General features: G+C 34.2%; 3 protein-coding genes across 9 annotated transcripts in view; 1 reads left to right on the top strand and 2 right to left on the bottom strand.

Moving 5' to 3' along the window:
- Positions 1-29654: 29654 nt before the first annotated feature.
- On the top strand, positions 29655-31306 carry LOC127062215 (meiotic recombination protein W68). The gene is made up of 4 exons (XM_050989990.1): positions 29655-29767; positions 29906-30327; positions 30466-30823; positions 30910-31306. Exons 1-4 carry the CDS (start codon positions 29655-29657, stop codon positions 31208-31210), a joined length of 1194 nt encoding a protein of 397 aa, XP_050845947.1. The 3' UTR covers positions 31211-31306.
- An 898-nt stretch (positions 31307-32204) lies between these two features.
- LOC127062264 (inactive dipeptidyl peptidase 10) lies at positions 32205-122786 on the bottom strand. Of its 5 annotated transcripts, XM_050990150.1 has the most exons (15): positions 121809-122786; positions 109773-109823; positions 57382-57653; positions 45559-45665; positions 45100-45298; positions 42150-42224; positions 41794-41846; positions 40826-41123; positions 40455-40717; positions 39961-40279; positions 39593-39771; positions 39263-39485; positions 38730-39174; positions 38440-38645; positions 32205-38299 (listed from the first exon to the last, which is right to left on the bottom strand). In XM_050990150.1, exons 3-15 carry the CDS (start codon positions 57481-57483, stop codon positions 38198-38200), a joined length of 2571 nt encoding a protein of 856 aa, XP_050846107.1. In that variant the 5' UTR covers positions 57484-57653; positions 109773-109823; positions 121809-122786; the 3' UTR covers positions 32205-38197. The 5 variants fall into 5 exon arrangements, with proteins under 5 accessions (XP_050846107.1, XP_050846106.1, XP_050846109.1 ...); XM_050990149.1 differs by lacking the exon at positions 109773-109823; XM_050990152.1 differs by lacking the exon at positions 109773-109823 and having other exon boundaries at positions 57391-57653.
- A 10062-nt stretch (positions 122787-132848) lies between these two features.
- LOC127062265 (venom dipeptidyl peptidase 4) overlaps positions 132849-144179 on the bottom strand; it is a 14207-nt gene continuing 2876 nt past the window's right edge. For 2 of the 3 annotated variants that reach the window (XM_050990154.1, XM_050990155.1), the window contains exons 3-15: positions 142000-142063; positions 140719-140963; positions 140452-140526; positions 140306-140358; positions 139739-139938; positions 139110-139279; positions 138067-138167; positions 137752-137966; positions 137039-137287; positions 135745-136027; positions 134154-134348; positions 133871-134031; positions 132849-133467 (exon numbers count right to left, since the gene is read on the bottom strand). In XM_050990154.1, coding sequence (XP_050846111.1) covers positions 133151-133467; positions 133871-134031; positions 134154-134348; positions 135745-136027; positions 137039-137287; positions 137752-137966; positions 138067-138167; positions 139110-139279; positions 139739-139938; positions 140306-140358; positions 140452-140526; positions 140719-140963; positions 142000-142063 — 2328 coding nt within the window. In that variant the 3' untranslated portion in view covers positions 132849-133150. The remainder of the gene's footprint in view (positions 133468-133870; positions 134032-134153; positions 134349-135744; positions 136028-137038; positions 137288-137751; positions 137967-138066; positions 138168-139109; positions 139280-139738; positions 139939-140305; positions 140359-140451; positions 140527-140718; positions 140964-141999; positions 142064-144179) is intronic. The other variant, XM_050990156.1, reaches the window with a different exon arrangement.

Here is a 144179-nt window from a genome sequence, read left to right as displayed (position 1 = left end):
TTCAAATGAAAGGCAGATGATGAGTAAGCGGTGCACATTGGTAACCCGCTCGCATCTCTCGGCTCGTGCCGGCTGCTTCCGGTTTCTCAAAGCAAAGCTGCCTTCTGCTCTCTGAGATCAGATCTGCACCGAAGTTGGTAATCCACTCGACGCGCACCGTGTCAGCTTTATAGACCAGAGAGGAGATCGAAGTTCTCACAAAGGGACGTTACGAATTTTCGTGCTTCTATCGGGATGATCTTTCATTCAGAGCCGAAGAAACTTGGAGATATCATTTTGTGAGATTATCAAACGCATATTCTGAACTCTATACTCGAATGATAATTTACATTTAAAAAAAATATCACTTATTCATATCGCATTATAATTGAGAGAACATAGTAAGCGTAAAATAAAAGGAAATTGTATTTTCTTTAGAAGATTTAAGAAAATATTATCCGATAAACTTAGGAAGTAATTTTTATGTTTTTCTTTCTCTCCCTTCGGATAAATTAAATAGATTATACCTTACGTTTGACCGCATTTATCCCAGGGAAAATACGCCCCACGAATAAAGGCGCACGTTCGCAGAAAAAAAAGTACCCCTCTGTTCGTCTCTTGGGTGTCGTGACATATGTTTCGGCGCAAAACATAAAGACGAGCTTTCGTGAGCAAGGACCAATCACTTCTCACTTTGATGGGAAATTCTTTGATGGATAGAGTAAAGGGTTTAAAGGATATGCTTCGTTCGTATTAACGAGACATTTTTTTATTCGTCAGAAATTATAAAAAGTTAATAAGAAAATATTTTTCACAAAATGATTCAACGGAGATTAATCGAATGGTTATCACAAACATATTTCTAAGATGTTTTTAATAATTTTTCGATTCAAGTGGATAACAAGAATTTTCTCTTCAATAAATTAATTCAAACGGAACCAAAAAGATACGATAAATTCCCAACTTTTATATTCGTTCGTCACGAAAGATGTTCCCGATCGATCGATTAGAATCCATGACCTAATCGTCTAATTACAATTAACAGGTAAACGAGTCCTAAGTTCAAACGCGTTCACACGGTCTACGGCTACGTACCTGGTTTTCCCTGACTTCACGATTCTCCCACATTCATTAAATCGCGTGGAAGATGTTATCTTTTATCGATAGGAATATGATTCCTATAGCACCGCTTGGAACATCATAAAGAAAGAGAGAGAGAAAGAGAGGAAAAGGGGGAGCACGTTTGATGACTCTCGATTGAGTCAAGAGTTAGCGATATTAAGTTGAATGATTTTCTCTTCTTCTCAATCGTATTATCGATCGATATCACATTTTTGTAAGCATTAACTATATTTCTCGATTTTATGGTAGGTTATTTTTCAAAACATGACATTAATTATTAAAAGTTCAATCGAAATTTTAGAAGAAAAATGTTGGATGATTCGTTACGATTCATCACCCTGATATCTTCTTAACTTCAATTTTCAAACATTAACTATGTATTTCTTAATCTTCCGGTTACTTATTTTTGAAAATATGATATTAATTCTTCGATATCGAGTCGAAGTTTTTTAATTCAATATTTAATTCGATTCGTTACGATTTATCATCCTCACATTTTCTTAACTTCAGTTTTTAAACGTAAACTATATTTCTTAGTATAGGTTATTTTCTAAAATATGATATTAATCCTTTGACACTGAGTCGAAATTTTTTAATTCGATATTTAACTCGAACGTTGTAGAAAATATGTTAGATGATTTATCATTCTGACATCTTCTTAACTTCGTCAATTTACCGCTCCGTTAGATATTCCACTCTACACCTAGAATCTGCCGTATTGTGTCGTGAGTCACGATCTTTTATTTCCGTTTTTAAATGTATAGTACGAAATAACCCGAAACGAACGATCTTTATAGGTAGTTTCAAGATTTAAATGGTACAGGCAAGGCTTCCCTTGGCCAGAGTCTCTTCGAAGGACCCCCGATTTTCATTGTATACCAATTGAAGCTCGTTTAGGACAGGGGGTGGCGGGTAAATTGATTTAAATTGGCTTCGGCCTCTTAACGTCTCCACGATGTGGTTGAAGCAAAATGAGAAGTAGAAAAAAATTCTCTTTCCTTCTCTTTCTTTCTCTGAGTTATCGCAACGTAAAATCTTTCCACGATACGGGAGCATTTATACTCTCCGACTCTCTCGCTTTCTACATCTCTTACCTGAACCTAGTGCCTGTCGCGGTATTATAAATTTTTTGGATGAATTTCATCTGTTATTCGTAGGTCTTCTCTATTTCTCATTAGGGCACCCGTATGTTTTCAGCTGCGAATCTACGAAAACCGAAAGTACGGTACGGTTGTCGTTGCATCTACATATTGCTTTTTGATCCTCCCGCGTGTCCTTTATCGTTAGCTTAATCACGCTTAGGATCTTCGACTTTTAACGTCCACGATCCACGATTCACGATCCACGGTCCTCTTTTTATATACACCATTTGACATCGTTAAAAGAAAAATTCCTCTTTGATCGAAGAGTTCTTGGAAGTTTCATTGACTCCTTTGTCAAGGATTGGGCCCGAGTCGCGTCCGGGTTACATCGTTCCTTGTAAGAACCTTATATTAATTCGTCAAATACATTCAAGCTCGATAACTTTGTAAAATAGAAAATTGCTTGATTTTATATAACCGATCGGCATTGTTTTCAAACGAGAAAGTTTGCAGCTATGCAATAATTATAATATTTACAACCATATTGCAAATCCTCGTTTACGTTCCATATTAAAATTTTTATTTAATCTATCTGTACTCCTCACTTCCGTATGGATAGCAAAAAACGTAGGGTGTCCTTCCGAACAATGGGGGTTGTGTATAAATTAAAAGACGCCCTTTTACTAAGCAGCCTCTTGAAACGGTGGAAACCCCATGGAGAAGATCCTTCACGGTCGGAATCTGGCACGCGCTGGCGATATAAATTTTGCAATTTTTAAAAACTTACCCTAATGCGAAAAGGGGATGGACTCGATCAGGAATGACAACGTGACTCAAGATGAATCTGCTATTAGAAAATAAAATCGTTGGAAGATAGCGGAACTACGAGAGATTCTTTCATAGGTATTTCTATTTGCTTTTTTCTTTTTTTTGTTTTTCAAGCAAAGAAACTCTGAGATCGATATCACGAGAGTGAAGTGGGTCTTTCAGGATAGGAATGTTTCGATGTTCCTAATATTTGTACTTCGTAAATCCCTGTAACTTTATACGGAAGGTATCGCTAAGGGGTTATCAACAAATGTGTTCAAACATATAGGGTGTCACCAGACGCAAAAGGGGCATAACCAAGACCGGTACAACCCCTTGTGTCAATAATCAACCCTGTAATCCTTTCAGTATGAGGGAGGTACTGGATGCGCTTATAACCGTTGAGAATCGATTCCCAAATGACTTCTTAATTTACATCGCGATTAGTTTGCTATCGCTGTTAAACGAAAATATATCTAATTCTTTAAATTTTATCTATTCACGGGTGTTCTTTGGTCGAGATAAAAAGGAAGTAAAATTATCTCGTAAATTTTCTTCGTTAAACCCGATTAAATTTCGATTGAATAAAATCTCCAATATTGATATAGAAATAAACTATTAATGAAGTCGACTTTTGCATTATAAAGCGAACAATAGTATCTAACAAGGATCTCAGTGATGGATCGAATATTTTTCTTCCATCGAAGTCAGGCACGCGTCGGTTTTCGACAAAAGCAGACAGGAAGTACGTCTATACGATTCTAGGAAAGAGGGCCAAAAATCTGGGTAACAGTTTTTGACACGAGTCGAAATCAATTCGGAAAGCAAAACCGCCTACGATAATAGAAAGTTAAAATGAAAGGTTAAAGGGCATAGTGGGTGGGATCGAGTTGTCGTCCGCTGCAAAATCTTTGACAATCGTCTTTCTCAAAAGACAAACTCGTACATCATCGTTGAACGAACGTCGTTTCTCGAATGAGTAAGTTTTTCTGCAAAGTCATTCGGTAAATATTTTCTAGGACTATTTTTCCGTTAGGTTTCGGCACGCGTCTATTGATTCGGATCACGCTCGAGTGACCTCGAACTCTTACCTTTCAAAGCTCCGTCTTCAATGCTTAGTCCATTAAATAAAACGATCCTGTTGTATCGACGATCACTGGATTATATTCTTCTGAATGGGAAGAGCGAGACACGGTCTGCTAGTAATTCTAGATGAGAGCTTGGAACTTTAGTTTAGTATTTGTGAAAGACATATGGGAATTTTATCTAAAGATTTCCTTGCATTCTTATTGGTTCTTCTTATCCTATGAAAATGAGTGTTTCGATATTAAATCGAAACAGATTAATTACTAGTTATGTTGAAATCATTTCTGAAGGTATTGTTCTAGGATTTTCTCGTGGTCCCGAAGCATGAAAGGTGCAACAAGAGAACCCTATCGTTCGGCGATGAATTAAAGATAATATAAAGGGGGCTTGTCAAACGGCAATCATCCCCTATTATGTAAGTCTACCCTCTCGCACTATACCTTCGCGGTTCCTGACTCGTGTGAACTTTGCGGAAAAGATAGGAAGATAGTGGAGGCTTCTGATCCTCAGGAAATGGAAGTAAATTGATCGGTCACGTCATGGCTTATTGGCTCGTCAATCTGCCCACATCGAGCATACAATTAAAGCCTTCATTCTCTTCCACGAACGAATTTTCTCAAACTCCCACGATTTCTCAAAGGATCTGATGAATTTTCGTCTGTTTACGTTCACATTCGTTTTCATTAAAATAAGTATCGTTCGTTTTCTAATTAGAGATATATATTGTAGAATTTCTTTTTATCGGGAAATTGTTTATATATATTTAGTTGAAGCATAGTCAAACATTTTAATTAATATCGATTTGATATTACTTTAATATCCACGAGAGAAATAAAGAGATATCGTTGCATTTCGTTTATTAAAAAAGTTTGAGCAGGTCTCGAAAAGAGCTTTTAGATCGTCGAGATAAGATGGTTGCGGAAAAACGGCTCGTCGCGGGGTGCATCAACCCCCGCGTGTTCCCTTATCACGGTATCGGCGTTTAACGACGCGATGCATGACGGAGAATGGACCACCTGGCGTTAGAGACCACGTGTCGAACCTGGTGGTCACGTGTCCACCATGCCGTGCATTCTCTCGAAAAGTAAGTATCGCCTTTCCACTTTTCTTGTGTTCTACGAACGGACTTGAAAAAAGCCCTTTTTCATTGGCCCTTTAAAGCCTTTTTCGTTCATTCGAAAAGAGAACGTTTAAATTAATGATCGAAATAGAAGTCGAATGAAAATATTTTTGATGCTTTAATCTTTATTGTAATCTTACGTAGGATAATTGAATATATATATATGTATAAAAGAATTATACCGTTGGTTATTACGTATGAATAAATTTTCGAGCATCCAAATAAACCAATATTTTTCCCATGGATATACATAAGCGTTTCGTAGGACGAAGGGGCACTTCACTGACAGCACATGGGGGTACGGGTGCGTCTCGTACATACCCCATGCTGCGTGGACCAATACGCTACCAGTTCTACTCTAGCCCCATAAACATCCCGTGCTCGCCTTCCTTGGACCTTGTCGAGTGCGTTCGTGTGAATAAGTCCCTCGAGTATTTCGCGAATCGAATCGTTACTACCTTAAAAGATCGTTAACAGTCTTAAGCTAAGGGAGATTGTACGCGCGATACGATCGTAATATAAATGCCGAGTTCTATTTATTACTAAGAGAAATGATTTATAAAGTGTAACAAATTCTTTTTTGTTTTTATTTTAATAAAATTGTTATTGTAAGGAATCAAAGTTATTTGTTTAATCAACGGATAGTCTTAACTTATCGCATGTACATACGTATGCAGCCATGTTTGTCTATCGATTAACTATAAAAGGGATGTATGCGAATAATATTGAATATTACGATAGATAGGTGGATCGAATGTGATCGATTGATCAACAAGAATGGACAAAAACATTGACTGGTAGAATCCGACGACAGTAAGAACTCTCTTCATTCGTGACCTTCGATACGGATGCCAGTGGTACAAATGAACGGAATTAAGGGGCTTTTAGAGTCGTACACAGACGCATTGAGCCTAAGCATACACACATAAGCAACGTATACCAGGGGTAGATAACTCCCGAGGGATTTACGAGGGGTTGAGGAGAAGAGAGAAAAAGAGAGATGAACATGACGACGACGAAGAGGAAACGCTTTCGAGGGGTGTACTCTTTGATTGGTGTGGGAAGATTCACCGTCAGTTAAGCCCCTACACTGACTGCTCCTGCTAGGGAATTTCTATGTCTTTCGCCCACGTATCTTTACAAATAATGAAACATTTCTTCAATTTATTCTAATTATTATTTTAATTCATATCTTCTTATTGTCGATATCCCTTCGAAATATTTCATCTAATCGTTCGTTATAAACCTCGTTTCTTTTTTCACAAAATTATTACGCATTGTCAAGTGAAAAAATTTCGTTTGTTCTACCTTCTATCGTAAATTCGTTTGAAATGAAATAATTAAAGATAGTATTCGCGGGATAGTTTTATCTGTAGAAGGTGTCATCAGCACGTTTCCTTCTTGTTGTAGTCGTAGCATCGGCCAGTGACTCCATTGTTTCGATGTCGTTGAATAAAGCCACAAAGCGTTACCTAAGCGTTACCTATGTTAGCATAAGTAGCTGCACATAAGTTGTATACGTGCATATACACATAAATGTACACACATGTGAAAATTGCAGGGAATTTGGACGGTCTGGGTCGAGCGTGGTTTAAGATATTTATCTAACATAAGCATTTGAGTATGTTTCTGAACGCACACAACTGTGTATATCTCTATGTAGAAAACATGATCCACCTAAGATCCCCACCTAGGGATGCGATGGAGACTAATTGAACCAGTTAAAAGGACCATCACCCTATCCGAGCCGAAAGTCAGGGCCGTAAAGTGGCGTGGCGGATACCCCCCACCCTCACTCTTTAATTCATTTATTACTCCTATTATGAACGCCGAGCCGACATCGGGATAAAAAATTCTTCCAATACACGTACCGTTAGTTTTTACTTAATTTTCTCTACTCTCCTTTCATCTAATGATATTATCTTTATACCGTTTTTATTATTCTCGAAACGTGACCGATTTTGGAACAAAAATTGTTTAAACCGATGAGTGGCAAGGACTGGACTTCGCGTAGCCTCACGAACGTGATATCCTGATAGTCAGAACAAAACATCGATTACTACTAGAGAAGATAATTTCATCTTAGAGGATGATTCGTCATTTTTCAAAGGGTATGATTTTTGATCGACTAATTCACTCGATTTGCTTCCACTTTTCGAAGCAACGTATCACAAATTTCAGATCGATCATTCATTTAGAATGCACGGTATAAAATATAAACGATGATGGTAGGAGTGATGGGTACGCGTGGCACAGTAGTCATGGAATTTCGACGACCATATGCTAGTGAATCTACCCCCCGTGAACACCGGCTCGTAGTTTCTTTATAACCCATGAAGAATTTATTCGCTGTCGGTGTTAATTTGTTTAACCGCCGTTACGTAGTTTTACCGTGTAAGCATTTCTGTTCTTTTGTAGTAGCCGTCTTTCTCTCTCTCTCTCTTTCTTTTTTCACTTTCTTTTTCGTCAAGTATTCTAAGATAGGTGGAGATCACATTAAATGTCTACCACTTCCTGCCAAACCTTAAAATTGGTACTTAGGAATTTACTCAAGACAAACAATGTAAGCGAATGCTCCGTTCTCCGCCATTGTCTTACCCTTTCCTAACGATCTTGTCTCGAGTGCCTCGAGCATCCTTCAGAACTTACAAGGATATAATCTTTCTTCCTATTATTTTACCTTTCTTTTCACGCGTCTACAAGCCCACTTCTCTTCTCGTTGCTCTGCGTGCAAGCTCCGAAACCTTGCAAGAGACGTAAGTAGGTAAGCGTTTACATACCTATTTACTTACTTACTTACTTACTTGCTTACTTGCTTACTTATTTATTTTTTTATTTTTTTACTTACTTACTCGTGTGTAAGTAATCTTGACGAACAAATAATATCGGGCATTCGTTTCGTGCATTGATTAGATGGACACGCACAATTTCTATAAAACGATGTCCTCAAGTATTTCCAAGAATTCCTTTGAATAGCTCCTGGGTCCTCTCGGAAATATCTTTTCTAATAGCCCGACGGCACGTAACAAGATCAAATCGAGTTAGCTCAAGTTTCGTGTACATATTCATTTAATCCGACGTTCTAATAATTAATCGAGCAGAAAGAGAAGGCGCATTAAGAGGTGAATCATAGGTTAACGCGGTTGGATCGTCTACCCTCTTCGTCTTCTTCGTTTCTCCTTTCTCTCTTTCTCTCGTTCGGTTGTTGTCTCCATCGTCCTATTCTCTTTCACTTCTTTCGTCTCTCCGGTCCGTGTTAATTACACTAGCGATCAAAAAAGAGAGAACGGGAGAATTAATATAAGGAAGGGTAGATTTCGTCTCGATATGTCCTCATCCTACCTCGTGCTCCGACTCAATTTGTGGAAATAATGATTATATAATTGCTCCTTTTTACCTTCCCGTATTCGACCATCGTGCGTCCTAATAAAACGTTTTCACACTGTCGACGAAAAAATTTTTAACCCCCTTATCGATCATAGGAATTTCGGTCGTCCTTTTCTCTTCGATATAAAAATTCATGATTATTCATTTTAGATACCATTTTGTCCGGTATTTTCGCTAATAAAAACTGCATGTTATTGCACACGCAATTGGATCAAATTCTTTAGGTAGGAACCCATCGTATATAAGGTTTTTTTAGCAGAGTTAGGCGATCCTCGATCAGTAGAAACAGATCTGATAGAAAGGGCAATTTTATGACCATATTGCGCAGGTATGTGAGCCTCCCCCGCATCTGTCGTAAATGCCAAACTAATTTATGCCATATTAAACGCTCAACACCCTCTTTCTTTTCGAAAGTGTACGTATGTATCTATGTGGAACGATTATCAGGCTTTCTCTCTCTTTCTTTCTCTCTCTCTTTTTCTCTCTCACTCGACTAACAAAATTAGCGACAGTGGGGACGAAGTAGACGGCATCAGTTGCACGAGACCGATAATCGTTGCAATTACCTATGGAAATTCCTGATTCATCCGATCTTTTTTTGGATAATGTTCTCGTTTTTCACAATACTCTTCGACGTTTTTGATATCGAAAGCACGGGCGATCTTTACTGTCTTCGCTTTATCGATTATATCTACGATTTACAATTTTTTTTTCTTTTTTTTTGATCCTGACAATGTCGTGAGAAAATTATTCGCGAGTTATTTAAAATTTTTAATAATTTTTTATAGACCGTACAAAGAGCTCTGAATTTTTGAATGAACGTGAAGAAATTTTTTAAAATTATACATACGAAATATATCAATAATTAAGAAAAAAGAAAAGAATAGTTTTCTTGCAGCAACGATAAAAAATATAGAATAAATTTTTTACGAAATTTTTATCAAGTCTTTTAATGAAAACCAAATTTTTGTATTTAGGAGATCTAATTATTAAATCGTCTTCATATCGTCAAATTCGACGATTTTAAAGATTTTTGAATGAACGTGTCTCGTTCTAAGATCAATTATATTTAAAGGATGCATATAAGACAACTAGATTTAAAAAACGCTTATATTCATTCGTCGAAAAAGCTCTCGATGCAAAATAGAAAAGAACTTTATCATATATTTTGTATCGATGAAAAATACGACCAAAGAATAATTTCGTTTTTCTGTATTTTTTATTGATTTTACATAGCACACTAATTTTTCCATAAAACTAAAAAATCTTAAACATTCTATACAATCTATTAAAAGTTACTCAGATCATACAAATAATAGATACATTTTTATATACACTAAGTCTCTACGATTCGTATTTCACAAAATATGACTTTTACAAAATGTGTCGACATTATCAAGCAAATAAATCTTATCAATTTTGATTTCATCTATTAATTATATCTAATATTAAACATCTTGTTCGACAATCAACATCCTATAATTTTTATTACAGTTTTTATAATTTATATCTCATGGAAAGAAACTTTTGGCGAAATGCTCCAATATTATCGAGAAAATCGTTTCACAATGGGTCAATAGAAAGATGATAGTCTCGCTATGGTTTGTAAAGAAGCATTTCTCTCTTCCTTTCTCTTTTTTCTCTCCCCTCTCTCTCTCTCTTTTTCTCTCCTTCCTATTTTTTTCCCCACCCTCGTTTTCCTCTTACACCCCTTCCTTTAATTCCTTTGTGTAAAGACATGTCTGTCGGGATGCTACGCCACGGTTGGGGGTTTTGAGTTACCGTCGCCGTGTGTGGCGCCTCAGGTGTCTTTGATCCCTTTCATAGGCAAATATGCGATTCATAGCTTTCACGGTACGGCTTACTTCGCGCCGTACCGCTACGTGTCCGACTAAAATGATAAAATAAAAATCTTCGCGACGACTATTTATCTCGATTTTGAATTTCTATAGCATGGTAAATGCATTCGGTATATATAGAACATTATTTCTGCATACGAAGATGTTTTTTTTTAATAATATTTATTACGTTAATAACAACGAAGATTTATATGTTAATAATAAATGGACATCCAGGTTTTATTTTATTTTATTAATAGTATGATATAATAAAATATATCGTACAATATCATCTGATTATTATATGATATCATTAATTAGAAATTTCTTTTCTTTTTCGTTTCTTTTTTTTTTATAACGAGAATATAAATGAAATATAGTGATCTAACGGGAATATAGTACATAAATATATATAGACGTGTGTATATTTAATATCGTACGACATCCTCGTGCCATTATCAAAGGCGTGCAGAAATGTTTTTCATTGAAAATTACCGAATGAATTATCAGTAGCGAGGAGGAGAGTAGCCATAGATTGTTCGTGTACAGGCGACTGCCACTTTACTCGAGCAGGTGAAGCACAATGCGAAATAGATAATGCTTGAAACAAATACACGATGATTGTAACATACGGGCTGATTATCTACCATGGACTTTCCATATTGGCTTTTACCGTTCGCGTTTCCTGTCTCTCGTTATAATTTATTGGTACATCGATGAAACTTCGTACATCAACCATTCCTATACTCGTTTATCGTTTTTCGAGAGGATGAGAAAGAATTAAATCCATGCTCGATATCGTTTAAAAAATCTTGACAAGTACCCTTTCATAACTTGTCAGTCATTAATTATCTTTTTAAAATCTCATTCGAGTCTTTTATATTTTTCATTTTTGTTAATGTTTAAAGACTTATCGATTATAACGATCGGTGTTTTGTAGATGGATAAATGACTGACTCTCTCTCTATGGATGAGTAATCGTTTCATGGAACGATTAACTCCGTCTGGTACGCATTTATAGCGTCATCAAAGCACCATTTACAATCCTGAAGAGTGGTGTGGGTCAAGAATAGTCCACGTTTCGATGTCTCGCGACGGTGAGACACCACCCTCGTTGATTAACGCCATCGTCGAAACTCTTCGGTACAATTTATGGATTTAACTTTTACCTATTTACTTACTTGCATTTTGAGAACGAGCAATATGCTAGGAAAAGCATTTGCCATGCCAACGTAGAATCATTCCGTATTAGCCATGGTCCAGTTTGATCGTGACGATACGGGGTCGTACCTTCGATGCATATGGGATGAAAATAACCTGATGTCGTTAAAATGATTTTCCTCGCGCCGACATGCTCCATTTGTAAATCGATCGAGAGAGCTCTTCGACGTTTATTCTTGACTTTCGTTCGATCTTTTTCTTTTCTCTCTCTCTTTTCTTTTTTTTTTTCTTTTCGACGGTAGTTCGACAAACCGGATATTATTTACGGATCTGTGAAAAAGAAGATAGAGAAAAATTATTAGCTGAAAATCATTTTCAGACGTTCGACCAATCTTTTTGTATCGTACAAATTGAAATATCTCGAGTGACAGTAAAAATTGTATGACTATACGAACCACTGTTTATAACTGAGCAATTATAGCAAACGATGCCGGTAGATGCTTATTAAAATAATGAAAATAGGGATAAGAAACTTTTGCAGCTCCATAGATACGGCAGATGCGGTTACGGGTACTTGCACGATCAACACCTGTCCGTACACATTATAGTCAGTTACGGATAGATATGGACGTTGGTAAAATTACAACTATCGTTCGAGTATAAAGCAAGCAGGTCTACGCGAAGCAAAGTAACATAATAATAAATAATTTTTACCCACGGGAGTCAATAACAATAACAATAACAATCTCGTTCTTGTCTAATCGCAATGACATACGAGACCGAGCATCGAAACGACACGATTTGAATAATTGATTTTCAATGGCGACATCAGACGACCTTATTTCGATTTATGCTCGAGTTCGACGTAGACCTTGTATTGAAAAAAAGAAAAAAATAAGAAAAAGGAAGAAAAAGATACAAACTAAATCTATTTTAAAACCTTCCTAGAAAAAATTCTTTTCGCTAGATGCTCTCGAAAAGAAGAATTAATTTCCGACGAACCGTTGGACATTCCAGAGTGATCAGAAAACGAAATCGATCGGACATTGTGTTTTTATTAAAAGATCATCGAGGGATCGGATTGGTGTACTCGAAGGGCTAAAGGGATGCTCGTTCGTAGAAAGAGACGCGCATGGTTACAGACAAGAGCGAAGAGAGAAAACTCGGCTCGGCTAGTCCCTTTTAATGCGCGTATTTGGCGTTGGTATTGAATTTCGCACAATAAAGCGCTTTGTGGGATATCCGCTTACCCGGGGCACGTCGTACGCGTGCCAAAATGAAAAAACCGCAAAACGGCACCACGGATCCTTTTGTACGGCCCTGCGTAGCCCGGTGGTGGTCGTCTCTCTCTGCAGTTAGACCGACGAGGTTGCTTCTCATTGTACTTACTTGGGTACTACTTGAAAAGGAGAGAAACGCAAGAAGTAAAATGACAGGAATGGTGATTAAAATATAAATGATATATTTCACGAATCTTCGCTTTATATATATATATAATTATAATTTATATATTATAATAATTATGCATTAATATATTTATGTATATTATGATAATACATTATATATATAAATATCACTTTTAAACATAAAATTTAAGTTTTTTATTTTAGTTTATCGTGCGATAAAGAATAACGATAAGAATTTCTCTTTTCATTCTTTTTTTTTTTATTAAAATCGTAAACATAATATACGTCTAATCGAAGAACGATAGTCTGTCAGTGAACGCATCTGCCACTGGAAACTGAAATAAGTTAACCTCGAGACGAAAAGGGAAAAAGGGGAAGAAGAAGAAGAAGAAAAAGATAGTCGTTAAGGGTTGGAAACTCGAGCTATAGATCACCGATAACGTCACTTCTTCGAAAAAAACATAGAAGAAGACAGAATCTCGACACGTTTCCAGCTCCCTTGTTATCCTCTTTCCCTCTCTCTCTCTCTCTCGTTATCTTTTTCACTGTCTTCGAGAAAAAAAAGAATCTTCACGTCGTGATAAAAGTTATCGAGAGATCTTACGATATCATACTTCGAACTTATACCGACATAAACCCTTTACTCCTTGAGTCATCGCGTTCAATTTTACGATCGTGGCAAACCACCAGCCATCTCCGACTCGGCTTCTACAGCTGTCTCCTCTGCAGCTTCTCTCTTTCATCGTGTAAAGAAGACAAAAGGGATTGCGATGCATTCGCGAAATATTCCCTTTGTATCGAAACCTCTTTTAAGTTCTCATTCTTATTTTAACATCGTCCTTCTTTCGCGTTGGTATAGGATCTGTTGGTAATATTTTTATCGACTCGCGACACCATACCGGTGACACCATAGGCAGGTGTTAGGCCCAGTGTGGTTGCCTCTTTCGTTTCAGCGCGTCTGCCTATGCTATGGCAGTTTCTACGGCAGTCCTAAGTACTTACTATCCTTGTTCGTTCGTTTCTTCCATTTTCTTTCCTCCTTTCTATTGTGATGTAGTAGAGAGCTAGCAAGCAGCCTAGCAAGCGAGCAAGTAAGCGAACGAACGAGCGAATGAGCGAATGAGCGCGCGCGACACGCTCGTGTCGCTTCGTGTTTCTGTATTTGAAACACGTCGGGATAGGGCTTCGATATGCGGGCTCATTACCGGCACGAGCCAAAGCTCTCGCGCCTACTATCGTACGTACGTACGCAACCGGCTAGGTTGACGTTAGCAATACGAAACGAACTATCGAGGAAATCCTTGTCTTTCTAACGTGGCCCACGATTCCACGGAATCAACGTTTCGCTTGATTATTACTATTTCTGTAAACTAGGTCGATTAGACCTACGTTGCTTAATTTTTTCTCTTTTCGTTCATTGTTCTCTCATATTTTAAGCAATATTTTCGAGAAATTTTGTATTCTGACTGTTAATTAATCTTTTTGATGTTTCGTGTCGCTGGATGAATCTTAATGACACTCGTTAACGTTCTTTTACATAAATAATTGGAAAAGGATCGTTCGGTTATTCTCAATCGTTTATAGATTGGATCATGTTCTTCGACTCCCTATCGCGTTTATATGCATCCTTAAGCAATCCGAAATTTTTCTCAAATTTAAAATTCTCTGGAAGGTCGTCATTACGATAAATCATGGACGATGATCGGCAGGTATTGCTGCAAATGGTAAAGAGGATCGATCGTTCGTGACAACGTACGAGCATCGAATGGCTTCTCGCGATCGTTCGAAGAAACTTATGCGAAACGATTAACGCCTTCTCTCGATTCTTAACCGTCTTATTACAACGTGAAAGTTATTAAAATCTTTGAAGGTGTTGTGTCTCAAGAATTTTCGCTCTCTCTCTCTCTCTCTCTTTCTACTGGCTTTATAAATTTTCTATAGAAGTATCGCGTCGAAACGAAATTCTATTTTCCTCGCTCGTAATCAGAATAAAATATAATTATACCTATCGTATGAAAATATATTTAAACTTTAATAACATCCCGCGACAAGTCGATAGAAAAGATTCCTTCTTTAGTTTATCTACTTATCTATTTATATTACATTTTTTATTTTTTCATTTTTTAATTTATGTAGTAATTAATAAGCATCGGCACAATGTTACAAAAAAATATTACAGTGATATAAGTCAAAAGAAAAGAAACGAAAATAGTTAACAAAGTGTCGGAACAAAGGACGAAAAATGATAATAACTGATTAGAAATTAATTAATCTAACGTATCATTTCCATGTAATTACCTTTTTATTTTATTTATCCTTTTTATCTTTCTGTTATTACATTTTCAACGAATTCTCTCTTAGCTGTTATTACTTCAACCTCGGTTAAGTAGCAATGAAAAGTGGTATGTGAAGTTAGATGTGGGTTAGTGATCTCAAGGACGTTTCCTTCGTACTTGACTTCATCGATCCTTTTATTTCTGTCTTCTCTTTTTTCCTTTCTTTATTGCTCTTCTTTTTCGTACGAAGAAACCTTGCTTTAACGTGCTCGATACGTGTTGCCTTCACTTCTTCTTCTTCTTCTTCTTCTACTTCTACTTCTTCTTATTTTTATTTTTTTACTTCTTTTTCTTATTTTCATCTCTACTTCTTCTTCTTCTTCTTCTTCTTTCGTGGCACGCCGGCATGCGTGAGTTCATAGTGAGTCGCGTGCCAGTATCCCCTTCTTTCTTCGCTCTTCTCTCTTTCTCTCTCTCCTTCCTTCCCTTCCCTTCCCTTTACCCTTTCTTTTTCGTCATCTCTTCTTTCTGTACCATAACCGTTAATAAAACTGACGCTTTAAGGAAAAAAAAGATTCGCATTATGCCGTCGACATGAAATTTTTACTAAATGCATCCATTTATGTCCTATTAACGAGTCATTCAGCTCGAGAATGCATCGCGTGTCGAGGATTGATTTTTCTTCGCTCTTTTCGATCATTCGTACTTCTTTTTCTATTTATCTTTTTCCTCTTCGCTTTTCGTTTAACCTTTTATTTATTTCTTTTTTTTACTATCGCTCTATTGGAAAAGTGAATTTTTAATTAAACGTAACGACGTTTCCTTCCTTGTTTCTTTTGAAATCGATTTGAACGATCATTGTACCGATTGTTCCCTATGAAACGAGAAACGAAAAGTTTAGGATGGATTATCTGATCGACTGTAACCCTGGGTGGTCAACGCAAGGGTGTCCTCGTAAGATCGCAACCCCTTAGGATATAAATAATGCTTAATCACGAGTGTCATCTATTCACCTATTCAACATCTGCTTTTGCGCGATCGAACGAATTTTGAGGAAAAAGGATTGTATTGTTCGAATATTATTTTTCCTTTTCTCCTTTTTTTTTTTTTAAATAAGTGAGTTAATCGTATCTTTAAAATAGTACATTGAGAAGGAAATTATCATCGAGTAAATTCGAAGCGACGTAATTTAGCGAATTTTCGCGTGCGGATAAAAGCGTAATGTCTACGTGAATTGGAATTGAAGAGGCAATAAAAGAACGCAAAAATTAACCATCACTTTCGTTACTTACTCTTTGAAAATACTTTGATGAGGCGGGTTTAAGGAAATTTCTTCGAATTTTAGAGAATGTGAACGAGGTGTTGCTTAAAAATAAAAAAGAAATAATAATAATTTCTTAAACAGAATTCTTTCTCGGACACGGACAAACGTGTCCATCGAACGTCCTTCATTTTTCTTTTTCGAACGACATTTAAATGATTACGCGGTTATCCTCGTGAATTTCAAATAATAATCGAAGTTTATATTTCACTTCCACGAAGATATAAAAATAGATCTCAAATCGGTAGATAGGAAGATTCGAGCTTTTAACATTTTCTTCCTATTGATGAACAATCTCGATCGTCAGTGACAACCTGTCCTATCCATAAGAAAAATATTTTCTTATTCTACTCTTTGAGAAAGGTATATATAGAAATGAAAAGTCTCGGAGACTCCCGCAGATCACGAATAATTGATCCCAGTCCCGACAGTTTTGTGCACACGACCACCGAAGGATTTTCACGTGACACGAAAGTAGGGAGCTCTAGAAGAAGGGAAGAGAAACGAGGAGCGAAAAGGGCGAGAATGAGAAAGAAAGAGAGAAAAAGAAGCAAAAGAGAGAGAGAGAGAGAGAGAGAGAGATAATAGTATACGACCCACGTGGAGACTCAGGAGGATGGATATATCGAAAAGAAGATCGGACACGTTGAGATTACGATAAATCAAACTGTGCAAGGTGAATTCTGAAGTCGTAGGCTTCTTTTAAAAGGAAGAAAAAGAAGAGGAGAGAAGAGAGAGAGAGAGAGCAGTAAATGTCAAGGGATAGAAAAGGCACGCTATGTTATGACTTAGAATGATAATTTGTCCGCCCATTCCAACAGTTCGCAAGCTTTAGACGAGAGGATCTTTTTCTCCCACACAAGATGTCCACCCCGGGATACTTTCTCTTACCTTTCTTACGGTGACATAGAACAGAATGGCATTTAGATCTCTTCTTCTAATTCATTTTTTGAATCTTTCCTTTTGGATAAACGTGGAAACAGGTGCAAGGTATCTTGCCATTTAGAATCTTTGAAAATTATTTTTTCTCGTCGAAAATTATTACTCGTCGATCCTTTTAATGCCTCTCGACGATATAAAAATGTTCAAATGAATTATTTTTCCTCATCTTTTTTCTTCTCTTCCATCTCGGATAATTCGTCATCTCGAATATTATAATCTTCTTTCTTGATCTCGCCTCTCGAGACAGTTAATTTAAATTAAAGTGAGTACTGAAGGAACATGTGCCGTGTAAGATAGTTTTTATGTTGCGAACCGAAACCAGTGGCGCAGTATATACGTGGCTCGTATCCTACTGTTGAAACGAGAACTCTCATATAAATAAGATTTATCATATATCTTTTATAATTATAATCGAATCAACTAGATTAGCTCGGTGAAACATACAAAAATCGTGCCGAAGAAAATATAGATAACCTTCGTTTCGCGGTAGCTTTAGCTTTCGTCAAATAAAAGATAAACGTTGCCTTTGGCCGTCTCTTCAACGTGATTATTGAGCAGGGAACGCCAGGTGAATTCTGGTTGCAATGAAAAAATCCTGGTAGACTGTGTGCGCTTGTACGAAGTACGCAGTAAAGACCCATGCTACGCGTTCTCGCTCTTCCTACCTTCTTTCCTCTCCTTTTGCGGACGTTTATAATGTCGTGACTAGAAAAATGTCGCAGCTGCACGGAACACTCTGGAAGGGTAGCAAAATGAATAGATAGGCGGCAATGTTAAAGACTAAAAATACTAGTTGATTTCATGAATGATTTCATTGCAATCTTTGAATAGTAAATTAGATAATTACTCCATCAATCATTATTATTATTCATTGCAATCTTTGAATAGTAAATTAGATAATTACTCCATCAATTATTATTAATATTATCGTTATCGTTATTAATATTATCATTATTATTATTATTATTATTATTATTATTATCATCATCATTATTATCGGAACAATTTTTGATGCACAGAATTTTTGATTACATCAGAAGTAGTATGCTTATTTATATAACGTAATGAATAAACTAATGCTTATTCAGCATGCTTATTCGTATAACATAATAAATAAATATAATAAATAACTAACGTAAGCATGCTTATGAACGTGATAAATCATATCGAACAGTTAGAATAAAATCTCGGGATGTTGGAAGGATGACAAACGAAAGAAAATAAATGCATCTCGCAAGTAAAAGAGATCTTATACGTGATCTCTTATCTGATCTTACATATCGTGACAGATTAACGTGGGATCGAGCGTTTTCAGAGCTAAGGAATCAGAAGAAGTTAAAGGATCCTTTGTAAATCGCGTGATCGATCGCTAATATGGGCCTCTCTTCTATCCTCGGTACAGAAGCGAAGGTGGCGAGGGTGATTCTTCTCATTGTTATTGTGCGTTCCATTCCTTTCGACGCGTACGTCTTTCACGCGATGAGTAAAGAGACGGAAAATAGAAGGAATCTCGAAGGTTGATGTCCTTGTTTCTGTAGTTCTCAATCGCAGATTCCCAGGCGATTATATCTGTACGAAGAGTAACAGACGCGAACACGAACCATGAACCTATTGTCCTCGATACTTCATGCTATATCTCATATTTGTGTGCGTTTATAAAAAGAAGAGAAAGAGAGACAGACAGACAGAGAGAGAGAGAGAGAGAGAGAGAGAGAAAGAGTAGAAAAGGGGAGTCTAGTTTGAAAGATTTGCGATAAAGAAGAGAGAGAAGTCAATGGGGACCATATACCGAGCTCAAGTTGAATGAAGATCTCAAACTTGGTGTTAGAGAAGTTAAGAACCGAGAAAAAAAGAGAGAGAGAGACAGAGACAGAGAAAAAGAGGGACGGACGGAAGGGCGACGGCCCTTTTCTGATAAGTGGGCCTGTTCGACCGCACTACCGAAACCGGCTACAAAACGTTTTATTTACGTGGTTTTCGAGAGGGCCTCTCTTTCTTTCTCTTTCTTTCTTACTCATTTTGGAATCAGACCTTCTCACCTTCTCTCAAACTTACCTTTGCCTGGTCCCTTTCTTTCTTTCTTTCTTTCTTTCTTTCTTTTTTTCTTTCTATCTTTTCTTTCCTCTTTTTTTTTCTTTTTTTCCTGTTCCTTCTTCGATGTCCTCTTCTTCTCCGTCTTTTTCTTTTTCCTCTTTCTTCTTTTAATACGAAGAGTAATAGCAAGGTGTGTTTAACCCAAGATTTTACCTGAATTTACCTGAAACATGGGATAATGAGTTTTGCGACAAGTGGTATTATTCGAATAGCTACCTAAGGCTCGAATGGATTTTCCGACTAAGGGTTGTCACAATTCGTCAAGAGGTCAATGAACTGATCTTATCGAACGTGTAACGCGATGATCTTGTTTCTTTAATGATTTCGATATATTAGGAATCGATGAACGTAAAATTAATATTTAATATAATTATATTAAATATATATCCATACAGGGAAAAATATATTGATAATTTATTAAAACTTCTCGACAATGTGTTTTGCGAATTAATGTGCTAATTAAATCGAATAAAATCATAGACTTGTTAACCCTTTAAATACCGAAATAAATCTCCAAGAGATTTCTAAAATTTAATATAAAGAATAAGTAGTAAATGATTGATTATGTATTGTCCAGATTGTTCGGTTCTTCTTCTCTTGAACTTATACTCTGGTTTAATCATATAAATATCGGATAAACTATAGTTCGTTTAACGATGATCAGCTTTTGACTTTTACACTCTCGTATGGGACTTCTTTATTTTGTCTCTTTTTTTCTTTCTTTCTTTCCTTTTTTTTGGGAAGTTAAATGCTGGAATCAGACGGCGTCTGTGTGAGTTCTGTCACGCTCGTTCCCGTTCCGTGTACGTTTGTAATTGACGATAATTGGCTAACCGCATGTTTGCGGCCCGATATTACGAGGTGCTCGAATAGTCGACTAAAAGGATGCCGCGTTTAAGCTATATATACTCGACTCGAGATACTTGTGTGTTATTACAAATATTCATTTCGGTGAATCCGACTTACACGTACGTACGCAAATAGCAATAATACGTATATCGATCAATTTCACTTCAAAAGAAAAAGGTTGATCTTTCATCTATTTAAAATTATTCTATATATATATATATATATTATATATATCATAAGTATATATTTTAAAAAAATCCTTGTATATAAAAAATTATGATCTTGTTTTTTCTTGTATATGTCGAATTGTATGTGTTGTATTTTTTTTTGTGTACATCGGATTAGATTTGTATATGTCGAAGGATATGCATTTCAGCAGGCATGTAAAGTCAATTGAGGAATTGTTTAGACTGCTCGGAGAAATATGGTTCTCTCTCTTTCTCTTCATTCTCCTGATAACAATGGTGCATGGTAAAAAAGTAATGTGTTTACAAGGATTCAGAATCAAGTGTAACTCTTTGAGATCGTAATAGGCTTGAGTCATTATTTTTACATATTCTGAGATATAACTATATTTACTTTAGAAACATATTCTCACATTTTTAATATAATATACTAACTTACGATCATAATTACTCCTATATAATAAAATAAAATTTGTGAAAAATGAACCTTCTATTACCAACGTGAAATTAGTAGCGTACCTTCAAACTATACCTACAAACTTATGTTCATAATGGCGGACAAAATCGAAACAAAAATTAAAAAAATAAAAGTATTCGGACAAAAAATAGAACGAAATTAAATGATCGAGCTATGATTTGATTACGATTAATGGCGCTAACGATTTCAGAATATGTGTGCGTGCGCGTAAAGATATAAGGTCGCGTTCATGTTTATAAATGGACATCTTACGCCCGTTTAAAGATCGTGCCGAGTTTTTAAAATACTCGTTCCGCGTTTGTAATCGAGAGTATCGCTCTTACATGATTATTTTCTTTTTCTTTTTTCTTCTTTCACATTCGCCTCGCGAATAAGAGAGAGAGATGAGAGAAAGAGAGAAATACAGAGGTATACGGAATACATACGCACGATAATGATCTTCGTCGTGACCAAGGACGCCGAGGAGACCCCCGATCGATAATTTATTATCCAGTCGTTACAACGGAAACCCGTCATTTTGGAGCGAAGCTGTAGGTGAAATTCATCTCACGCGTTTTTATTTAAGTACATGCTTACGCAAAGGATATCCTTTAATCACCTAACGCAAGAGAATACTTAATGAAGACTAGACGTTTGTTCGTATCGAACGGTCTCTAAATCTAAACACGATTTTCTTTATATAAACTTTATTAACTTAAAAGAATCTTTATTAACTTATTACGACACGTGATCGTTACGTACTAATTAAACAATTTCTTTTCGAATGCAAATTTATTCTTACGAATTTTTTCGTAAAATAAAAAATTCGACCGCGTTCGAAATAAATTATACGTATAAAAATCAACGTATTAAATAAGAAATCGTTTTTAGGAGACATTTATTCATCGTTCGTAGATAGATGATAAAAATATATATAGGAACAAAGATCGATCGTTCGTAAAAAAACATAGACGAATATAAATATCCTAAACATTTTCATCCTATGAGATAAGTTACACCCGGAAATTCCATTAAAATGTTCCCACTCAGTAGAAATCAAGATCGCCTTACAGAATATCTGTTTTTTTTTTTTTTTTGAGATGAAATCTCACAATACTCTCGTCATTCGCTCGAACGCTCGCCCTCATTACCGTTGCAAAGGCATCACGATGGAACTGCACGAAAAATAAACGGCCTCCACCTTTCGACCCTCGACACGAAGCCACGTCATGGGCGTGTGCACGTTTAAAAGGATTTTCATTGCCAGTTGTTAAGGGCAATTTCGATCACGACGAAAAATATCGTGAATCCAATACGATGATATTGTTCGTTGAATTTCGAGCCCTTTAACGTGGTTACGTGTTTCCTCGAAAAGCCGTGAAGGTTATGCGATCTGACGCATTATGCGATTCGAAACGTGGTTGGTCGATGGTTGACAATACCTTGGATTTCATCCGATATTCATAGACGGTTTTCCACGGTCTCCAAAAATTCGTTTCTAGTTGTCTACTATTGCGGAAAAGTAGAGAGAAAGAGCGTGTTCTTCTACTTCGTCCAGGTGATGCCCATCCTTTCTGTTTGCTTCTGCATTCGTCCATACGTTCTTTCTCTCTTTCTCTTTCTTTCTCCCTCTCCTTTTTTCTCTTTGTCTCTCTCCCTGTCTGCTTTACTTACACCCACGTTACCCTTCTCATCCGTAGTCTCTTCTTTATCTCATTCATTTCCCATCTTTCTCTTTCACTTTCTCTTCCTTATTTTTTTGTTCGGCTCTTTAACGATCCAACATATGTTTACGAAAGAAAGAAGACACTCGACGTTACGGAGATTCGATATTATTGCAATGAAAAGGTATAGTACTTTTATTTTTCACTTTTCTCTAGGATAAAATTTCTATGTCAATGGAAATCGAAATCGATCGTTCGTTCTTTCGATTAGTTTTATTTCTTCGTTTCGTTTAATTCGATCTTTAGGATTTTTATTGAGATATATTTTGGAGAGAACGTTCTTTCGTCGGTATAGATTTCAAGGGATCGAGGAAGGATAATGTTAGGTTTCATTATCGTAATGTTACTGGAGATCAATCGGTCAGAAGGTTTGAGCAGTTTATCGGAAAGTGTTCGGCTTCTTATCGAGCAAGCAATGATCCTCAGGGTCGAGCCAATGGCTATTCATCCCTCACCTTTAATACCCTCTTAAGCCTCGATAAAGACCACCCCTTAAAGATCACACGGATTCTTCCTTTCTCCCTTTTGACTCACCTAATTATTGGGACGCCAATTTGCCCGTGCGAATTAATCTTGTTCCGTGCTATGTCGTAGTGATCCGATCTATAATGATTCAGATCACTTTGTTTTTTACGATTGGAAATAAAATTGGGATTAATAAAAAAGCGATCAACTATTATATGTATATATATATATATATATATATATATATATATATATATGTAGGTTAGGTATAATCATAAAACGAACGTGATAGCATTGAAGAACAATGAGAGAAAAATGGTTAAGAGATTTCGAGAAATATCCTTTCTTGAAGGACGCATCTGCTCGTCTCGAATCATGAAAAATTCGCCTTCGCACATTTCAAAAAAAATACAGCAGCTGCAAGGAGCTTCGTCACGCGACATAAGACACGAGAACGTTTTACTATGCGCTTGGCGTTAGTTATTTTTATATCTACTAACATACGTTTGGTAATTATTAAAAATTAATAAGTATAAATACGTGCGTCCACGCATTTACTGATATTCGAATTACGACGTAGCTATTTTTCTAAAGTAATATGATTATGATTATCGAACATATGTGGCGAATATTGCTTGCTCTTTCAATGCATAAGTGGAATCTTTTGCAAGGATAAAATAAAATCGAAATATTTACATGAAACTACAGGAATAATGATCTACAAACTAATCTAGTTATAGATAAAAGATACGATGTAATTCATTCGGATAATCCATGTGACACATTAGCTGGATTGGCATGATTCGAATAAAAAACAAATCCGTAATTGAAATGATGAATTCAATCCATTGACATGAACGGAACAAAGATAAAAATCGCATTGCAAGGGTTAAGTAAGGAAAAAATTATAAAAGACAATTAAAGAGTTATCTTTCTTCAGAGAAAACCGCGGACAAAAAATGGAGACAAGAAATCATATACGACCTTCTAGAACGTTAGGGAGGTGGTATCTGGAAATAACAGGTTGTTCAATTCCATTTAATTGGCGAACATCTTTCCGATCAAACCAGTTCGTCTGGTATAACTGACCTACACTTAAGGTCTGCAGTACTCTCGGCCGAATCGAAAATCGAGCTTCGGAATGTCACGACACAAAAAACCGTGATCGAGACCCCTTTTTTGGCATCGATTCCATCGTTTCTTATCTTTTATTTATTATAGAAGCAATAAAAAGAAGATAAGAAAAATTCATCCGACGCGAATGTTAGATATTGTTGTGTCGTTCAACTTCGAGTGATACCTTGAATACTCGATATATTTTTTCTCTTCTTGATTCTCAAGCCTTTCCTTTTTTTCATTTTCTCTCTGCCTGTTCTCTTTCTCTTCCTTCATATTTTCTCAGCAAAATCCTTTTTGTTTTCACGCGTGATCCTTGAAACATCGAGATACTAAGTTCTTTTCCTTTTTGATCCATCCGAAGATATTTGACGTGTAATAAAACTGCTACCTTTCTCGATCGTTTTCACAAGTTGATGTCTTACTCGGAGCACGATCGATTTCTTCTCGCCAAGTTGATTATGAAAAAGAAAAAGAAAAAGGAAGAGATATAGAAAAACGGAGCTATCGTTATTTTGATCGGTTAATTATCATGTAATGTATCGTATGTAATTTGAAAAGTACAAATGATACAACGATTTTTTTATTGTCGTTTCTCTCCTCTGATAATTATGTTGAAAAAAGAAAGAAGTTTAGGATATAAAGGATGTAACGAATATTCGAGTAACGGTAAAATGTTCGATTGAAAAATAGTAAAAGAGAGCTTGAAAAATTTAATTGAAAACTTATTACGAACTACTTCTATTATTACGAATATACTGCGTGTAATTAAAATATTAAGAAACGGATGGGATCATTAACATATTACTTATTAGGATCTTTTACACTTTTGTCTTAATTTATTTTAAAAAAGCAATCGTTTCTTATTTACTTTTTATCTTTATTTTATTCAATCCTTTTTATCCATTAGCTTAGTTATATATACTTACAAAAGAAAAACTGTTTACGAAGTACGTAAGTAAACGAGCCTTTGTTTTATTTAAGTATTTTAATGTGTGTTTTAATAACGAAAATCGTGTGGTTATCGACTCGATTGACGATGAAGGGTTCGCAGTAACGTTTCCTATTTAGTAAGAGAGACAAACTTTCCCAAGCTTATGATTCGAGTCAAGTACCTTTCGACGAAGCCCTTCACCCTTCGCATCGTCGGCGTGTGTGAAACGTGCGTGAACACGGCGGTCGCTACAATAACGTTCCCGATCCCTTCGCAAAACTGTGGTAGTCTCAAGTACTATCGATAAAAGTGCCATTCGCAAAATTTTGACGTTCGACGGCCACGAGAACGCACGAAAAAATTGTGAAAAGCCAGTTGCTTACGAAAAAGAAAAATCGAAAGGTCTATTGTACGGTTTAAAACAAGAACAACGTGAAATATACGAAGGAAAAGGTGGAAGAATGAAAAAAAAAATTTTCGATCTGTCTATTGTCGAAATCTCTTTTTATATGGAATTCCACGTGGATCGATTTGAAAGGACCAAGAGTTATTCATGCACGACCATTCAGGGTCGATCGATCAAGCGATCTTCGACAAGAATATTTTTTCCCGTCGTCGCCATGGTATTAAGTAAAAGCCCACCCATGGATCCCGAATCGATCTTAAAACACGGACAAGGTCGCGATATTAATCAGTTATGTCTTGAGATCATCGTTAGATTTAATATATGCTTGTAATCTTAATTTTATTATGCAACGTATATGAAATAATAGTAATAATATATATAATTATTTATTCATTATATATATAATAACTAGTAATAAATAGTAATATATTATATATATATATATATATATATATATATATATATATATGAAATTATTTATCCATTTTTATTCCAAAGTAATTACATTCGAGAATTTTTTATATCATTTAATTATTTGGTTTGTAACAAACGCTATGTCAAGCAACATTACTCAAACTTATTCACTATATATTCATTATATATACAATAATTAATAATAAATAGTAATATATATATATATATAAAATTATTCATCCATTTTTATTTCAAAGTACTTACATTCGAGAATTTTCTATATCATTTAATTATTTCATTTGGAACAAATACACTATTATATTTGCTATGTCAAGCAACATTACTCGAAAACAAATAATAATAATAAGAAAGAGGTAAAATGCTTTTTCCACGTCTTTGACTACCCTTCTACCTTTCTTTGATCGAACTTTGTACGTTGGAAGCAACCCCTGTAGTCTCAACCCCCACTGTTTGGACAAATTCGATCTTATCTTCGGAATTTTTCGACGTATGAAGGAACGAAAGCGAGAGAAAAAATGTCGAAGAAAGAGAAAGCGAGATTCGATCGAGTCGAGCTCCTGAGAAGGGGCCATTGATCTTTGAAACGTCGACTGTTACACCGTAACACACCGTCTTTTCATTTCTCTCTTTTTTTCTTTTTCTTTCTTTCAATAGAAAAATCGATTCTTGCTAGGTCGATTTTTGGTAGATTTTGCGGTTTATAAAATATCGAGTATTTCTCGACGATCGAGTTACCAAATCCTCAGCAACTTTTTCCTTTCATTTCTAGTAGCTGAAAGTCAAGCGCTATTGCGGCAGGTAGAAATATATTAGACGGGTATTTCCACGTGTGTCACGTCATGCGTGAAAAATATATATCGGAGTCTTTGCTTTAACACTCATACAGCGAATTTACCGTCGACGTTAAAACCTTCAAAACGAAGTATCGAATTTCGAGATTGTAACGACAATTATGATCTCTCGGTCGACCGGAAATCAAAAATACGCTTTCAATGTTACTCGTTGGTCTTCTCGATCTTTCGAAAGGATGTAGAGTGTCCAGTTTCGTTTGATCCTTATTCTCACAGGTGCGATCGAAATACGAATCGAATTTTATTGTCAATCTTTGGATCAGAGGAACAAAAAAAGTATTCGTTCTTGTTGAAAGAAATACGAAATGTTAGTTTTCGAAACGTTTTTAGTATCCACTCGAGTGATCTATATTCCAATGCAAATTCTTAAAGCTGTTCTTAGGTCTAACCGATATTTTGGAGGACGCATCGCGACGGTGAAGACGAAGAGAACTACGTCGTTCGTATACGGGCTATTTGAGAACTCGAGAGACCATTCTAAGGGGTGTTTTTCGAATATACTCGTTGCACAATGTAACACTATCCCCCGGCCTTTTGTAAGAGCGCGTAGCCTTGGAGTATCTTTAATGCGGAACTGAGCAAGAGCGTGCCCTAGAAGATGTATTATTTTTTCATGAATAATCCCTTTTGTTGAGTGTTAAAGAGAACTGGTATAGTAGGACTATAGCCTTGAGTGGTGTTCTTGGATCGAAAAGATTTTTACTGGTATCATATCATAAAAATTCATATCGAATAGAGAAGGAAGTGTAGTGACATATTGCTAATAAAGAATATTTTTAATTTAGTTTACAATTTATTTTATAAGTAGAATCGATTTTATTATCTAAGGAATTATAATAGGGAAAGTCGTCAATCGCCGTCGATAAATTTAACAAGAGCTTGATTACATTTTAACAAATGTCCGACTATATGTTTAAATAAGATATTTTATCGTACTTTTCTATTCGATACTTGATCGATGGAGTTAAATTTGATAGGAAGCTGGTATAATTTCTAGGTTGGGTCAGTAGGACGTCTGAACTAAACTGATTTTTTACGAATAGCAAAAAAAGGAAATTATCTGAAAAGCTTCTTTCACGACGAAAGGAAAATGGCAAATTCCATAATGTTTTGACGCGTGTCAGAAACTTCCATACCAGCTCGTTAGCATTTATTGTTCAGCGTAGTCCGCATTTCCGGTAATGGTTATCAATGCGGACTCGTCGTTCGGAGAAAATTTATATTGCATCTGCAGACTCAAGTGACTCGCGCCATTTGTATAGCGATAATTTACATGGGGATGAACTCTGACCTCTCACGCTCGGGGACGCTATCTCTCTCTCTTTCTCTCTATTTTGTTTAATTTTTTTCTCCTTTAGTCGAGACTGCTTTCATCTTTTGCACGGACTTACGTTTTTAAATCTCTAAATTCATCGAACAAATTCGTTCTAGTTCTATCGGTTTATTCAAGTGAATATTGATTGATGAACTATTAAAATATACTAACAAAATTTAATAGCGGTCGTGTATTCGAAAATACAGACAGAATTTTATTGCTTTCTATAAATAATATACATGCAGATTTTCTGATATATTGAAATACGCCGAGGAAGATCGAAAAAGAGAACTTTGCTATATACTCGTGTTATTTTTCGAAAGATCGAAGTGGATTTTCGTTGGAATCGGACATTTTACCGTGCGTCTGTGTTTTGTGTTGCACAATGAGGTCCTGGAGTGTCTTTAGTACATACAGTAGCGTTGTATTGAATGGTCGGCGCTCACAAATGCGCAGCAGGGTGTCCTGTTCTCTTGAGATTTGCTACTCGATATGAATGTAGACTTAAGATGAAAAACTAATGTCCCTTTTCTTCTGATATTTCCATCATTTCTACGGTCAATATATCTTCGAACAAACGAAAACTTAATATGTTTATTGCTGTGAGAATGTTACATTCGAATAGGACGATAGGCGGTAGATTTTTATCTTACAATACTTTCCTACCTCGACTATAAATGTGTAAAACGAAAGTTATAAAGTGAATCGAGAATTTCGTCGCGATCTTTTGACTTTCTCGTTCTTATTATTTGTTAAATGTAACTCTCGTACGTTCCATTTTAATTAATTTAATTGATATCAGCATTAGACAATGTGTATTTTTTTTCCTTAATTATTTTATTTATATATACAATATATTGTTTGGTATAAAAAATACATTCTGTGCTATTGTTTTTTTTTTTATTATCAGCAGATTTGAGAGGATGATATTATTGTTTTATGATCTAGATTTTGATCTTTTGATCCTCGAGTCTTAACTATTTTGGAATATATAAATTAAATTTTATGCAAAATAGTTACAGTAATGAAAATGTTAAAAATTTAGAGTCATCATTAGCATTCGTAAAAATTAACTAGATTTTGTCACTTTTCGTATTAAGATGTAGAAGTAGTGTCGGTAAAAATGTTTGTCGTGACGTAAGACTACGATACAGACATCTAGTGAACGTCTTACAAATCATAAATAAAAATTTTTATTGTAATTTATAATTACTGTTTATATTAGAAATTATGAAATGAAAAATCATTTGGAAAAATGATATTCTGATAAAACACGTATTTTTTTTTATAGGAAACATGTCTACGTTCTCTGCAAAACGAATAAGATCTACTTTACTATGTCTCGATAAGGAAGAAAATACAGATGAAAAAAGAATCGATATACCGTTCGTCGATAACGAACCATTCAGGTAATATTAATCATCAGAAGATAATAAACCATCAGAAGATAATAAACCATCAGAAGATATTAAAAATAAATAAGAAGATAAACCAATCATATTTTATTTTTTAAATATATAAACATAATATTGTTATTTTTCGATTAGGAAAATGTTGATACGTCAAATCGAATATACGACTCTGATGATAATGCAGAAAATTTGTTCTGGGGAATTTCCAAATGTATTTGCTCCAAGTAACTATGATAAAATAGAATCCCTAGAATATGAAAATGATGTTTATGAATCTGATGGTAAGACGTTGGAATTCGATGAAATCGAATCTATAATGAATACGACAGATAGTATGGATTTTTGTCGCAAAAGGAGTAAAAATAAACTGGCCTTAATGATGAAAGTGATGGCTATGTCCCATCGATTATTAATTACAAATACTACAATCACTAGGCGGTCTTTTTACTATGATTTAAAAAATGACATAGCAGGTATTTTGGTTCCCACGCAAAAATACATAGATTTAGCTGTGTACGATGTCGCTGAACTTTTAGATTGTGCACCGTGGGATTTGGGTGAGTATATTTTAATAATTTTATATTTATATAATTATAAACATTGTATAGATTATATAGATTATATACATAATACGATAGAAATTATATGTATATAGATTATTAACTTTTAAGAAACGATCAATGTGTATTTCGTAGGTCTCATTGCTACGTCCAAGGGTTTAGTAGCAGGAAATTTAACCCTATACTTCACGGACAACCAGATTATCGATTGCAATGTTCCAGGAGGTGCACTTATTCCTCAGATAATTTCAAACATTATCTCGATTCGTGCAAAAGCAAAATTCGTTTTGATAGTCGAGAAAGATTCGATATTTCAAAAATTATTAGAAGAGAATACTACGGATTTATTGAGTTGTATATTAATCACAGGAAAGGGCTACCCTGATATTGGTACAAGGATGCTAATTAAATTACTTTCTGAAAAACTAGATATTCCAATTTATATTATCGTAGATGCTGATCCCTTTGGTATGGATATCATGTGCGTTTATCGGTAAATTTCATATGGTTACAAAATGTTTATCAGACCTTTTACAGACTTTTGTCGAATCGCTTTTTTCAATTTTCAATTTTTTTTAGCTTCGGATCTTCAACACTATCGAAGAGGAACGATAGTTTAGCTTGTCCCAAAATTCGTTGGCTTGGTATTCACCCCTCGGAATTGAGCGTATTAGGGGTGAAGACTAGTTTGTTGTCCGAAAGGGATTTATCGAAATTGACATCTATCAATAGCCGTCATTACATGACGGAGACGCTGTTAAGACAAACAAGAATAATGCGAAGGGGTAAGGCCGAGATAGAAGCTGTATCATCTTTCTGCCGTAATTTCCTGACAGCTACCTATATCTCACGAAAAATCAAAGGAAACGATTATATCTAATTTGTAACAAGGACAAGACCGTTTAATCTTCAAAGGGATAATTCACTTATTAATTCTTATATTAATTCATACATACACATATGTATTTCATTTATTCTTTAATCGGTATCAATAAAATTATTTAATTATTTTTCTATTATAAATAAATTTGAAATACGTTTCATTGAAAACATTTGGTACGTTTTGATATCTGGTAATTAATTTTGGTACTCCTTCTGAAAAGATGGTCAATAAATTAATTATGATCGATATATTGTTAATAAAAGATATTTACGTCCTGCTTTTTCGTATCTAAATGTTCCGTAACTTTGTCATCTTCACTGTCGTTATCGTCTAAGATAATAAGTTGTGGAATTTTATGAAACGATCCAAGGAAGATGATACTGCTGTCGGAGGACCGATTGGAAAGATTTTCGAATTTATTGTTCGCTGAACTCATTTCTCTTAGAGATTTTGAACGAGTTGCGTACGGGTGCTTGTGAATACTTTCAAAAAGAAATAATAATTATTCGTAAAATAACGAAGAACTGTATTCAACATTTTTTTGCAACTCAACATTTCTTTCTATTTCTCTATTTCTGTTTAGGTTACCGAGAGAGCGTGCAAGTATCACTAAATCTCTGCTTGCTTCTGCTCAACCGTAGATCTTCTTGCGAATGATGATTTTTTATCGAAACTTTCTTTCTTTTAGGTTGACGTATATCCATGATTCAATTCTATCCTTGATCAAATTTTATCGATAAAGGTTAACACTTTTCCAATTTATTCATTGATCGCTGTTAACTTTTTTGACATATTTCCATATCAATATCGTAATTGATAAAACGTAAAGAAAATAATATAATATCTGTGAAATTTCGTTCGTATAAAGCTTTTCAGAGAAGTTCAAAGAGAATTATGAGAAATAATTTTATCAATCACGCACGAAGTCAGTTGACGGTAATCGGAATTGGTGCGAAGTTGATTCGTAAATGATGGGAAATAAATGACAGACTATCAGGTAATGTAACAGTTTATTGAAAACACTTTTGTCCGCCCGATGTCCGGAGCGATCCTCGCTGATATTAAAAAACGCAGAGTCTTAATAACATGATTATCTCATGGATGTTACATGGAAGGTAACTTGGACGATATTCGTGAAACCAGCGTTTCCTTTATTGATTCTCGTATGTACGTGTTAACACGATTCAAAATTGATAGGCACGTTCGAACAGTAAATAATAAACGATCGCCGAAGAAATAATTTCCCGAATCTTTGCGTTAAGAAACGTTTATCGTTAGTAATAAATATCTCGAGTACATACAATACATTTATATACATATATATAAAAAAAGAAGAAGAAAATCGAAAAGAAAAAGAAAAAGAATTACACACGAGAATCACGAAGCGTCCATTGACGTGCACACACAGATTCTGCGTGTTCCGATTGGCCGATTTCACGGATATTCCTCGTCTACAGGTCCGTGCGAATATCGCAAAAAGTCGAGTCGAAACAATCAGCGCGTCTCGTTTCGCGCTCGGAGGCGATATTTGTTACTCCTTTTTTGTTTTTCTTCATTATCGATATTATTATTATTATTATTTTTATTATTATTATTATTATTATTATTATTATTATTATTATTATTATTATTTAATTATTTATTTATTCATTTATTTATTTATTCATTTATTTATTTAATTATTTATTAGATAGGATGATGAAGCAATCGTCCGTGTGTCTCGAGAGAAGCTTATGTTGAACAATAAGGACCCTAGTCCCATTCGACTCAACCTCATCTTCATTTCTTTTCTCTTCGAGCGAATATAATAATTAGTATATAAAAACAACTTTTCTTTCCTACTCTTCTTCATTGATTCGATTTATACAGTCGATAATCTTTTATTTTTTTTTTTTTTGGAGCAGCGTTCTCGTCGCTTTTCGACTCTACATCGCGTTCGAATAGGCGACTTTTAAAACGTTTCTGTTTTTTCTTTGTTTTTTTTTTTTTATACTCGATCGATTTTCGGACGTTCTGATGTAAAAATTTTGCGAATATATTATCTGGATGACGCCTCGATTATCTGAAACGAATAGCGAATGTCGAGTAAGTCGATAAAAAAGAAAAGGAGAGAGGGAGAGAGTAAATATAATGTAAAATAAACAATATCTTTCATTTAGAAACTAGAAGAAATTTAAAGAGAGAAAAAAAGAGTAAGGATAATATAGAACAGACAATTCTGCAAACTTAGAAATTAATTTAGATGTGTCTTATACGAGCAAATAAATAAAAAATATATAGCAGCTATAAATAAAATAATTACTTTTGAACGTCATATTAGAAATCAACTAATTCTTGAAATTCTTCTGTTTATCAAATAAAATTATTCGATTACTTGAGATTTAGATCGCAATTAAGGATTTTGATTAATATAATACGTCTTTGTAAAGGAAATTCAAGAATCGAAAGATCGCGTTTCGGATAATCGAGATCGATTACGTTTTTCAAACATATCGCTCTAATTTATTACTCGTATTGATTTTATTATTCGATTCTTCGCACGGGCCCGATTCTTGCGTCGGGTTCCGCATTAAATTATATTTCTCCTGGTATTACTGCGGGTGTATGTGTGTATTATTTTTTTTCGTGTACATGTAAATGAACATAAGTTCTTCATTATCACTGTATCTTCTCATGTATGTGCGTGTGTATAATTTTTTTTGTCTTTATAGCCTAGCGGCGATATAATACGTTACCAAAAGCTATAGATATCCTTATGCGCAGCTACCAAGGTTTTCATTTTTATTTTTATTTTCTTTTTTTTTGGCGAATAACTTCATATTTCGCATACTTTTTTTGTCTTTTTTTTTGCGTGCCTGCGGCCATCCTCCTTCGCGATCGTGTGTTAATTAATTCGATACCTATATGCTTATGTTTAATTCGCCGTCTCCCCCATCCCCCCCACCCTACTAACCTCTGTCATTTTTCGCATTAAATTTACTATACTTAATAATTGATTGTGATTTTAACATTCTCTCTCTCTCTCTCTCTCTCTCTCTCTCTCTCTCTCTCTCTCTCTCTCTCTCTCTCTCTCCTGGAATCAGAAGATTCACACATCGATCATTCATGACTTTCAAGTTTCTCTAGCGAAAAAGGCGGAAACTTTTTGTTTTCTCTTATTTTTCTTCTTTTCTGTTTTCTTCTATACTTTATCTTCTTCGGGTTATAATGTTGTCGTCTGTGCACGTTAATTAAAGAATTAATGCTCAAGCGACCTCTCTCGTCTCTTTCTCTCTCTCTCTCTCTCTTCCTCGAAAAAACTCTAGCTGAGACGAGGGATTTCGTAAAAACGAATTTGTCGACTTCTCTTTTTTTTTTCAAGATCACCACATAGAATTTCCAATTTTCTCGATAACTTTTGACTTATTCGGCTTATAAAACGACGTCACAGAAGTTTACAAATTTCTTTTCGGAAAATTCACTAAGGGTTTCGCTAAGAGGGATCTCAAATCGATTCAGAGTATGTATTTCGAGTTATTGAGAATTCATCGAATTCGAGCTAAACGCGACGAAGCACGAAGGTATACATCAGTAAGGCCTTGACTGACGATTAATTACATTTTGCAATAAATCACTATTAATAATAATATCCCGAACACAAAATCGTCCAAGCGTACGGTCCTTTGTACTCTTAATGCCGCTATCATCGAGTATTTTTATATGTTTTCTTTTATTGTTGTTTCAATAAACATGCCTTCCTTCGATCAATCGTATCCACCTTCTTCGTTATTTCAAACTTTATTTTCTAAAGATTCAAACACGCGACGCCTGAACTTCAGCACCTCATTTCGAGGCCTATCTCGTATTAATTGACGTACACATACACTTGGTATGTACATGCACATACACATCTCATATTACACATCTAAACATATACGATCGACAATGATCATTCGCTTTTTCTTTTTCTTTTTTTTTGTCTTTTTTCTTTTTTTTCTAATATTCATTAACATTATTAGGTAGTTTTTTTTTTCTTTCCTTTCTATTTATTATCGTTTGATTAGTTGCACTAGCCTTGATTGTCGGCATTTAAGGGCTGCTCTGGCAGACAGCGTGTATGGCGACACGTGCGACTCTCTTCGTTCGAGCGCATTTATCTTCTCCCTCTCTCTATCTCTTTCACGCACACAAGCACACACATTTTCATTCTCACTCTCACTCTCACTCTCTTTCTCTCTCTTTTTCTCTCTATCGCACAATTATTAATTTGTCTTCATTAACACATAGAATTATTTCTCTTTCAGACTTGTAAACGAAGACGATTATTTATTCATTTATTTATTTATTTATTTATTTATTTATTTATTTATTTATTTATTTATTTACCTCTTCGTGAACGCACACTAATGCAAAGACAGACAATTTCCTTTTGTCTTCTTTCTTTCTTAACCTTCCTTTTCGTTCTTCTTCTTTACCATCGTCTATCTATCTTCTCCTTTTTTTTATCATTCATTTTTTTTTTATTTATCTCCTTCCTCCTTACTTTGTCGAAACACGCATGATACAGGGGAGTGTAAGATATATAACTTCGAAAATGTACAAATCGAAAGATATCGAGAACGGCGATGCCACGATCCGTTTTAGGGAGAGAATTATTTATTTTATTTATTTTTTATGAATATCATGTAAAATTAAGCTCACGTTTGAGATTTCTTTTCTTCGATTCGTTTCATCCCCGATGATACATGAATGCGCTGTATCATTCTTTTTTCTTGTCGTTCCTTTTTTCGTTTTATCGAACACATCTTTCAAGTCGATGATGTCGCTTCATTGATGCCGTTGCCATTCGACGAGGAACACGCTCGAAATAGTATGTACGAGTTTCCAATTTCGACTGTTGACCGACGAAATCGATGATTTAATTAAATTACGTAACTCTTCCGTTCGTTTGTTTATTATTAATAATGTTTATTAGACGCGCCGAATCGCGGTTGGAAAACATTTCTCGAGCGCGAGAGATAGAGTCACACGTAACAAGGGAGGAGAAAATTTTCTTCAGCGACGCGTGTGTGTAAATGCGTGTGTTAATGTTTATAAACAGCGTGTAATAATTAATAGTAATAGTGATAGCAGTATGTATAAATATTTAAGGATAAACAACCTTGAAGAGGGAGTAGATTCTTTTTCTAGGGGATTTTTTTCGTAACGCGACTTTGAAACGCACACTGCACTCACGTACACATACACACATTCACTCGCACGTACGCACACACACACACACACACACACACAGTAGACGCGCGAAAGCTGTGCTTGATAGAGAACTCAAGGGAAACCTTTGATCATATTATTTTTTCTCTTTTCGTTCTTTATCTTTTCTTATGAAATTTTCGAATTATTAATGTATTAATGCCTTCAGATGAACGTCACCGAATAACTTTAATAATGACTTTCTCACGCTCAATCTCGATTCTAGAAGGCACCAGTAACGCATAATCAGGAAAAAAGAGGAAAGAAAGGAAGGAAAGACTAAAACGTTTTTTTCTTTATTTTTTTTTTTTTGTAAAAATCTTTGATAAGCTCTCTTTTTCTTTCCGATTCTACGTTTTTTTGTCTTTTTTTTGTTTTGTTTATTTTCTTTTACTTCTTCTTCATATCGAGTAAATCTTTTCTTTTATATCTCTCTATCTATCTCTATCTCTCACTCTCTTATTTTTTGCGCTGATTATTTTCGACCAATAAAACGTTCTTCCGTTTTGAAATTATTTCTTTTCGTCTTGCTCGAGTTTCTCAAACTTTTTCGCTTACGTCGATAAAATTTTGGGCGCATCCTGATATAATGCCCGACGTAATTCAACATTTCTTCCCTTTCAGTATATTCCCGTTCTTTTCAATCAACGATGCTTGCACCCTTCCAGAAGGAATAACTGGGCGACGTAATATTGAAGTATATTCATTTATTTTTTATTTTTTTCTTAAGTTCGTTTCGTAGCAAAGAGGAATTTCGTAGGCTGATGCAGGCAAGTGATTTAATAACATTATTTAACGATATTGCTCGTATAGGTGCAACATATTTTTTGATTGCACCTTTATCTCGTTACTTTCTCGCGTCGACCAAGAAAAATGGATTATCGTCGGTGAAAAGTAATAATGTTTGCGTCGCTAGAAAAGAAGTACGTAAGTATATAGAATAACACGGGGATATGCATGTAGCAAGAGCGTCTTAAAGAGAAAGATCACGAGAAATAATTCGGATATGTTATAAAATGTCAAACAGGTTCCAACGTCGTTTCTTGTACGTAACGTATCTACATACACATACACATATGTATATTATTTCGTTCTTTACCACATGCGTAACGTCGTATCACAGACAACGTCTACGATAACGGAATACTTGCAGCGATTTAATCGACTATAAAAATATATGGAATATCAAATGACTAAGAAAATCATTATCACTAATGTCGTAATAACGTTAACACATCGACTTCCGACCTTTCGTATTTTTTTCTTTTTTTTTTTCTCGATTTCCGTGGATCATACCGCGAGGAGAGAAATCTTTCAGATCCGATAGAAGATCGACATCGACATATACGATCGCGTAATCCATTTTTCTAAGCTCTCAGTCCCATCTTTTATTCGCTATCGCTAGAACTATTTATTTCTATCTCTGTAAACGACTTATTTGTGAATACACTATTAACACGGATACTCTCAACGTTCGCCTATCTTTCTCGCACACGCATCTATAATCTCATACTTTCTCTTTCCCTCTCCCTCTCTCTCTCTCTCTCTCTCTTTTTCATTTTTCGAAAACTCCGAAGAAAAGACTTTCTCTTCCCTATTTCTCTTCTTCTCGTGCGATCGACCGCTGTATATTCGAGAGCTTTCCAAGCTTTCAGCTCGATCTATTCGCGGACTAGATCGCTTTTAAATGTTCATCCTGGGATTTATTAGAAGTAGGCGCACTATCGACAACAAGGGAGTATTCGGCTTGAGGCACTAGGAGGCATCCAAGGCGAGGCACTCGGCGAGAAAGTCCTCCATAGAACGATAAGCGTGTTCGAGCACACCTGCTAAGGCATGATCTTCGTCCGCGTAGCTCTGTTTTATTTCAAGGAAATGAAAAAGAAAGTTAAAGACGATTTTGAAAGTCGAAAGACGAGAGAATGATCGACTTCAAAAAAGAAAAAAAAAAAAAAAGGAAATGAACAAAGAAAGATGAGATTGTTCCGTTGACTCACCTGGTACCTAAAGATGACTCCCGCTTCAGACAAAGCCTTGGCAAAGGCAACGCCATGCGTATAAGGCGCTGTTAGGTCTGCTAGACCATGAAGAAGATAAAGACTATGACTCGGCACTAATCTCGCTCTTTGAGTCAAATCAGCCTCTACGTAACCCTTATAGTTCTCAGCTGGTGCACCGAGGACTCGCTCCGTAAAAGCAGAGTCTAAAGGTAACGATAAAATCTTCGTTTGGATGCTGTCAAAGTTTACAAAAAAAGTCATTCATAAACAGTAAAACAATTTCTTACTATAAAAGAGCCAATCGGCTATCGGATTGACGGCGACACCGCACTTGAAGACGTTCTCTTGACTTCCTAGTACCATGGCAGTAACGTAACCACCGTAACCCCAGCCCCAGACGCCAACTCTGGTGACGTCCAAGTATTTGTGTGTCTTTAAAAGATGCCTAAGGACAGTCAGCTGGTCCTGAACTTCGACGCCTCCGATCTTCCGGAAAAGATCTCTTTTTCCTTGTCCTCTCGCTCCACGAACATCGAGTCTCACGTAAACGACGTCGTTGTGACTCGACATGTAAGTACCCCAGTCTATTCTAAATTTATCTGTTACTGCCTCGCTTCCTGGCCGACCATTGACCTCCACCAAAACTGGAAACGCTGCGTCTCTTAGTTCCTCTCGCCAGGAAGGCGGCAGGAGCAACTGCACCTGCGCCTTCCAACCTTGAGGCAACGGCACCTGCAACATTTTTTCCGATTAACGATAACGACCGATAAATTTAACATCAACGAATTTGAGATTTTGATTGGTACTTATCGAGCATTACCTCGAAGCTCCTTCTCGTCGGTAACGCCAGCTGCGAGAGTTTATCGGCACGTTGAATACGCGTATCGTAGAGGACACGGATCATCTTGTGGGATGACATCATGTGCACACCGGCCAATGGCAAGCCGGGACCTTCGCAATAGAGGACATAGTAGCCCTGTGTGTCGTCGGTCATCGCAGGACTTACGGAGGCACCGAAGTGAGTGCAATTTGTGTAATAAAATCTGCAAGAGGAATTATCTTTTTCATTCATTTCACTATTTGTTAGATCTGTTTGGAAATCGAGATCGTTAGACGTGTAAGATCGTTATCGCGATATAAGCTTGCTTACCTACTACTCCAAAGGACTTCGCCAAGGTCGCAAGTAACGCACAAAGGTTCCAAACGACGAGGATCGTCGGCGATCGGATCACGTACCACGTAGAGATGCTTCTGTCCAGGTCTCCGTTCTCTGGTACCCAGATAGTACACCAGGTGAGCTTTGGTGTCCCACGCTAGGATCTCGCTCACCTGATTGCAAAATCATTTCACGATTCTACACATAGAGGGACTTTCGTTGTGCCAACGTGAATAAGAGATAGAATCATAAGAAATAGAATCTCGGCTATTTGTTGGAAAATCGAAAATCGCGTTACTATCTCAACATACGTTTGATCTTTCGTATTTAACCGATCGATCATCGATCGTTGTGTTGCTAACCTCGTAACGACCGTGCGATAATACGGCTATCCTCTGTTGCGTTAACGTAACGTGCTTTATGTGCGTGAAATGCTCCTTGTCACCCTCCTGGACAGCCGCAAGCAGCAGGAAACTATCACCGTCAGGAGCGAAAATTGGATGCGGTTGCGCGTCCAACCATTGACCCTCGGGTGCCCTCTCTGAATGGGTTTCCTCGCACTCCCAAAGAGGCGCACGACATGCCGAAACTAGTGACAAATTCTGAGACCTGGTCATCCACACGACTGCAATTTGAGAAGCGTCTCCACCAACCCATCCAGCTGATATCAGATAGTATTCTCTGGAAAATTGAAACTCTTAAGGAAGAGTATTTCGAAAATATTTCTCCTTCTTATTTTTTTTCATAAACATACGAGCCATCTTTTATTCATATTTTCTAACTCTCGTTTCTAATTTTATATCGATCGATTCTTAATACGATTTAATGTAACTACATTTTAAGGAGCAAGGCTTACTGTCCGTCCAAGACAGGTGGTGGCTTAAGTTTCGTCTTCGTACTACCCGACGGACTACTCGTTCCATTTCCATTAATCCAGTTATTTGTATTGTTCACTTCTAACAACCACAAATCGACTTCCGGATTGGCTGAACCAGGGGTTGGATATCTGACGGATCTGGAGGGTGGAAAAGAGCCACGTCGAGGTGCTCCGAGTGGGGTTGATGCGGAACCTTCTTGACCTGACTGAGTACCGAACCAAGGGAATTCCAAGGCTGTAACCTTAGGCAAATTTATTTCATATTAAGGTATTATACACGATGATCCAATGATCAGAATAATAATCGGATGGCCTAAACGTTACAGAATAACAATTAATTTGATTATTACTTTGGTGTCGTTGAACGAAGCAAAGAGGATATGCGTGCCATCGGGACTCGGCCACGTGGCTTCCGGTCTAGGCAATACTTCTTCCTGATATAACCAATCAGGTACACCGTTATATATAATACCAGGAACACCGGTATCCGTCAGTTGTGTGTCTTCCATCGCTGACGGAGCTATCCTAAGATAAATATCGTTCTCCGAGATCATCACGAGACCGGTCGTGTTGCCCAACCACGTTGCGTGTTGAAGTCTCGTTTGTTGCACCTTACTCGAGGCGTGGAGACGAAGGGGTGTGTGATGACTGATCGAAAATAATAGCGATTTAATTGAAAATTTTCCTCCATCTTCTTTCCTTTTTTCTTTTTCTTTTTCTTTTTCGTCATTTTTATTCCGAATTTCTACGAATTATCTACGTTGCAGAAATATTTTACTTCAATAAGTGAGACCTTTTAAAGTCGTTTCGTACAAATTTCAAACAAGTAAGCGATGTAGGTAAACTCATGACGAACTTAATAATCTCCACAATACGTTGAACACATTTCAGCGCCAAGGTACTTTCCTTCCTACTGAGTTTATTGACAAACTTTTAGATCGATCGTCACAGTCCACCTGCATCGAACAATGTTGACTGTGGCCTACTTTCTTCGATGCTACCCGATAGATTAAATACTATTAATAGGTTAATGCGGCACATTAAATCAATTTACTGGTAGAGGGTTAAGGCACCATGGCATGGTGTTAGGCCTGCCATTTGCCGGTTGGGACGAAACGAAATTATCGAACGAAAATGGTTCGGCCAATTTTGAGCCCACTTGACGCTTGACATCTTTCTAATTTTATATCTAGCGTTTCGCGAGAACACTGAGAACTCAATTCGTAATTACAAATGACTCGAATCGACGACAGGATAATCTATCGGTCGATCGATAAATTTGAATGAATTTTATTTTAATAATAATGAATTGTCTTACTCGTTCGTGACGTCGTAGACTGTGTAATGTGCGGTGAAAGTGTTTTTGAATACCTGAAAAATGAAAAGGAACAAAAATCAACGTCGCCGATCTATCAAAATTGTGTTTTTCTTTTCGAAGAAACGATAAATAGTGTATTAATTCTCGATAACGTATCTCAACCGGTTACCACCGAACCGTAAATAGCATCAATAGCGATATGTAAATACTCGACGTAGCAACGGATCACATTATTCTCATGCATGCTAACGTCGTACGTAGAATATATACATACATACATAGTTGAAACTACAAAAGAGCTTTTCGCTCGTACAAACTAGCGAATATCAAGAAGTTTTTGGATTTAAGCTGCTTACCGGCTTGACATTGTGCTTGAACAATACGTAACGCAAATCTGCGCTGCATTGGTAACCTTGGACGTTCAACTGCCTCTAAAAAATTAAATTTATAAAAGATTTAAGAAAGCAAATGATGAAATCTTCGAACGAGTTAATTATTCGTTATCAGCGAATATCTTATCGACCTTAATCGACGTTAAAAAAATCCATGCTAATCGTGTCCGACTATAAAGTTTCTTTTGACACGTATGTACAAGCGTACGCACCCACGCACATTGCTCTCCTACTATTGTTTTCATAGAACCTATCGAAAAAAGTCGATTCTTTTTATTTCTACCAGTGAGGTTTACGTAAAATGGCGCATCTAAGCCGCCATTGTTTTTAAAAGGGCGTATGGATGCTCTGCCACGTCATATTCCGTTCGAACGAAGAGATCGGATCAATGCGGTGTTGTATACTCTTGTCTGTACTCTGTCTGCTGGTTGAAAGAGAAGATGGAATGGAGGATTCGGAATCAATCCACTTGAAGCGGCTTTTCTCGCCACACGCAAACATACTCGCGGCAAGTCGACATCAATCATTTTTCTGTCCTATTCCAAATCTTTCATCTATATCTTTCATCTCTCCGACTGTAGTTTTCTCTCGGTATCAAAAATTTGTTTGAAGTATCGTACATACAATATACCATCTACCATCGTTTGATCTTTTACTATTTTTATCGGAAATAAAGCAAAAAGAAAATGAAATAGCTTTCAAATAGTATATATACGTGTGTGTGTACACACTATTTATACATATCAAATTTGATATATTTATATACCACTACATACGTATCAAATAGTATGTCTATATATACATTTCGAAAGAGTTAGAAAATTGTTTCTCTTGAATTTGCAAGAGATTATGACGTTTCGAAATACAATGATTTGTAAAACTGTCAGAAAGATATTGTTTTTATATCGTTTGCAAATTAATCTGTAATAAATAGACGCACACTGTCCCTCTTTTCTGCATTCCGATGTGTCCGTTGTATTATCTATCTTTCTCTCTTTCTCGCTATCCCTTTCTTTTTCCCTCTCCCATTCTTTCTTCCTTTCTTTCACAACATCCATTATTCTCGGGAGCAAGCCCGAGGCGGGGATCGTGCCATCGAGCAGAAAATGCAATAGCCAAGCTCCTCGCAAACTCTACGAGTATCCACGTCACTGGATAAACTACGGAATGCTTCGAATTCCGCCTTATAAACGGCCTAACTTTTTGTTTTATAGCACGCCGCGGGACATTCTTCGGCTTCTTCTTCGTCAATGGACAAAGTATCACCGAGAGAAAGATTCGAAAGATTTCAGAACGCTAAACTCGGTCTATCCTTCTTCTATTTAAAATGAAAGACCCAAAGAAAATGAAAGAGGCAGAGAAAGAAAAGATCTATTTTTATCTTCGTTTTACCAAAAGAAATCTCTCGAGTAAACGATGAATAATAATTTTTTAGAATAGAACTGATAATTGAAATTGTCTCCGTTTTTCGATTGCGATACAAAGAAATCTTACAATTTACGAAAGATAAATAGAATATATTTAAAAAAAAAGAAAAAAGCATTGATATTATGTAACGTTTAATCAATGATCAAACCTGTTAATTCTCACGTCGAGCGTATCGCGAAATCTGCTCTGAAGCTTTTCTTAAAATTCATGGAGTTGTTACGTAACTGGAATAAGAGTTTCTTACGTAATTATAATTCGAAGTTGTTGGTAAAGTTTGATCATATTCCTTGCGGACTTACAAAAGCACTGATCGGTTTATCATTGACGTAGACTCTTTAATGATTACGCAGTGAACCCAGGAGGGTCCTTTATCCCGTCGAATTAATGCGTAGATATCGGAATATTAAAGAGTTTACTCATTTCGAAAATTCTAAAGTTTTCGACAGTTCCCTTCTTGAATATCCCTTCATCATTTTGTAGTCTCTTGTATAATTATCAATTCCATTTGTTTTCGTAATATAACTTGGGCTGATGACACTTCTACTCGTATGCATGTATGTATGTATGCAAAGTATTCCAAATTGAATAATCACTCTCTTTCTCTCTCTTTCTCTCTCTTCCTCGCCATTCTCTATTCCCATTCTTTTGTCTTCTAAATGGAATATTATGCAACTGAAAAAAAATCCATACTCGCAGTATACGTTTTATTTACATGAATTTATCAATTCCAAGTTTGAAATTCCAAATACTAATATTACGCGGAATCAAGGAATAGAAAATAAAAGAATTGTCGAGATCTCGAAGAAATAATATTTTTTAAGAAATTTCTCGAGCGATCGTTCGTCGCGAAAGGAGCTATCGAAGAAACTTACAATTTTCTCTTCCCTTATATTTTTTTAAGCATTAACAAAATGATTCCCGAGCCGATGGAAACTTATTTACGCGAATATTTCAATATCGATCCTGGAAATAGACAACACTTCGTTCCTTGTAAATAACATTGCTTGCAAGCGCCGTCTATAAATAAAAAAGAAAAAACTTTTCCAAGCCTTGTATCATAGAGAAACATACTCATACATAAATGTAAGAAGAGCTAGGACGTATGAATATGTTAAAAAAGTATTCTAGTACTGATAGATGGCGGTTGCCGGCAACATTATCCACAATATGTAGGATGTTTGCTTATAACCAGGTGCATAAAATTATAAGAGAACATCGATAAATAACGTAATTCCAAGAAGCAAGGGTACCATAGCTTTTCGAAAATATTTTGCAAGGAAGAATCGTTCTAATCGTCCTTTGAAATCCGACTTGCTGCTTCAACAATCCTTTGTGTCCAGTGCAGCGAACGGAAACGTGGAAAGGGGCTCGTTAGTTAGCGCTCGAATCTCTCTCCACCCCTCTTCTCTTTCTCTCTCGGTTGTCAAAGTAGTCGAGCAGAATTGTGCGTCGAGTTTGCTAAATCTATGTATATATGCATACGTACGAGTGTGTGATTAGAGACCAAAAGTGACACGGTGTTGTTGCTGGTGTCCAGGAGAGTGAGGGAACCGTCATCCGCTTGGTATACGAATTTGTCATGGGATACCCAAGTTGGTGGTAACCTATGCGGTGTCAGGTCATCTCGAAGGCACTCGTCCAGTGTAAGACGTCTGCCGCTCCAATAGAGTAGCTCGTCAACGTACCTATAATTTTGTTCCTTCTTAATTATGATTTACGATCTACTTCCCTAACTTTTCTCTAACTTAATTCACAAACTTTCACAACACCTCCGACCTGTGGACGATGTTGGAAGCATTATGATCGCTTAGCTAATAGAAGTTTAATAACGAATATAACGTCCTCGGTTTTTACGTTTGATGTACATAAATCTATCTTTTTCCACCTTTTAACACTTATAATGGTAGAATGTTAAGTGAAAAATTAATTAACGAGGAGGACTTACCCAAGGAGGTAAATAGCCGTGACGATCCCGGCGATAACGAAGCCGATGACCAGAAGGGAGAATACTATGCTTCGCCAATTGTGACCGCCCTCGGCGTATGTCAGATCCTAAATGAGGGAAAGAGAAAGGGAAAGAAAAAAAAGAGGGGAAAGAAAAAGAAAAAAATGTCGAAACATTAATCCTTTACTGTCACGTCGAATCTATGATTATGAGTTTCGTATCTTTTCTTTCTTTTCTTTTTTTTTTTCTGATGCAGAAGCAAGTATTGTTTTCTACGAGAGCATGCAAGTCACGACTCCAGTTATGTGTCAGTGGACGGGAGAATTTGGATATGGGATGTTGGATGTCCGAGGACAGACAAATTTACGAGCAGAGAAACAGCTTATTTCTATATGATATATGTTATGTTAGCTCTCAACGACCCCAAACGTTTTGCGGTTCTCTATTACTACATGTTTTACGTATATCAATCTTTTTTCTTTCTCTTCGTAATTTTCGATCGTAATTCAATTTCGAGTAACGATAATTTCTTTTTTGTTAATTTGAACGATTGTCAATTACAACGAATGATCAAGTATATTTTTCAAACATTTTAATAACGTTACTGTCCTATCTATGAGACAACACGCTCGTTTATGCATAATGCGGTAAACAGGCTGTTCTTGGTGATCATTCTCATAGAAAGTTTGACGCGTTGAACTGCAATACGTGGGCGGTGGGTGTGTTGATTGTATATTTATGTAGCATCGATCGAACGACCTAAGCTATACATATGTAGGTATAACTAAATGCCGAGCAGACAGTCGAGGGTTTGCGCTATTTCGTGTGTCGAGAAAGTAACGATGGCTCCCGTGTAAGAAAGGGATTCATTGTTTAACTTGGCTGCATGCCAGTGTCCAAACTAATTTTTTCGCTCTCCATTCGTTTTGTTCTCACCCCAGACTTATCTTCCTATTACGAAAGTTGGATATATATATATAACTTAAATTCGAATTTTTTCCTTTGAATTCTTTTTTCAAATTTCCGTTTTCACCGACGGAAGAAATCTTTCTTTTCCTTTTTTTCTCTTATATATATATAAAGGGTGTAAACATTTCTATACGTCTAAATAACTATAACGATAACAATTCCAAGTGACATTCAAATTATTCTTGTCCAATGAATAATTGAATTTAAAAATCCGATCATGCAGCATGCCACAATTCGAAGATAAAACATCTAAAGTGTTTCGCACGTATCCCTAAACTTGCACTATCCAAACTACACCAAGTTTTTATTTACGTATTTCAAATTTGTTGTGTATACGATCCAATTCGCAATATATTAAACGCTTTAAGAAATTTTACGCAAGAAATATCATAAGTTATAATATGTTAAGTTTGTTTATTTATTATTTCAAGAAGTTATTAGAAAAAATCAATATTTTTGTCAGAATCGAAACTGTTATATAACAGGCGCACAATTAACTAATCAATAAGTACCACGATAACCGAATAGATCTGAGTAGATGGAACAGCGTCTGTCGACTTCAGACGACAAAGGAGCATGATTGTAGTTGGTAGATAGATAAGTTGATTCTTGTTTACGTAGTAACATGTATCTCGTATAAAACAAAATCGAGTAAAAATTTTGACCAATCGATATCGATATATTTATTATTCGTACATTATCGAAACGTTCATTCAATTTATTTATTTATATATTTGGTTTCTATCGTTACTTCATTCATAAAATAGTTACAACGTAATATATTCGAAATTTAGATATTTCTTTTTATGTTTATTCATTAATTTTAGAAGAACCAATCAAATTAAAACTCATAACACTAACAACTTTTTATTATATTATATTTCCATGGTAGAAGCAATCCCGATAAAACTTTACATAACGAATAGACGAGTAGCTCGAAGTTGATGAAAGAAGTTCGAAACGTCGACGTGTAAGTTATTTTCTAATAAGTTTTTCTTATACGTTACAAAAGCATTCTTCTAATAACCAAAAAGCTTCGGCTCATCAACGACAGAGGATTAAGACACATTCGTTTCTTTGTCACTTTTTACAAAAATGACATTTTTCTTGCAGATTTTAACAATACTTTTTTTTTTTTAATTGTGCCATTATTCGATCGCGATATATTATAATTTTTCGAATTTGCAAGGAGATCGTAAGAAATTTTCTATATTTATGTTTTATTATTCGACAATGAATAACGGAGCTAGGCATATAACATTTCGATTTTATTGTACAATCTATAGGATTGTTCTCTCGCGTAGGGGTCAAGCCGGATAACATGTTTCCAGTATGTAATACATAATGCCCGAACTGGATTTTGGAGTACGTGCGATACATAGACCGTACGGTGCGTTACGTGGGTGATACCTGTTCGAGAATATCCGATTCAACGAACGCGTACGCATCGGCATGAAAATCCTACTAGATTAGATACGTGACTTCATCTATTTAATCTCCCTTGGAAATCGGAATTTTACGCATTTGCGTAAAAACTTTTTATCGAAATTTTCGTTTATTAATCCGATTCCGTCATCGTCAATACTAAAATTTTCATTTCTATTCTGTAATAATTTCTTCCCTTAATTCGATCTTCAAATAGTTAAAGATAGTTAAAGATAGTTAATTTTCTGCAAATACTTCGTTTAATTGGTTAAATCTAAATAGTTAAATATTTAATAGTTTAATGGTTATCTTTAAATACTAATTATTTTAAATGAAAGCATGTGAATATTAATTTGCAATTAAAACGAAAAAAGACAACTATATGAAGAATAATAATAAAAGATCATGTAGAATACTTAATTAACTTCTCCACAACAGTTTAACGATTGACCTGATTAATTAAAACTTTTCGCCATAGTAAAATTTTGATAGAAGTAAAGATATTATAGATATAACGTTTACAGATGCGTCAAAGGGAAATTAAATTACTTATAAAATTAATGACCCCGATAATGATCATCGATAATGTTCTCTCAATTCGTTAATTAAAGATTTCCTGTTTTCTCTATCAATTTCCTTTGTTTTTACAAAACGCCATAAGCTAAATTAGATATTTTTTCATCATAAATCAACTGATTGATTCCTGCGAACTCGTTCGCCTTCCAAAAATATTATTACCCGTTGATTGATAATGAAAAAAATGATTAATCGACCCAGTATCTTAAGAACTTGGTGAATTTATTTCGATCGTGATTGAAGATGCTGGATAATGAGCATGTCTCGTAGAAATTAATAAACGATCGACTTCAAGCATCGATTGGCTGGCATCAGGTGCATGATAATCGTTTTCGAACGACTTGTTTATCGTGATAAATAATCGTCTATCTTCTTTCTTCTTTTCTTCCCCTTACCCACATTCTCTCTCTTTCTCTCTCACTCTCTTATATCCTGACCGATCGATCGTAACTATCTTTTTCTTTCATTTTTCTATTCTCTAATTTTGAACTCTAAGCAGGAGAATATACGTATTGGACATCTTTTCTCTGTAAGATGTAAACGCGTGCATGTAAAAGAAAGAAAGAAAAAAGTGAAAGAAAATAGAGAAAGAGAGATGGTGGATATAGAGTTTCCAGTATGGTGGTACTACACCGAGAGAGGAAATATCTGCCTCGGTGGCATCGAGACGCGACATAACAGCTTTTAGGTATTCCATTGTGGCGCCTCGTAAATGCCGGAACGAGAGGCAGTCATAGGGAAAAAGAGTGAAAGGAATGCGACAATGCGTTTCAGACGATCCATTTAGGTTTGTACGGATAAAATCGATGGCTGCTATTTTTAATCCGGCCGTACCGTGGTTGCTACTCGTATCCACCCCAAAGCCCCTCCCCTCTCTTTTCTTTAGTTCTTTTATCATATATATATGTGTGTGTTTTTTTGAAGGATTAAGAAATAACTTGCGACGAATAATAAGAGAATTTACGTGGAAATATCGATTATTTGTGAAAGTAGAATTCAAACTAACACTGTGGATCTATAGCTATATTTTTTCTATTTTTTATTTGTTTTCGTTTTTCTTTCTTTCTTGTTTCTTTGTTTTTTTTTGTTTTTTTTTTAAGACAGTTCCGCTATCCTTCCACATGAATATCAATTGTAAAGATTGTTAGAAAATTTACTCGTAGTTAATTATTCCATAGATGATAAGCGTACTCGATTTATATTTTTCTTCGTTTTAGAGCAACGTTGATATACAGAAAGTTTATTTTAACGATTACTTTTATTTTATATAGATATACAACGATTATTTTTATTTAATATAGATATAAAAAATAACTCTTTCTGTTATTTTCATTCCGACAATAAAGAACTTCGATATTATTCTATGTACGAAGCAAATTAAATCCTGATATAAAAAGAAAAAAAAATATATATATATTTTTTTTTCTTCGACGATTGTAAATACTTAATAATGAAATATAAGTTCGTCAAAAGGTTTATTCGGAAATTATTCGAATTTTTCCAAAATGGGACATACTTCGATGTAAGTATGAAACAACGTGCTTCGTTGAGTATAGAGCATTTCGACGACCGGCATTAAACGACGTCACGAAACTATTTTTGGTGGAAGCGTAACATTAAATCGTACGTGAGATCCCACAAGTAGTCGGTAGGGTGTTACTACCGCAAAATGCAGAGTACATCGAAAACGTTTACTGTACTATTAACGTCTCTATACGGATAATACGCTTATCCGTAAGAGCGATACCTTCTATAATTTAGAATAGAATGGAAAATCGACGATATAGAAGCGTTTGTTTTCACTGTCTCTCTTCAATCGAAACACATCTCTGAATCATCCTTGACCATTACGGATTACCCTTGTGAACCAACTCGCTCTCTCTCTATCTCTCTCTTTATCTCTCCCTGTCTCTCTCTCTCTCTCCATCTCTCTCTCATAGTTGGAATTCGCCATTGTCAGAGTTTCTCCAATATTTGCAATGAGATCGTTGTATGGAGCAGCTGCACGAGATTATCACTGCGTATTAGGGCGCACGAAATTAGAATGCTCAATATATTATGTGAATTCCTTCGATAGAATTTCGTTTATCGTTAATAGAAAGCTTTGATCTTCTTTGTCTCTCTCCAGTATGTGCCTCTTAAATGTAAAGACATGAAATATATCGAACGTGATTTCCTTGCGGAAATGCGTCTGTGCCAAGTGCAACGAAATCAGGTCTCTCTCTCTCTCTCTCTTTTCCTCTTTCTCGTTCGTTTCGCTTAATAGAAGGGTTCTATTTTTAATATACGACGCAATGCTTTAGTTCAGAAAAGCGTTGTACCGATAATTCTACATGGCACAGTTTTTCGTTCACACTTTTTTTTTTCGTCCACGGTGTCGAATTCGAAACTCATTTTTTTTCCTTATTTTCATCTTTTTTTCACTTGTCCTCTTTTCTTTTCCTCTTTTTTCTCTTTTTCTCTTCTTCGCAAGACCCCCAACGAAAAAGTGACGTTAATCTAACGAGCACGAAATCCGAAAGAAGAGGTAGAATAGAGCAAGATGATAAGCTCGAGCCAAAGAACCGAGGGTCCACCTTTATTTTTCCTTTCTTTTGAATTCAACCGTGAGAAAGAAAAGAATAGAAGTCCTGGAAAAGCTTTGTGTGATAACACAACGTTTATTGGCTCAATAAACATCGGCCGAGTCAAGAAATATCGATTTATCGTCTCGTTTGGCAAGTTTACAAAAAATTACTAAGCTTTCGTCACTTGTAAAAATAATTTCAAGTTGATATATTTCTTATTTACTTTTTTGTTTACGATAAAGATGAATTACGATGTTAAATTTACGATTCCACATGAATCATAATCAAAAAATAGCGGAGTTTATGTTCCAGTCTGTTACGTTATGTTTTCGAAAAGCTTCATCATTGTCCGATAAATTATTATTATAATAATCCCTGGACTTTTTCATCGCTCGTATCAAAATTATTTTGATACACACTTCGTTCTATTTTGTTTATATGATAAAAAGGATTTTGTTAAGGATCCAAAAAAAAAACTATCGATTTGTTCGAGAAGACAAATAAACACATGGAAACCGAGTGGGGGTTCCAGGTCGTCATCGATCGATTTAATTACTCGTACACGTGTCACGCTATAATTTTCAACGAACGGTAAAATCGATTGTGTGTGACGTCTTTGCGACATACAACGAGTCGGAGCACCCTTATGTAATTTACATACTTTCTCTCCCTCGCTTTCTGTCTGTCTATCTGTCTCCCTTTCCTTCTCTGTCTCTCTGTTTGTCTCTCTCTCTCTCTCTCTCTCTCTCTCTCTCTCTCTCTCTCTCTCTCTCTCAATATATATATATATATCTCCCTCCCTCCTTTCTTTCCCTCTCTCTCTCTCTCTCTCTATCTCTGTTTCTGAAAGTTCTACCCTTCAATGCGAATTCACACAGCCTATAAAATCGAGTTAAAATTTACGATTAAGGTATTTTTTCTTCTTAAATTAGTTAGGATAGTTAAGCTCTTAATACTATTCCGCTCGATAAACGTTCATCGATCGTTTCTAAAATGCGAAAGCCCACTCTCATTGATACGAAGATTATGCGAATCGTGTGCAATTATGTCTGTCCGTATATCTCTATCCCTCTTTCATCGAAGATCCCTAGTAATCGTAAAAGGTAGGAGATCGGTAAGGAAGATCGAAAGACGATCTCTAGTTCAATTCAAACCCGAGGAATGGGATTTCGAAAAGTTTAAACGTTCTAAAGCGACTTTATTACTTTCCTCTATCGATCTATCTATCGAGAAACTCAGAGAATCGAAAACTTACCTCTGACATCTTTCAGATATATCCCGTTGAGAATAAAATCTTCGGATGTTGGATGCTAATGTCAAAGCCACTGCCTTTTCTCGCCCATCCTTTTTTTCCCTCTCTCTTTCTTTTTCTTTTCTCTTTTTTTCTCTCCTTACTTCCTCTTTCCCTTTTTCTCTTTCTCCTTTTCTTCCTTTCTCCTTTTCTCTCCTTACTTCCTATTTTTATCTCACTCAAAATTCGAATTTATTTAAACGAACAATAGAAAGCCTAGAGCGAAAGTCGAGCCCGTTCACCATCGATTCACCAAACGTATGCACAATCGAAAGCTCGGATTCATAATGCGCGACTTAGCGAAGTTACTGGGTTTGTGGGAGTGAACGAGTGAGCGAGTAAAAGAAAGAAACTTTTCGTTGGCAGGTAGGAGCGTTCTCTAGGCCAGACAATGCCAGACTAACGGGTATCACCTCGGTTCATCGAGGAGGAGATCTACAGAGTGAAAATACCCCTTCCTCTTTTTCTTTCTCATACTATCTTCTTCTCACTAAGCTGCTGTTGCTACTGCTCTTGTTAGATAGAAAGAGAGAGAGAGAAGGAAAATCAAAGGGGTTGAATAGTCTAACTTCTCTCTCTCTTTCTCTCTCTCTCTCTCTCTCGCTTTCGCTCTCTCTCTCTCTCTCTCTCTCTCTCTCTCTCTCTCTCTCTTTCTAGTGCTGTTTCTCTCTTGCTCTCTCTAGTGCGCTCACTCCTTCTCACTGTCTTTCTTTCTTCCTCTCTCTCTTTCTCTCTCTCTCTCTCTCTCTCTCTCTTGCTCATATACGTATCCCTTTTGCGACATATAACCCCTTCGAAATGTCACGGGATCGTTCGTGCAAAAGGGCCGATAATCGAGCTCAGAAAGCTTCATCGATGGCTCGTCAACTGCTTATAGCTACCAGAGTATATACTTAAAGTGGATCAACCAAGTTCCATACCTCTCCATTTGTGGAAGGAATTCTTTTTTCTTCTTTCCTTTCCTTTCCTTTTCTTGTCTTTTCTTTATGTATATAGCTGGATATATTTCTCGAAAAATGAAGAAAATCGATTTTCTTCACGCTGATGGATCGCGTGAGTGATAAATAAAATTTATTGTCTGACATTAAAGTTGGTTTTTTTTATGAACGATATGATGTCCATTTACTAGAATATTTGTCTATAAAAAAAATGTATTACATATATATATATGCATGTATATATGTGTGTATATATATATATATATATATATATATATATATATATATGTATGTATGTATGTATACATACGTATTTCTTTTTTCTCTCTTAGAAGGAAGACGGCTAGTACTTTTTAACGTTCTTCCATCGATTTTATCGACCGAATAGAAAAAAAGTGGAATAATCATATATACGTTATCTAGGGCACATTTATCATTGAAATAGACGAATCCTGTTGATGGTGAGAAACGATGATAATCGGGTAGCGTCAGACTTGTTCAAAGGTAACTCCTGTCAAAACGAACACTCATTAATATTTAAATCGAGTCGACTCATCAATGCGATGAGTCGGGAAATCAGTTCGTTGAGAGTTGTACAGGTAATACGCAAAGACTGGTGGACGGTGATACAATGGTTTGTTGAAGTCCGTTGTCAGTTTGGTCGTGGTGGTTTCCTCGAACGTGTAAGGGTTTTCCATCGCTTGCTCACGAAAGTCAAAGGGGTGATACATATACGATCTCTCTCTCTCTCCGTCTCTGTCTCCCTTTCACTCACTCGATATATCCTGCTGCTTCTCCTACTACAGGAATTCTAACACTCATCGCGTCAGGCAAGGCCGATAATCAAGTTACTTTACGCTAGTGTATGTGATCCAGGAGAACAAGAGTTTCTCGCCATTTCAACGAAGAAGTTTTCATCGTCCCACACTACCATATTTCTCTCTCTCTCTCTCTCTCTCTCTCTCTCTCTCTCTCTCTCTATGTTCCTCTGTAAATTGTTTTACCGTGTCTTATGTTGACGAGTGTAGTAATAGATCTATCTCAATTTCCTCGTTTCACTGATCCTTTGTTAAGGAAAAGCCGAATGTTTCCAACCAGAAACAACGCGTTGCTTTTATGTACATCTTCCACTCATAATTAAATGGATGAAATTAATGGAGGGCTAAACGTAATTATCTTCGTATGCAGGACGCGTTAGAACGAAACGAGATATTCTGCTTGAGTGGACGCAAGGTAATCAAAGACGAGAAAGGTCTTGGTAAATTCCGATCGTGGGAGATTTCTCTCTCTGTCTCTCTCTCTCTCTTTCTCTTCCCTTCCTCTTTCTCTCTTTATCTCTCTCTTTCATTTTCTTTCCCATCAGTCGATTATTCGGGTGAACACTGAATCGGTTTATGCAAAGCAGCGTACTTGGTATAAGCACTGGCTCTGGACGGTTTCGTCCTTCGAAACTCTGCAGGATACAACTCGAGCTGTCAAGCCGCATAGGGACCTTAACAGTGAGATCGTGACAGCGCATTTAGTCTCGGCACTATCGGTTATCTGCACGAAAGCTTTCCTTCAGAGCGAATTCTCAAGAGGGCAAAGAGGAGAATTTCTGTAAGAGGCGAGGACAGAAAGAAAGAAAGAGATGAAGAGAAAGGCTAAAGAGGAAGGGAAAAGCTTCGTGCATAATGAATTGTACTCCCTCGACGATCGTTTGTGTTTGTATATATATATACATATATATTTGTATATAATATATATACATGTATGTATATCTGCATGTATATGCGCATACACACATATAAGTATCTATACAATATCGATATAATTAGCACGATTTATCTATCCCTTCCATACCTCTTCATTTATCAATCTCAGAGCTTTCTATTCAATGCGAAAGGATATCGCATTGATTCCCTTTTGTTGCCTACCTATCAATGTTTTGATAAAACGATATTTTCCTTTGACTATTTAGAATTCTCATTTACGAAAAGGAAAAATCGTAATTTAAGTGACTTTATGTCAATTAATTTATTATAAGTAATTGTATATTTTAGGATCATCTATTCGAGCGATCCGTTTTTCGAAATTGATCGTAATCGTCATATGGAGGAATCCAATTAAACCGCACGTCGTAAATGTATATTTTTTTTTGTTTTTTCGGAAACGGTATACTTTGTTTGTAATATATTATTACAGGAGCGTTAAACTCCTGCTGCGCGAAGATATGTGATGAAGAGCACCTAAGATCGCATGAACATATTAAAGCCATGAGAATCCAGGAGAGACGTAAGTCACGTATATTAATGTTCCAAGAAAAGTTCAGAGTGTTTGTCGGCTCTTGTATAATCAACGTATTAAATCTTTCCCAACGGATGATTTTACGAAAAATATTCATTCTGTTTATCGAGAATAATGAATATAATTTACATATTTATCCGTAGTCCACGAAGATTATTAATTACACATTTGGTCTCTATCGCATGAGATGAGAAATTTTATATAATCGAAACTTTGATCGAGCATAATGAATATTCTTGTCTTATTAATTATACGATTAATAGGGACAATTACAGCAGCTTTTATAGTTCACAGAAACGTAATTTGTCCCTGTTAAACGCTATTATTATACGAACGTTAAGTGTTCCAGTTACGTTCACTCTTCTCGCTTATTTAATCCTTTGAATAGTATGTCGGCTTGATGTTCTACGAACGTCTATGTACCTTTTGAATTTTGCTCCAAGATAACATTACCGTAAATTTACATCTGTTATTATAGTTTTTGTGGTAGTTTTTTTTGGTGGTAACTTTTTGTTCATTTGTTTGTTGCACAAAAGAATATCTTTTTCAGCTCTATAACTTCTGAAAATTAATTAGATAGTAATTTACTACGAAGACCCTCTACTTGAAGAATTTTAAAAAAAGTTGTTTATTATTTTTTCTTTTCATTTTTTTTCTTTCTTTTTTTCAATGACAAAAGTATTGTATTACTGCACAAAACTTGTAACCTTTCATTACAGCTTACTATTATGGATTAACTGTGGTTAATGCGTGGATTTAACAAAAATGATTTAAATTCTTCAAATATCTATTTCTTGCTTAAACAAATTTCATTTAAACATTGTTCTTGTATGGTTAAATACCATTAAATTAAAAGAATAATATAGAATAATATCGTAGGAATATATAAAATACTGGAACGAATAATTTTAGCGGTACTTCGTCGAGACAATGAAAGTATCTCGTAAAGCTAAAAGGCCCATCCCTTAAATAGAATCAAGGTTACGTAATAAAATATCAAGAGCACAAACGCGTGCATAGCCCAAACACACAATATCTATAAACCAACGATCTTTGATTACATTACGTCTCTCGATTGTATTTAACGTTACGAGAAATTCCTGCTTTTACAAGCATAGAAAGGTAATTAACTAGGATGTAAACGTTACAACGTTATACGGCTTTTAACAGTTAACCGGCTTTGTTGATCGTTTGTCGATAAATTAAAAGGTGTTGAATAATTTCGACGGACATCGAGCAACGATTAAAACTATGCTAACACAGTAGAATTTTTTAACCTTTCTGTTTGTGATACGGAATTATGTTTACTCGTGCTTCATGATGCAACATCAAAGAATAAGTATATAGGTAAGTACATCTTTTCAACATGCATATCTGGTAATTTCTGAGAAGACCTAACAACCTTTAACGTCATTACATTCGTAATATTTCAAGACGACAAGTTAAGTGTAGTGTTCGATATATATATATATATATATATATATATATATATATATACACGCACATATATATATATATTGCACTATGAAAGATCGTAACCGATTGTGTAATCACGTAAGTTTTAAAGTAGGGTAAGACATGTATCGAAGTAAAGACGATCACTGGCATGCTTTTCTAAGACCTGATATACACATATATGTATACTATCTATGTACACATATACATATACTCGTATGCAGGCATCACTTTTCTAAATTCCGGCCTCGAGAATTTTCATTTGTAGAGGGACGAACGAAGGGATACCACTCGGCGGACTGCTGGAGCGATTTACCTCTTTTACCTGAGCTGACTTCGATCGGGGATCAGCGACCTGGACGGTCTCGTCGGGAGGCAGCCGCCAGGAGTTCCTCTCGATGTTGACGCTGGCGTTCATAGCGCTCTCCTCCTCCACTCCTCGTTTTCTTCTTCTCCTTCTTCTTTTTTTGCTTCCTCAGCCACTTCCTCCTTCCAGTCCAATCTCTTCCCCGACGAGGTCCCCAGGGTAACCACCCCCGGGCCACTCCTGGGGCCGAGAGTCTACCACGACAATCCACAGCTTCTCACCTATGTAAGAATATAAAAAAAAATTTCCTGTCAATAATCTGTCAATAACCTTTCTTTTTTCTTTTTCTTTTTCCTTTTTTTTTTTTTTCAAGAAATATTCTATACTTTCGCGAGATCGATCATAAGTGGAGAATTTTCTTCATTCGACTCGTTTATCTCGAATTTATTCCCTGTTTTTAATAGCTTTTTTGTTTTTTATTCGTTTATTTATTTATTTATTTATTTATTTATTTATTTATTAGTTTTTTATTTTGAAAGATTTCGTCTGGAGTATTACGTTTAAAATATCCTAGAATATTACTATATAATTATATATGTATATATATTGTAATAAATATTGTGAATAGTATTTATATTCAAGCTAATCTTTTATTCATGTTGTGACAAAAATCATTGTTAATAAGAAGTATAAAATATTTTTATAATCGTATAGAAAGATATAACCGAATCTGAGCATTGAAGAGCGAAAGTATGATTAATTAATTAACGTTTTAATAGTTTGTGTTTAAAGTCCAATTGAGTGATTGAACGTGTTCAGTTTTCCAATTATAATTGGAATAGTATTCTAGAATTTGGTGAAAGAGTACAAGGGCCTAGTTTCGACTATACGGACGGCAGATTTCCAAAAAGGAAGACGATACGAAGTATGGAAGGAAAGTTGAAGGATAACAATGAACGAGCGAAACTTCATTGGAGTCGGCCTCTAAATTAAATACGAGTATTCAAAAGTAATAGCAAATTAAAATCATGAACGAATCTCATTTCTATAGTTTCAGTTCCTTCGTATTTCTTTATTCTCCTTTATCAAACAATTTTGAAGTTATTTCTTTTTCATCAATATTACGAAACAAATATTTATTCAATTTCATTCTGGTATTTTATTTTAACTCTATCGTTCTCGCAATTTATTCGAGTATGATTTCGAGTTAATGCAAATTATTGATGATTTTTTTTGCATAGTGTTTGGTTATATGATAAATTTTGAAGAAATGAGAATGTTAGACTTGCGTGAGAATAAAAATTTATTGCAGAGATTGTTTTTATTCGGTTTTTTTTTCATGCAAATGTATGAAGAAATTATTGCGAATTATAACGAAGGTGGTAAGCGCTCGAACAAGTGTAGCATCGATTTCGGATGGATTTATGAAACGTCCAAGGAGTATGAACGGATCGTACAAAAGACGCAAGATTTTCAATAAAAAGTAAATCCGATGGAAATCTTAGTTTCAATTTTTTAAAGTTTCTTTTTCTTGTTGTCGTCCTCGAGTCGTCCTCGTCATTGAACAAGTAGTTGCTATTTTCGCAAGAGCGAAAATGCTTATTGCTCTGCGTATAAAAGATTCTACCTTGAGCATAAGATCGATAGACTTTTACGAGTCGAACGTCGCACAACTGAACTTCTTTACATAATTATGTAAAAATCACTTCATACTATGTCCTAGTTCTGAGATTATTACTATTCGAAGCTACCAGTGTGACGTACGATATAGCACGTACATATGTGCGTTCCCATCTATTATTGACTTTGCGATATACTAACAATAAAAAAAATGAGATGATTATGCTAAAGTATAGATAATCCTTCGTTTAAGTTCTTTATTTTTTATCTGCAAATAAATAAAAAAAATACTATCAAAAAACGCAAATGAGATTTTTTTTTGAAATATTTTTTATATATAATTTAAAGATCGCCTTTAGTCTTACTTTCGTTTTATTCAATTTAAATCATATTTATTTAATTTAATTTATATTTAATGTGTGTGTGTGTATATGTATGTATGTATATATGTTCACTTTATAAGTAAAGTTTATATTAAAATTTTCTTTTTTCTTCATTTATATAATATTTCATTTCGCATTGAAAAGTTTTAGTGAGTATTTTTTAGTAATCAACTGTATTCTGTATTATTTTTTATTATTCGTATTTTAGTTAGTCAATGATAATGAAGGCTTTTTGCAAACAACAAGAAATTCGTCCAAAGACCCGAATGACTATTTATTTTTATATGAAAAAATAAGAATCAATATTTCACCGCGAAGTTTATTTGTACTAAAACCAAGTTTAAAGAAATTTATTTCTAAATTAAAACAGAAATCCAATCTCGCTATACAGAGATTAAATTCCTTAAACGTAATGAGGAATGGTTAGCCAGAGATTTCATATATCCAAGTACAATATTAGCACAAATCCCGCTTACAAGTCCAACAAATCCTATAGCAGAGCCAAAGTTATTTATTGTATCCTTTCTTAAATTTATTTGAAAAAAAAAATAAATTACAAAACGGTCTGAAAAACTAAATAAACAAACGAACTAAATAAATATGACATATGTTATGTCATATAGGTATTATTAGAAAGAGTTTATTTTTTAAGATCGTTTATTTCAAACTTCGCTCCAATATCTTTTATGATTCAGAAGATATATGGAAATGTTACTAAAATTATCGATCCGGCCCAGTGTCCGTTGTCGTGTACATTATATGAACAAATTTGCCAATATTTTTTGCAATTGTATCACTCTCCAGTATTTTTTTTTCTCTACGAGTATACGTACGTGCACTTGTGTGTATGAAAAAGAAAGAGAGAGAGAGAGAGAAAGAGATCAAATGTGACATTTTTGTACAATTTATATATAGCGATGCAACAATACAATGATAGGTAAAATATTTTGCAAAATTACTTTTCCCGGTATTTTGTAAACACATATATATATATATATATATATATATATATAACGTTCAAAGAGACTCAATAAAATTCTCCGAACGGATTGTATGTGTGTCCTTTACACATATTTCAACATGCCTTCGTACAGAAAAATTTATATTTTTTTATCTCAATGAATACTTTAACGCGTTCGTACAATTGACTGAAAAAAAAAGAATCAACCGTATGATCTTGATACAGTCGTTCGATCGATGATGAACATTTTTGATCTATGACTTTAAACAAACCCATTAGAATTTCTTCTCGATCAATATGAAAAATAAATGAAAGAATTATAAAAAGTAAACGATGTTATCGATGACTTGGAAAATCGAAAAGAAAATTTATTAGTGGATATATCGAAGATAAAGAAATGGATGGATAAGAGGTAGGACGTTATCCTCAACGACAACGACGGTGGTGGTACGTTCGCCTCGCTCGTGACGTCAAAGGGGCGCGTTACGTCAGCAGTGCGGTAGACCGTGTGGGAACAGTCACTGTGAGGGATATGGACTAGTGGAGAAAGAGGAGAACGAAAAGGAGTGGGGAATAATCGAAGGAATAGGGGAGGGAAAGAGGTTGTTGGTGCTAGGGGAGAGAATGGAGCGAGGGAGGATGGCTAGAGAACGATGGGAAGGGGTTGAGAGGCTGACGCAAAATAAGGTCGACTACCTTGGATTTCATTCATCGGCCACAGTCAGCCATGAACAGAACATCTACGTGGATTACTCCTTTGAGTTTGTTGAGTATCTATGAACGAAAACACAAAGAGGGATATATCTCATGGATCATTGTTAACCCGTTAGCTGTTTATGACGACTATACGATTGGATAAACAAACATTTGTTATGGTTGATACAATGCTTTTTTTTATTTTTCTTCCTCTTTTTATATCTTTCATTCCATTCGTATTCCTTTTATTTTGTATATCTACGGTATATTATATCGAAAATTTCGATGAGTTATTTCATTGGGAAAAAAAGAAAAAAAAGGAATTATTTGGGTGAATGATTATTTTGATAACCGATAGAACAATGTCAATTTTTGTGAAAGAGTAGGAAAGTCGAGTTAATGGCTGATGACAAAGTAGAATAATCGATGATTTTATTGACCTCGATTTCTCTCTCTCTCTCTCTCTCTCTCTACTTTGCCACGAAAAAAGATGAACGCTCTTTCGCTGGTAAAATCATTGAATGATGGATCGATGAAATTTATTTTATATTCTTTCTATGTATATTGAAAAATTTGAAAAGTTAAATTAAACAAGAAAAAAAAAGAAATATGTTGTTGATATAGCAGAATAAGCTTGTTTCGATCGGATTGTAAAAAAATCAATATATATACATATACATGTATGTACAATGTATATGATTTATAATAAATTCGTTCTTCCAACGTGTTTTAAATACATTTGATACGCGATTATATGTCCTTTCATTTTGTAATCATTTTAAGATCACGTTTAAATCAGACTTTCGCTGAAAGATAGATAGAACAGATTAGCTACGGGGTTGATTAACCCTTTTCAGCCAACCCTCTTTAATCTCTCGTTATTAATCTTTTGGATTGGTTTAAAGATTGTATCTAAAAATTTTTGTTTATATATCTATCCTTGATGTCACGCAATATTTCTAACAATTATTATTAAAAGTTTGTATAGACAATACCAAGAATGTTCGAGAGAGCATAAATTTTTCTGACACGAATGTATTATAATAATTAATATTATATGTATTATAATAATTAATAATAATAAAAAAGAAAAACACTTAATGAAAAACATCGTTAAATGAATATTAAAATAAAAGCACGCTAAGATAAAATCGTAATAAATCTACATTTATACGCTGTGTAACATAGAAATAAGTCATTGTTATTATCGAAACTCCAAATTATAATACTTATATAACTCCATCAAAGTTAGTTTTTCCATTTACATTAATTATACATTTTCTATAGAGAATATATGGTATCATGGATCTTCGTAGTTCTGAGATCGTTTTTTAATACTCTGTATATTTTCATATAAGCATGCACCTGCTTCAAATGGTGTTCTAAGCTTATTATCGACTTCTAGGTTGAACAAGGTGGTAAAGAAGAATGATACTTCTCAGGGAAACGACAGATAGCGCACCTTCGTTGAACGAGGATAAGAAGAGATGCGAAAGACATACAGAAATATATATATATATATATATATATATATATATATATATATCAAGAGTACCTCAAAAATCGATACAAGACGAGAACGCGTTTCTTGACGAATTCCTTCGTTCGTACTTGTATTCCCTCTTATCGAGCTTCCTCCTTTGTCTAAGCATCGAAATGGTACTCGAGGATGCTGAGCCTCGCTAAAATGTCGTGAAAAGTCTTTGATCCGTCAAATGAGTACCTCGTTAAAAGAGCGCTTACTGCTGTACCGTCCTTAATCTTATAGTTAAGAGATTGCTTCCTTTCGAATGTAAAAGTATCAATACCTTTCTTCTTACTATTTTTTTTTTATTTCACCTTCGTTTTATTATTTCGATTTTCAACAGAACGTTGTTTCGTTTCCAAACGTTCAACAAAATCTATTCAATCCCACTTTATTGACATTTTTTCCGATTTTTCCTTCGTACCTGATAGGTCCATCAATCGCAAGAAATAAAAATATTTGAGATATTACTTTTAATAATAGGTTTTGATTATAGAAAAAAGGGAAAAAAGTTGATGTTATTCTAACTAGTTAAATTTTTGCTTAGTTGTAATGTGTATACAGAAGAAACGTCTGATGTTTACATCAACAGAGATACCATGCTGCTCCAGAATAAATCGAGTGTAAATAAACGATATTGCGTATTCTATCGTTGACTAGAAAATACAAACAGGATAACCAGTCTTCGATCGTACTGATATTTGTATCGCGAGTACATAAAAATTCTTTCGTATATCCGTATTCGTATATTTGTAAGATTTTTGAATTATCAAACATAAAGATGATACATATTTTTTAAAAAAGGAGTCGTCCTAAACATCGAGAATATATATTTGAACGATATTTTCACATAAAACACGAAATAAGCACGCTCGATGTAGGTCGCATCGATGATTTCCATCGTTTTAAATAATCCTACACAATTTTTATTTAATATAATTTATTCCGCGTAAAATTTTCTAAATGCCCGTCGTTTTTAAGTCGAAAGTCAAATTGGAATTAAAATTACTCGTGAAATTTTGTAGCATTTAATTTGACTTTCGTTATAAATTTCAAATTAATCCATCCAACAATTTAGACATTATAATGGATATATTTATTTACAAGCACACGCATTTCGTTATGAAACGTTAAGAAAAATTGTTTGATATCTCAAATAATTTTGAATTGTTTGTAACACCTTTCGTTACACGTTGAGATTATAAGAAACTCTTTATGATCGTACTTAAACATTATTTCCCCTTTTACAGAAATTATTAAACAAAGGAGAAAATTATTAAAACAAAGAGGGGAATGTAAAATAAACTAGCACATTATCTCCTTTGTATTAATATTATACTAACACTATCCACTTTAAATACACACGCATAATTTTATGTTGAATCTACAGAATCTTATATATACAAGGTTGTAATTATGTGTTCTAATTATAATTAACATAGCATTCCGAATAATATATAAATACAGACGACATTTCATACAAGTTTAAAGAAAAGTTGAAGCTTTGTTGCAAAATTTTCTTTTCCTATTTATTTTCTTTTCAAACGCAAAACTAAAATTGAAAGCGAAATGATTATAAATAAAGAATTTATCGTCGAATTGTCCTATTTCGAATCGAATTATTTTTTTACTTTTATGTCTACTCTAGTTCGAGAATGTATGCAAGTATCTATATATCTGCGGTTGGAAGGTCCGCGCGTATTCATAATTGGATTCTCGCAGTATGAAACAACGAATGTCGATGGAGCGAACCTGAACGTTTTGAATGTGAACTCTCGATATTCAATGGGAAAAAAACGCACTAACGGGAGAAAATCTGATTGGTGGTTCGATCGATCATTCTCTTGGTGTTAATATTGTAACCAGTTCGACTATATTCAATGTCCGATTCGGCTGGGGGACTGCATCCTTTGACGCCAATGAAAAATCCAAAACTTTTTCGAGGAAAAATCCACAGTGGAGTATATAAAACAATTTTGAGGGACGCTTTTAAATTCGGCAGCTTCAAACTCTTAATACTTTTGTTATAAATAATTGTTTTTGTGTTAATATATTAATGACATATATTATATTACATCTATACATATAAATTATATTATAAAAAATTATATATATAAAGATACATATATTTTATTTTATATATATATATATATATATATCTATATATATAAGATAAAAGAATATCTCCGTGAGATCCGAAGCCTCCCGTAATCTTAATCCTACTGACTTTAAAATATGAACGCGCGGTCGTAGCTCGTGTATGTAAACAGAAACAATCTTTTCATTGATTTTGATTATTATTGAATGAATCTTCTTTTGTATTTCGACGAGTAAAGATCGAAGCAGTTTCTTTCCAAACGGTAAGCTTAAATAAATCATACTTTCTATTAGTTTAGAATTATTTAAATAATTTCATATGTGCATAGAATGTAACTAAATAATATTTAAACAATAGTAGATTTATTAAAACATTTCGTAGTTCGAAACACGCAAAATATAATTAAAGTAATATTTAAATACAGTTACAATGTGAATGCGGGGTCGTAGCTAGTGTACGTAAACGGAAACAAACTTTTCATTGACTTTGATTATTATTGAATGAGTCTTATTTTGTATTTCAACGAGTAAAAATCGAAGCAGTCTCTTTCCAAACGGTAAGCTTAAATAAATCATACTTTCTATTAATTTAGAATTATTTAAATAATTTCATATGTGCATAGAATATAACTAAATAATATTTAAACAATAGTAGATTTATTAAAACATTTCGTAGTTCGCAACACGCAAAATATAATTAAAGTAATATATAAATACAGTTACAATGTGAATGCGGGGTCGTAGCTAGTGTACGTAAACGAAAACAAACTTTTCATTGACTTTGATTATTATTGAATGAATCTTCTTTTGTATTTCGACGAGTAAAGATCGAAGTAGTCTCTTTCGAAATAGATAAGCTTAAATAAATCATAGTTTTCATTAGTTTAAAATTATTTAAATAATTCGATACATGCATGGAATATAACTAACTAATATTTAAGCAATAGTAGATTTATTAAAACATTTCGTAGCTCGAAACACGCAAAATATAATTAAATTAATATTTAAATACGATTAAAATGTAAATGCGTGGTTCTTGTAGGTACGTATTCAAAAAGAAACTTTTCACTGACTTTGATTATTATCGTATCAGTGTTCTTTTGGACTTTTATGAATAGAGATCGAAGCGGAGCCCTCCAAAGGTTTTAAAAGTCATAGTTTTTATTAGTTTAGAATTATTTAAAAAATTTTATTCGTTTGCATAGTATACTATTTAATAGTATAATATCGATTATCATATTATAACGTTAAACTTTTCTGTTTCAGAACGTCATTGCAATCGTGAGGGAAGCATTGATACAATCGAGTGTTCGTTTCGTTAAAATAAAAATACGACGAAATAGAAGCAGTGTTCGTTCGTTCGTTCGTGTTTCGCGATTTAAACAACAAGTGTTTTTGCATCGACTGCGTGCAATGCAGTCGTTAGAGTCAGTGTTTGTTCGCAAAGGTTTTTGCTTTTTTCACAGGCGTACAGACTGTATTTATAAAAGACAGTAGAGTTTCGCGAATTAACTTCAGTGACCGTATGTTAAAAAATCACTTTCGCGAATTAGAGTCAGTGCATCATTGAAAAGGATTTCAACCTACAGCGATGTCAACCTACCATATTGTCAATCATCTACAAATCATTCATCCTCAATTTCGACCTAAATCGCGGACGAGTGTTTTGGAGCTATCGCAGAACTTCTTAAGTAGTGAATTAATTTTTAAATCCCTTCAATCACTCAATCATGTCGTGGACGAAAGGTCCGAATCGACACAAGTGATGGGTTGTAATTAATTGATAGAAGAGTATAGAACGACCAAGTGTAAATTTTTTTGGAGATTTGGACTGTTTATTTCAAAAGTGGTACAAATCAATTGTTTGTTGTTTCGAAAAAATTAAAGTTTAGCATATTAGTCAATTGAAAAATATAAATTAATTATGTTTAATCTGGTAATGTTTCTACTAATTTATCAATATGTAATTTGACTTTATAAATTTCTTTTCGGCGAATTTAAATAAAATAATATATATTTACGGGCTATAAATAGACTTACCATTTTCATAATTAGTCGATTGTAAAAATCATTTAATTTCAATTATGAACAATTAAATATCACTTAAAATATATTTTGTATACGTCTATGGAAAAACTTACACCATTTTCATAATCAATCGCTACGCAATGTCTTTTATTGACCAATTTTAAATTGAACGAAGCATTGGCATTTTTTAAGATTTTAAATATTAACTAGATATAAATAAAAAGATTACACTACATTATCACATTATCACGAATTATGTGATATTTAATTAAAAAAAAAAAAAATGGACTTATACTACTGTCAAAATAAATGATCTATTTATTTGTAAATATGATGTTTATTTTTGATTTATTCATTAGATCAGGATAAGATGTTTTTGTTTTATATGTGTTTATAATTATTTGCAATTTGAATATTTTAATGCATTTTGTTTAATACTTTTTAATTTCAGGGAAAAAGTTTTAAATTATTTTTATATGTAATTATAATATGATTTTTATCGATTTTCAAGTTGTATAAAAAAAAAACATGAATATTACTAAGTCTAATTATAAAGAATTATCTGTTTCATTTACGCGAATGAATAACTCTTGAAAGTTACTTAAGTTTAAATGAAGAACGCCTCTTCGATCTTTTTACTAAATGTTCTTAGTTTTTCAATTCATGTAATACTTTGTACTAGCTCGCTCCAAAGTCATGAGTAAAACTAATTTTCTGTGGGTCTGTAGTATCATGAATCAACTTTAATCATTATATTATATCTATATCTATCTATTGTGTATTTTTCTGTACTTCTAAGTTTTTAATTTTAAACGTCGTATGGATTTTCATTTTTTACAATTATCAATATTTCCATTTAGACTTAATTATACATTAAAATCTATATACATAAAAAATCGGAACATAGTTGTATTCAGATTAAATAAAGAACACTCAATTACTTTTTAATTCATTATAATATTGCAATGGAATAATTTTTCAAATAGCAGATATAACAATTCGATATTAAATGCCTAATTTGGCATACTTAATTTTATATTTAATTAATTTTTAAATTGCCAATTTAAAAATCAATTGAACAGCTACATATCGCATAAACGTATTACTAAATACTATTTATTAAGTTTTTGTAAATATATATATATATTTTTTATTTTTCATTCTATAATAAAAGTTTTAAATTCAAATTAATTTCTAATTTTGATTGCTATGAGAAAGTGTCTAAATTATTCAGAAAACTTTTAAATTATTCGTAACAATTGTCGGTAAAGTATTCTTTTTGTTTCGTATTTTCATTTGAACGTTATTAAAATTTCTAAAAATTAAAAATTACGTATCGTTCGATATAATACATCAGCGATCGTAAATTTCGGTTATATACTTGCCAGATTCGAGCCATGTTTCTAGAAAACGGGACAACTCATTAATATCAAATTTGCGCCGTAACGATGATCAAAGCTATTAAACGCGTCGCATGTGTTAATAATAATTTCAGGAAGCTATATTGTGCTAAAACAAGATGAGAAAATGAAAGAACAAAAAAAAAATAACGCAACCTAATTTATGACCCAATACCGAGGTAGTAATTCTAATGAAATGATGTATCTAATCATAAAAGATTAGAAAAATGCAATGAAATATCTTATTTTCGAAATGTCTTAAATTCAAAAAATTAGTTTGCAATATTTAGTTTCTTATAGTACTGAAGATAATTATTCCATTGCATAAATTATTGTATTATTAAAAAAAAAAAAATAAGTAGAAATATATAAGTATTTAAAAGTTAGTTAAAATGCAACTTGATCACAAAAATAATTTATTTATTTACTTTTGCATAAATATATATTATTAAAATCATAAATATATAGGGTAAGACGGGGATGATGACCTACATTTTTTTTAGAACTTCAATATGTTATAAATAAATTTAATCGATATACAAAGCAGAAAAATATTTTCTTATATATATTTCGTATTTATTTGAGGAGATAAAAATTATGATATCAAGGTAAAACGAAAAAGTAATCATAAATTTTTCTTAAAAAAAAAAAAAAGAAAGGAAGAAAAGAAATTTAGTTAGTTTGCTATGCAGAAGACTATCTCACTGTTCAAATGAGATAACTCCCCCTTCAGGATAAAAAAAGAAAATAAAAAAGATTTTAGATATAACAGGAAAAAAATGATTTCATTTGCTCGAACAAAACTTCTTTAGAAAGACTAACATAAATCTAAAAATATTGAACATCCTACGTAAATATTGAATCCAGTGGTCTTGTTTCGATCTACATCTGTAATGCATTCAAGCAGGTGCATTCAAACTCTTGTATTAAAAAATCGGAAAAATTTGTATCTATAGATAAATCGTTCAAAATCTATTTACGTTTACGCTTATCTAAATTTTTAGCAACGTTTGTTACTTTTATCGCTTGAAACCTATCCAACATTTTCTAATTCGTTAAACTACACTTGATGATTGTACTGGGGATTGAATTAATTTTATTTAGCGTTGTTTCTGACGTGTCTGTCACGGGAGTCTTTTTATTAATTGCTTGCGAGCAACTAAGTAAGGTAGTTTCTGGTTTTCTATTTTGCTTTGTGTCTTTTTCAGTTGCACGAGACACACGTTGCCCTGGTTGTTATTCTTCATTTAAGAAAGTGCAGAATTAAACTTCCGCTATTAAAAATGATTAATGCAAAGAATAAAAATCCAGCGTCTGCGTAACCAGCCAGATTTACATCGTAAGGACGTAACAATGTATAATTTTATGATGGGCCAATTACTTCCGAAAAAAATCGAGTCATCTAAAATCAGAGAATAATGATTCACTTATATTTTCAATAATGTTTTACGAGGATATAAACATCGCAAGGATACAAACATAATCTATAAATATTATTTTATATTGGTATACTATACTCAAAAAACGTTATTATTTCTTTGATAAATTGTTAATAAATCATGGTATAAAGAAGAAGCAAAAAATGTTTTGATAGCTTTTAATTTCTATATTACAAACAAATTATCTATTTCTTAATAGAGAATAAACAAAGAATACTGTTCATTAGTCTTGCTAATAAATTGTCAGTCCAATTATTAAAAATATCTGAAAAACGGACCGTATCTAGAAAATATGAGACTGAGCCGTCTCACCCGCAGGGAAATCTTACCCGGAATTACATTATATTAAGAAATACCATAGAGAGCATCGTGCTCGACAGTCACCATTTTTTTTTTTTTGTAATATGTAGACGGCTCGAAAGAAGCTCTTCTCTAATGATATGCAACTAAAAAAAAGATATATATAAGATAATATACGTAATACCTGTCTTGTAACGGAGTTCGTAATAGTTAAGATACTTTGACATAAAAATAAATGCAAGAAGGGTAACTGTAAAAGAATGACGAAGAGAAGTATAGAAGAGTCTTCTGTTTATGAGGGACACAGAAATAAAGCAAGAGGCTAGCTGGCTCGTAACCAAGACGGTTAATCTCGGGCACCGTGCTGAACCGATCCGTTCGACGGCTACAAATCCAGCGAACGTTTCGCTATATCTCTGCCGTACCACCCTTTTCCTGAATCGATCGCTCTTTCTACAAATCCCCTTTCTTCTAAATTCCCAACTACCCTCCAACTCCCTTTCCTCATCCCCCACGAGATGGTCTATACCAATGATAGAGAACCTTTTCTGTCGGTTGGCCGGAATCGAATAAAAAAATTTTGTATTCATCAGTCAAATATTTGAACTGAGTAATTTAAAATAATAAAAAGAAATTCTATATTTAATTCTTTAATCAATCTGTAATAACAAAGAAAAAAGAAAGAACACTCATACAAAATCGGAATTAAATAGGGTAATTTTGTTTAAAACTTGGATGAAATTCAGTGGTGCTTTTTAATGATAACATTTTTTTTTTTATATCGGGCTTGTCAAAACAATTTTACTTTTAAGTAAATAATTTTCATTGCATTTTGAGATTCGATTGGCAATGAAAAGTCGATAAATAGTATTCTAACGATCTAGTAGATAATTTCAAGGTCTTCTTTTTTTGGTTTGTAAATTTGAAATATCAATTTTTTTTTTGAATAATTTACAGTTTTAGTTAAACTTTTTAAAAATTCACACATCACAAACTTTCCATGCGAGTTAACAGGATTACACCGATGATCTAAATCAATCCTTCTATCTATATTGTTTTCTCCAGTTTCTTATCATCGAATTCAATTGGAATTATTTCGATATAACGTGTATTTTATCGAATTGCAATGATTTGTAAGAAGATCAATAATTATTTTAAAGATTTTATGACATTTCACAGTACGTACAATAAAGGTATAAAACGTAATTATCTTTAGCTAAATATAAGTATAATAATTAAATAGATATCTATATACATTTCATTTATATATACATATATGTATATACGTAAAAGATCAATAAATATATGTATGCATGTGCGTAGGTGTTTATGTTCGAAGATCGTATGGATAAAATGTGAGACTGGGAAGTGCGTACTGCGCGATCGAATCTTTGTTATCGCACGTGCAAAGTTAAGAGAAGAGGCGGTAGTCATCTAAAAAGAAACAAAGATTAGGTTGATCAATCTTAAGTAGGCGATTACATCAAGAGGAGGTATTTCTGGAAGAAAGTTAATTTTAAAGAGGAGTAAATTTATGAGTTTATTTTTTAAATAAATGAATCATATATATATAAACATTAATCTTTATTAAATATATGTTATATATATATTATATATAATATATATATTTAATAAAAATTTTTAAATAATTTAATATTTGTAATTAATATTTTTCAGTATTATATTAAATAAAGTTTAATAAAATTGGTTAAATATATATATATTTATTTATTTATATACATTAATTTCATAAATGATAACTATTGGTTAATAGCAAGTATGTTTGGAATAAACAATATATATATATATATATATATATCTATAAAATAATAATATATAATGTATATATATAATAAATAAGTAAAAGTACAATACAAAGTTTTCAAATAATATTATTTACCGAAGAGAAAGAATATTCTCAGGAAATCGATTACTTCGAGCATATAATTAAAATATTTTTGAAGATATAGATATTCCATGAAAGGCATTCGTATTTAATATGATGAACTAGATTTAAGAACAGCGTGAATCACTACGACAAAGATTTTCTCGCGACTTATTCTCGCCGGATCAAACTCTAACGACGCTCGGCCGACCGTCTTGGTGCAATTATAGCGCATTAGTCGCCTACAATTTAATCTGAAAATGTAGGGCGCGCGAAGAAGGCTTGGATCCGTTCCCAAAGGGAGTCGAAATTGGAATAAAGAGAGGAAGGCCGAGAAGGAACGAAGGTTTCTCGAAAATTACTTCAAGAATAGTTTTATCGAAGTAAGCTATCTGGAAGATTACACGTTCGACGTTTTAAAAAATATGTTTTTGTCTCGTAAAGAAAAAAAAAAGAAAAGAACAGAAAATAAATAAAAAAGGAAAGAAATGAAAGACAATCGATCCAAAACGAAGGGCTAGTCCCTATCGCAATCGAAAAAGTTTAAGAGAAGGAAACAAAAAGGATATTACAAAGTATTCGATACGATTTTTATCTTTCAGATGGGTACCGTTTTGGGTTTCGTTCGAGTTAGAAAAAGAAGAAAGATTGACGATGAATATACATACACATAAATTATTACTTTGCGTATTTGCGTCCACTCGGTAAGTTTTCTCCGTTTGCATTAGAATATTCCAAGAAAACAATCGTACATTTCTCGAAGTTAATCCTCTCTCGGTTGATCTCAGAGCTTTCTTTCATTCACTCGAATCCTCGAGACGATTTAACTTTCTATTTCTCTGTTTCGTCAGGGACTTTCCATTTTCGAAATGGCTAGTCGAAACATTGGCGTTTCTAACATCAAACTTAATCCTAGCATATTTCTTGGTGCACTTCCATCCTCGAGAGTCGAAGACCTTTCGAAACTTACCCTCATTCCCCTGTCCCCGCCCTTTTCCCTTTCTACGACTCGTTGTAACTTTGATTTGATTCGAATTAGTCTTTAAACTTTATCAATTTGACGCGTGCATCGAAGTAACAATAGAACTAAATTGTTTCGCCTTTCGTGATTCACTTATTTATTGATAGAGCAAACTTTTTAATAGTATAAATAAAAATAGATTAATTCTACAATTCAAATAAATATATATATATATATATATATATATATATATATATATATATATAGATTAATGTAAATGTGCATTTCATATATCGCATATACGTACGAAATATTTCAATGCAAAATTCTATAGGATATCAATTCTAAAAGACTATTGATAGCAAGACTATTATAATAGTTATTTGAACCACGTGATAAAAGTTATATAAATCGATTTAAAGCTTTTGCAACAACATTTTCTCAGCGCGATATCGACGAGTGAAATAGGAAAAAAGAGTAAACAATATTGTCTACTTGTATCCATATTATCGTAATGCATTTTTCGACGTTACCGCCGTTATCGCTGGTATATGGATGGAAGAAAAAAAAAAAGAAAGAATATAAAGAGGAGAGAAAGCATTGATGCAATATTTTCTGATCAATGATAAAATATTAAATACTTTCATCAAACTGACGATTCGTTGCAATTTATTACCGACCAGCGACTATTACGAGCGAGAAAAAAAATGTAATGCAACGACGAATGCAAATGTATTAACAATATTTTCAATAACGTTAATAGCAGCCGACTATCAGCGTTGAAATAGACGTCTCTCTTTTTTTTCTCTCTGATTTATGCTAATTATATTATCAGCAGGATTTTACACGAATTCTCATTGTCCCAAAGCTTTCGTCGCCAAATTAGACTCTCTAGTTTTCCTTTTACGATATTTTTTAAAAAATTGTCAAAAATTACCAACACAGATATCGTTTATCGTCAATTCTTTTTCAATCTTCTTGAAATATCTACATATATGGCGTTCGTTGATATATACAAACGACTGAACATGTTTAAAAATAATATAAAGAAAGAGAGTTAGTAAATTCATATTTAAGAATAATGAAGAATAGTGAAGATATTTAAGAATAATATAACGAAAGAGAGTTAAAAAGTTCTAGCGAATAGTATAATATTTACATAAATGTACACCAACTGAAACGGTATTAAAATTTTATTACAATATATTTCTACTGTGAGAAATGTTTCGGAACAATCAGAGGAAGAAATACAGAGTAAATTTTAGAGGTAGGGAGCGGCGTAATATCGGAGCTCCTTTTTACGAAAACGTCTGCATCGATATAAGAAGGTGCATTCGTTCTGGTTCGACCCCATCTCTCTCCTTTATATATATATACATACACACATACATCTATATAATATATATTATTGATAAATATATATGTATATATATATTATGCAGGACTGATACACACACACATATATAAATATATACATATCACATGTATATATATAAAACTATATTATATAACGTTATATGTATAATTTTATTACATATATGCACACATGTGTATACATAAATATACATATATATTTACAAAGTTGAGTTTGCTTAGACATGGGTAGAAGGGATGGATACATCCAGGAAGGGTGGCGCGTTCGTCGTTACTTCGATTCTGCAGCACAGGAAAGGCCGACTGAAGCGAGTACTTGATGGTAAAGGGGAAGAAGGGATCGAAAGAGGATGGAATGGGCTTTCTGCCAAGAAGCATTGAGATCTATACTGCCTGCCACTCGCCACTCCCTCTTCTTTCTTCTCTTTTCTCTTCGAACATTTGACGTCAACTCTACTTCGTCGTGTGGAGTGAGAGAGGCCGTGGGATAGGAGGAAAGTAAGGCCGAAGGAAAGAGAGAGCATGAGAGAGATAGAGATAAAGAAAGAGAGAGAGAGAGAGAGAGAGAAGATATATAGTTGGGAAGATACGGAAGAAGAAAAACAAAGGATAAACAGGAACAAGCACTTCATACGATTCGGGAAATATCTTCCAGGCCCATGCGATTTCATACGAACGATTTTGATTCTCAATTTTTAAATCGCATTAAGACGTTTTATATTGAATTGAAAGCCTACGATTTGGTGAGATGAAAGATAGAAGGGAGATGGAAATTAAAAGAGCGATGATTTTATTTATAAGAGAAAAATATTTTTGAACATTTATTATGAAGATGTGTGTATATAAATTTGCTTTAAAGTTCAAATTATTCGTCTATATTATAAAATATATTAGATGATTTTATTTATAAGAGAAAAATATTTTTGGATATTAATTTTGAAGATAAATATATATAATTTTGCTTTAAAGTTCAAATTATTCATCTATATTATAAAATATATTAGAATATATTTATTTAAATTGTATTATAAATTGTATTTAGTTCATTTAAAAGTTTGAACAAATTAAATCATAAATGTTAATTTCGTAATACGTTTCATTATTAGATTCTTGGAGTTTTTAAACAAACTGAATCTAACAAAAACTCAATAATATTTTTATATTAATTTTTATTTTCCTAGAGAAGCTGCAAATAAATCCTGACAAAATTCTAGAAAGTTAGAACGAGGATGAGGATATTTCTATAACGGCTTACAATTTCGCTTGCCAGCTTCTTACCGGAAAATCGAATCATACTTTCGTTAAACGAACGAGCGTTGCTTCTCTGATAAAATTATCATTTGTTCGTGAAGATATGAGGGAGTTAAGAAGAAGAGAGATCAGCCAGCTTATCTAGCTCATTCAAACAAATCGAAAACAAGATTTTGATCCAGATTTGAAATGCGATTTAAGAGGATGAAAATAATTGGAAATTATCTTTATAATTATTTAACATTCATCTCCGTTAAAATAAACTAATATCAAGATCGGTTATCATTGTATAATATGATATTATCAATACCATATATACCATATACGATGTTTTAACAGTAGAAATGAAAATAAATATTTAATATACCTAAAAAGGATTTATAATCTGTTTATAATTAAATCATATTATTTCCATTTTCCAACAAATATTTATAGGAAATTTGTTTTATGTCGTTTAATTTTCAATATATATATATATGTTATTTTATACAAAATTTTATACAATTTGTGATCTTGAATATAATGTTATATCAAAATTTGCAAGGAAGAATCATTAGCGGACAATGAGTTTATAAAAATGCTTAACGATACATTTACTTATGAATTAATATAACTACTATATGCAAAACAATTATTTTGTTGACGTATGTCAATAAGAAAAAAAGAGAGATAAAGTGAAAAAATTCGACGAAAAAATGAGTGATTTTTTCATGTACAATAATAAAAGAGAATAACATAAGAGTCTTAGCTCTTTAATGGAGCCAATACGGATAGAGCCAAGATCGGATAGAAATCTTCGGCCTTGTATATGTAGATATGCGTATACGATAGAAAGGGAAATAGTGAGAAAAAGGAACAAAACGATGATAAAAAAGAAGAATTGTTCGAAGATGGGAATCTGTAGAAAGAGAGAGAGAGAGAGAGAGAGAGAGAGAGAAAGATGAGAAAAAGTATTGAGAAAAGCCGCTTATGCCACGACTCGAGAGGACACGAGAAGAACAAAGCAAAAGAGGAAGAAAGAAGGAAAAGGTACACGATAGAAAAGGAAAGAAAGAAAGGGAAAAAGGGGTGGAAGAGGAAAAAGAAGAGAGGGAGATAGAGAGAGAAAGAGAGAAAATAAAGATATAGGAAGACGGAAAAAGAGAAAACAGAGAATGATCAAAAAAAGAAGATACGCAGAGGGAGACACTCGAGAAGAACGCGTGTTCTCATGCAGAATCTCATTCCCCTTGGATGGACCAAGGAAAGAATGAGAATTATCTTACTGTGAGCATTTTCTTCGGAAAATAACACTCGTTCTGAATTATTCTCTTATTATTTTCTTACAGATGTTTGCTTTAACGAGGTCAATCCAACTGAGTTTAATCTTTTCATATTCTATTCAACGGAACATTCTCTTGAATAATAAAGCAATTGTTGACTATATAATGGATCAAAGTGGATTTTGCACATTTAGAATTTTAATAATCGGATTGATTTTATTTAAAACAAGTCTCCAAATATGATATATTCGATTCTTTTATTATTCGTTTAAGATTATTATATTGTCTCTTTATATTTATAGATCGTCTATAATGTAATTTTCATGTTCAAATTGCGCCTGAAAAGAGATCACACGTTCATCCAATGCAACGCAATGAGTATATTGCCTGTAGTAAAGGGCTAGAAGAAAATTTCTTACTTATAGATGGCACTCAACATTATTGAACTGTATGGAGTGTAACATGTTGCCAGGCGCGATACTTCATTTTTCTACATATGATAATTATTAACGAATATAAATATCACTGTTATTACGAATTATTTCGAATATATTGCACTATTGTGTCAATGAAAGAAATCGACGATACTTCTTCCTTTTCAAATAAAAATTAAATCGCGTGAATATGGGTAACAAAAATGCAGATTTTTTTCAATTTAAATACGATCACAAGAATGTGAACTAATTGATCGATACATGCATTTCATTGATGTAACTTTTCCAACACGAATCGTCGAAGATATATAAGTTTGTTTTGTAAAAAGAATATTCCTTCGACTATCGATTCCGAGTTTACTAATCGCCTTAAGATGTTAATCTTATTAACGTCGATGAATTTTAATCGGTTAGATACGGATAAATACATAATTTTATCGATAAGACATAAAAATTGATTTACTTATTACAGCACGATTTTTTAATCCTTAAAATGACGATCGGAGATTGTATCGCGATTTTTGAGAATAAATCTACTTTATATACGTAAGTTATTTGGAAACGAACAATCCAGAATGTTATTAATAAATTAGAAATGAGTTCGTTCGTACAAATTATAATTTGAAATAAATAATTTGAAAAATATCAATTCCAGGAGAAAATTTCGTCAATTATCGATTTAAGCTACTCCTACTGCGGTAAAGTGTAATACCCTCAAGACTTCCAGCAAGTTGAGTTATCAACGAATTACTCTTAATGGTAACTCACACAAGATACCTTCTTCGGGTTTCTCATCATCACCATTATCATCATCATCATTTTCCTTCTCATCCTATTATTGTTGTGATGTGTCGTCGTTAGTATCTATTACAAAGACACGTGCTACGCATTGTATTCGTTCCAATTACGAGAGATTTAATGGAAACCACTACCATGACTCGTGTAACAATGAATTAAGCCTCCGGTGTGCTTACGGTTAGATTGTCTACTATAGAAACAATAGATATCATTCTTGAGATAATTTTGAATAACGATATAATGGAAAAATATTGTCAGCTGGAATGGGCAAATTTTCGTTTGATATTGCATCGGAAACATTTTTATCGTTGTAATCATGTTTTATCACGAAAATAAATCGACCGATCTATACCAAAAGTACTTATTTCGCTTTTTCCGAAGTGACAAAGGCGATATATTATGAAATGGGATGGGGCAGGGAAGAGGGGGAGAAAAAAGGGTTGAAATGCGAGCAGGATGTACTTTCCAAAAACAAAAAAAAAGGTACCTCGCGTCAGCCGAAATCGAAGTCGGATTTTCGGATTTATGTTCCAACGCGATGCACTTTCGCGACGATGCCAACGGGACAAGCGGGATGATATTATTATGCCCCAGTTTCGACTAGCTCCGCACAATATCGTGAGTAGAAATATCATCGACGATCAGATAACAGAGACGATATAGATCTTTTTTTCCTTTTTTTATTTCTATTTTATTTCATTTTATATTTGTCATCATTCCGTGATATCCTTTTATATGAATATTATTTTGAGAATAATTCCAATGAAAAATTTTTCGACTATAGATAAAAGTGAAAAAAAGGACGAAGAGAGAGAAAGAGAGAGAGAGAGAGAGGAAAGTTCTTTCTATTTCGACAATGCATTCCTCTCTTTAAAAACTCGAAACGGGCGTAATTACGTTCGAAAAAATGAATCAACGTTTTATAACATTCATTGCAATGTTCATAAAGTTTGATCATGACGGAAGGACGACAATTTTTTGCGAACGTTCCCGACGTAATTGGAGAAAATAGGTAGAACGACGAAGAGGAACAATACAACGGGTACGGTATCCGGTTTATGGAACGGTTTTCAAGAATAGTAAGAGAAAAAGAGATATGGGGAAACGAATGAACGAGAAAATACTGTGCTTGTTAGGCTTTCGAGCGAACGGACAACCAACCAAGCGAACCAAGCGAACCAGCGTTTATCGTGCTAAAATGATTTTAACTCAATCATTTTTATATAACTTTTCGGCGAGGTCAACTCCTGCCAACTTCACGGAAATTTCAACTTCCGTCTGTTGTCGTTGCCAACTCTGATTCAAAAGCTAGTGAAAACTCCTTGCAAAAAGGAACTATTCTTTGGCAACTGAATTTTCTCTGTCAACGACTACGAAGAATGAGAGAAAGAGAGAGAAAGAAACAATGAAACGATAAGATGAATCCTTGACCGAGGGAATGGTCGAGACAAAACCGGAAAGATAAAGAAGGATAAGTATTATAGAAATACTGCTGTAATATTGAAAGAAAGTCAGAAGCAGACGTTTCCTATTCTTGCATTGCGAGTCCGGGAAAATTAATTAATTTCAACGACGTAGCTCGACGGTCGATTATTTAAGACTCCGAGTATATTCTTTGTTCAATGCGAAATTCTTTTTCCGAAAAAATCCGTGTTGTTCAACCTGCCTTAAGAAGACTAATTATCGTTGATCTATTTCCAAGAATTATAGATCGAGATATAACAAAAGTTTGTTGAAATTCTATTTTGAAAAAGTTTTGTCACATTTCGATTTATAAAACATATTCAAAAACTTGCTCGAAAATTCTATTTTTTATATTCGAGCAATTTACATGTAATTTTCACAAGAAAAGTCTACTATAAATTGAAAATGTTTTTCTAAACGTAATTGAAAAAGAAGAAATTAAAGTGCGATTATGTAAAATTGTAAACTCCTGTTTCTAAAAAAAAGTCTTCTTCGCCGATACTCTTATCTAAAAAAAAGTATATAAAATGACTATTAGAAATTAGAAGGAGGTTTGAGGAGGGGTGAGAAGAGGGAAAGTATACAACAATAAATTTCTATATTTTCAATTTCCGTTTCTCTCCGTATGATCCAAGCAATCGGTAAGTGTATTTCTAACAAAATCCTTTTTTGGATTTCATCCGGTTGGAGAACGTTTCTATTACTTGGATCTTTTCTACCTTTTTCATTTATATATATATATATATGTATATATATATATATATATATATATATGTATATATATATATATATATATATATACACATATATATGTATGTATGTATGTATATATGTATTATATTTTCGAATGACGGAAGAAAGACAAGGATTGGTTGTTACACGTCTCGAAACGAAATTAAATGCCATATCAATGACGAAAGAGATATGATGCCAAGGTTGAAATCAAGAGATAATATCCGTGGAGGAATCTTTACAATGAAGAGAATACTATTGGTTAGATAGAGAGGAAGAGAGATAGATAGATAGAAACAGAGTCAGAGACAGAGAGAGAGAGAGAGAGAGAGAGAGAGAGAGAGAAAGCGTGATTAATTGCTCGATTCTCTCGAAACGCTGACTAAAGGCCTATACCCACGTCCACGGATTGGCACGTTGAGATGAGGTGAAGGGGTGAAGGGGTGAAAGGGTAAATTGCCTTGAAATCTCATTCTATATCTCTCTCTCTCTTTCTCTCTCTCTTTCTCTGTCTCTGTCTCTGTCTCTCATATATACACATACATATAGAGGAATAGTAATCTTCAACACTTCTTCTTTTACTTCCTCGAGCTTCTCTCTCCTTTCGTCGCGAAATTAATAACGGTAACGCGAATGAAAGGGGAGCTTAAGGAACTCCCTTTCGGCCTTTTTCTCCCACCCTTTCTTCCTCTGTTTTTTTTTACTCTCACACCCTTCGATCCGGGGTAGCTTTGAACGACGGTGATGCTGGTAGTACCGCCGAGGTCTTCGATTCCCCGAAGACTCGTCATCTGTCACTGAAGCGTGTCAGCGATTTCTGAAGGGAATCGTAATACGAAGTCTCTAATTCGACCATCTCTCGACAGGACATTGAGCAAGGATCTTTGGATTCTTTAATACTTATATATTTATATATATAAAATATATATGTATATATATATATATATATATATATATATATATATATGTTTTATATATAACTCGACAAGATGTCGAGCAAGAATCTTTAGATTCATGAATATTTATATATTTATATATATAATATATATAATTCATATATTTATAAATACAAAATATACAATATATATATACAATATATATATTTTTATGTATATAATATATATATATATGTGTGTGTGTGTGTCTATGCTTACTATACGTGTTTTCTTAAAAAGTAAAATTAATGAACATTTTGCTTTGCATCTTTTAACAGTATAGCATTTGACATTGCATTTACAACAAACGGCGGACAAGAATGAGTTGTTCAGAGTGAATAGAATCGTATAAAAAAATTTCGGTGGAAATAAATTCGTAAATGATCAAACACGGAAAACAGAAAAAAAAAGAATTTTTGGAATCTTCTCGTACTTATCTCAGCTTTTGAGATAAGAGATATACCGATTGAAACAGGAGCAGAGAAATCGCGAGAGAACGTGGATCGATATTGATGAAATATCGATAATAAAGTACCGACGACTTCCTTTTGCCATCGTACCCGTAATTTTGTTTTATTTTTTATCGAATTCTTTTTCAGCGAGCGCAAAGGAGGCAGCCATTTTACGTTTGATTTCTTCTTCCTCGATTATACCGGCGCGAAAAGGAAATGTAAAAGGGGGTGAGGAAGAATGAGCGGAGAGGGTAGATTGAAGCTATGAGCTCGTAATATACGTGACGTTTGTTTCGTGGTACGAAAACGAGAGTCGTTAAATCAACAAAACTCAGAGAAAAAGAAGAAAAAAAAGAAAAAAGAAAAAAGTCCGCCAAGCACTTGTTTCGCATTCTTTCTCATTTTTCTTTTCCCCTTTCTTTCCTTTTTTATGCTCCTTTTTTTCTTTCATTCTAACCTTTTCTTGCTGAACACTTCTTCACGCAGAGATTGAAAAATTAGCAAAATTTTTTTTGGGAAGAAATCCCTTCAATTTTTCTCGACGTTCCGATCGAAGAAAGAAAATGTTTTTTTTTCGTGCTTTCTCTTCGTATATAATGATTTCGATATAATAAATATTATTATGGAATTACGTTAATAGAAATGTTTTAATATTGTGTATTAGTATTTAATAATTAATAGATCGTTACATATAAAAGCAATTTACATGCTAATTCTCGAAATCAGAAAGGTACTTATATGCTTGCTTGCTTGCGAGTATTTTATCGTCGTAATAAACGACTTTAATTAAGACGAGTCTTTGGTTACAACGAACGATCAATGAACGACCTTTGAGAATAACTCCTCTTCTAAGTCAGATTTGAACTAGTATTACTCCTTATAACAATTCCCAAAGTAAATTTATTTAGTAGTGAATCAATGACGTAGAGATTTCTAATTTCCTTCGTGTTTAAATTCGATTGATTTAAATTCATTGATTAAATAATTACATTTATTTCATAGAAATCATTACTTTATTTCATAGAAAATGTTTGTCGATTTTCTTAATGATAGATAATAAACGTATTATGCGAAATAGAGGAAATTTGCTAAAATTTTTATGTAAATGATATTTTTGTAAATGAGATGATTGAACTCAAAGATGGTGCAGACAGTGTGAGTCTGATAAAAGCCATTACGTGCACTCTATCTATTTCTCTCTCTCTCTCTCTCTCTCTCTCTCTCTCTCTCTCTCTGCCTCTCTTTCTCTCTCTCTCTGTCTCTCTTTCTATATTTGTCTGGCTCGTTCAACGTGCCACGTTATACGGAGGTGTCGACGATGAGTGGAATTTATGGTTGACTAGAAAAACAGCTTCTGGGAAATGGTTTTGCAATAATAATGGCATTGCAGAAAAAGCATTCTTGATATGAGATGATATAAGTACGATAGGAGATATTAGTCCGAGAAAATGGAAAAAGAATTATCTCGAAAAATACGTGTTTTATATTTTTTATAAGGGATAATTTTCGAAGTAATAACGAAATACTTTTGAATAATTCCCGTTTTTCGTTAAATATGCTACGAGATTAATTGATGTTGCTATAGTAAACGTATTCGGATTACACGACAAATTTATTTACATATGCATATAAAATATGCGTCATATTTGTGTATAATATGCGAACTTCGGATATATGTAAATCGTATACAGTCGTTATGTATTTTACAAGAATATTAATGAAGAAATGTAAAAGATGTGCGTATGTGTACATGTATATGTATGTGTATGTGCGCACGAATGTATGTAAAGATGAGGTAATGGCCACTAAGGTACTTACGAAGGTACGAACCTTATTCGAGATGAGTGTATGTGAGAAATTAGATAGAAGACTATTAGGACTGGTAGAGAAGCTTGAAAGAACATTTAAAAGCAGGTTTTAAGAAAAATATTTCAAATAAGAAGAATATGTCTAGGAATTATTTTCTATAAGTAGATATCATTAAAGATTATGGATATCAATAAAAAGTCTTACATTAAGAAACATTTATGAAAAGAAAATAGATTTTCTTTTCTTGAGAGCTATCGAATTGCAATAAAAAATTCAACAGAATTTTACAGAACTTTTCTATTGGCATTCTAATCAAGCAAATGTATTTTATGCGTATTAATACGCATTTCCAGAGAGACAGGGGGGGGGAGAGAATTTCATGGATACAATTTAATCGCTAAAAATTGTGTTATAAAATTTGCAAAATGCAAAGAAGAACAAATCGAATGGTATTTCGCTGATTTTACCCTCGAGACATATTTTGTAAAGCCGCAGGTAGGATAAGGTTAATTTTATTTTATAATCTCGATCGATTATCGATTTGTATATGAGGTACATACTTTCTAACGATCGCGATCAAGAATAATACGATTGCCAATGAAATTTTGATATTTTATAAATTTTATGGTTCTGTACAATTTTAAATAAATAAATTTTTTTTCGTTTCTCGAATAAAGCAACGCAGAAAAGAAATTTCGTTTAACATGGCAATATCTGTATTAAAAATAGACATTTTTATTTGTTAAAACATCTGCACTCTTCCCTTGAGATAAAATCTAAATACGACGAAAAAGAGAAGTCAAGGTAAAAATATTTAGTCTATCGATGTTTGCCAAGAAAATCACGTGTGTTGACTGCGAAATGGACGTGGCCCCGTGTACTGCCAATAGACACCTGTTCGACGTATAAAATAAGCGAAGACAATAATAGAATAGAATTCGTAGCACGTGTACTTTCGTAGCGTGTACCTAAGAACTTTAGTCGAGCACGATTAAACAGATTCCTTTATAGATAGTCCTCGTATCAGTGACAGAAGTTCCTCGAACGAATTGAACTTTCCAAGAGATTTGATAAAATTTAATCATTTCCTGATAACAGGAATAAACCGAAAATTTATGAATCAATTATAATTTATCGTACGCGTACCAATTAAAAATATTGCTGTGCGAATAATCCACTTACTCGAGCTTTTCGATGTATCACGATAATTAAAATGAAATGTACAATTAGTTTCTAATTCTCAATTAGTTCGAATCAAACGAAATTGAAATGTTTACGACAAATTTCTTTCGTCGAAAAAATCGTAAACATTTTTAATTGTATTTTCATGAAATATACGACATGAAATATAGTATTATTTTTCATAAATCGTTGATTAAATTCTGACAGGATAAAAAGCATTATTCTCAAACGAACTATCGATCGATAAATTTCCAACGCCCATAGGCGAGACCGTAAAGAGAATCTGGATCATATCGGCTGCAAGGATCCTCGTAACCGTTCTAAAGTAGATATATCTCTATACCATCTCGATACGACGTTTGAAGCTGTACTCGATATTAAATTGACAAAGTAGCATCTACTTGCGATAAAGAAAATAAGAGATTTAGTCGAGTCGATGTCAATGCGACAATGCAAGAAAGGCATTTTCATTTCTCGCGTTGAACTTTCATCAAAAGTACCTTGACTCTCTCTCTCTCTCTTTCTATCTCATTCTATCTAGCTAGCTATCTATCTATCTATCCATCCAACCATCCATCTATCTAACTATCTATCTCTATCTTTTTACTTTTACCATCGTCGCAAGAAAATTGAATTCGCAGCGAAGAAGAGGAAGACCACCACCGTTCGAGAAGTTTCGTCTCCATCGATCTCACTGATTGCACAGACGACAATTTACTCGACGAATTCGTTGCTATCCCGTTCTTTATCGAACGTCGTTCGACGAATACAAAATGCAGTAGGGCTCACAAACGCGCGCATCATATACATGCACACACGCACGCGCACGCGCGAGAATGCACTAAGGAAATCTCTTTTTAGAAAGGGCTCTCTTTCTAGTCTTGGACTAGTCATCGAAATTCGTCATAAATAGACGTCGTTGAACTCGATCGACCAGTAGCATTCACACCCTTTCCAAAAAGTTTTACCCTTAGAAACGTATTCCATCCATTCCTCTTATTTCAAACTCCATTCCTCCCTCCAATCTTTTCTTATTGCAATTTCGTTTTTCTTTTCTTTTTCCTTTTTTTTTATGTTTCATCGAATGAATTATCGAGATAGATATAGAGAAAGGTTTCTTACCGACGAAAGATCATTTCTCGAATATGTCGAATAATCGAGAACTCTGGAACCATCCTCGATTCCCACCACTTCTTTCTTTCTTTTTTTTTCAAAATAACTATAATGGCTCGCGAACGATCACAAAAACCAACCCTTACACTCCGACTCGAGAAATATTTCTTATCGATTAGGCGTTCAATGGTAGTGGAGATAGAACTATTGGCGAATAGAAGTATCGTGGAAAGTCAACGTGATTTCTACTGATCGTAAGTCCGAGAATACTACCGTCTGTCCGAGAGAAAAAAGAGAGAGAGAGAAAGAGAGAGAAAGAGAGAGAAAGAGAAAAGTTACGAAGAAATTTTTGCGCAGTGATAAAAGTTAGAAAACGTTAAGTTTGCTAGTTTCTTCCCGAAGTAGAGTAGCCGGTTCCATGCTTGCGACTGAATAAACACTCGTCTCATGTCTCATTTTATCCCACCTTATCTTCGTCTCTTTCTTTCTCTCTTTCTCTCTCTCTCTCTCTTTCTTGCTCTCTCTGTCCTTCTTCAACTTAACTGAACGTCCACGTATCTTGCAAGAGTCTACAGAGAACTCGTGTGAATTTCTAACAGACGTTTTTCTTGCACTCATAAATGTTTCGATCGAAATATAGAAAGAGAAGGATAGATTAAGAAAGAAAGAAGAAAGAAAGTTTGCAGAATAAGCATTTGGTACATTCCCTTTCGCTGAGAAAAATAAAAAAAGAGATAAAAGAGATTCTGAAGAGAGTGAGAGAGAAAGAGAGAGAAAAGAAAATAATGTGTCTCTTTCTCTTTTGTCATATGCACTAGTTTCAAAAATGATTCGATGGAAATAACCCTTTCTACTGTCTACTACAAGGGAAAATGTACGAGCGACAATTTTGGACAACGTTGAGAGAGAAAATCTTATGAAAAACTATCTCGAATAACAGTTTCCTCATCTTCTACTATCTCAATGTCCTATTCTCAACATTCAGTAGCAAAGTTGTCGTTTCTATTGAAATTTTTTGCTTCGATAAAAATACAATGCGGAGAATTCTTAAGAGCATCCTAAAATAATCTCGATTTGAAACACGTTCGTAAATATAAATTGTTCTTCGAGAATCTTTATTAATTACAAATGTAAATTCGGCAAAGTGTATCGATGTAAAAGTTTCTTTTTTTTTCTATAATTTAAAGAAATTTTGCAACGTCCAATCGTACGTGAAAAATTGATCGATATTTTAATAATTTCTCTAAGAAATAAATTGTATTTTATATATACAATTAATAGTTATGTAAGCACACGTAAATTCTAAGAATAAAGTCTCGTATGAAATTTTATATTGACGATTCCAAATTAACTCGAATTCCAAAAATTCGAATCGCATCGAATCGACTACTCGAAGCTAGCCAAAACGATATACTATAACCCGAAATATCATTCCTAGGCAAAGAGGTAGTAGGCATTCGGTGTCACTATGTGCCACGCAATTTCCCTTTTCCAAAATAGATATGTGCACTTACCGTCGGTCGCACCACCGTGTGCATCGTCGTTTCACGTTGCAGCTTCTTCGAGCAGAGAATATTAATCTTAAGGAAAGACAAGAGAACGATGGGCTATGCGTTTCTATCTCCGACCTATCCTAAACTCAGACGAATACATATGTTACCCTTGTGATCATATATTCTGGAAAATATTCAAAGAATATTTATTACCAAATATATCATCAATATCTCTTCCATCCTATTATATTAAATTATTCAAAAAATCCGCATCATTACGAAACGTAATTATATCGAGAGTTTTGATTTTCTTACTAAACAATCTTCGAATGTCTTCGACAGATTCGGCTGAACGTTTCCAGAAATAATCAGAAGAACGACCTTAAGAATTGTCAAGTGCTTCGATAAAATTAGTCACGACAAAATACAAACACGAACGACTCGTCGTAATTTCTTCGTCGCTCCTACTCGTCTTCTCGACTTTATTTATAGCCTATAATATCAAAAGATCTGTTTTCGCGCATCCCTTCGGTCGTTAGTATCTAAATGATCCAAAAGACAATATCTTGTATCGTCAATCTCAAAAATTGGTTGTATCCGATTATATATATATATATATATATATATATATATATATATATATATATAAAGAAAAAAAAAAACAAAAAATGGCGATAAATTTTCTATAGTCATCAAAATCGATTCTGTATATTAACCGGAAAGATGATATATAGATATACGTACGTTCGTTGGATCGTTTAAACGATCAGTTAATAAACCTAAACTGTATTATAAGATAACGTTTTATTAGTCTCTAGATAATCCTTTATTCTTGTTTCGGCTTTCATGGAGATTTGTTTCTGGATACGGGTTAGGGCGTTATGGAAGCGAAAATCATGAATGGTCGAACGCTCATCATTCAAACGTGAAACCAGGAGGGATTAAACACTTCCCCTACCCACCTTTACCATTTTAGTTCTCCTTTGGGTTAAAGATCGATGTATCTCTTCTTGAACGCGATATATCGCAAAATTACCTTCCAGGTGAGGCTTGTTATCGTCATGGAAACTAGGCTTGGCCCTAGCACTCCTAGATCAGAACCGATGCTTTCGCTTCGTTGATTTTATTGCATTCCCATTGTCATCTTCTCTCGCATGGTTAAAACTACATAACAGGCGTACGTTTACACCATTTTACTTCCTTTAAGAATTTCGCTTAGAAGTTGATTTCCATCGATTTTCTTTTGATTTTTTGTATATCATCTTTCTCTTCTACTTTTTATCAATCGTTCCAAACAGATCAGATATTTAATCTGAGTGTTGTCCTGATTAATTTTATCGAGGGATCAATTAAATTCTCGTATGGGTTAATGTTTAATACGACGAGGAACATCAAACTAACTCAGTACGAATCTCATTAATTGGTAAAAGAAATCTCTTCAGATATATCCACAGTTTACTCGAACATATTCTTAACTTTGTTTTAATCCAAGCAATTTTATTAGGAGCACTTGAAATCGTATAAGATTCGAGGACCACTGTCCGGAAAGTTAGAGTAATAAATTTTGCCGGAAAACTTTCATCGAAAATGATCGTTAATTTTCCACTCTTATGAATCGTATTAATTTGATAATTCTTTTGGGAAAAAGAGCAGAGAAGTGGGATTCTCGGGAAATTTAATGAGATAACGATTGTTATATTAATTTCTTCATCGAAAATTTGGCCACGACGACATATTTCGGATTTTCGCGGGAAAATTAAGTAGCTATAGACTATTCCATTCGGTCAATCGACTTTCTTGCTAATTAAATATTACCTTGTTGTACAGGTTCGTGCAATACCACATCGTTCGTAGAAAACTAATCGTATACCCTTCGTTATTAATTACTCCGTTCAGACTCGATTAAACTTCGACCGTAGAGAGTAGCTCTCAAAACTATGTAGCTTATTAACGTTACTAATTTACCGTTCGTACGTTTACAATGCTTACATATCGAGATCGCAAATTTTACGCGTAGGGTAACGCATGTCGGATTTGACAATTTCCCGTTTTCGTTACTATGTTTTATCGCTTAATTGAAAACGAAAATGGGAACGAAAATTTTGTTTACTCCGATACTGTTGTAATAAAAAGTAGTCGGCCGTTCCGCACGATTGCAATCGAATTAAATGGTAAATTAGTTTTACTAAGAGTAACGTAAAAGCTTCGCCATTCTATCGGCATGGCCCCAAAAATGCAAATCCCTCCCGAAGGATTAGTGACCTCTTTGCGTGCTGAAACAGAAAATGAAATAACTCCGCAACCCTTTGTAATTGGTCGGCTATTGTCTCGACAACTTTGACACGGTGTAATCTTCGTCATTCTCTCTTATCATTACATTGTGTCCCTGTAATTCACGATTTTAATATCATTCTGTAAAATATTTGTCAGACAAAATTCTGTCTCTTTTTTTTAATTTGTAAATTAATCCTCGCTGCATAACCACACGGAGAAAGGGAACAGATCGTCGTATATATTCTCGTACGAAAATATATCATATTGCGACAGGTTTAATTAATATCTCCATTTTTTCGTACACCATGAATCTCAACATCACGTAATTCTTCAAAATAAGTCAGAAATTTTTTGCTGGATTTGCAGGCAAATCCAGCAATTGAACTAAAAAGCATGGACGTATTAATCTTGTTGATTCTTTTTCTTTTTTCTTTTTTCTTTTTTTGTTGGAATAAATAGCTAGCTTTTCCTTTTTATTCTACGTCAGCAAAAGAAATATAGGATAAGAGAAAATGTAAAAAAGTAATTTGATATCGAAAAACGATTTAACATGATGAAAACTATGCAATAAATAAAATATTATATATACTATGATAAGAAGATTTATGGAATCTAAGAAATAAGCATTAAGCAATAAAACATTAAAGAATTAACGTACAATATTTCTATCTAGTCAGATACAACCTCTCATAATAGGTTCGATCGATTTTTCGATCTGTCGTCATGATAATTTTCTTTTTGTATAATAACTACATTCGTCTTACTTGTTCCGATTTGAAGTATTAAATATTTCTGCTACTGTATCATATTTTAATATTAATATGTTTTAAAATACTATTATATTAAAATAGACGTCACTTGGAAAAGAATTAATGAAATAAATTATTTGAACTTATACAGAAAACATTTTCATGTATCATAGAATGTATGTGTAAAATTTCAATTGAATCGTTTCATTTCTTTAATTTCATATATAAAAGTGTTTATAATAAAATTTGGAAAATAATTGTTTAATTTGCTCGAAAATTTTCGACAAAACATTTTAACGTTCCACAAAGGCTATTTGTAAAATTTTCGATTAAATCAGTTCGATATTTCTTTAATTTTTAACATAAATGTGTTTATAATTAAATGATTGTTACTTTGAAATTTTTCAAACGATTAACTTAAAATTTAAGGCATTAATATCCGAAATGCTATAGAGTCACACTGGATGTAAAATTTTGATATTTAGATTAATCAATTTCTCGCTATAGTAAGACAAAGTTAACACACACACGTACATTTAACAAGATGTCACGATTTCTGCTGAACTTTAAATAGAATTAAAATTTAATTTTCATCAAAAGTTATAACGAGGCAATGTTTTTCACGTTGGTGATGTCATAAGACACTCCCTGCAGGTGTGTTACCGCGTGATACCACAAATTTCCGATAGATTCACTTAAAAGAATTATTAATTACTCGTTTGCTATCGCGCAGCGAATAGAAGCATTACTTCTTACTTCGTCAAAAATTATACTTGCGAAATATCTATCAAATAAGAAATATTTCAAATGTCTAATGTGTGTATGTGCATGTGTATATGAGAGAAAGAGAGAGAAAGATAGATAATATAAAATAGACAAAGAATTTTCACTAAATAAAATTTCGTCGTTTATCATACAGGAACTTTAAAAAAATTACTTTTTGATAGATGATACTTTTAAATATGATTATCAACGAAGGATGAAGTATTTATCAATTACCAGATATTGCAGATATTAAACATCGATTAAAACATTTCACTTTAGTTTCCGTGTCGTCTTTATTACGATCGTTCGGCCATAATGATTTTAATATTGTTATATGTAATTTAAATGTACACTTTCGTTATACAATTTGTTGTATAAGTTTTGTTATGCAAATGTAATTTTAAATGTACAATTTTCGTTGCAAAGTCTCATTCAATTATCGATCTATCATATTTTCTCTGATCGTCATCAACGATATTTTTTTTAAATGTCTGACGAAATTCTGATAAAATTTTTGTCTATGAATAAAAGAAATTATCTATCCCTCCGACTATCTTCACCTTTAACGCTTTCGAAATTCATAAAGTAGAGTTGAACAAAGTAAAATCAGTCTCGTATCGTTAACAATTTCACGTACACAAATATTATCTTAAAGTGACATTTCAGCTGTTGTTTTAATAAAATTTTGTTGTAATCAGTTAATCATATCGTTCTTTATGAAATGTATCTTTGACATTAAAATTTCTCTCTCTAAATTTCCAGATGCACTTTCTGCACGTTGAATCATTTACAACATTGGCACCATATATACAGGAGAATTTCCTTCACGAGTTTACGAGGCGTGTTTGCCTCTTCGGTAGTAAAGAAGAAAATACGACGAAAGTGTCCTTTATTTTATGACATATTTAAGAATTTAAAAAAAGAAAAAAATGTTACGATTAATTGATCATAGAAAAATCTGATTAAAATGATACCTGAAATGTCACTTTTATGAAACGAAAAATAATATTTGTGTGTGTGAATTTGATAATGGTACGCAAAAGCGATATTTCGGCAACGAATGAATGAAGAAAACGAGAAGAATATAGTATGTCACGACCTAATATAAAAGACGTTAAAGTTGGGAGATAGGGGACGATATATTATAGAAAATCACCTCGTGCCTCCGTGTTTCATATCATAGACAAACTAAAACGAAATGTGTGAAGAATTGACCTTTTTTAGCTTGCAGTGTTTATTCTATGAACAAAAGATTTTCGATCCCTCTGCCCAATCCTGTCTTTAACTGTCAAGTTTATTTCATTGTAATCAGTCAAATAAAATGATCACAAGAAAATTTTATTAAAACAACAGCTGAAATGTCACTTCAAGATAATATCTGTATACGTGAAATTATAGGTTACTCTACTTTGTTGGATTCTACTTTATGAATTTCGAGAATGTTAAAGATGGAGATAGACGAAGCGATAGATAGTTTCTTTTATTCATAGACGCAAACTTTAATGTTCTCAAAGTCTGCAGAGTAAATAGAATCTGTACTATCCGACTGATAATATATTGAACTGATATGTGTGAATATAAATGAGTGAAACTGAAATGATTGAAGTGACAGAACAGAGATCGAACCGAATCTGAACTGAGATAGAACTGAAACGTGCGAGTGGACTATTAAACGTTTTTACAATACCTACATTTTTCACGATGTGTAAAATATGAAGAGATCTTAAATTCAAAAAAAAAAGAACAGAAAAAAGAAGAAGAAAAAGAAGAAGAAGAAAGATCCTAAAAAAGACAATATTCATGGTACAATAAATGTTAGAATAAAAATTGTGATAAGTCTGACTCGTTAAGGAAAATGACCGTCGTCGGTCTTGAATAAACAAACGGGTCTAGTTTAAATTCTCATTCGGAATTCATGATAGGTAGGTACTTGCGAGATCTCAAATATTGTCCTTCTTTTTTTTTCTTCAATTTTTCTCGCATGAGTTTTAAGAGATTCGAGGGTGAAAGAGGGTGGGTGAGAGGAAGGTGAAGAAAAAAGAAGGAGGAATAGAAACGATGACGATATCAAAACGGAAATCTCGATATGCAGATGACGAAGAAGAGTGAATATGGAGCACGGACCCGGAACAATCGTACTGAAGTTTCCACTCGTGCATTTTCCTCTCTCTGTCTCTCTCTCTCTCTTTTCGTGGAATATTCAATTGCCCATCTTCTTCCTCGGTTTCCTTGGCCAAATGTGAATGGAACCAAAATTCGCCTTTAGCCAATTCCCCTTCTTCTTCAACGTTCCCTGTTTCTCTCGCATCTTCCACGTCTCATCCTCTTGTTGGCAGAACTAAAAGCCAATCCCTTTCGTATGCTTCTTAATACTTCATTTCGAATGTCAAGAGGTTGGCACTCGTCCTCTCATTTTGAGCTCTCAGAGTGTTACGAAAACCGGCGCCAATTAAATTGTCCAGATCGAATATCGTTGTTCCTTGAGAGTCTCTCTTTATTCTGACCTAATTGTTAAGATTTAAAAGTCTTCCATAATTTCACTGAGTTTTCTTACTTTTTCATGAATAATTCGCACCGACGAGATTTAAACCGTATCCTTTAATTTTTTTTTTTTTTTAATAATGTTAAAACGACGATAAAGTAGGATATTATGGGTGATGTTTATTGGCGATGCAAAGGTTTGAATTATTTATTAAATAGACGTGGTAATGACAAAACAATAGGATTTATCATGGACTCTTGTACAAATTGAGAGCACATTCACGATTAATAAATTCTTATGGTAGATTTATTTTACTATCGCAATTATAAACCCGACCGCAGAGATGCGGTGTATTATAATTATGTTACAACATGAACAGACGCGAATATCGCAATTATGTATGTGACCACGTACTAGATGATGCATCACTAATTACCATGTAATATTCGACTGTCACTTAAAAACGGTACGCGCGTTGTGTATTTAGGTTGGTCTTGTACTTTAACATGTGTCAGAGACACTCAAGTCAGAATATTAGGACTATCATAGAAACGTGTTGCCTCGTACAGGTACAGATTTATTCAGTAAAATTAACTAAATTTAAGTAGTTGAATTATTAAAACATAAATAGTGATTAATGTAGAATCTTGAACACTTTTTATTTCAAATGTTAAGTATCTTTCATTCTTATGGAAAATATGATCAAAAATTTAATACGTTTCGTAGTCACGCTATCCATTTATCGTTGCATTATACACAACGCTCGGTCGATTATTTTCAAAATACCGCTCGCTGCGTTCCCACAAATTAACAGGGAGAATGCAATTTCTTTCATGGATCCTGGAGATCCTAGAGAACGTGAAGAAGATGCGTGATAAAAGGTAGTACTTCCTCGATTTAAACTCGTAAAGATATATTTGAAGTGTTTAAATACAAAGATTGGGATATTCGTGTTTCGTTATTATGTATCGTTAGTTATGCTGGTTATCTTCGAGTGAGGTATCTTCGAGAACCAGCAGGGTTGTCAGTAAGACCCGGTTATCTTACTACTTTGAGCTCGAAATGTCTAAGGGTAAGCGCCAAACAAATGGTTCGTTTTATCCAGGAGTTTATTTTCTCCGTTTATTTATTGCCCGACTCAACACATTTTCGAAAACTACAGGTTTGACTAAAAATGCCTAAGCTGGATCAATCTGTCTTTTATCTATGCATTTTCCTAGCAAGTGTTCAATCAATTTCCAAGTGATAAGTGATCTTTGAGAATCAAAAAGTACTCTGAATTAACCAGCGCGCGTCAACATATATTTTCTATTTATTTTAATATAAAAATGTTTAAAGTAAATTGTTTCCTTAATTTTTTAATTTTTCTCAGAAAATTTGAGTTACTTACAACGTGCTATATTCAAAAAGCAAATTCGTCAATCTAGAGACATGGAAATGCTAATAAACGAAAAATATGAATCGTTGAATGATGTTAGTAGAAATATACAAAAACGTTTTGGTTTTTTTCATCATTGTTCTCTCTCTTTTCGTCTCTTTGGCTTCCTAAGACAAAGACAGAGAGAGAGAGAGAGAGAGAGAGAGAGAGAGAGAGAGAGAGAGAGAGAGAGAGAGCTCATGGATAGTGAACCAAAGTCACCATTATCCACTTAATGACCTCGAGGATTACCTGGCGTTCAACTACATATAACGAAACGATCTCTCCCTAATGTACCTTCGACCTTTTCCTTTCTTCTGCGCACATAAACCGCAAGATGTGATGACTCATTGTTACCGCACGTCATGATAAATTAATTTAGTTGGAGATCCCAAGGAAAAAAAGAAGGAAGAATAATGAAAGTACTTTAGTAAAACATTTGCTTCGTTCGTTCGTTCGTTCGTTCGTACGTTCGTACGTTCGTTCGTCGTTAAGTTTATTTATTTTCGAGTTAACAGAATGTAAGAATAAGTCTTCCGACTTTTCGACAATCCTATGAAATTACTGAAGATTTACTAGTTGAAAATCTTTCGATATGTGGAAAATAATGAAGAAAAATTTTCGACTTTTCGATATCGAAGATATAAATGATCGACTAATGATCGCGATAATGATCGTTTCCTGAACGTAGTCGATTACGGAAGTACTCATTCATGTATCGTTCGAACCAAGATCATTCTAATAGATTCGATTATTTCTGCTAAATGAGTAGAGTAAAGAATAAAGTGATACGCTCGAAACGAGAGAGAAAGAGAAACAGTAAGCGAGTGAGAGAGAAAGAGAGAGAAAGAAACGAGAGATGATCGAGTTCGGTGAAACGTTTTGAAATTGCTATCTCTTCTCGTTGCTATTTTAACCATTTCTCGTAATTACGGATAGTGTTCTCTTTGACAGTTCGCTTCTCTGGCCATTCATCGAAGTTTGCTTTCTATCCCTCTTTTATACAAGACTACTCGTTCTCTCTCTCTCTCTCTCTCTCTCTCTTTCTCCTTTCCTCCTTATCTCTTTTTATCTCCATCTCGCTTTATCTAAGTACGATCCAAACTTCATTTCATATTCAGCGTCGAATTAACGCTTTCATCATTTACTAATTTTGCAGCTCTTTCCAAAAATTACTCACGCTCATATTCAAAATAAACTAAGAAAATGATCTCTGAATCATTTTTATTTCTCTTTTAGGAATATCGATAAGTAATTAATTATGAACGCGAGTCAGTCTGATACTTTTCGTACAATTTACAAAAGTCTAAGTACGCAGGTATGAAATTGTAAAAGACCGAATTTAGAAACGCTGTCTCAAATAATTTTCTTTTTTTTTAGACGATACAAAGCATAACTATATCAATTTGTTTTTTCATTTTCTCTATTTTTTATATATTCATTATGATAATTATTTGTTGATTTTTATTGTAAATTTTTTGTTCATTAGCGCATACGATAATTGATAATCGCTGATTGATAATTGATTCATATGATCATTAATAACTTCGACATATTTTTAAATAAGTTAACATAATTTCTCTATATTTCTTTTATCAGTTGTGAAGAATATTTGAAGAATTTAAAAAGCACATCCTCGTCTGCGAGTGCTAGCACGATCGAACTTATTTCTATTTGGAATATGTAATATTCTGGAAATAGCATATGGAACTAGAAAAGATCCAACTATGTGGTTCGCCAGGTCAAAGAACAATTTACTTTATATCGAACGACTCCTGATTTGCAAGGAAATTTTCCTACGTGGTGACACAATCAAATTCGAAATATGCGAAGGAAATGCACGATGTTACAATGGATTCTCTGACTGAAGGGATCTTCGAAAAATTAAAGATCGAACCGACGCGTTGTTTCTTCATCACGAGGAACCAGAGAATTCGTCAACTATTGAAACTTGAGGAAATGAGAAATCAATGTCTTTAACAATTCTTACGACATCTTCAACAGATGAAGTCAATGTCCTGCGAAGAATTCTACGAATCTTGTAAATTTCAAGGTTATCGGAATCTATACAAACCATTCGCGATACGCAATCTAATGTCAGTCTATCGAAAATAACTGAATGAACTGATCATGAAACTTCTCTGGTAGATTTTCAGGTTTAGATAAACCAAGATTATAATAGTAACCTTGGTTTATTTGAAAGAGCTCTTTCTCGTATCAAGTGAGATCAAAGATTTTAATAAAAAGATGACACGATCGAAACAACGTAATTTCGATATCAGTTCAGACCTGTATTAGTATCATTGTTTGGAAACAGTTTGGAAATTCGATCAAAAAGTAGCAGGAACCGTGTAATCACCGCTTGGGAAATGCCACTATTCGTCATTGACCGCGACGATAAACGACTCCCTGTTTTTTCATTTCCGATAGAGCTTCGAAAGTACAAAAAAAACAAAACTGGTATATCGACTTATGTATTTATCCGCGCGTGTATATAAAAAGCAACCATCGAAAATGTACATATTAACTATACGTGGAGTAAATAGCTTACATATACCAACTTTTAGTACGATTCCATTACGATTGGATTTTGAATTACGAAGAGACTTTACGTGAAATTGTATAGCCACTGATATAACCAAGTCTATAATCGGCGTAGATTTCCTGGCTCAATATGGTTTGTTAGTTAATACGAGAAGGTAGAAAATGATCCGCACAAAATTCCAAGAGAGTTTTCCACGAAAAGAAAAACTATCCGCAATGCAGTATGCAGATACGGGATATCAGAATACTTGCTGAGTTTCTAATCTGAATCTTTCTCGGTCAACGGTTATTGTGAGTGAATCACTCGATGATTCATCGTATACGATAGAAATAACACCTGGTCCAACCGTACATAATTGATTCAAACACTTAACAGCTGATCGGATTAAAACTATGAGACAGGGATTTGAGGAAACGATGTATATAACAGGATATCATCAAGAGTTGATAGGACTCTCAAAAAGTTTTAGGATTTCTCTGTTCTTTGTGTAGTTTCAAATAAGCAGGAAAGTTGGTAATCCTGCAGAGATTACCGCGCGTTTAATAATTAAAGAGTTCCAGTCTGTATCGTGGATTGATTCGCTAAATTCGCAAATTCGGAACATCTGCGAAAATAATGATCAATCAAAGCAGACAGTTCGAGTCGTATGTAATCTATTTGAAAAATTTACACGATTAACAAGTACGATGCATCTTAAAACGACATCGTAAATACACTCTCTCAACTTAAAAAATTGTTAAAAAATTTTATCGGATTGGAAGTATTTATTAAATCTCACGAAGCAGAACCATGAATGGAAGTCTTGCATTTGATGCTTTTTAGTATTTCAACAGCGATTAAATATCTAATGATGTATTAGCAGAACTGCTTTATGGAACATCATTTCTCTTATGGGAAGTTGGGTTTTCTGAAAAAAAATCCATTCGATTTTATTATACAACTAAAACGTCGAATCAGGAATTTAAAACCTACACCAGCGACCCGATGTAAAAATAGAAGATCGTTCACAAGGATTTGATGTCTGGTACGTTTCTCTTTCTGTGAAATGACGCAGTAAGAACACAAGTTTAATGGGCCGTACAAAGTATTACACAGAGAAGGCAGAAAGCTCTTCATTAAGAAAAATGAGAAAAGGGGATTAGTTTCAATCGACAAAATCAAAACGATCCACGCGCTTTCCGAAAATGCAACGAATTACGAAAATGAAATTTATTTTATCTGTAGATCCTAACGATATTGATTTTGATCATAGTACTGCTATTTAAACTGACAAATAGTTTATAACTATTTTAAATTACATAATTATGTGTACTTTTAAGATCGTTCATAAACAGAAGTTACTGCTATCGTTGCCGAAAGAGAGACAGAGAGAGAAAGAGAGAGAGAGATGTAGCGATCCAGATTTATAGAATTTTCTATATGTATAATTTTCTTTTCAGATGAGACAAAGTATGCCGAACGAAACGATGCGAAAGGGAGCAATAATCGAATAACAACTTTACGACAGACTGACGATCGAATAATAACTTCACAAGAGACTGACGATCAAATAACAACTTCAATTCTTTGCGGACACGCTATCTAACGACGTCAACTTGTGATCTTATATCTCTTACGTTTCTTGTAAATTTCATGCACACATATTCGTTCCCCCAATTATATTTTGATTTTCCCCTAATTATATTTGATTTGTGTTATAAAAGTGATGGTTTATTAACTCATAAAACTCAATGTAATGACGTCTAATCAAGCGTATACTCATCAATGAAATGAAGTAAAAGATATTAAGCATAATGGAGAATTTTATTATTAATTTTATTGTACAAATAACTTCCATAATCTATAAACGAATAAATACGAAAACAATTTTGACTGATCTTCAAAGAACGTAGAGATAAATAAGTCTGAAAGAAAAAATAAATATGAAGAAAACGACTAGTTAGGAAATCGTTTCATTTCAGAAAAGAAGAATGTATCATTAAAGAAATGGAACCTTATATGAAATATGAAGAATAGTTTGATCTATTTTATTAAACTAGTTAGATTAAGAAACATTTGATAACACGAACGTCCTTCTTCCATCGTCATGTTTCTCGATTCCATGAGGCAAAAGTGGCAATCTACTTCCAGAAAAGTGGCATTTATTGTCCACTAAAAGTCTCTACGAGGCGATCTACTTACGACGGTAACGCCGGTTTATAGTTAAACGGGAAGAGTTTTTACTATCTGGTTATTGGATACTATAAAGATAAAGAAGTTCATATGTCAGATAAGATTATGTTAACATTCCATAGAAGTTGATTAATAACGAATAAGAATAATCTCTATAATATTTTCTAAATGACACTTTCTTTGAAAATTCAAGATTTGATAAAATTCGTTAGATCGTAGAGATGACAAGAGAAAGTAAATTTGATTCGTTGCTTCATTTGTCGATAAGTAGTTTCAAAAAAAAAAAAAAAAATGTGTAAATATTTTTTCTCGGACATATCTGTAAATTCAGAAATGCGAAAAAGAATCTTGTATTTTTACATGTTCTTTAACTATCATTTCGACAGGTATTGTATTATCTGTTAAGATTAATATTCTATGGGGTTATTTAAAAAATTATTCAAAAAAGAAATTCAAAAGAAGGTTTATATAGGATGTTCTATTTAAATTCTGACATTTAATATATTAAATATTTCTTTTGGAATAACTTCTTTTGGATATAGATAAATATTATAGAAAAAAATCGTATCCTTCAATGGAGAAAATACAATAATATGAAAATTTTTGTTTTCAAGTAATTTTTTCGAAATATCAAAATGAAAATCATCAACACAACACATTTTTCTGATATACAATTACATACTGCAGTACTCGTCTCACAGTATCTACTATGAGTACTATGAGTACATCTACCCTAATAACAAGTTTTTTCATATCTTGCACAATAGTGGTTTGTACTATACGCTAAGTATTACTCTTTATCTTTTCTCATAGAAAGAATCTGACAGGAGTTGTCATAGAATCTATTCGTAATATTCTATCTAATGATTTGGGAAATTATAATTAAAAAATTCTGTTATTCTACGTAAAAAATCAAATAGATATTCATCGTGTTAGTAATCGTATTACGAATGTCAAGTGAAATAATTTATATTATTTTTGACAAAAATTTTGACTTGCGACCAAAATATAAATAATAATAAAATACATTCTATAATTTACGATATATGTACATATATACTGGGTGTTCCAGGAGGTTTCCACAGGTCACTTCCATAGGTATATTCCTATAATTACAATAATGAAAAAAATTTGTATAAATATAGGTCCGCAAATGTTTTGTTTTCGAGTTACAATCAGTTAAAGATCTATTACAAATATCTGAGTATCTAAATCACCCGATCTGAATCCTTTTGATTTCTTTCTATGGGGACATATAAAAGCATTAGTAATGCTTAAAAGTCAGAGAATGTAAATGAACTTTTACAAAGAATCATCGTTGGTCCCGAAGGAATCAGAAACGACCCAAGAATGTTGGAGAATGCAATTTCATTTATAACTCACCGAATTGAAATCTGAATTTAGACTGTTGATGGACGATTTGAACAGTTGATGTAAAAATTTATTTGTGAAAGTAATTAATTTATGAAATAATATTGTCTCCTTCATGAAAATTTTTCGATAATTATTTTTCGTTAAAAAAAGAAAATTTATTTACTCTTGTGAAATATTATTAATTGATTTTTTCATATGAATTTGTTCAGAATCAAATATTTTACAAGATTTCTAAAAAAACATTATTTACGATCTTGAATTTAATCAAGGGGGAACCATTGTCACGAACTTATACGTTCAAAATGGCTACCTTCAGCATTGAAAATCTCTACAAGGAAATGCACAACAAATCAAATATTTATTATAATTCAGCGCAAAAAATAATTTTAAAAATAATTTAAAAATTAATTTTTCTTTATTTTATTATGTGCAAAAGATTACAATTTTCCATACTAAACGTAGCCATTTCGACGGTGTAATTTCGTGATAATGTTTTTCGTGATTTATTCGATATTTCTAAATGAAAAGTCATGTCATAGAAAGAGATCGAATTCGTTTTGATGACAGCTACAATACTTCAAAGAAAATTGTCGGAAATGCCTGAAAAATCGCGACGGGAGTTACTTGGTACACCCTGTATATACTGCAAGGTTTTATCAACACAAAAATAGTTACAGCTTTCGAGTCGACATGAGAAAAGAACGTTCTATTCTTTCGGGATCCTATTTTTGACTAACTGCTGCTACTGCTCGTACGCTCTAACTCTCTTTTTATTTTTTATTTTTTTTTTTTATTCTTTTCTTTACCCTAGTATTGATCGAAAGATGTCACCGAACGTCCTATCGAATCCTACATCTCGTAAATTTACATATATGTATATATATCGTAGATCGTATCGTAAATCGTACAATTTTCTGTAGCAAAGTGAAAGGAACAATTTCTTTCAATAAACGAACATTCAATGCAGAATCCTCTGATGTGATCTGTTTATGCAAATATATACGCAACTTTTCGTTTCTTAGCAAAATACAATAATCTCTCGTAAAGAAATCTCGTAAATAAAAATAAAAAGAATAAAAATCAGATAGACTATATAAAAAAAAAAGAAGAAAAAGAACGAAGGAACAGTCTACGGTGGTTTTATAAGCAACAATAACAATCGATCCGTCGACAAGTTAAGTATTCAAAAAGAAAAATAAATTCAAATGGTAGAATGACTCGACGATATATCGAAGCACTTAATCATCGATTCTTATAGAGGTCGAGAAGGGGGGAAGGAGAGAAAAGAAGGAAAAAAAAAATAAAGAAAAAAAAAAAGAAAAAAAAGAAGGAAAATAAGCGACCGCAAAATGGTTAAATCTTCTAACACGAATGTCCTATCTGACGTGACAGGAGTACAAAATTTTCTCCAATTTTATATAACCGCAATGGAAAGAGCATTTACATTCTATCCTCACTATCGTCGATCAATGAACGCGTTTGATTTGCACCTTTAAGGATAGATGTCTTTAGATAGAACAGGTTGAAACAGATTTAAGATTCGGACTGTTGGTCACGGTTATCGTACACTATAGGGCTTCAAGCTTTTATTACGGCTATAAACTACTGGCTATCGTCGGAATTATTTGACTCTCTTTGGGATTTCGTAAAAGCTTTTCCATTATCTTCCTTTTCCCTCTTTATTTTTTCTCCATTCCACTGCTTTCAAGGGAACATCGTTCTTCGTCGTTTCGATATTTAATTCTCGACAATTTATAGAATACCATGACGAAATTTTTATAAAAAAACACTCATAGATCATTTTGTAATTCAAGAATTATGATAGCGAGTATCTCCGTTTCTAATAAGTTGACATTCGTTGAAAGATCGATCTATAGTGATTACATGCTCAAAATATCAACTTATGAAACATGATGAAAAGATAGATGAATTCATGAACTTTATAACTTGTTACTACAAAATCATAGGCAAGTGTAAGTAAGTACAACTCATGTTTGATAGTACGAAAGTTAACATAGAAACCGTGCTACGAATCTCATTTACTTTTCATTGAAACAAACCTTGCATCTTTAATTCTTGATAATGAGAACCACCAGAATGCGGCAACTTCTAATAACAAACCACACACACATACACAGAGTGTTTGACTACTATATGTAGGAGCTTGTGACACAAGACTCGGATTACGTTAACTAGGATGATTACATCGATGAAATTTTTATCGACCGTTCATCATCCTCCATATTATCTATTTCATTATTCCACTTGTTATCTCGTTCAGAAATGATTGTTCAGAAATTATAGTTCTGTAAGATTTAATAAAGAAATATGTAAAATGATGATAGAAGGAAAGGAAGTAACTCATTTCTCTCAACATGTAAAACGATGATAGAATAAAAGGAAATAACTCGTTTCTCTCAACGCTCGTTTAGTAAACCTTCCTAGGTAAAATCGGGGACAGGATATTATATTAACGATAATGGTAGTCCTAATTTTCAAACAAGATGATCGTTCGTGGTCCGATAACCAATCGTTTACACGCCGTTAACGATGTGCAAGTGATATCGCGTGAGGAGAACCAATTCACGGATGTGCACCGTTCAATATTACCCTACATATTTAAAGAACGGATTTGACCAACTCTCTTCCCTCTTGTAAAATTCGTGCGAGCTTTTAGCAAACAAACGTTCGATCGATTCTCCCGTAAGGCTTTCATCTTCGATATCTTTTTCTTTTTTCGTTTTCTTTTTTTTCTCTCTAAATCTACGTTAAATTGAGGCTTTTGTCGATGGAAAAAATTCAATTTCAAAGTAAAAATTCTATTATTAATACGGATATGGTCGTATGGTAAATGAGAATGCACGGAAAGAATTTCTAATGTGACCCGTTTGAATTTAGCCTATTAACCTGGAAGATTTTCGATCGGTGAACGTGAAATGAAATTGATTTCGATTAATAGTACAATAATACGAACGAAGACAACAAGTTTTGAATAAACGAATGAATCGTAAAAGAAGAAAATCGAAAAGTATAATGCTGTATTTAATAATAATAAAAAATAGATGATTTATATTTATTTTTTTAACGCAAGAGAAGAGTTAAATCTTCGTGAGAAGTTAATTCGTCCTTTCCTCGTTAACAGGGAATAATATGTGAACGAATTCGTTGGGAATATACGATACAGCGAGTGGAGAAACTTGTTATAAGTAAAAGTTTACCTAATTCTATTTAATGCGATATACAAAACTTACTTGGCCACGTTAAACGAGACAAAATTATTCTATAAGAATTATTCTTATTCATTACGATGAATTATTTCGAAGCGTCATTGATATGCACGAAATACCAATTATTCGCAAATTCCAATCGATTATTAAATGAAATTAACTGAATATTATCAGAGGAGTCCTATATTTAAAAATAATCTCGCATCTGTGTAGATACCTCCCGACAAGAAGTTACTTAAGAAAATTGCAATTAAAGGGACGCGACTAATCTTGATACCGAAGCCTAGTTTCTAGTCTCTTTCTTTCTTTTTCTCTTTCTTTTTCCGTATCCGAAACAGGGTTAGTCGATTCGCAAGATAATAAATAAAAGAAAGAAGAATTCAGAGACGTGATCATACTGTCCTTTCGTGCTAAGTACAACGGCAAAGTCCTGCTGATGGTAGAGTTGATGATGAAGAAGGTTAATGGTTGTTGGCTGTGCCGGTGTAATCGTTTCTTCCTGTTAGTTCAGCAACGACGTTGCTGTTGCTGTTGCTGTTGCTGTTGATGGTGTTGGTGTTGGTGTTAGTAGCAACGATGAGCATCAACCGCCGTGGGCGTGTTTCGTAGTAACTTCAATGGTTAAAACGACGACGATGACGAAGAGAACGCTGACGATGTTTCGAGAGTTTTGAAGGTGGCCAGGGGGTGTTACTCGTTTACATATCGCGCGTGTGTGTCTCCCAAACGAACCGTCCTCGAGAACAAGCCTCGGGGTGTCGACTCGAGAAACTAAACGAAATTGAAAGAACGAGAGCTAAATAACAAAGGAGCTAACACGTGCATCATATCAATCCGGTGTTATTCAAATCATTGCTAAAATGAGTAGATGTGTTGAAGTGGTTTAAAGAAGTGAATCTTGTCGTACAAAAAGCGTACTCAATTTTTAGGAATATCAAAAACGCATTCTACAAATTTCACGAGAGTACAGAAATCTTTTCGCTTTGTTACCGAAACTCCAATTAACTTGAAACACATTTTCGGGATATAATATTTCTCGTTTTACTTTGTTTCTCTTTTTGTTGCCTTTTCTTATTTTTTTTGTGTTCCATAGCGAAGAAATTTTTCTAAGAGTCGCTACGAATAAGATCAATTCTCGCTGAATTCTTTTCCGAAAGATTCTTTAACAAAGATAAGATAATTCTTAGAGATTAAAAAATAAGATTCTTTTAAAAGATAGGATCCCTATATACTTTTTGCCTTCTCTTACATTTTGTCACTATAGCCGCGGAAATGGTGCTACAAGCGAATAAAGATTTACATCGGGCGCACTTTTCGGTTTTGCTCATTTATTTTTTGTTGAAAGCGAATAGTATCTTAACCGGAATCGCCACGCGTTGCCTACCACTTCGTTCAATCTCATAAGTGCTTGGATATATGGTAATCTAGCTCGAAGCTGTTCTCAAATTTACCTCTGTAACCCTTCGCACTACTCTTTCCTATCTCTTTCCATCTCTCTCCCTCTTCCTCCCTTTACTCTCTCTCTCTCTCTCTCTCTCCCTCTCTTTCTTTCTCACTAACACTAACATGTTCTCTTCAGACTTGATTATATACATACATTGTATGCACCATTACTGCATTCCTATTTACATACGTTGACACACATATCCGTCCATATTCGTATTACTTCGACATGAATTTATGAACGTGTGTATACACTCGTGTATATGTGTGTTTTTGCTTACTCGCATAAATACAGTAGAGGAACGAGAGACGGCCGAATTAAACTACCCACGTCACTATGACGCATACGACGTTAATCCTATTTCTTCGATGTCCGCTGTAACTGTTCAAGCAAAATGTCTTCATGAAATAAATTTTATGGATTCGGATTAGTATAACGAGGAAAGATGTCCGACAAATTCAATTAGATCGAATCAGAGTTAATTGACGATCTATAGCGATTAATTGTAAAGGTTTCGTTTAAAAAAAATCTTCACGTTTTAACGTTTAATATAAAGTAAATTATCGATATATTCAATGAAAAAAAAAATATATATATATATATGTGCTCGAAGATGTTTACAATAAAATTTCAAAAATATTTTGTTTCTTCGAATTCAGACCTCGAAATGTTCCTACCGTTTAATACAATCTGCAACCAGGGCGCGAAGGCGCCTCAGAACTTCGAAATCGAGGAGAATATCGAATTAGCGATAGATGTGCTTTCTTCCCCTACTAAAATATCACCAATCTTTCTCTCTCTCTCTCTCTCTCCCTAGCTTTTCTCCACTGACTGGAAACAATTTCTCATCCCTCTTACGACTCCAAATTCACGCCAAGCGCACACACGCGATCTTAGACTACTAATTGGTTGAAAGGTCTACGAACATAGGTTTGACATATTCATCGAATCCACGATAATTCGACAAAGATAATTTGCGAAGGACGATCCCAACTCGTCCGCTTAATTCCCACATAACTCCTCTCCACTAAAATCGGAGAAGGCTCCCCTGATCTTCATACACTGATCCGAATAACTATCTCTCTTTGCTAACTATATTCGAAGGATGTAAAGTATTACTACTAAGATTGAAACACGATCGCTCTAATTGGATTTTGAGATTCCGAAGGGAGATTGGGAACGAAGTTTTTATTTTATTTAAAAATATTTTCAATATCCTACATCGCGTTAAAATAAAAATCGAAGAAGCATTGCTCAAAATACAAAAGCAAAATGAAATTTCGCAAAGCGAAACGAACGCATTAAAACCTCCGTTCCTCTTTCCATTAAGTTTCGAACGACACACACGACCGAAACTTGCTCGCATCGAACCTAGAAAGAGAATAAAGTACCCATTATGACGTCAATCTCACCGTCTCTCAACTGGGAATGGTCGAAAATAAGGTGTAAAAAGGTCCATCAAACGGAGTTTTCACGCGTCCTTTGTGATAGAAATGTCCCCGCAATAAAGAATCAGGAACATGGATGAGCAATCAAAGAATTTCTATTTACACGAGGAAAGAAAGACTGCGTGACAGGATGGTGATGATGTTAAAAACATCGTGAGTCTTCTCTGGGGGATGAAATTAACGTTACAGACATTCGTGTCGACGCCGCAACAAGAATTATTTCACCTGATATATTCTCGGAGGTGGTAGAAGAGAGTATTCAGAGGAGGAGGAATAGAAATAGGAATAGGAGGAGGAGGACGTTGATGGTAGTACATTCGATACAGCCAAAGTTCACCACATTTTCCGTAGGAAGCTGCAGGTAAATTATATACGCTCGCCGCTCCCTGGAATCTGAATTCTCTGGGAACGCGATGGAATACTCCGAATGACGAGTACTCGACGCTTCTGGCTGCATGTTCTACCAAATTGATGACTACGTGCCCTATCTCTGTATATCTTTTCTCTCTCTCTCTATCTCTCTCTCTCTTTAATATTACATTCATTTTTTTAAACCAGTGGCAACGTAATCTGAATAACGTGAGAAATAGAAGTACAGCCAGTGGATACGAATATAGTCGGTTGATGAAGCATAGGGAGCTTTAAAAATCATTGCTTTAGGTTTAATACAATACATTTTCACTTTTATATTATTTTTTTTAAATTAGAGTCGCACGTAGATTTACTAAGTTTATCTCTCGTAGAAGATAAGAGAAAGAAATAGATAGATAGATAGATAGAGAGAGAGAGAGAGAGAGAGAGAGAGAGAGAGAGAGAGAGAGAGAGAGAGAGAGAGAGAAATAGCGCGAGAAGAATTAATTAGGGAATCCTTTATCCTCGTTACCCAGCATCTGACAATGAGAGCGTTTCTCGAATTAATCTTCTCTCGTTTCACAACGTGATCGAACATCGCTCAAAGAAGAAAGATCCCTCTACTCAAGTTGGAAACTTCACGCCAAAATCGTGCAGTTTGTCAAGATGCTTTGAAAATTAATTGTCGAGCGTATTTCTTTTCTTACGCTAATTCAAGCATAGAAATAACGTTTATTTTTTCACAGAATTCTGCAACAATTCACGTAATGAAAAAAAAAAGAAGAAAAAAATACTGGTCGAGCTTCGATTAATTACATACTTCATAAAAACATTTGTATTTTTTTTTATCTTTTAATTTATCTGCATTACTCCCATCAACGATGTAAAATTGCTAAAATTTGAACAAAACAGCGAGTATGTAAACGAAAAATTGCAAATTAAAAATAATTAAAAAGTTAATTTCCCGTCGTAATTATATAACTTTGTATGGTATATAAAGTAAGTGAATAATTAATAAGTTAATAATCTAAGTTTAATTAGACGTTTTAATAAAGGGAAAAGAGAATGGAATTTGGGTAATCTGGTTGGAATTCTTCCCTCCCAAGAAATACTATGCACGTATGCGGATAAGTTCAAAAAAGGCTAGCCGCCTGCCTAGGATAAGTTCTTATTTCTCGCACGAAGACGTAACTACTAGAAGTGGTGGGAGTAAGGAAGACAAGTTTCGTGAAAATACATCTGCCGCAGAGAAAGCCTGATATATTCATCGTGCATTCTAACGAAGAAACGAGATCGTTAACCTCTTTTCTCAGCTTAACTCTTTCCTACTTGTGAAAAAAAATTTCTTGTCGTTTTTCGAGTCCGGCCTTAATTCAAGTATAACTTTTCGCACGTTTCGAAAATATAAAATAGACGAATTTCATTCGAAAGAGGAAAGTCGAACGAACGAACGAACGAACGAACGAACGAACGAGCGGGGAAAATTTGTAAACTTCTAAGTACTCCACTCGAGCGTACATGTTTTTAAGAGAAAAAAGAAAAAAAAAAGTAATTCGATCGAAAGTTTAGTACACTACTTCGAGAAAGATCAAAGAAAATTCGATTTACGAAAGAGAAGAACGAAAGAATTATTTCGTTTTTACTTTAATTTTCAATTTTTTTCCTAGCCCTTTCTAAAGAATTATTATTATTAATAATACATACTTACACACGCGCACACACAGACACACATATACGTTTTGCAACGTTCAACATAGATGCATAATGGGATTTGTGGTCCCTTTGGCCAGATTCTGGCCACAGAGTGGCCTTCTCACAACAAGACCAATTCGGTCTTAGTCGTGGTAGCGTGAATACAAACTCTTCTCTAAATGAAACATTTTCACAGTATAATTACTTATTATTAAAGGTTTACGGAACGTCACATATATATCTATACTTTTCTACGTCGTTAACTTCAGCCTTCATTATCAACTTCTACTATACGAAGAACCCGAAGGCGAGCGCCCGCGAAATTTCCAACCAACTGGAAATAATAAAATGTTAAATAAAAATTTATTGTCCCTTCTAGGAACAGTAAGTTAGTCGATCCTTTACTTCTTTAGAAACTCCTTTACAATTTAAAGTCCTCTCACGTCGACTTTTAAAATAGCCAGTATTCCGTTACGTTTTCAGGTACCACACGCATTCGTCTTTTTCGTTCTTCCAAAGAATTTTCCGGCCGCGTTCGTCTTTATTTTCTACTCTTGGTGTGCACTACTACTGCTACTACTACTACGACAACGTTCGGTACTCCGGAGAAGCGATTTTTCGATGGTCTATGTTGAAACAGGAGCTCGATCGAGGTCTACGTGCATCGTAACAAGAGAGAATTCGTGAGTTATTGAATCAACATTCTAGATTCTCTCTTTCCCTTTTTTTCCTTCAAGTCCTCGGTCTCTGTCTTTTCACTCGAGATAGAAGAGATACAAAACCAACACGATCAAATCGATCGAGTTTCGCAGGCTGTCGCTATTTCTCAACGAAAATTGTTTCCGTTGGATTGCTTCGGTGCTTACCGATTGTGTCAACAAGGAGATCTCAGCCCATCGATGTTCTCCAATCGATTCCTACAAGATGCATAAATGTATTAGCATTGAATAAAACGTTTCGCAATGAATGGATATAAAAGGAAAGAATTTGTCTGTTCGCACTCGGCAATCGATCTCTCTGTCTGGCAGAAGACATTAATTCGATTCGCGGGAAACACGAGGATCCTGCAGAGTTCGCAAATTCGTCGAAATCAATGGAACGCAATCAAGTGTACGCGAATAGCGGCTGCGGAGGCAGCGACTTCAGATATCGACTACCAATTGAAAAAATATATCTATTATCACAGAAAAGGTTATAAACCGTGTAACTCCTTTGTTCCGTCAAATTTATTCGGACGAAAAGAGTCAATCGTTTAAACGGCGATCGTCATTATTATTCTACTCGCGATAAATAATCGCAAGAAACAAATATCGGAGTATATCATTTTTTTCTTATTTTCGACGATCAAAAAAGAAAAGAGAAAAAAGAAAGGAAAAAAATAAAACTTATCCTACAATCTAGCTCTTGTACTATGGTGAGAGGAAAGCTCGCTACGATTTTAACGACGTCCTTGAAAATGGTAATAGAGTGAAAAAATCGTTACTTTCGAACGGAACATTCGTGTCAAAGAGCGAAACTAACTATATTCGATCTCCGTTTCTCTCTCTCCCTCTCCCTCTTTGTTTCTTCTCCAAAAAAATTTCATGAAAAGGTGTGCCTTTATAAAAGAGTTAAAAGTCGAGAACCAGAGTGAAGAGAGAATCGGCAACGGAACTATGTCGAGCTCATGGTTCACCAGTCAATTTTAATAGCGGTATCCCTTTGAAGGAGGTCAACGATGTTCGTCGTCACCGATTAAAAGCGTCGTAGTTGTGCTGGGCAAATTTAAAGGGGTCGAATGGTGAACACCACAACCCGAGCCTCTCTCTCTCTCTCTATGAACATATGTAACTTCAGGCACACAGAGATATACGTAGGTATGCGAGCTACGTAATACGCGCCACGAATTTATTACACGCGTTGTGATTTGGTGGCACGGTCATTTGTCGAAAGATTAAATTGCAGCAGCACCGAAAAATGACTCGTACCATGTGCTACAGCTTTGTGCTGCTATCATATTCGTTTCCAACGCTTTTCTTTCTCTCTCTCTCTCTCTCTCTCTCTCTCTCTCTCTTTGTTTTTGTCTCACTTTCTCTCTTCTCTCTTTCTCTTTCTCTTTCTCTTTCTCTTTCTCTTTCTCTTTCTCTCTTTCTCTCTGTCTCTTTTTCTCTTTTTCATGTATCGTATGCTAGATTTCGAAAAGGTACTTTTAAAACTATCTGGTTAAAAATAAGAATGTATAAATGACAAAAGAGCAGGATTTAAAATGTTACCAACTTGCGTTATCATCTCATCTAAAATATACTTATATATTTTCATCTAAGAAGCTTCTCAACATATTCAGTTCCCATCTTGTTCGAACTTTCGTAAACTTGGAAGTTTATTCGGTATGAAAGTTACGTTATGTATTGTTAAAGAAATTATATTGTTTACGATGAAATTAATTTTATTAGTATTACTTATTACTTTTATTACTTTTATTTTATATAGCATTTTATGCAGGTTTTTGTTATTTTTATTTTATATAGTAGTTTTGTATTATATTCCTAATTCCGTATCCAAATGTATGAAATACATTATGCAAACGTAAAAAGTTAAGTGAAGTTTCATAAATCAACGATGTTCATTGTGTTCAGAATTAAATGGTTAGTTTTTTAATTGTTCTCGCCGATTACTATTCTTGAGATAAATTCACATTTTCTGAATAGCTTAACTTTAACCTCGTGTAAATTTCATTATCTTCTAATCCAGAGAATCGTTTTCGCAAAGTCATTTCAGCAAACGAGTACTAGCAAATCTCAAAGAAATCAATTACTTTTCCCTAATGATTTTCTTTGAAATTTCAAAATCCTCTCATCGAAGAAGAATCTATCCCCTTGATAAAAATATATAGCTATATATGAAACACAGTTACGTTCGAAATAATGTAATACTGCGTGAGCATGTCCAATAAAATAAATAAAAATGTAACGATGTGATACAACATTTTGCTTTCATCCAATTTATCTTTTTCTTTTTTTTTTACTATCTTACTACTGAAAGTCTTTTCTTGAAGGATACTTCGTTGATACGACATACTACTTTAACGACGTAGAATTTTTTGTCTCTTTTAACCGACACTATGTGACCTGAGAAAGAAAGATGGAAATATAGAAAAAAATGAGAGAGAGAGAGAGAGAGAAAGAAAACTGAAGCGGATATTTTTCTTCTCCCTCGTGTCATTATTTTCACGATATAAGCTCATAAAATAAGTAACGTTTTTTACAATTCATGAACAATCCACACGATTTTATTAATATTAATCGACACCGGAATTAATTACAAGCGTCTTTCGAAATCGATTTACCTGTTGACCTGGTCTAATAATAAATTCTCAACTTTGATTGTTTCACGTTGTTGTTTGTATATGTTTAAAAAAAAAAGAGGAAAAAAAATAAACTTCGCAAATATTCGATGTTATTCGATACTGGAACGTAAAGCGACTTGAAAAATGAACTCCTTTAAGAGCAACGAAAAACAAGAATAAGATCGTTCGCGAATAAAACGAAGAGAACGGAATAGATGGGGATGTTAGTGAAGATTGTCTAGAACGTTTGAAAAATCGAACTAGACCGTTTAATACGAAATATTGAAATATCGAGCAGGTAAACACCGTTGTTGTGTACAAGAGAATCGAGAGATTTGGAAAGAGGGTCGACGCTGCGAAATAACAAATGGCGAATAATTCGTAACGGATATTCAAACTACCGAGAGCATTGTCCAATAAAAAGAACAAAAAAGAGAGAGAGAGAGAAAGAGAGACAAAAAAAGAGAAAGAGAAATAATCACATCGTACATATCCTATGTTTCATAAGTTATAATGTCTGTTACAAATTGCAGTTATTGAAACTTTTATCCGCAAATTAATAACTCTTCTCTTAATCTCTTTCTGTCTTTCTTCATTTCCTCTCCATTTAAAAAACTGAAGAAGGACCTTGAAGGAGTTAGAAAGAGCTTGTAAAAATACGTTATACCGCGAACTACGATGAATCGAATTGGATAAGCCTTGCCCGTTAGCAAAAGCTTCGAAATAGCGAGAAATAAGCTCCGAACCATCGGGAAGAGGCTACGTGAAGCTCTAGCGACATGGAAACGAAGCGAAACTTTACAAATTTAATCGAAGCGTTGAAGACTTGAGGTCTCCCCCACTCTTCTATCGCCTCCATTATCGAGCTTTTTTAAATTGGAAATATCGGAAAAGTTTGAAAAAACGGGCGTTACGTCGACGATAAGCAAATCAATGGTCTTATAGGAAGGAACGATCGTTATCGAAATAAATTTGCCGTTTTAACACTATGTTAGTTCTATTCATCGGACTACGTTCTTTGAAGATGAAAACGCAAACGCGAGAAGAAGAAGGAAGAAAAAGAAATAAAGCTTTCGACCCGAATTAAACGATTTTTCTGTCTTCGGTGCAGAAGATAAAAAAAGAAAAAAGAAAAAGTATAATAAATTGGATAAATGAATTTTATATATATATATATATATATATATATATATATATATATATATAATTACCGAAATAGTGAATCTCGTAAAAATATCGGGAACTTTAAATACAATAATATGCGGGAGAAAAAGCATGAAATGATAAAAGACAAAATTACCGGCGAATTCCCAAGCAAAATGGAGCATTGCGAGAATTAAAAAGTCAGATGGTCAGCATTTTTATCGCTGTAAATTCTATGCTTGGAACCGTTTTCTATTGCACGCTTACATTCTCGGTTGTTCTCTCTTTCCATCTCTCTCTCTCTCTCTCCCTGTCTCTCTCTCTCTATTCTATTTTTACAACAAAATTTTATGTAAATAAAATAATAAGTCCGGAGTAAAATATCAAAGGTTTTATGTAACGAGAATCAGTGGCCATCGTGATCATAGTAATTACTTGAAATTCAGTCTTTTGAAATATTCTCTCTGTTGTTTTAGATAGAAGAACGCGATTACTTGATAATATCGGTCGTCATAATGACAACCTTTTCTAAAAGATAGCAATCTAGTAGAAAGATGGCAATCTAATGGAAAACACACGTTATTTGACATATTCGATTTAATATTCAATTGATTGGATAGAACTATCTTTCAAAAATATTTTTTCGTAAAGATTAATATATTTTTTTCCATTTCAAGCATTGTAATTTAAACTGGTATATAAGAGATAGAAGAGGAGACAAAGGGTCGGAAAAATGCGAAAGTAATCACAAAATGGAAGTATTTTCGAGCGAACTGCAACGAAAATATAAAACTACAAAAGTAGATAGGAGACGAACGAATTGAAAAAAATAAAATTTCCGATATGTACTTCGCACTCTCGTGATAATAACAACAATTAAAACTTGAGAGAGGAATGGAATTTAAAAAAAAAAAAATCTATCCGTGAAAATTCACATTGGAAAACTGAAAGAATCCATGACCGGTAGCAAAAGTTTTCGATGGAGTTCGCGTGAGTGCAACCACCAACTGAATAGGATTTTTACCTAGGAAAAATTGAATCGTTACCGTAAACCGTAGCTGGTTGAGGCTGATGGGTTGTGTTATACCGCTATTGATCCAACTGAAACTTCTCATCGAGTTTCGCCTATCATAAACATCATTTCGATTTTTTTTTTCCTTTTCTTCCCTTCTTTCTCCTCACTCACAAATATATTAGATTCACAAGATAGTTCAACTAATACTTTTTTCATACTCGTATTACGATAAAATATTCATTCCGTTTCTACGGAAAAGTCATCCATTTCTAAACAAGGCCATTACTATTCGTTATAATAACGAACCGTTCTGTAATAAAACAAATCCGGGACAATGTCAATCGTAAAAATTGTCAGATCCTATCGAGAAATAAAAATAAGTTCGAGGTTCGTTATCAATCAAGATACTTAACTGGATGAAATATAAGCAATTTGGTTTGCTTCAAAATTGATCAAAAAATGCTTAGATGAAGATTTCTTGACTTACGCTAATTAATTTTTGTCGAGTTCGATGACAATTAATAATTTATTTTCTTTAGTGGGTCATAGAAAGTAGTCGTATTTGTTGAGTTACGTGGAAATGAAGGTGACAAAAGTAGTTTAGTAACGTAAAAGTAGTTCCTATGTTACTGCAATTTATGGTGTTACACGCTTAACTGCAGCGAAGACTTAACTGCTAGTGAATCGGGTCGGATCGGGTCGGGATATCGAAAGTTTATAAAGTTCGGGTACCCACGATTTCGGATACATGAATATTACAAAATTTGGGAATGTCGATTCGATGTGAAAATTTCTGATCCGACCCGAACACGAAATATCGGCTATCCACATACTCTTAATTAGCTGCCAATTAATATTGTGTTTGCAGCCTTTCATTCACTTAAGCTAGAAGACATTCCGATCGAACGTCCCAATGTTGCTAACTGTTGTAACTAATTATGTTTTCCTCAATAGTACAATAAGCCACCTATGTACGTAGATTAGAGAACATGTCCTTACTTCTCTCAAAGAGAGTTGAGAATGGACTGAGAATGGAGTTTAGCTAAAATCAGTACAAACTCGTTGGTTGCCAAATTTGATGAGAGAATTCCGTTGTTACGGTCACGGACTGAGGAAATCCTGCGAGTGAATATGCAAGTCGTAAGGCAACTTCATAAACCATTCGAATGTAGAACAAGTGTTTGCCATTCGTCCGCCGACCAAATGTTTTTAGACGAAAATCCTTTAATCGCAAGAATTTCTAATGTATGTTTGACAAAAAGATTTACTTGATAGCTTCTTGTCTAATAACGTTCTTCATGTATGATTTTATTCTGTGGATTCAGAAAGTATTTATATATATATATTTATCTTATATAGATATATGTTACATATATTATATCTTATCTTATGGTGATATATATATATATATATATATATATATATATATATATATATATATATAATACACGTAGATATACATATATACATGTATGAATATATGTATATATAAGATCAGTAGATTTATCGTCATTACGAACACTTTTATAGCTAAATCTTTTAGTTTTAACACGATCTTTTATTGACCTCGTCTATCCTAATACGGTCTGTTCTTCCAGTTTACGTTATTACGTCCTATCGGATTCACCCGAGGAACATCCATTGTTTCACTGTCAAACGATCCTTCCTACACCGTCAATGGTGTTATCTCGCATCCGTAGGAAATGTTACGATACACGTTTCTTGTCTATCCTCCCCGAGAATTCGTCCTAACAACAGATTACGTCCGAACAAGAACAACAACAGCAACGCAAATAGTTGAATGCAATCGTCGGAATCGATACAATATCCTTTTAAAGTTAACCTCATAATTTAGTTTACATTTTTTTTTTCTCATTAGTTCACGCTAAGGTTGTGTCATGTGTTTTCGCGAGAAACTCGAGGAAGAAGTTAGTTCGTCGAGAAGTTGTTTCTCCTAAAAAGTAAAAGAACATGACGAAGTTACTAACAAATTTACTAAAATTCAGGGAGTAGAGAAACGCTCCATCCAGATTTGCTCATATATATATATATATATATATATATATATATATATATATATATATATATAAAGAGAAAAAGAAAGAGAGAGAGAGAGAGAGAGAGAGAGAGGACTCCCTACTGTCGAGCAATTTTCGTCGTTCTACAGAATACACAAAGAAAGTTATTACTCTCTCGTTTGCTCAGTTGATCGAACTACTCGTGACAGCGTGATGCAGAAAATTAATAGTGGTCGAAGGAGTTCCAAAAGTCTTACTTTCTGAATTCTCTTCGAACAAACAAATGTAGGTGACTTAAACGTTAAGGACAAACTCTTGTCATCGAATTGCCTTGATGGTTTATTATCGTCAACTCGTGATTTTTCTTAATTGATATATATTTCTTTTTTCAAATTTTGATAATGAAAAAAAAGAAAAGAAAAGAAAAAGCAACCTGAAAGAGTTAATTTTTTCTATTCGAGAGATTCTTAATTAACTTTTTTCTTTTTTTTTCGTTTTTTACGAAAAATCCGACATATCGATAGAACAAAACGAAATTTCGTTACGTTTGACAGACACTCGATTATTTATGAAACGTATTACTTAAAAGTGGAAACGTGATAATATAGAATGATTGATATATAGAATCGGATCCCACTCCGATATAATCGTTCGACGTTAATATTGAAAAATTATTTGAGAAAAAGTAAATGACTCATTTGAAATGGATTATTCTATCTAGATGCACGTCATTCTAGTTAAATTTATTTGAAACCACTGATATCGATTTGGAAGTATCTCTCAACACCGAGATTGTGAATAATGGGAATCTATTCTCTGGTAGTCATAGCACTTCCTCGTAACACGGAATGAAGCATGTGTAGGTAGAACCGAAGTTGTATAATCAGAGTAGTCGTACGTATCGCTGTTTAAACTTTCCCCATAGCAATCTTTCTTGTCTACAGAGATAGTAAAATAATTAATTATCGCTAACGACGAATTTCGGACTCGTTTCCATAAACTTTTGCCTAGGTTGAATGCATACTTAATACAGAACAGAGAAAGAGAGAGAGAGAGAGAAATGAAATTGCAGATATTAACTTTGTATTCTCATAAAAAACTCACGAAACAAATAAAAATTTCAGTAATATATCGGTGGAGAATCGACAAAGCGAATTTATTTGTACTTTTTTCGTATTAAAGGGACAGAGAAAAGAAAAAGAAAGAGGGTGATAAAGTTGCGAAAATAAGGATTTTCCATCTCTCTTTCTCTCTCTATCTTTTCCTCTTTTTCTTTTCCGATTCACTTCTTTCTTTTTAAATTCGTCTACTTGCTTGTTCTACTCCAACTCCCAGCATCGTTTTCCTTCTTTGTTTCTTATACGAAACTCGGACGCTTTCACGAAATCTCAGGAGTCCTCGTAAAGATAACAAAGATCTCACCAACAAGTCGAGTCTTTTATATCGAATAATACCTAAGACATTCTTTAATCAAGAGTTTTCCGAACTGAAGTTACCACCACCGTCAGTATTATCACTGACGATATAATTCAGAATAGTGCGAACAAAGGAACCTTTGACGATCGAGGAGATAAATCGCGCGCAAGTAGTTACGATAAGTGTTAAATCAGCCGATCGTTCTACATAGATACTTCGATTTTGTATGTAAAAAGAAAAAGATAAAAGAAAAAAATATCCAAAAAATTTTATCTAAGCAATCTCCTCGCGATTTCGATTACGACAGAAAAAATCACAGATGGCAATTCTCGAAGAATGATACTAACTGGATCATAAGTGTACTTATTCAAACTTTCATCTCTTAATGATCGGTATTAAAAATAATATAGGATACAATTATAACAGCGAGAAATCGTCTACGCATCTGTGTCTGTCTTAAGTCTATTAACTTACGCCAGAAAGAATTAAAAAGCGAAAGGAAGGTCGCTTAACGTTTGGGAGAAAATGGGTGTAATAAAAAACAAAGAGAATCTTCTTTTCTTGGACTTATAATTAGCATGGTTTGTTGAAAGAAAGAGAGAGAGAGAAACAAACTTCTTGCTGCTTCTAATTATTATTAATCTTCGCAAAAATTTTTTAGAATTTCGTTTAGTTTTTAATTTCCTCTCTCTCTCTCTCTTTCTTTCTTTCTCTCTTTCTCTCTCTCTCTCTCTCTCTCTCTCTTTGTCTCTCTCTTCCTCTTCCACGACTACGTAACTACTACCGCACAATCGACCATCCATTTTCGCCCTAACAAGCGATTATAGAGGAGGTTTAACAATTTGCGGATACAAAGTGCACACACATAGATACAAGAACTAGAGAGACAGATAGAGAAAGAGATAGAAATGGAAACAACTAGAGTGAGACGCGTGTACGCGTGGATACTCGAAATCGAAAATTGAAGCCGTGAGATTAACACATCGTACGCCGAGTCTCCTCCGATTAGCAAATTTGCCAAACTCATTTGCCAATTCGACCGATTTAATTTCCAGCTCGGTCTCTTCCACCCCACCCCACCTTACCCTATCTCACCCCACCTGCTGATTTGATCCAATAATAGGAGAAAAATCCACAGATCTATCGAAATTATGATCAAACGTGACTGTTGGTTCGATGATTTATGATCGAGTCTGTAAACATTACCGGTGATTTTAGCAAACCCAGTAATATATTATAATCATTATATTATAATAATTCCCAATTGAATTAAAGCCTATTTCTAATGTAAATCATACCGACATAATGCGGGATTAGAAGCATTGCCTCGCTTGCAAGTAATGGATGTCATAGGTGGAATTAATGATCACACTTTGTAACATATACACGACAAAACTTGTAATCGTTACAATAGAACATTTCGTGGTTAATTAGATCATAATGATACTTAGGACATAGTTAATGGCTCTTTATTTATTCTAATGAAAGAGTTTTTCTCGATAAAATTAAAAGATAGCGTGTTAGTTTAGAACGTCGAAGGAAATATCGTAAGCTATGATCTACGTGAACATTTCGTACACGCAATCTATTATTATTTACCGTCATGTCGATCACGCAGAACGTAACACAGTAATACGAGCGAAGACTATAGATTTAGAGAAATCACGACGTTATACGTTCACGGATTTCCTGCCTTGATCAATACTACATACCTACTTAATTACTGCTCGTTGAATCATTCAAGAGAACACTGAAAGAGCACTCGATTAATTATTCTTTTTTAGTTCAACGTGTGTAAAGAGAATTTTAAAGACACTCATGTAAAAGAGGATTCTGTAACAGAGACATCTAATCGTTCTATCGAATTCACTTTCTTTTATCTGCATGGAAAATCCCTGAGATCTTCGGCCGATCTTACCTCGTCGATTACGACGAGCTAATTTAATTAACTAACTCCCTCGTATTTGCATGTATATCTATCTAAGATTTGGAATGAAAAAATAACTCGGATAAGAAAAAAAATATATTATATTTTAATGGTTACCTTAAATATATACAAGATAATAAAAAGATAATATAGCAGGAATATCTTATCTACTAATAAAATATTATTTGACACTTCTTAACATTTCTTTATATTTCTTTGATTAATTCGCGCAATACGAGCAAATTTTCAGACTTCTCTTTTATCATTTTTACATAGTGCTTAGAGAATGTCCTTTCGTCATCTCTATACTCAAATATGGTAATTTTTATAATCAACTTCTCGCTACTCTAGACGAAATTTTGAGTTTTCTCTTATTTGGATACTCGTGACGTATCCACTTATATCGTTCTCACGCATACACCCTCACGTCTGCTCTCATACTTTCTAACTTTCATGTTTTGCCGTCCACTCACACACTTGCACATTAAATAATATATTATTATTATTATTATTATCATCATTATTAGTAGTATGTATCGCCGAAAGCGAATTATAATTTGCCGTTGGTTCACTTTGAGTATAGAAATTAGTCTTGTCGTGAATTTCCATCCTACCTTATTAAGAGCCAAGCTTCTAAGCTCGCACAAAAGCGGATCTTATATTACTCGGAAAAAGTCTATTAAATAAGAAACTATCGATGATCGTATTTTGATTAAAATTAAGACGCAAATTAATGTAGTTTTGTATAGCGTTTTCACGACGGAAACGTTGATATAAAACGATATCTCTTTCTATTCTTTGAATCATTTATCATTTATTAATTTAATAACAATAATCGGGTCTTTGATGGAACATCATTCGTCTTTTGTATTTTTCTTTCGTCTTTGAGAAATTTCAAACAAATTAGTCAATCCTGAAACTAGAAACGTTGAGTATGATAATCGTTAATTAATTCGACGTGACGCTAATCCTGCCGAGTTTTGAGATAATTATCGCGAAAGCTACAAAGCTAGCTGCAAACTAGTCTCGAAGGACGTCTATGTGACACCATGATTGACACTTATGACACGTGTTTGCGAAACACGAGGACGTGCATAATGTAAGCACTTCTACTACGAGGAAACACTGATTTTAGAGTCCATCGACTATTTTATGAATTATTCGCAAAAGTTTCGATCAAAGGATTGTGAAAGTTGAAGTATAAGAAGGATTACTTAAGCGAGATGCAAAAAATAAAGAGATTAAAAAAAAAAGAAGAGACAAGAGGATCTTACAAACTCGGATGACGCGGTTGCCAAGCGATCATCCTTGAAACCCTATCGTATAAGGAAGCTCACTAAAGGACAACAGTCTAAACATCGCGTCATGCGAAACAGCACGTCCAAATTGTCATGCGCGTAAAGAATTTAAACAGGATTCTCGAACGAGCTTCCTAAAAAAAAATGTCAATAATACTCTTTCATGAAGTCACGTTCTATTTTCCAATGATCTACACGTTTGACTATACACACTGTTATAAATTTTCTTCGTTGATAGAATAATTTAAAAGAAAAAAAAAATCCTAGAAAACGAAGTTACATAACAAATATGTTTACGTTAATACGTTGTCGTTATGAGATACTTCTTTGAAAGTTTCGAAGTCACGACATGAAGATTTATGGAAAATCTATATCAGCAACAATGCATAATACATGATATATATTGACGAGATGAGAAATATTTTAATACGCAAAGCTCTCTTCGAATATCAAGAATCCTCCCTTAAAACGTTCATAAACAAGGTCCTCGTGGAACCATTAATTAATGATGCCAACGTCTAGAAACTTAGAAAATTCGTCGACAACCGTCAAGACGCATCGAGATAACTTCTTAGATAACAAGACGACTGCTCACAGGTTCGATTGCTTCTGAAGAAAATACAAAATGATGGAGTCGAGAAGTGCACCTAGTGCAGGATGGTTATCCCAAATGTTATCCCGAAAACTTGATTCAAATGTCGGCAGAAGTAAAAGAGAGATGATAACGGGAATCATCGAAAGAAGACATAACGCAACTTACCTCAATGGAGGCGATCAGAAACCACAGCTGGTAGTCTCGAAGGACAGGAAGGCGGTAGCTCGACGATCCTGCTGGCTGCCTCGAGGGAAGTTCGCCCGGGCGGCATGGCTCCCACCTCTTCACCCTGATGCTCCCGGCTGCTGTTGCCCGGCAGAAAGAAACGCTGTTTCTTTCACTCTGTTTCACGAGTTATTATCCTTTATCAACAAACACCTATTCGATATTCTAATATCTCGATTGATGTATCTATCTATCTATCTATCTAACTATTTGAGTCTCTCTAGCTCCTCGTTCTCTCGAAGAATTCGTTGAAGAACACAATGAACAAACAAGAAAATTCCAGAATCACACCAGATTATGTTCGACAAAGAGGAAAAGAATCCGTCCTCCCTCTCTTTCTCTTTCTCTCTCTCTCTCTCTCTCTCTCTTTTTCCTCCCTCTCTCTCTCTCTCTCTCTCTCTATTTCACCGAAGTTCACATCGCGTCGCGACGACCACCGACCACGTCCGGCATCGCACTGGGTCGATATACGTGTGTGTGTCCTTGCGAATGTCCTGTACGTATGCGTGCGTATCGCATAAACGTTGATTAGAACGGGAAGAGATTAAAAGAAATTAAGGAAGAAAGGAAGAGAAGGGAAAAAGAATTTTAAAAGAGAGAAGAAAGGAAAGGGAAGGAGTTTAGACAGGGTGGAGAAAAACCGAGGGAAATTTCGGAAAGAAAAGGAATAGGAATAAGGGTGAAAATAGAAAGAGGAAGACAAAGAGGAAAGGACAGGAGAGGATAGGACGAAGAAAGAAAAGAAGAGGAGAAGAAGAAACGGGCAGAAGGAGGCTCGCGAAAGAGACTCGCGACAAGCTTTCGAGAAGGATGCTTACTTCAAGGAACGTGTGTGACTATCAATAGGATCAGAAGTGGAAAGAGAAGAGCACGAAAACCTGGCCACAGGACACGATGGCCCGGCCACTGCGCCGGCACTGAGGCTACGCCGCAGCCTCGGTCTCCTGGTGCTTCCTCCCTCTTTCTCCCTCTCTCACTCGCTCCCTCGTTCTCTCTCTCTCTCTCTCTTTCTCTCTCTATCTATCTAGCTCTTTCCATCTCTTTCTACACAGAATCCCTACTACTGCGCACGCAGTCTTTCTCTCTTTCCTTCTCTCTCCCCCTTATCCTGTTAGTTCTCCGTTTTCATTTGATCTTTCTCCCCTTTCTCCAAACATACCACCCCTCCATTAAATCTACTCCCCTCCCTCTTCTTCCCCTTTATTCTCTCTCTTTATGATACATTTTTTCTTTTTCTCTTCTCCCTCTTTCCACCCTTCTTTTTTTACCTCTCTTCTGTCATATCTTTCCAATCTTTCTGCATACTTGTCGTATCCTGCCTCCTCGTCCTTTTTTACTCAGTTATATTTATTTCACGACGATAAGTGGTAGGACAAGTCTAATTCTTTAAAATAACCGGGCACGCGGACCCTTTCGACACGTTCCTGAACAATCCACCACCTCCTCCATCAGCACCACCTCTACCTACCGCTTTCCCTCTCCCTTTCCCTTTCCTTTCTCTCTCTATTTCTCTCTCTCTCTCTCTCTCTCTCTCTCTTTTCGCGTTCATCTTCCGACGTATCCTCCGCCGATTCTCTCTCGCGCGCGCGTATACGACTACCACCACCCCAACACCCACCTTCCTCCTCACCACCGAGCAAATGCGTTAACGCGTCTCCGTTGCTTTGCCGATTCACATTCTACCCTTCTTTTCTCCAATGAAGAAGAAAAGAAAAATATCGGCCTACCGTGTACTACTGTTGAACTATTTCTCTCTTTCCTCTTTCTCTCTCACTCTCTTCTTCTCTGTCTTTATATCTATCTATCTTTCTCTCCTTTTTTCTTTTACTCAATGTCAGGTATCAATGTATCGTTTCATTGTTTACCATGAAATACAAAAAAAAGAAGAAGAAAAGAGAGAGAAACTGTGCCACATACTGTATTATATGATTGGTAATCTTTTTCAAATAGATTTAACCTTTCACCTCGTATACATTCATAAGCTAATCTTTGAACGTGTTGCCGTCATTATTTTATTGTTAATTCTAGCTCCACTTCTTTTTCTCCTTCTTCTTCTTCTTCTTCTTCTTATTCTTCTTATTCTTCTTCGCATGAAGACGTGTAAGAAACTATTACGACCTTAGACACTTCGAATTTCCTTCCGTGACTGTTACTAATTAACGGGAGAAGAACATTTACTCTTCGTTAACTCATACATATGTAAGTAATAATAAACACGCACGCAGGAAGAAGTCGTTGTAAGTCTTGGACGACCTCAATAACGGTTCCGCCCACGTACCCGATTAAAACCAACGTCGATTCGAACTTTTCCCTTGCTATGCGGTCACGCAAGATGAAAAGCCACGGTCTATCCTTATTCGGCCGTATCGATTGCCGCGATAAGAGAAGTTGCATGCATGTCCTTGACTCGCGTACACCTTTTCGTTTCCGGGGCCAAGGCCGGCAGGTGTGAGATTAATCGTCTAGAAAGCGTGCGATTTTTGCAACGTTAAGGGCGAATATAGGTACTCTCTAGGGTCATTAAGAAACAGGCCTAACGGCTTTTCCGCTTTGAAATAAGAATAGAAGATAAGATCGACGATATATAATTCTATTCCTTGTTCGATCACTAAGATGAAAATTAAAGATCGTACTTAAGTGAACGAAAACGTTCAAAAAGAGGATTTACCTTTCGGAGTAATTGTAATGATTAAAGGGAAGAGAAAAAGAGAGGAAGAGTGATTTATGGATAATTGATTTAATAGAAAAAAAGTGTAATTGAAATATAATGGAAAAGTGAAGTAGAAATGACGTGCGAATCATTAAAACATTCGTTTCGAGTATCGTTATGAAAATGTTAAGTAGTAACAGAAGAAACAAGTCCGACCGATCAGATGCAATTCGATACCATTCGCAACACTGCCTCCTATTTCCTATCAAATGTCGATATCGACGGACTAAATATTAGTCCCATAAATTCATTTGATGAATTCCCGTTGTCAGAGGCGTTTTATCCGCGTCAAAGGGCTCGAATATCCTTGCCCGAACATATTCAATGTCCGATCACGCATGACGCTCTAGACAATACCACTGTATTTAGAGCCTACGTTCCTTTTTCGTTATCGTGCCATCAAATTTCCTGCACCATTCTGGTAATGTGCGCATCGAGGCTCGTACCTTCTGATATTGTTTCTTGATTTGATTGTTATGAATCCTGGAAGTCCTTGGAAATTCCATGGATCTCTGAAATTCCGAAAGGATCTCTCATTCAACGAGAAAAAAGGTAAAAGAAAATACCCTTATAGATTTTCCATTGCACGAATCCGCTTTATAGAATCAAATTTGTTTCGCTTTGTTTCCGATCTCGAAGAAAGAAAAGAAGAAAAAAACAAATAAAAAAAGAATACGATCGTTGTCCGATTTGCTTCGCGAAGAAATAAGTTGGTTGGAAAAATGCAAAAACAAAAAACAAAAAGAAAACAAAATCTACTGCCTTATCGATACTTCGTTTGAGCTGTTAAAAATATCAATGGGAGAACATGAAGACGAAGATGAACGATGCATGGGAATGAAGTTTTAACGAAATCGTGACTGACCCATACGTATGAGTATGCCTCTCGGTGGGATTAGGTTCGAATTTGGAGCATCACCAGTGAGTTTCGAAAGCTCGTCCAGGCTCGTGTTGTCGTGTGTCGGCGTACTATGTCATTCGTTCACTCGCTCGCTCGCTCGCTCGCTAGCTAGCTAGCTAGCTAGCTAGCTAGCTAGGTAACTGGCAGGGCGCATTTGCATCAGGAAATAATTCGAGTGCTCGTTGATGCTCTATAGCACACCTTCTGTCCCTCAGTGTCCTTTCGACAGAATAAAATGTTTCCACTTTTAGTCACTGCGTCCTGCATTGTACTAGCAGCAACAACAGCACCAACACCATCACCAACACCAACAGCAGTAATAGCAATAGCTAATAGCAGTAACAGTAGCAGCATCGTAACCACCATTCGCGTCGCCTACGAATTCCCAACGGCGGCGGATGTGACGTAGTCTTGGCAAAGCCACTCGTCGACGATTGATTCTCTCAAATTTCAAAGCATGTAGAACTTAAAATTCGCTATTTCAATTTATGACGCTCGCTATCTTTTCATTTTACTTTTTTATATAACGATTATTTACAGTCATTAAATATTTGTGATTATATTTGCATATAAATAATTCAGTTCATTTATAGAATTCAAAATTAAAAATCTTGTAACCCGATTATTTTTTTATACGGAGAAATCTAGCAAGTTGTAATACATCCAATCGATTATCTTTAATATAAACTTCTTATATCCACGGATCAATTAAATTATTATTTTGTCAGCTATTATATTTCGTACAATCTATTACATTTGTTTTCTTTTTACGTACTATTCATTTATAAAGGACGATGCTTAACAAAAATTATTCACAGCGTATGACATTAAAAAAAAAACAAAAAAAAGGAAAAAAGATAGACAGTAACCATGTAATATCTCAATAGAAAATCATTTACGAGATGGTAATGAAGTGCGCTAAAACTCGAACACAAGTATGCGGACTATGAATCCTAAATTTGAAGCTATCCAAACTAACCATATCCTTCCGACAGGACTGACAATCTAAGAGAAATATCAAAACCAGGAACGCATAGCTCGTAGCACCGGACGTTTTACGTGGACTTAATGGGTACGAAGAAGAGAATTGGAGTGAGATAGATGAAGGAAGAGGTGGGCTAGTCAGCCGGAAGGGCTAGACAAAAGAGACGAAGTCTATTTCCGCGTGGTCGAACGATAGGAGGAGTAAAGGGGTGGTGTGCGAGGTGGTAGAAGGGAGGAAGAGAGGAAGAAGAAGCAGAGGGAGAAACGAGAGAGAAAAAGTGGAGGAACGGTGAAAAGGGGGAAGTGAGAGGGAGGGAGAGAGAAACAGAGAGAGGAATAAGAGACGAAGAGAGGGATCCTGATGTTGCACCCATTGTCAGCGACACTGTCGACGAGATGCAACAATAGCGACTCTACTGTCACCGATGCGTCGACGGCTTTTCATCGTCCCGTAAACGCTATCATCGACCACGATAGCTATCTTCTCTCATTCTCCTCTTCCTTCTAACTTCTCCTCCTTTTCCTCCTACTATTCCACTTCTCGTTCAAATCCATGTAGCGAACACTGAAGAAGTCAAGAATGTAGTTCAAGTACGTGAAGGAAGCTGCCCGAGGCAACGTCTCTCTATCGTTACTACCACTTCTCTACTACTTTTTTCTTTCTTTCTTTCCTTCCTTCCTTCCTTCCTTCCTTCCTTCCTTCCTTCCTTCCTTCCTTCCTTCCTAGTTTCTTACTTTCCTCTTTCTCCTTTCGAGCATTTCGTCATTGTAAAGATGTGAGAAAAGAAGCTGAAGCTGAACAGCTTCGTTCCAGCTCGTTCTTCCTCTGACAAATCGCTATTTCGAACGGACAAATTGCAATAGGACAATATCGCTGGTTCCATCGATGGATCACAAAAGTATTTAATGAACTACTTATTGGAAATTCTCCATTTTCTTCTTCAGTGTTCATTAAAAACGAATTAAATAATTTCGTTGACACGTTCGTGTACTATATGGAAGAGAAAGAGAGAGAGAGAAAAGTTAGAAATCCGCTCGAGCGTTTCACGTCGTATGTTTGTAACAAAGATGCAAGCTTGCTTCCAGAAATGTCACGCAGGCAGGAGCCTGAAACTAATCCTTAGGGATAAGCCGACGACTGGTACGTGTATGCGCGTCTGTTGGATTTTCTTGAGTAAGCTACATTTACATACACTCGATTATGGCTAACATCATTTCCGCAAACTCTTTCATATGGCTATCTATGGCCTCGAAATTTTACTTGCCACGTAAACGACGATTATTGCTTATTTGTAGATTTATAGACATTACAAAGGATTTTTCGAATTGATTCGAAACGAGATTTCGAGACACGGAAGTAATGGAATTTACTGGAGGAAACAAATCGTTCGGTTCGTTCCTTAAATGATATCCTACATCGTATCGTTTAATTACCCAGACTGAGAGTATTATACCTTAAAATTAATCGTCGATCGTTACACATTGTCAAATGAAAGAGCTCTGCAGTTTCAATTCTATGAAAGTTAGAAAATTACATTTATATGAGATTTGGGTGAAAACTGGCGGAATGATATTTTGAAGTTAGTCGAAAACGTCGAATGGATTTCGATTATTAATTTATAATACTCTTTATTATTTTCTCAGAAAAGATAAAGAAAGGAAAAAGGAAATTCAAATAGAACAAAAACGTCGACTTTTACTCTTTCAATATTTTAATCCAAAAAAACTGAAAGAATTTCAGAAAGTTCTAAGTTTAAGAAACAAAGAAACAAAATTAGCGTAAAAATGTTTTTATGGAAAAATAAAATATTCTCGAGTAGTTCAACGTTGCTTCGTTTACCAACGTAATTCGATACTTGGAAAACGTATTATTGTAGTATTGCGGTAATTACTTCCGACTGAAACATAGTACTTGTGTTATTGCTAATATAACGATGAAGTAGAAGCCATATCGTCGACGTTGATATATTCCAAGTTTACCGGTAATTGTCAGATATGATGCGTAGCGATATTTTACAACCAACGTTAATTTTCCTTTCCTTTCTTTCCCCCCTTATCCCCTCTCTCTCTCTCTCTCTCTCTCTCTCTCTCTCTCTCTCTCTCTCTCTTCCTTCATTTCAAATTTACGATGCACTTTACCACAGAACGCGTATTCGCGGTTTTCAACGCGACCAATTTTCCCTTTCATGTTTTCTAATTGTTCCTCAATAATTCGTATCACCAAGATTTCGCATTATAATTTCAACTTGAAATTAGATCTGCATATACAATAACGTTATTATGTAGGCAATATCATATATATTATAAATTTTGATGTTATAATTAGACTTATATTCTCTCTCTCTCTTTACCTCTCTCTATCTCTCTCCATCTATCTATCTCTTTCTTTCTTTCAATTGGCAAGAATCACAGTGTAAAATACAATGGAACGTTAACGAGAGGCCTCGAGATATACATCTTCACATAAATTGAACTAAGGCCTTTTCTGTCCACACGAATCACGTACACCTTGGCGAACTCGAAATGGTGCTCTTAATGGCCGAAGAACATGGCGAAGGTCGTTTTGGCACGCAAATTCACGTTACCGATGTCTCTACGGTTGATTTACAATTTCGAATTATTGCTATCCTAAAAAGAGGTTGATGCTTAACCGATAGACGCGCATATTTTTTTGTTGTTATAGCTTCTTCAAGGCTTATGGTCTTCCGCTATATATTTGTCCCACGTCTCTTGTTTCTTTTTTTTTCTCTTTTGCGACGTCGTATGTAGAAACATAGGTGAACTTTGACCTTCTATCTAAATACAATCTCGATACACGTCGTTTACTCGCGATTCGTGTCATCACTAGTTCGAAACACGTTCGTCATCTTTCACCATCGATAAATCTTTGAGTGAGTCGTCTATCGATCTTAGAATCGTCTCGTAAAACCTTGAAAAAGATTGACGTTTACGTCGTGTCAGGCAAAACCTCCTCATTTTTTAAGAGACGTCTTGGAAACGTTGGAAACGTTGCATGTATTATCTTCGTCATTTTTTACACAGGTGAAAGAAAGAAATAAATAAATAAATAAAGGAAAAAGGGGGACCGAAAAAATAGCGAACAGAGAACCGAACGGTGATAAAGCAATAAGAAATAACAACGTCGGAAATTTTATAAGATTTTATATCGTGACGACGAAGAAGAATATAATTCGCGTGTCCTCGAAGCATCACTCACTTTATTGTACAGACTAGCTGTAGTACGCTCGTTTGCTCGAAATAAAGCAAAAGGGACAGAGGGCGAGTAAAAAGGGGAGGGAAGGGAAAGGAGAAATGTAACGACCCTGAACCGCGACTTTAACTGCGAGTTTGATCCACGAAATCGCTGACTTTTTTATAGTTTCTCACACGTTCGTTTACGAGCAAATATTTTCTTCCTTTTTTTTTCTGTGCTGAGACACGTTTTTATTAAATCATCCAACTCGTAAAATTTGAGGGAATATTAATCACATAAGTAAATCTCATCGTACTGGTTTTTAAAACGTTTGGATATCGTAATAATCAAAAAAGATCTTTTTTATTTATCGAATGGCAGCTTTAAGACAGAGCAACAAGTAGCACGCTCGTGTACAGATTCTGACAAACATTATAAGGTATCGTTGCGTGATAGATCGTCGATATGGCAAACATGATAAATCTATTTTAACTATGCATGTACGATCTTGTTTCTTGATTCCATTAAGGAGAAAATACAAATTTACATATCAAAAGTTTTGTGATTGATAACCAAGTTAGAAAATTATAATTAAATACCAGAAAAGATGTATCTCATTTTATGTTCTGCAGATCGATAAATATCTTAGAAAGGAAGAGAGAGAAAGAAATATAAAATGAAGAAAGTTTGAAAGGAATATTACGATGTTTTATACGTAAGAAAAGTGGCTGCGTACGCAGCAGTTAAGAGCCTTCCTCTCATCATCGGTACCGCAAACCACTAGCTTTACCGACGCCAACGTCCAATCAGACTCATCTACCCTTTACCGTCTAAAAGTGGACTGCCTGGACCAGGAGAAGCAAGACGAAGCACAGACCCTCTTAAACTTTTATGGTTGTAATAAACGTAGAAGCAGGCCACTGGTCTATATGACTTATCATTGTTTTTTAGATCGTATAGTCTCTTGACACCTTTTATACACGAACTCGGATATCTCAAATAACGAAAAACAAATGATTATGATTGATATCGCTTAGATGCGGTTAGATAGCTCATATAAAGCTAAACTTTCAAGATATTTTTGTTGTTATATTTTCTTGCAAATAAAAAAAAAGAAAAGAACTATCTTTAATTTATAACAAACAGAATGTATTACAAATAACATATTATTTGATATGATTTAACAAACGAATTGTTATTACGAATCGTTTATTACTGCGACCGGTCGAACTGCGAAAAATGAATCTCTCTACTTTTATCTGATTTCAATTTTAAAGGGAAACATCTACCACGAAATTATGCATTATGACGATGTGCATGTTGCTATGGAGTATTATATCCAAAATGGCTGAACGTTAGGGAATATTACGAGAGTGATATGAGATAAAAATAAATAAATAAAAAAGAAAAAGAAAAAGTAACAAAACAGAAAAAAAAATTATATTCGTACATCCAGCGAATACGATCATAGTCTTTAAATGTATATGTATATTTTGAGTTCAAGGAGAATCGACAGTGTTGGGTGTATCAATATTTGACAATCTTTTTAGATGTCGTTTAATCGAAATGGAAAAACGTTTGTTTACGACATCGTACAAACAAATACAGGCTCAAGTGTAACCACACGCAAGGAGGAGCAGTTCTACGTCTACTCTATCCAATCTCTCTATCTCTCTCTCTCTTTCTCTCTCTCTCTCTCTCTCTCTCTCTGTCTGTCTGTCTGTCTCCCTCTCTCTCTCTTTCTTGCTTTTACCCTTTCTCTCTTTTATTCTCATATCCCTAAATTCACAAAAGCAGCGAGGTAAAGAGACCTCCACAGAGCCATGCCAGCTATTGTTTTCTGTGACAAAGAACGAGGCCCTATAAGACCTTACCATTTTACTCTCTCCTACCAGCACCTACCTCTCCGACTTCCTAACATAAAGAGAGAAAAATGAAACGAGAATCTAAGGATGAAACCGTGCTACGGTAGATAGATGCGATGCGCCAATGCAGAGAATGGAAGAACGGCTGATTTTAATCTTGCAGTATGCCGTCGTGACTTCGTTAGTAGTGCCGTGTAATCCCGACTCAAGCCGTTCTAACGATGTCAAATAAGATTTTTAAAATGATTTAACAAAAACTCGATCTAAGGTATATATGTGTGTGTGTGTGTGTGGATTTGATCATTATTTAATAACGAATTAAAAAAATATTTTAAATCATACATAAAGATTTGGGATATTCAATGTTTATTTATTTTCTAATTAAATTATCAATTGTACTTGTGCATGTCTTTAATAATGAGTTAAAAAAATATTTTAAATAATACATAAGGATTCGGGATATTCAATGTTTATTTATTCTCAAATAAAAATTATCGACTGTGCTTGTAACATCGATTATTAATCTAAGGTGTATTAACGATGAAAAAATAATTACTAAAATATTTACTTATTTAGAATGAAATATTAATTATGTATATTTTTTTGTATTATATTTTAAATTATATTTATTAATTATATTTTGTTTATTGCTTTCAAATTTTTTCTCCTCACTTTTTCTTCCGATAGTTCAGAAATTTTTCTGAAATTTTAAAAGAAGCTTCTACAATTGTATCAGCGTAAATTTCAATGTTCCTCGAATGCGATTCCGTCCACCCATTTCAAGCATCTGCAAGAAAGAATTCTCTCTCTCTCTCTCTCTCTCTCTCTCTCTCTCTGTTTCTCACATATACACACACATATACACAATGAGCGGTCTCGAACAAACGTTTTTCTTCTTAACAAATTTTTCTTCCTTCGTTGCTTCGAATTCCAGGTCAGTGGGCCGCTGTAAAAATTCACCTTCTCGTTTGACGTAGGATACACAGAGACGATGACGGACGAATTGATTAAATTTCGCGAAAAGTTCCTTTGACCAGAACGAACCACCGAACGGATCATCTTTTGGCAACGAAATACGGCCTTCGAATTGTGCTCTCGAAACGTTTGCTAGCATGAAATTTGAAAAAAGAACGTACCACCAATGTAAACTTTTCCAACTCGTCGATCAAATTGGCACACAGTAGATTTCTTTCCCGTGCCATAGAAAATTCTATGAATATCTTGACACTATTAAAAATCGTTACATTTATTATAAGTCGAATATTTCGGATCTTAACAACGAAAATTCGTAATCGAAATTTTCAATTATAAATTACTCAAAAGTGAATTTATGTATATTCAAAAATAATTTAATTATCAAAATACATAGGGAATAACAATCGAAAGAGAATTTTACTGGTTCCATATACGATAAGTTCAATTAAAAATCTCAATAGTTCTGATCCGATTTGATTCGAATCGAAGAAACGACTGAACGACTCGACGTTTCGAGATAAATGTTTCTCGAAATTCGCTGGGAGAAGTTTTCTATGTATCGTTTTTGAACAATACAAATCCCCTGTCTGACGTTTCGTTCTATTATTCTTTTTAGTGATGTTTTCGATCATTGAAGAAAAAGGAATATCGGAGTCAGTGAGCGTGAGACAGACTGAAACAATCGCTCCAAAATCTATCCATCGTATGATAAAGGTGAGGCAAGACACCAAAGAGCGCATGTGCTTCGTCCGTGTAAGTAATCTGTTCGAACATTACATCGGCTTTCTCTAGGGCCTTTGCCAATGCCAATGATTGTTGATAATGAACGTTATCATCACCGCTACCATGTATCAACATAAACTTCTTCCCTCGAATATCTTCCACTCGTCTTGACACGTCCGTTTCATTGTAACCACTAAGATTGTCCTCTGGTGTTGGAAAACCCATAAATCTTTCAGTATAAATCGAATCTGCAAAAATACAGTATTTTCTGATCTCATCAGTGTTTCTTTCCCATCTTTCTTTGAGAGAAAGAGAGAGAGAGAAAGAGAGAGAGAATGCTATGTCTGTTAAGAAAATTTATTTTCTACTTTCAAAGTTAGAAACGTAAAGGAAAAATAAAAAATTATGATTGGAACTTTCGAAGTCAGAGACAAAAGTGAAAAATAAAAAATTATGTTTTGTAAACTTTTCAAGTTAGAGATAAAAGGGAAAAATAAAGGATTATGTTTCTTTTGATACGGAATAAATGTTGTTTAAATGAAAAGTAAAAGGGGGATTGTTTTAATTAAAGATAGTTTTCTCGTTAAAATAAAAGAAAGGAAAGCGATGTAAGCACAATTTTATTAAAAGACACGCAAAGAGATTGCTCACCATAATAAATCCAAGAGGATACTGGTGCTATGGCTATACCGCACTTGAAAACAAAAGATGTATCCTTTGCCAAAATCATAGCGGTGGAAAAGCCACCGTAACTCCATCCCCAGACTCCCGTTCTCTTAGAATCGATCCAAGGAAACATTTCTTGAAGTTGTCTAAAAAATAAAAATAAAAAAATAAAAAATTTAGAATTTTCAGAATTAATAGCCTAACATCGATCGTGATCAAACAATTAAGTAACCCTTTCAAATATATCAATTTTCAATATTTTATTTACCTGGTTACAGTGATCTGATCCTCAACCTCAACGGTACCTAATTTTCTATAAATCGAGAAAAGCATTTTGCTACCCTTATTCGATGATCCTCGACCATCTATATAAGCATAGATCACGCTACGATTCGTTGTCATATACACTTGATGACCGTATGAAGCTGCGTCGATTATTTTCAACGTATTTGGTCCAGCGTATCTGCGTCGAGAGAAAAAAGCAAATAAATATAAAAAAAAAGAAAAAAATACGAACGAAAAGAGAACTAAAAAATGAGTAATCATTTTAAATGGAGATTGAGATTCTCCTTACTGAGGAAGATCGATTATACTATTCGTCAGCATAATGACATCGAAATGAGCTAATAGCGACGCGAACTATAGGTATGTATGTTGTGTGTATATATGTATACATGCTTTTTTACTTTTAAAGAACATTCTGTTCGTTCAAGAGGAATAAAAGTTTGTTTTTCACGCAACAATGATTTTTAATTATTTTCTTTAAAAGCAATACCCTAACTCACGTACTCAATCTTAAGGGCTTAAATCGAATAGAACAGAACAAATATTTTATTACGATATCGGTAAATCTGTACAATGTACATCTTACAATCTGATCGCGAAGTCGAATCGATCGTGGTATGATATCGACCGATAATAATGGAGCTATTATCGTCGAGTATTTACGATTTACACTTGATATTCGTAGAAATTATTAAAAAGGAGATAGTTCGTACATACGAATCGACATTAATTTTTAGAACTTTGGAATTGTCTCTAACTTGACAATGATATTTTTCTCTGCGTCTCTTGAGTTACCTCTAACGCGATACTACGTTTAAAATTAATTAATAAAACAAAGAAACGATTTAAAAAAAATAAGGTTTCTAAAAAATTACACCGAAGTATTATACTAACTTATATGCTTAATACTTATATCAATTTACATTCTTAATGTAGAAGCAACTAAAATGTTCCAAACTATACATGTTCAAATACGATTAGAAACTTTGAAATTCGTTGGGAACGTTATGTTTGTTGTTATAGGTAGCTTAGCTCTTGTTACTTTTTATGTTTAAAACGGATAAAGTTTTTTAGAAAATTCTTTACTAATGAACTCATGAATAATATAAAATTAATGAAAAAGAAAAAAGAGGAAAAGCAAAAATTAGAAAAAGAATTTTATCAGAATTATTTAACAAACTTATTGTTAATCAAAACTCATAGATGAGCAATATTTAAAAAACAAAAAATTGAAGAAAGAATTTTATCAGAATTACTTCGCAAACAAACTTATTCTTAATCAAAACTCGCGTAACATTTAAAATAAATAGTTAAATGACCGAGGCACGTAAGCCGAAATCGATTAATTCAATTTCGAAGCACGAAGTCGATTTAGTACGAATCGAAGTGAATTCTATACATTTTTCAGAAAGGCACGTCGTTTTATTTTCTCGTAAAAGAGAAGAGGAAGAAAGAGGGGGCTGAAAGTCTAGCAGTAGTTTCGCGAACTCTCTGCTTTGGGATTATCGTGCTATTCTTAAAACGAGAAGGGCCGTTTGCAAGATGCAGTTAAGGAGGGAAAAGAAAGTACTTACACATTGACCAACATCGGATACGATTTACTTTCGTCGAAGTTGTGCGGTAAAAAGAGTCTGACTTTGCTCTCGTATCCGTTCGCTCGAACGTCCAAGTCTTTGACGAGAGGTAAGTGTCGCTTTGCAAGTTTCTTTCGTAAAGACAGATTGTTTTCCCACGAATAAACTTTTTGGTGAGCATTATTAAAAATACTAACGAAAGCTGGATCAGGACCATGACAGACTAACACGTAATACTGTCCAAGTGGCGAGAAGATCGCATCTGCGTATGTACAGACGTTACCTGTAAAATAAAAAAATAAAAATATCGCGAATAAAAAACAATTACTTTATACGATAAAACAACTTTCGATATAATACTCTCGTAACACAGAAATTTCGATAAATATTTCTTTGTCCGAAAACGTCAAGTTTTTAATCGATTTGTATTATTTTTTATAGTTTATAAAAATGTAACTCGTGTAAGCGTAACTCGTAGATAATAAAGATCGATTTCGATGAAACTTTTGACGAACAGAATTTCGCGATACGTTTTCGTCGTAAGAGAGAAACAATTATGACCTTTCCATTTCTACTCTTCGAAATTCATGCCGCAATATTTTACGCTTTACGAGAGAGTCATAAAAAGGGAAGAAAAAACAGAAAAAAGGAATGTTTAATCCTTTGAGGACGGGAACTTTTTCAACTGTTCTTCTCGGTGAGTCGGATATATTTTTTGTATAAAAAGCGAGATTATGTACTGTCTAGTATTTGCAGTATTCTTCGTTTCTTTTTAAAGAACAATTTTATTACCACTGCTATTATCATATTAGTATCTATTATTCGAACAATTTATATTTCTACAGTTTTCATTTCGTATATCATCGTTATAAATGTAGCTTGCATTTGTGGAATTCGTCCGCAAAGGGTTAATATCCACATATCTAAGTGATAAAATTGTGTATGCTTGCGCTATCGCTCTTCGTGTGAATTTCGTTGAATCGGATGCGAATATGTTATGAAATATAGAGCCGAGAGGACGCTCGATCTAATTTCAAAGGTAGAAATTCAACGAAATTACAGGAGAGGAAGAATTCTAAGCGTTCTGTAATTCGCGTTATAAATTTATGTACATATATATTGACACATAAAATATAATTTGACAATTTAAAGATTCGTATCGTTAAGACGGTCGATTAAATTTAATTTAACGGTGGACCTTGATGAAATTAAAAAGGGAAGAAAAAGCAAAACAAGAAAATAAAATAAAATCGTTTAAAGTAAGAAAAAAAAGTTTATCTCTCGTGAAACTTACCTTCCGGCGTCAGGACGTTGCAAGATATGCAAGTAGGTTTCTCGCTACCATCGGCAGGCACAGAATATAAATTTTTTTGGGACGGTTTCCCGAGTCCACTGGCTAAATAGTAAATTCTGCCATTGGATTGGTCGATTGTACAAATATTTTGAACCTCTATAGCATCTGGAGTTAAATCCATTTGAGTCGGTGATTGTTTGAAAGTTTCGTCGTATCTCGTCACGTGATGAAATCTTCCAGCCTTGGTACCTGACGGAAGAACGAAAGAAAAATACAAACAATTGATAATAATTTTATAAGTTATAAATTAAAAAAAAATTGTAAGTTATGAACAATACGTACATAAGAAAACAAACAAAGAAAGAATTCGACAAATATTCGTGCCAAGTAAGACTTCGGAGAATAGGATTCCCTTTAATCGTATTATTCAGTCTAATATAAATCGTACGTCGAATGATAATCCATTTGCTTTTAAACTATGCACCGACGTTTCATATCAACATTCATTTCATCCGCAAACTAAACTTTCGAAATTCGAAATCTGAGTATCCTCGTATGAAAATTTAATTCATATGTTCTCGACAGCGTCATTTCAGAAATTAGGAATATGTATACACTCTCAATTTGCTCTTACGAAATGATTCATTTCGTAATAGAATACAAAGATTTCGAAAGGACACGCGACATTAGATATATATACTTCGCAAACGTACCAGACGGTTGTAACTTCCGTATGTAAACGGAACCTTTGTAGAAGAATAGATGTTTAATATCCAACCATCCCTTGTGTTCAACGACGTGCAACGTCTTAACAATTTCACCGTACATATTGTACCAAACTATTTCAGTTTTGTTTTGTACGCGATTCGACCACGTAACAACCACATGATCGAAATCTTTCCATTGAACATTGTACAGCAAATTGTCTCTGTGTCGTATAAAGAAAGAAAAAAAAGGGTCGTAAAATATAAGTAAAAAAAAAATTAAAAAATATTTCATTTACCTAAGCAGAAAGAAACGTCACTCACGTGCCAACTGCGTCAATGGGGGCCTTCAAATCGATCTTATTTAACGTTGGATCGTGAAGATCGACGAGCGTCAAAGATACCACAGGATTCAGAGTGCCAACCTGAAAATAGGAAAGACATCGATCAAAGGAATAATCCCGTTAGTATGATTATAGAACGTCGTTACTATCGTCGTTTCTATCGTCTTTCCTAACGTTCATCCTGCATAGCCACCATACTTTCGTAAATCTAGATAAGTCGAAATAAATCAAAGTATCCTTATGAGGAAAGAAAAAGGAAGAAGAAGAAGAAGAAGAAGAAGAAGAAGAAGAAGAAGAAAGAAAGAAAAGAAAAAAGAAAAGAAAAAAGATGGAAGGTGTACCTATCGTCGAAGTTAGTCTCTTATCGACGATACAGGCAATCCTAGAGACCCCGATCGAGAAGGAAAACCGCAAAGCACTTTGGGTTTGTTCGAAACCATCTAGTTTGGTAGAGGTGAGGTGCACCTCGATAATGGGATTATCCGCGGAGAACGTACCGATACACGAGCGACTAAAATGGCCTCTAGCTCTTTCTACTCTTCATGGAGAAGAAGAGGATTAAACGAAACCAGTTACACGAGGGAATGAAAGAGAAAAAGATAGTGAATGAGAGATAACCCTTTTCATTCTACGAAAGCCGCCAAGCGTGTCGCTGCCAAGACTTTTACGCCCGTTTTAAATCGTCGCTTCTGTGATACCTCACTAATCTACGGACGAAAAAAACAAAGTTAAAGGATTACCCAAGCTGATCCTCTTTCAACGACGAGTTGCTTTCTGTAACATCCGTGCATCTTTGCATGTTTCGATGCATTCATTGTTTGTACGAATATCTCCGTTTCCATCAAACGTCTCGATCGACTCGGGAAAATTATTATTTATAAATTTCAAATTGAGAAAGGTTGAAAAGACGATAAATGTGCAGGGTAAATCAACGTTACGCTTGTCAGTCAATCTAAATATTTCGGTCAGCAACGAGTACCATGAATTGAATAATGTCGTGCTATAACACAAATCGACTCTCACCTTGGGGTACTTAATCTTCACTTCCGTGGGATATTGGTCATCGAGGTTGCCGGGTTCTCCATAATGAAGGTACAAGATTTCCTGGACATTTCTGTCATCGAAAGACGCATAAGCTAGGTGATTTCCATCCGGTGAAAACCATATTGCCGATGAATCCTGCAACACTTCCTCTGCAATAACAATTATTATTACTCTTAACGATTAATGATACATCATTTTTATAATCAAGATTTAAAAGAAAGAAAAAGAAAACTATACGGTCAATGATCCATACAACATTTCCTCTGCGATAACAATTGTTATTATTATTGCTCGCAAATTTTAATGATACATAATTTTAATAATCAAAATTAAAAGAAGAAAGAAAGAAAGAAAGAAAAACAAACAATTTAGTCGAGAATATTTTCACAAAGAAATCAATACTCTTTTAATAACAAACGTTCCAATCGAATTCCTCGATCTTAATCTTTTGAGTTTTTTTATAAATAAAAATCGATTTAAGAGGAAAACGTTAAATACCCTCGCTTGCATGTAAATGTTTATAATAAGGAACAATGGAATAGTTGAAAAATTTGTGATTGTGGATATTGGTATCTGAGTTTAATGAATAATTCATTAATCACTGTTACCTTCATAAACCCAATCAGGCACGCCATTGTAAACGATTCCGCTAATACCATCATACGTCACTCTTTGAACATCATTAAAACCGTTGTTAGAGAAACGCATGTAGTAAATATCGTTGTCGAGAATATATATTAAATCGTCTGTTAATGGTGCCCATTTGGCAAGCGCTATATGCATGTCATTACCAATTTTATGATATGCTCTGAAAGAAAATAAAAAATAAAAAGATTAATTAGAAAACACGAACCAATAAATAGATTGCATTTATATGTTATGTATCGAATAATTGCAATATCGATCGTCAGGTTCAAAGATTGAAAGTATCTCCGTTGATAAAATATTATTTGGTCTTATTTATATAACATCTGACGAAAAAAGAAAACAGTACGATTTACTTTGTAAGAGATACGAGACTCGCATTTTATCTTTTAGTAACATGATCTTTCTCTCTCTTTCTGTCTCTTTCTGAGAAATCCCGTTTAAGATTCTTATCGTCTTGTAATGCGATAATAAAAAACAATGTTAGTTTCAAAGCAAGTAACGCTATATAAAAAAAATATTTTACCTACCTATGTTCAATATCATAAATGACGTATCTCATGAATGTCGAATATCGGTATCCCTAAAATATAAATTATTAGAAACCTTCTAATAGAATTTATCAGAAATTTATTAAAAAAAAAAAAAAAAGAGGATAAAGAAATTTCATACTCACTTTTTTAAGATCGTATCCGATCAAAAGATATCGTCCTTTCGGCGATAATACATAATTCGAAACTATGTAAGCATCCTAGAAAAGATTTAGTATCTATAGAGGAAATGATTTCGTTCATCAGAAATCTTAAAAAAAGTTTCTCAAAGAAAAATTAGAAAGAATTCTCTATTTATAACGTCGAATTTGAATCGTCGTTTTCAAAATTATCTAACCAATCGTTAAAATCACGCGATTATATTACTATAATATCCCAACAATTTTGTTTACCATAACCGATGAATCGACGATCAGAGTCGATCGTTGCTTGATAACGTCGAACTGAAGAATATCTCCGGTCCTTCTATCCGTATAAACTATCGTGGTGTCCGATGTCCAAGTGCCGTTGAAGACGTACGCTAGAAAATCGGCAGTGTAGGTTTCTTCAAGGTTGAAGGGTACTTTGGAAAGATTCTGATCATTCTGAGTCTTGACTATCCTGTCCGAGTTGTCCTTGTCGATAACACGAGTCACTACTATACACACAAATATCGATCATTCTTCTTTGGCAAATTTTATTAGGATATCATATCTATATCCCTTCGAATTTTTTTTTTTCGAATTGATATTATTCGACTACTATGCTTGTTCCTACTAACTTCGGTACTGACCGCTAACATGATTTATCTACTCTACGTTTTGGAATATACATGGAAAAGTTAGACAAACTAAACGGTCGGTCGTGTGTCAACTAAATGCACTTTGCAATTTGTTCGCGATAACTTTATTAAAAAGTTTACAGACTCGTTCAATGACTCGATTTTATCTAGAACTCCACGACTTTTAAATTAACACTTTAACAAGGTGTTACAATAGAACGTCGAGTTTTTATTTCTTTTCTTTTTTTTTGTTTTGTTTTTGTTTGATACACCCAGCATCGTCATGATAATGGACTTTATGAATTGTAATTAATTACGATCGCCCAACTTCATTTACTACTTTAATTAATTAAGATGATGAAATTTTCAAATGTAAATTTATCAAATGATTATGGAAGATCTAACGATTAGACTTGCGACCTATGATTTTGATAATGATACTCTCGCTTACATAGCCATGCTTCATCGATCGTGGCTCGATCGTTATCGCCTTTTTCTATTCCTTATCTTTTATTTTCAATTTTAATTCAATATCTTCGGGCTCTACGATTTAGAGTGACGCTCGAATAGTACGTGCTGGGAGATGAAATTAGAAGTTCGGAAAATGTTACGGAAGCGTGTAATCGAACGTCAGTAAAGGCGTAGATTCAAATAATAAATCTTTCTCTTCGTGACAAATAGAATTGAGAGTCCTAGAGAAATAATAGGACAACGTACGAAATAACAACTATTCTAATCTTTCTAATACGTTAACGCATATATATCTTATCGTTCAGTATTTTTACTGAACTGAGAAAAATTTTATAATTAGTTTATATAAAAAAAAAAGAAGAAATAAAAGGAAAATTCGTACAACGAGCATTTATATTTACTCTACTGTATTTAAATTCATGTAAATTGGTCAACGGTTTACCTGTTCGCGCTGCCAATAAGACAAGGAAGAGGCTGTTAAGAAGTACGAAACTTCGTAGTGGAACCTGAAAAGAATTTCAGATTATAGAGAATGTTGCGATATTAAAAATTACAAATCTAGAAGCACCGTTCCCTTAAACTCTCAAGAATTTTTCTCGTTTTCCCACTTTTCCTCGTCATTTGCGAAAGCAAAAAATCAGAAGAAACGAATAAAGTAACCTAAATGCATATCTCAGAAACAGGAAAGTGTTCGAACGAAACGTTAGAACGAAATGAAGGGAGGAAGAATATTTGGAGAAGAACGATAAGAAATGAAAAGGAAGAGAAGGAAATAAGGAGAGAAAGAGAAGAGAGAGACGACGTCTACGTGACAGAAAACTTTTGGCAATGGAATTCATACGGCATTTCACGAGGTCGCTTTGGCTGCAACGACGATAATTCCATACTCGAGAACAAGCCTAAAAAGCACTAAAAGCTATGAAATTATTGTCGTCGTGCCAACTTCTAACTACGCTCGTAAACTTTTTTATCGAGGCACAATGTACGATGTCGGTTCTGTCATGCGAAATATCACGAAACTGGAGACTTTCGAAGGTTTTCTTAATTTTCTGATTGTGTGTATGTGTGTTTATATATTCGCATAATATGTATGTATATATACGTCATACAGATCGAGTATACCCTTTAAACGTTTGACATTTGGTCCTTTTTGTAAAAGAAGCTAAAACGAATTACACATGATATATAAAATTTATACATAATATGTATTATATAGTGTATATAATATATTATACATATAATATATTGTTATATTATTACAATATTATTTTATATGTTATTATATATAAAATGTATACACATAATACACACATAACATATATTTACACGTATATATATATATATATATATATATATATATATATATAAATATATATAGTTGTAAAATATAATATATTATACATATAATATATTATATATTATTACAATATTATATTATATGTTATATATATGTACATATGTATATATACGTAAAATTTATAATCATATGTTTATTAACGCACGTATACGAATAGAACGAGAAAACAAGAAAAAAAGCAAGCGTGTGAGAGAGAACGTCATACACATCGAGTATGCCCTTTAAACGTTTGACGTCCTTTCGAAAAGCAAACTAGAGCGAATCACACGATTATTATTACGAGAACACTCTAATAAGCTCGATTATGACGCGTACCGCATTACGGCTTTTGTAAATCTTTCGCAGCAAAAGCGTAGCGATTATTAAGACAAATTGATACAAATCAATTGTTTCTTTTTTTCTTCTCCTTGTAATTCTTGTAGCTTTTTATTCTCGTCATTCTAAAATAGGATTCCCGTAAAGTAATCCCGTAAAATAATTTTAATCAGAAATTTATATAAACGCTTATGAATTCTAAAATCATTCCAGGTTAAGGAGGATTCCTTTCTTCTTTTTTATGAAAAAGAATTTCTCATTTCTTACTCGCTGGAATGGAAATGTGATTTATTATTAAAACAGTATTCTCTCTCTCTCCCTCTCTCCCTCTCTCTCTCTCTCTCTCTCTCTCTCTCTCTCTCTCTCTCTCTCTCTCTCTCTATTTCTCCGCACTCCTAAGAATTTCCAAGTCTTCGACATAGATTCTTTACAAGCCGAAAGTATAAAATAGATAGAAATAAGGAAGGTAGTTCGAAATCCTGTAAAACTTTTGTGGATATAAAGTCCAGCCAAGAATCGAACAAATTCTCTCGCGTTGCTATCGATCGATATCGACTCTTGTTCATGGACCGGCCAACGAGGTGACACTCGTTTCATCGGACAAGAAATGATGAATAGATATCGATGAATCGAGATATCACGGACTTGAAGTTATTTCTTCAAATGATATTATACCAAAGGAATTTACTCGTATTTGTTATTAAAACGCGTTATAAGAAAATACGTAAATAAGAAAGCAGATTGAAAACACGCATAGTTTACTCGAGATAAACGTACGTTCTTTTTATCTTTCTTTCTTTTCTTAACCTTTCTCTTTCTTCGTCAATCGATAGATCGATTAGACTTTTGATTATCCCATATAATTCGTAACTGATCGTTGACCGTATGTCACAAGTAATTAACATTGTATAGGTAATAATTTTAACCATGGCAAATCATTATCGTTGTCG

Source organism: Vespula vulgaris, chromosome 3 (assembly GCF_905475345.1).
Source record: "Vespula vulgaris chromosome 3, iyVesVulg1.1, whole genome shotgun sequence".
Classification (NCBI taxonomy): Eukaryota; Metazoa; Arthropoda; class Insecta; order Hymenoptera; family Vespidae; genus Vespula; species Vespula vulgaris.
Note: the sequence above shows the minus strand (reverse complement) of the source record. Positions and strands in the feature narration are given on the sequence as shown.

Coding starts and splice junctions, on each gene's coding strand:
- LOC127062215 (XM_050989990.1), top strand. CDS start 29,655: ATGTCTACGTTCTCTGCAAAACGAATAAGATCTACTTTACTATGTCTC. Junction 29,768..29,905: donor GTCGATAACGAACCATTCAG/GTAATATTAATC, acceptor TTTTTCGATTAG/GAAAATGTTGATACGTCAAA. Junction 30,824..30,909: donor GATATCATGTGCGTTTATCG/GTAAATTTCATA, acceptor AATTTTTTTTAG/CTTCGGATCTTCAACACTAT.
- LOC127062264 (XM_050990150.1), bottom strand. CDS start 57,483: ATGAACGCCAGCGTCAACATCGAGAGGAACTCCTGGCGGCTGCCTCCC. Junction 42,225..45,099: donor TGGTCTCTAATCACACACTC/GTACGTATGCAT, acceptor TTAATTTTTTAG/AGGCAGTTGAACGTCCAAGG. Junction 38,646..38,729: donor AGCCGATTGGCTCTTTTATA/GTAAGAAATTGT, acceptor CGTTACCTTTAG/ACTCTGCTTTTACGGAGCGA.